The sequence below is a fragment of the Mytilus galloprovincialis genome, chromosome 9 (assembly GCF_965363235.1).
Source record: "Mytilus galloprovincialis chromosome 9, xbMytGall1.hap1.1, whole genome shotgun sequence".
Lineage (NCBI taxonomy): Eukaryota > Metazoa > Mollusca > Bivalvia > Mytilida > Mytilidae > Mytilus > Mytilus galloprovincialis.
Window position 1 is genome coordinate 32,749,399 of NC_134846.1, and position 122,506 is coordinate 32,871,904.

General features: G+C 33.7%; 5 protein-coding genes and 2 long non-coding RNA genes across 12 annotated transcripts; 5 read left to right on the top strand and 2 right to left on the bottom strand.

Moving 5' to 3' along the window:
- Positions 1-6,117: 6,117 nt before the first annotated feature.
- Positions 6,118-10,290, top strand: LOC143044836 (uncharacterized). The gene is made up of 6 exons (XM_076217026.1): positions 6,118-6,238; positions 6,540-6,695; positions 7,008-7,167; positions 8,412-8,474; positions 8,900-8,975; positions 9,414-10,290. The coding sequence occupies exons 2-6, from the start codon at positions 6,552-6,554 to the stop codon at positions 10,147-10,149; spliced, it is 1,179 nt and encodes a 392-aa protein (XP_076073141.1). The 5' UTR covers positions 6,118-6,238; positions 6,540-6,551; the 3' UTR covers positions 10,150-10,290.
- Positions 10,291-12,856: 2,566 nt separating this feature from the next.
- On the top strand, positions 12,857-19,103 carry LOC143044837 (uncharacterized). Of its 3 annotated transcripts, none has more exons than XM_076217028.1 (7): positions 12,857-13,025; positions 13,593-13,741; positions 14,378-14,534; positions 15,910-15,972; positions 16,478-16,540; positions 17,268-17,343; positions 18,290-19,103. In XM_076217028.1, exons 2-7 carry the CDS (start codon positions 13,595-13,597, stop codon positions 19,020-19,022), a joined length of 1,239 nt encoding a protein of 412 aa, XP_076073143.1. In that variant the 5' UTR covers positions 12,857-13,025; positions 13,593-13,594; the 3' UTR covers positions 19,023-19,103. The 3 variants fall into 3 exon arrangements, with proteins under 3 accessions (XP_076073143.1, XP_076073142.1, XP_076073144.1); XM_076217027.1 differs by having other exon boundaries at positions 12,928-13,025; positions 13,586-13,741; XM_076217029.1 differs by lacking the exon at positions 15,910-15,972 and having other exon boundaries at positions 12,928-13,025; positions 13,586-13,741.
- A 2,747-nt stretch (positions 19,104-21,850) lies between these two features.
- Positions 21,851-78,548, top strand: LOC143044839 (uncharacterized). 2 transcript variants are annotated; one of them, XM_076217032.1, is made up of 7 exons: positions 21,851-22,067; positions 22,628-22,849; positions 70,331-70,435; positions 70,973-71,029; positions 73,156-73,227; positions 76,900-76,975; positions 77,504-78,548. In XM_076217032.1, the coding sequence occupies exons 1-7, from the start codon at positions 22,013-22,015 to the stop codon at positions 78,288-78,290; spliced, it is 1,374 nt and encodes a 457-aa protein (XP_076073147.1). In that variant the 5' UTR covers positions 21,851-22,012; the 3' UTR covers positions 78,291-78,548. The 2 variants fall into 2 exon arrangements, with proteins under 2 accessions (XP_076073147.1, XP_076073148.1); XM_076217033.1 differs by having other exon boundaries at positions 21,852-22,002.
- LOC143044838 (uncharacterized) lies at positions 60,847-66,345 on the bottom strand. Of its 2 annotated transcripts, XM_076217030.1 has the most exons (4): positions 66,179-66,345; positions 64,408-64,549; positions 61,694-61,791; positions 60,847-61,069 (listed from the first exon to the last, which is right to left on the bottom strand). In XM_076217030.1, the coding sequence occupies exons 1-4, from the start codon at positions 66,214-66,216 to the stop codon at positions 61,036-61,038; spliced, it is 312 nt and encodes a 103-aa protein (XP_076073145.1). In that variant the 5' UTR covers positions 66,217-66,345; the 3' UTR covers positions 60,847-61,035. The 2 variants fall into 2 exon arrangements, 1 of the variants encoding a protein (XP_076073145.1); XR_012968790.1 differs by lacking the exon at positions 61,694-61,791 and having other exon boundaries at positions 66,179-66,321.
- A 2,378-nt stretch (positions 78,549-80,926) lies between the features above and the next one.
- On the top strand, positions 80,927-87,572 carry LOC143044841 (uncharacterized). Its single transcript, XR_012968791.1, has 4 exons — positions 80,927-81,046; positions 83,574-83,627; positions 85,068-85,143; positions 86,610-87,572. It is a non-coding gene; the product is annotated as an uncharacterized LOC143044841 (long non-coding RNA).
- Positions 87,573-88,166: 594 nt separating this feature from the next.
- Positions 88,167-92,966, bottom strand: LOC143044840 (uncharacterized). 2 transcript variants are annotated; one of them, XM_076217034.1, is made up of 4 exons: positions 92,813-92,966; positions 90,378-90,504; positions 89,103-89,275; positions 88,167-88,437 (listed from the first exon to the last, which is right to left on the bottom strand). In XM_076217034.1, the coding sequence occupies exons 1-4, from the start codon at positions 92,844-92,846 to the stop codon at positions 88,232-88,234; spliced, it is 540 nt and encodes a 179-aa protein (XP_076073149.1). In that variant the 5' UTR covers positions 92,847-92,966; the 3' UTR covers positions 88,167-88,231. The 2 variants fall into 2 exon arrangements, with proteins under 2 accessions (XP_076073149.1, XP_076073150.1); XM_076217035.1 differs by having other exon boundaries at positions 90,378-90,501; positions 92,813-92,948.
- Positions 92,967-93,695: 729 nt separating this feature from the next.
- Positions 93,696-100,892, top strand: LOC143044842 (uncharacterized). Its single transcript, XR_012968792.1, has 6 exons — positions 93,696-93,823; positions 95,470-95,742; positions 96,161-96,439; positions 97,514-97,573; positions 99,857-99,929; positions 100,453-100,892. It is a non-coding gene; the product is annotated as an uncharacterized LOC143044842 (long non-coding RNA).
- The last annotated feature ends 21,614 nt before the right edge of the window (positions 100,893-122,506 follow it).

The window sequence follows — 122,506 nt, forward strand, 5'->3', positions numbered from 1 at the left end:
TCAAAGTCTGTATTATTCAAATAATGCAAAATTGTGATAACACCACGTCTTGTCCATCGTCATTTGTGTGTGTGTGGTACTGTTTGCGTCCTTTTGGTTCCTTACAACAAGCAATGCCGTAAACAGACAGACACAAAAACAATAAACAGGTTACAATATCCCCCACGTTGCAAATATTTTATCAATCGAAGGGAAACCACAACAATTAGTTTGGGTTCTTAAAAATATATTACAAATATTTAAGAAAAATGAAAGGTTGATTGTGAATATAATGTATATCCCAATAATTCATAATTAATCATATACGTTATTGTAATTCATTGATTTGCATTGTTTGTTTCTTGTGTCGTTAAATGATGCTCATTTTGACTCTCAAATCATTACCGTAACGTTAATATCGTTAAGGAAATAAATAATGCTCTACTTTTTCATATATTTTCTAACCATAATATGTTTTCTACTTCAAGCTAATCAGTCATCGACGTCAAACCATACCTCAACAACTCATAAACAATATGAATCTTTTAAAGGTAAACCGCATATTTGTACCCAGTCAGGAATAAGGCAGTTGTTATCTTATAGATCGTTTCTGTATGTGTTATATTGTCGTTTGATTTTTTTTGTTGCACTTAACATGCTTTAGTGTTTCTGTTTTTTCGTTGTTTTCCTCTTTTAAGTTATATGTTTCCCTTGGTTTAAGTTTCTAACCCGGATTTGTTTTCTCTCCATCAATTGATGACTTTCGAACAGCGGTATATTACTGTTGCCTTTATTAGTTACCAATAAGCATTATAAACGTAAAACCTATAAACATATAACATATAAATGTAATACGAGAAGCAATGTAACATGTATAAGACCGGTATTGGTTTTAATTGATTTTGTTTATTTTCGATTGATTACCAGAACAACATATATATAAAAAGTAAAATCTCAAAAATACTGAACTTAGAGGAAAATCAATTCGGAAAGTCCATAATCACATGGCAAAATCAAATAACAAAACGCATCAAAAACGAATGGACAAGAACTGTCATATTCCTGACTTGGTACAGGCATTTTCAAATGTAGAAAATGGTGGATTAAACCTAATTTTATAGCTCTAACCCTTTCACTTTAATGACAGTCTCATCAAATTCCGTTATATTTACATTGATGCGTTAACTAAACAGACATAATAAATAAAACATACGGGTACATCAGTCATCATCGTATAACAATTTAAAAAGGGAACAATTTAACAGAACACAAAAACATATATCTACAAACACATTCATTGATTTGTGTGTCTGATGTCAAAAAATTTTATACGTCACATGAATTTGTCGCTCAATGTGCATGCAAACAATTTTAAAATTTACATAGGCAATGTTAGCATATAGGGTTAAAAAAATCAAAAGTATGTAAGAATAAATATCAGATATAGACCGAGATTAGAAATAGATCAAAAGTTATTGATAGAATTTATAAGAATCCACAAATAGTTAATTCCACTATCAGTCATCATTGTATAACAATTTTAAAAGGAACAATTTAACAGAAAACAAAGACATCTATCTACAAACACATTCATTGATTTTAGTGTCTGACGTAGGAAAATTTTATACGTCACATATATTTGTCGTTCAATGTGCATACAAACAATTTTAAAATTTGCATAGGCGATGTTAGCACATAGGGTTAAAAAATCAAAAGTATATGTAATAATATGTTTTAATTGTCTCCAATGACGTATTTTTTCAGACTTTTCTTTACTGAATATAATGATCCAACAAAAATGACGTAATCCAAAACAAACGTTTTATATTTAAATGTAACGGTTTCTTTGTCCAATGCAAGTATTTTTAGAGCAGTAAATATCATAGATACCAGGACTGAAATTTTACATTTGCGCCAGACGCATTTTTCATTTACAAAAGACTCATCAGTAACGCTCAAATAAAAAGCGATTTAAAAAGGACAAATAAAGTACAAAGTTAACGAGCATTGTGGACCATAAATTCCCAGCAGTTTTGCCAAATACTCCAAATGTTATCTATTCCTGAGGTAGAAACACCTTAGTATTTAAACAATTTAACGTCTTGTACATAGTTTATTTATAATTATGACCATAACAATGATAATTCATGTCAAAACAGACATTGAAAATTGTAGCATATATTCATTTGTCTCTTCTTAATGCCACGATTTTAGGAGGAAATACTAATCTGAATGTCTTTGATTTGAAACACACGATATTCTGTGTTCGGTTATTTAGCTTTAGAATACAAAATAATATGATTATGGATTCTATACGTATATAGCCATACATCGTAATATTTATATAAGTTTTTCTTAATTTATGTAAATCTTATTTTATGTAGCGGATTTTTCAATATACACAATGGTTTTCGTGCCTGTGTTGGTCTTGTTACTTTTGGCTGCTTTCGTTGTCATTCTAGTTATTTGCCTCAAACGAAAGCGAGGCAAAAATTTGCCTCCATGTGAGATTCTACAATATCAAAATATAACAGATAGGACATATTCACCAAGTTATGCCGATATAAATTACAATGAAATGGCAAATATCATTATCCCTGAGATGAATGACAGCAGACATAGATATACATGCACCACAACTCCATGTGAATCACCAAACATTTCCTCTTCTATTCAACAGGAAGGAAGCAATTACAACAATTATGAATCATTATCAAACAATAGAAATTCAGTTGAACGTATTTATCAATTGGGATCTATTCCTAACAATGAATTCTCGTTGAGTGAACATACAAACGAATCAACAGAAGAGATAATGTCATCATCAATGAATTAGAGTCTAGTGCACTTTTATTCACTAACCAACCCTCTTGAATCAGATACTCATGTGTATGCATCAACATCTGTTTATGGTAATGTGATATGATTTACAAAAACAAAAGTACTGAAATCGTTACGTTTATTACTAATCTAACATATCAATTAATCATATTTCAAAAATGCAAATGTACTAACATATACATATCATGAAGACATGATTGTCAAACAATCGGACGTCAGTTGAACATATTTATCAATTGAGATATATTCTTTACAGTCATTTATCATCGAGTGAACATACAAACGAATCAACAGAAGAGTCAATGCCATCATCGATGAATCCGAATTTAGTGCACTATCAATCAGTAACCAAACCTAGTGAATCAGATACTCATGTGTATGCATCTGCATGTAGTAATGTGATATGAAAAGAAAAACAAATCTTCATTATTAAAATTGTTTTATTATTGCTTAGTAAATTTATTCATTTAACTTATTTCTAAAAGTTCAAAAATACATGATACGTGTACATGGTGTTGTAAAAGTACTCTGTCTTCCCTTGTGTTTATGAAGCTGATAAGTTAGTGAGGTATAACTGCTCATGTCTTTATGAGACCATCAACACGGTTAAATCGATCTTAATCATTTTTTGTCATATGAAACCGTTACAACAAATAGATGGATACAGCATTTATGTTTGTCTATCAAATTCAAATAATATTACAGCTGAGGACCATCTGCGAGTGTGGGATTTTCTCGTTGCGTTGAAAACCCATAAGTACGTGGCCTACGGTTGATATTTGCTCTTTGATTGGATTGTTGTCTCGTTTACATATTCACCTTTTCCATTCTTAATTTTACAGTCTATAAATTGTTCTATAGTTTTTTTCGAATGCCATATGTGAGAGCTCTGATCTTATTTCAATTCAAGAGACTGCATGAACTCGTTTTACGTTAGAAAATAGAAAATATACCTCGAACTCCTTTCCATTTATTTATTACGAATGCGCCTATTGTTAATTTATACAATGTCAAATAAATACGTCTCGCAATACCTGCAATCAAATGACCTTACAATATTAATTCCCACTAAAATTGATATTGTTTTCTATTGGTTACAGCAATAAACATATGTGAACAGCAAATATCTTTTTAATCGTGTATATAACACGAAAATATGGGAGTAGAGACGATGATGTATTTCTCCTGCTTAACTTTGTTCAAATATGTTGCTATGATTAATGATGGGATAAATCTAGAACATCATTTCAGACGCAGGAAAAAAAGTTCTTATTTTCATTGTGTAGTGTGTGGTAGACAAAGCCACCGTCCCCCAAAGTATTGTTAGCCCAGTAGTCAGTGCTGCGCGTTTAACAAGATTTAATTATGAATAAAAAAAATTGTTCACTTATACATGTTATAGGTGAAGAATTTATGTAGAAACTAAGGTACTAACTACCCCATGCAAAATTAATCTCACATGGATGTGACTATTACGTATATGATTCCATTTGGTCATAAAGCCCTTAATGTGTATTGGTACTCATACATACACACATAGCTTTCAAATCTTTGTATTTGTATATTTGATGAAGGTTAATTCAGAAAAACGCATAATACACCCGCATATATATGTAACTATATCTGCATTGAATAGATTTAAGAATTGGCGAATTAAATAACCACGAAGTATGCTTGAAAGGACTTCACTGAAAAAAGTAAGCGCAAACATATGTTGGTAAACAATGTAGTATCTTAGAAACTAGTCCTTCTTTTTTTTCTTTCATTAATACATGATTAACGCGTCTTTTTTTTTCGCAATAAAACAAAAGGTTTTTGCAAAGCCTGTAAAAAGCACACTGTTTGTATATCTCATTGTATTAATTTCATCAGACAAAACTTGTTTTAATGCTACAATTTCCGTGCATCGTACCAATTTGTTTCAGTTAGTCCAATTACGAATTAATTTTCTAAAAAGAGAATGTCAAACGTTGTCAATCATTATAACGATTGAAAAGCAACTGTTGTATTTCTGTCTTAACACATTAATTTTGTTTTCAAATGAAAATGGTGGTTTGAAGCTGGTTTTATACCGAGCTTATAACCCTACCTGTATGAATGTTGTTTAAAATACCGTCGTATTCCTTATGTGCCTATCCGAAGTCTGGAACCTGTTGTTGTGATGTTTGTTCTTGTCTGCCATATTTGATTTTCGTAGGTTGGTTTGTTATAAATTATGGCGTTAATTTGCTCAATTGAATTATGTCATTTTCCATGACAGATAATTTTTAGCCGACTTTACAATACTTGTTTTTCTTCAATCTTGAATGTTGTATGATAACTTGTGATTGCTCACATCCATTTCATTTGAATTTGGTAGTTGTCTTATTTTGCAATCATACCACATCTCCTTGATTATTACAGATGCATTTGTGTGTCATAAGATTTTACGGCAGGGTAATGAACACAGTTAAACAATCATATCACTCAACAGGAAAAAATAATCCCCATTTGAATGTAAATTCAATGTAAATTAACTGCAGGATGATTTTATCACTTTTACTTTGCCATACTTCAAGTCTTATTTACAAGCATTTAGCATCATGTAATGTTTTATTTGTTATTTTATTTATATAATGAATAAATCGCATATATAGTGTTGCATTCAGCAGCAGCTTTCAATTATGTGAACTTGCATTATATTTTGCGCACTTGCTCATGAAAGTGACTGTAACTCATCATGCAACAATTGTTGTCATTTATGAGAAATATGACTTATAACAAATACCAGGCTCATAACTGTGTACGACAAACGCGCGTGTCGTCTAAAAGAGACTCATCAGTTACACTCGAATCAAAACGATAATAAGTCACATCGATTACAAAGTTGAAGACATGTCTTCTTAATTTCATATCATCTTTACTTATGTTGCTTGACATGCATCTGTTATTGTCAGCATTACATATGCACATATATGTTAATTATTCCGCAGTTATTTCAGCTTCCCCTCAATGTGTCACGTATACTTTTGTTCAAATGATGAATCGCAGAGGGCAATGTTTTACTTCGTCACTTAGATATCATATAGTTATTTGCAGTATGCTTGTTACAGATGAATACTAATTACTGCTATACCATTTTTAAAATCCTCGTTTTCTAAAAACAGTAATAGTGTTTTTCTTTATATAGTTTTAATAATAATTAAATTACGATAACATTACAAATAAAAACAAAATGTTTGTGTTTTTTAACGTATCGGAAGTGACCTTAGTTTAAAATTTATGATGATAATATGGTTGATGTTTACATGTTTATAAGGAAACTACAACGGATATTTTTGAAAACAAAAATCGTAATACATTAACAATATAAATAGTTCATTTACCTTAGTTTTTTAATTTATTGCATTTAAAGCATCGGAGAAACTACACAACATACGTAAGTAGACTGTCATATTATAATGTATAATGTCTACTCTATGATATTTGAGAAAAAAAAACCGCTTATTTCTTTTAATTTCATTTTAGTTTCAATGTATAGGCAAATTGATTAATACTAGTAATTAGCACACAAAATGAAATTCCTATTTAGATGTCAGTTCTTGGTAACCTTAATTGAGTTTAGGGCAAATGTACTATCTCTGCACACTTTGTTTTTATCGACAAGATATCTACACCGTTCCCTATGTTCAATATCAAATCAAAACTCATTGCAGTATTTAATATTTTTATCATTTCAGCATTTCCTTAAAATGTACACGTACATTGGATGCTTTGAAGATCGAAATAAAAGACTCTTGCATGATGGACCATATACAGGGAGAAATAATAAAATGTCCACAGAAATCTGCTTTAATCACTGCAATTCAAAACAATATGACTATTTTGCAACAGAGGTAGGATCAATTTTGCCAAAATACTTATTTTTTCTTCAATATTCATTATTGTAAAAAAATAATTTTAATTTCGAAACATAAGTTCAAAGGTTTTATTTGTTATCTAAATACTTATCCACGTGCACTTCCTTTTATTAAGGAATTCATCCAACTTAATAGCAACAATATACAACAGTGAAAGCGTCAAATGGATAATACAACTAGAACTGTGAAAGGATATAACAACTCAATGTATAGCATGCAGTATATATACATGCACCTGTACTAACCCTCTTACCTTTTATAACATTGTGTATATACATGTAATTACAGTACAGAAACCAGTGTTTTTGTGGTAATGGGAAAAGTCTCACTTCTGAGAAGTATCCTAGAAAACCTGAAAAAGGTAATTGCAATATGGCATGCACAGGGCATGTAAATGAAACATGTGGTGGCACTTGGAGAGCTTCTGTGTATAACATAATTAGAAATGGTGAGTAAACTTATTGCTCCTTTAACATTAAAAAAAAATATTATGCCGTTATTAACAAGTTACTTTCTGTTCAGAATTGTATGTATTTAACGCCATGAATTTTCTGGCGATATTTTTTATGCAAATATACGTTTTATATCATGATAATAAAATTGAGAATGGAAATGGGGAATGTGCCAAAGAGACAACAACCCGACCATAGAGCAGACAACAGCAGAAGGTCACCAACAGGTCTTCAATGCAACGAGAAATTCTCGCACCCGGAGGCGTCCTTCAGCTGGCCCCTAAACAAATATATACTGGTTCAGTGATAATGAACACCATCCTAAACCCCAAATTGTACACAAGAAACTAAAAGTTAAAAAGACTAACAATGGTCTGTATCTTTCATCGGATCAAACAAGCAATGCCGAAAAAATACACAAACCATAATGTTCTCTTTGAATAAAAAAAACTGATTTAACAAATTTAAATCTTTCGGCACATGAAATGTATTTAGGTGGTGTCATGTTCGGAGATCTTATACTGAATTTACTGTTTCCTATACCATTAGACTATTACTTTACATTCTTTGTCTTTTATTGGTTGTTATAGGCAACACATTTAACGTTGAAAACATAACATTTGCAGTTTCATTAAGTGTAATGGTGTATTAATACGAGTTGTGGTAATGCTGACAATAGTTGTTGTTCTAATTTGTATTAAATTTAAAACAATTAAAAGTTTTCACAACGAATAATCAAGCTGTCTGAAGTGTACCGTATCACATGTCTCTAGCTCTCATGTTCATTTTTATGTTTTAATTAACGCTTTCTTTTCCCATCATCATTAAGACTTCTAAGGTCAACTATGCAAATAAAAATATTATCATGGAACTGATGTTGTGATTAAAAAAGGTTCATTGTCCTATCTATTTTTTTTAAATCTTATCTTTTCCTGTAAACTAATGCAATGCTAGACTTTTCAAAGATCTAGGGTTTATAATTATTTGAGACAAAACAGGAGAAGATAATGATAAAAGCGAGTACGCGGATACTAACAACTTAACTGCTTTCTTATAGACCTATCGATGTTTGGACCGTTCACGAGTGCACAAAGCCTCACCAGAAATGTTTCTCCTTTAAATCTAGTTTACTTCGATATATATATATGTTAATTTTTATTCTGAAGGTATTTTGATATCTTTTAAGAATACTTTTTTTCTGGAATTCGGTCACAATGATAATACATTATTTTCATTCTAGGTCACAAGGTTTCGACAACAACTCATACACCAACACGTCACAAGCAGAGAACGTCTAATATAGGTACATGCACACCCTATTTTTTTATTTTCTTCAATTCTTTTCTAGGTTTAAATTACTATTTTTGATATCAACTAAATTCCTTTTTTTGACGATTTGATTTACTTTAATCAATTTGATAAGAACACAATGAATGTTCAATTTATCTTCCTCTACAGAAGTTTCATGCGTTAAAACACATTTTCATGATTTGGATTAAATCAATAATTGACTCCTTGAAAATACTCCATACGCATGCATTTTGTACAATTGCTTTAAATTGTCTAAACATATGTAGTTACAAGTAAGAAAATTTCAATATTTGATGTGTGATAATAGGTATACAATTGGTTAGAACCGTTTCAAATACATTACTTTTACTAGTAGTCTCTTAAAAATTAATTCCAATTTTGATAATTTATAATTTATATTAATGTATTCCGTTGTAGGCATTGGTGTTGGAATAACCATTGTGTTGCTCCTAATCATAGTTGCAGTTATCAGTTGTTTGTTATGGAAAAGAAGGTACAATAAATTCTAATTTACTCTGTTGATAAGTACGATTAATGATTATTATTGTGTTCTATGTAGTATTTCATTGTTCTTACGCCACACAAATAGTATATGTAAAAAGAAAAGCAAACACAACAAGAATGCCAGAATAAATTGAAAAATATTTTTACAGACATACGAACGAGGACGGAATCAAAGTTATGGCAAAAACGTTTATAAGTATATCCTCATCTTCATTTTATTGAATTAATGTTGTTTTTATGTTCTATGTATTATAATTCTTTGATTTTACGTAAAGAAAAATAAGTATTCCTATTTGAATAATGAAAATATATTCTGTTTCCATGCCTATGAAACTAGAAGCTATCAACTATGAATTGTTAATAACGTTGCAAACTTCCTTTTGTTATAATCAATCAAACTCCCTAAAATTTTACTTTTTTGTTTTAGAAAACAAAAAGCTCATATAAAAGAATCGTCAATGATTGATCACGAGTATGATAGAAACCAGAATATAACCACCGTAGACAGTTCATCCATCGAGATGCATGTCTATGAAAATGGTCATTCAAACGGCTATTCAAATTCGAATAATACAACACAAATTTCAAATGGATATATCGTACCCCAAACGTCGAATACGACTGTAAATCACGTGAACAATAAACGCGAAACAGACTCCGGGCATGCACATGATCAACCAGATAAAAGATCAATCCTTAAAAGCATATTGCCATCCCTGTTACACAACTACTTTAAGTTAGATAATGATAAAATCGACAATGAAGACGGGAACAACATAGCGGACATATCACAAACAGAGCTTGATTTGACAGCCGGTGGAAGCAACGGCGCATATGCTACTCTAGATTCAACGGAAACCGGCTTCAATAAAGGTAAACGCGTCCCTAATAGTAAAGAAAATAGTGATCATTCAAAAATCGAAAAGACAAATCATGTGATAAAAGGTAAAGGAGATTATTGCTGTGTTGAAGGAGAATATAATACACTGAACAAAATCCGGAGATTTTCGAATCATGTCAGTTTATACAGTCATGCTGTTGATGGTGTTTATGACATATCCGGAAATAATAATAAGTCAAAAACTACAGATCATACCTACGATCATTTCTTTGGAAATCAAACTGTAATAGCAGCTGATTATGATAATGTAATAAAATATTAAGAGGTGAACATAATGTGAATATATGTTTCGAAAATTGATTTAACTGTAAATTCATATAATTTCACTCTGTTTTGTCACTTTATTTGTACTATTTATATATAAAAATTTAGAAAAATAGCGGTGACCATATCATTACAATTGCAATACTCGTTTTGGCTCATCGAATTCCAAAGGATCCCATGCGAGCGTTTGCCACCACTTGACATCCGTTGACGCACGTTTCCTGCTGTCGTTGTCTGTCAACGTTGTCGCTAACTCTTTTAAGAATCTCCTCACACTTAAACTGAATTTTCCTTAGGGCAACAAATATTTGTATTTGTATATATTTCATCTGAAGTTTGATCCATCATTGATTATAATAATGAAATAAGGAGTCAAATGCAGTTGTAGTGCAAAAGTATGATCAGTAGATAAGTCTAAATGGGGAAAATATGTTTAGCTTAGTAGGATTTACAAATAGGGCAAATGATCAGAACACTCGATGGTGTAAACTTCCCAACAAAACGTTTATGGTATAATTGTATGTGACAGATGGTGCAATGGTAAAAGGTGTATGTGTATGGATCTATGATTTATGGTTAAGGGGAATGATGAAATGGTGTACATTGTATGTGAACTGGTATGATTCTGTAACGTGTAATCAAAGTGTGGTTGTCAAAGTTTACAACTATGTAAAATATTGATAAGAACTGATTTTTAACTTAATACATTAATTTTGAATATTGTGATCAAAAATCTTTCTTTTTTTAATAAAGAAATAATTTTTCAGTCGCATGCTTTGCTTGAAATAAGATTGCAACATGAGTAATTTCGGATGGTTAAGATAGCAGGTGTAAGGTGTATGGTGCAAAGTTGTGACGTGTATGGTGTAATGGCAGAGAAAGAGAGAGAGAGAGAGAGAGAAATTGAGACAGCAAAGTAAGATCTACAAATAAGTTAAATGCCTCAACCTGCCGGTGGGGGATATAAGCTCTCTTGTTACGAGTCCATATTCAAATTGAATGATTGGAGTTCTTCCAATCATGCAAACTGTTGCGTTAGTTCCTTGGATGAAATTCGATGGAACGGAGGAAGAACGTTTGATGATGTGTACAGTCTATATCCTTCATTTGTAGCTCAGATATCTGTGATTACTCTAATATCTGAACGGTGAGTCTTTATAGTCGTGACGGATCATGTATAAACTTTTTCTCTCAAATATGCACATTGTGTCTTTTTTGTTGTGAGGGATCATGTATAAATCTTTATCTTAACTCCTATACATTTCTAGGAATGTTATTGGTTAAAAGCGTCCTCGTGGAAACCGTGTATATTTGATATTAGGTTAGTATGGAGGCGGGGCTTATTTCATACACGGTTAGTAGTGGAGTTACGTCCCTTTATATTCCATATAAGGTAGTAGGGAGGCGGGGCTTATTTCATACACGGTTAGTAGTGGTGTTACGTCGCTTTAAAAAAAAACAGTACTGAGAAAAAATCTTAAAGGTTTCAACAGACAAAGAAATTGATGATTAAGATTGAAATAAATTCATAAAACACATTTAAATCTAACAAGTTGTCATTGTTGGCATCTGTTTTTGTAGGGTCAATGGAGTAGTTTCTTTATCATGTTTATGCTAACTGTATTGAAGACTTGCACATTTTGATAGGTCACTGGTCTAAATTTTACACGTTAAGATGGTCGGTAAGATAAATTCGTTACATAGTGTGCTAGTGACGTAATACGGTATATATGGGGTCAGTAAATTCCATATGGGGATTCGAACTTCGCTCTCACCCCATATATACCGTATTAAGGTCACTTTGATCTCACCCCATATTGAATTTCATGACCCCATATATACCGTATAAGGTCACTAGCACACTATGTAACTAATAGTTCTCTCAGATCTGAACGATGTGATGGATAGTGTAAAAAGTATTTCCGGCCAGGTTAGATCTGTTTGATAGATGTTTTTTTCTGCTTGGTGTCGTTCTAATGAGTTAAGCCCTTTCAAACTGATTTTGTATAGTTAGTTCGTATGTTGTACAGTTATACCACTGTCCAAGGTTAAGGAATGGTTGGCGTTTTCTAACATGTTTTACCCTGTTATATTAATTATGTTCCTGCTTTAAGTCAGGCGTATGTTATTCATTGGAAGTTGTTTGTTGCTGTATATCAAATTTCTCGTTTGAATTGTTTAACATGTGTCATATCTCAAATAAGTAAAATAAAAGCTCTTCAAAGATAACAGGATTATAACTGTATACGTCATACACGTGTCGTCAACAAAAGACTCGTCAGTGACGCTCAAATAAAAAGTAAAAAAAAAAAGACTAAAGAACATGAATAAATTATAAAAATTGAATAGCTTTCTTCAGTTATTTCATATCATATTTAGGAGACGTGTGTCAGACATTGTCGGCTGCCAACTGTTTTACTTGCACATATTTTGTACTTATTACAGTGTTCCTGTATGCCATCACTCATATCAGGGAAAATGGTATACTTCGTCATTTAAATATTTAAATAATATATAATGATTTGCAGTGTGCTAGGTTGAACTGGATAAAAACTTTCAGTTACACCATATTTTTTTTATTCATAGTTTTCCTATTCAAAATGTTTAGTCTGTGTTTTTGTTTATATACTAGGAGTAACAATCAAATTACGATAACTTCCAATAGAAAACTGTTTTTGTTTGTGTTTTAGCGTATCAGAATTGACTAAACTTTAAGATTTATGATGATAATAAGGTTGATGTTTACATGTTTATAAGGAAACTGCAACGGATATGTTTTCATAATAAACTTCGTAATACAATATTCATAGTTCATCTGACTTGGTATATTGAAATTTAGTGCATGTAACGCAGCGGAGACCTAAAACAATAGAAGTGAGTTAAAATATTTATATATTGGTTTTTGTTTTGTTAATTGAGAGAAAAAAAAAAACGCTAATTTCATAGTTTTCCGATAACAATATATGCATTTCATTGCTTTAAAAAAAACAAGAAAAGTAATCGTAGCATTTTTTTTACATGACCTTACAAGTCAAATTGAATTGTCAACTCATTACGTGAATATCAGGTAAGACTCACTTTTTTCACGGGAAAGTCGCATGAACTTTATATAATAACATTTGAAATTTAATTGAATTATGAAAAATATAAAATCTGTTATGTAAAATTCACATTCAATTCATGTGAAAATTTTCACGTGAGATTCGTATGAATCTCAATACACGTAAAATCCATATAAAAATAGTCACATCAGTTCCATATTTAAGTTCGTTTGGGGTGAATTTTGAAATAAAAGTAAGTTAAGAAGCAAATGCAATAATAAAGCACATGATATGGTTATCGACAAGATGTTTTTAGATTGTCCTATGTTCAATATCAAATCCAAAACTGTATCGATAACATTCTTCTATTTTTGCATTCTAATATTTCATCAGTTTATAGAGATGTACAACTACATTGGATGCTTTAAAGATCGTCCTGGTAGAAGATTATTGAATGCTGGACCATTTAACACAGAAAATAATGAAATGTCCATCAACATATGCTTCAACCACTGCAATCCTGGAAACTATGGATATTTTGCAACAGAGGTACACACTATGTTTGCAAACATACGTATTTAAAAATAAATTTTGAGTATTTATTGACGTTTAATACAAAACACGTTGAGCTAGGATTGTATGTACGTGTTTAACACGTGCATTTGTATAATTTCGAGAATACATCTAAGTAGCTACAATATTCAACATGAAGACGTGTTTACTCAAATTTTAAAAGCACTAAAGTACTGCATAAGATTATCGGTTAATTACAAAGAAGCTGGTGCAAAACCAGATAGTCTCCGATCACCATTGATATTATTTCGAGCAGTGTTTGCGTTATACTCGTAAGCTCGTGAAATATCATATGCATATATACATGTGTATGTAAAGTTTCGAACTGTGTAACTTCTTATTATATTACTAAAATTATAAAACAAATAAATGTTTAAACGGTGTTCAATTTTTCTGTTGCCCTTTTTAATATGACTTAATTTTATATAATTATTGTGTTCACGTAAGGATAGTCCGAAATGACAGCTCATGACCATATCGATACCGGTTTACACTAAAGCCAAATGAATATAGATATCGAGGAACCAACACTTTTCCAATGTAAAAAGGTATTAGTTATAATGCTACAGTATATTTTAACTCTTTGCTTGTTTAATAAAACGTATATTGCAGTTTCGTTACAGATGTTATTGTGGTAATAGGACAAACATCGGTTCTAACCAGTTTCCAAAAATAAAAGAAAGAGATTGTAGCATGAAGTGCAGAGGGCATCCGTCAATGAAATGTGGTGGGATATTGGCAGCATCTGTATATAAAATAAATAGAAAGTGTGAGTAAATTATTTCTGATCGTACATAACATGATCATTTTATCTTAGTATACTTGCATTATAAACTCATTCGTCTATGAAAAACCTCTTATATAACGCAATTACTTTTTAAAAGTAGTATACTTTTGTAAATATAGGCTTGCTTCAAACAAATACACAAAAACACACAAACAAGATCCATGGTCTATTAATAGGATGCAACAACACCATATAATAACATGAATGTTATTTTTTTTTCTTTGATCTTCAAGTCAGTTAACTTCTTCTGTTTTAGGGGAATTTGTTAACTGATTATTCTTTTAGTTAGTGCTGTCTCTAATTCCGGCGTGAGACGCTTGTCATAAGAAAAGCCATGGTTAGAACTAATAATGATACTTCCATTTAAGAAATTGTTATTTCACTGCCTAGTGGTGGCTTTCCCTTACATTTGCCAAATATGTTAACATCTGTTTGCATCTGGTGCAAGAAAATTGGTACCGTTAATTTTATTACTACCACTGGGTCGATGCCTCTGCTGGTGGACTATTAGTCCCCGAGGGTATCACCAGCCCAGTAGCCAGTACTTCGGTACTGGCATGAAAATACGGATTTTTTGTGTTATTAAAATTTGCTGTTACAAAATATTAGAAATTATTTTAAATTAAGGAATGTATCTCCCTCATGCAAAGCTCTGATTCCTTTCACGGATTTGGCTATACTTTTTGGACCTTTTGGATTATAGCTCTTCATCTTTTATATAAGCTTTGGATTTCAAATATTTTGGCCACGAGCATCACTGAAGAGACATGTATTGTCGAAATGCGCATCTGGTGCAAGAAAATTGGTACCGTTAATTTTATTACTACCACTGGGTCGATGCCTCTGCTGGTGGACTATTAGTCCCCGAGGGTATCACCAGCCCAGTAGCTAGTACTTCGGTACTGGCATGAAAATACGGATTTTTTTGTGTTATTAAAATTTGATGTTACAAAATATTAGAAATTATTTTAAATTAAGGAATGTATCTCCATCATGCAAAGCTCTGATTCCTTTCACGGATTTGGCTATACTTTTTGGACCTTTTGGATTATAGCTCTTCATCTTTTATATAAGCTTTGGATTTCAAATATTTTGGCCACGAGCATCACTGAAGAGACATGTATTGTCGAAATGCGCATCTGGTGCAAGAAAATTGGTACCGTTAATTTTATTAACATAATTTTAACACATTTACTAAAAAAAAATAGTTTTACAGTTCCCTAGAAAATATCTAATCTAAAAATAGTTCCCTATACTTTAAACAAAAAAATGCATAAGTAGAGCTTCAAAACGGATTAACGTGGTCTATCAACGTATTTATTTTTAAAATTATTAATTCAGTTAGCATAATTTACAGGTTCCCAGTTGTCGACGACAGAACAGACACAAAAAATTCCGAAACAAAATCAATTTGATATAGGTAAACAGGTTTCTTTTATATTTGTCAACTTAAACGATTTTAGTTGATCTTGGAATCAGTAATCATTCCTTTTTCAATAAGTTGAAACAAGGGCATTGAGGGATAAGGCCGAACGTTAGGAACAACTACTTGACTGGCCATTTGTTTAGGATGATCAATATCTCGACTGTTCAACAAAGAATGGCACCTACAAGTTCATCATAAACATGACACATACTGTTTTGTGCCATATTGCATACTTTGGATTCATTATTACTATTATTCGTTGGATACCAATTTTCGTTTGCAGAGGTTTTATATGCAGAGATTGGCAAAACCACGAAATCAAAAATCCACGAAAATGCAAGTTTTCCTTCATTCACGAAAATTGGCACCAACAAAAATAAATTAATCCACAGTATTTTTATTTTAACTCTAAAGTCATTACAATATCTCCAACGTCAATAATCGATGGAACGAAGTTGGTATTAACTTAGTTACACACATATACTGTTCCTTCTTTCAGATCCGATGTTATCGACGACAGAATATACACCAACAATTCCGGAACAAAGTCGATCTGATATAGGTAAATCCTTTGTATATTTATTACCAAGCCCTAATCAAGTTTTCAGAGGAACCAAAAGATATTGGTGTGGATATATTGAATTAGTTACTTTCGATCCGTAATTATAGATACAACTTCCCGTTCCTTTGTGGAATCTGTTTATTAACATTATTTTTATAAGCTATACTCAACTAGTGTCAATCTAAAATTATGCACACGACTGTTTTTTGTGAAGATAGTTTTGAATTATTTTAGAATATGTAATAAAAATCATGATCATTATTATCGAATTTTTATGTGATGGAACAATTTGAGAAAAAAGAAATACTATTCTAATAATACAGTCACTGGCAGATTCGTTTCACTAAGATCTTATAATTATAAATAATAATAATAAAAAAGTTTAATGTTAAATATTGTTTAAATGCTTTTATTACAAGTAGGTTAATATGAGCGTCACTGATGAGTCTTATGTAGACGAAACGCGCGTCTGGCGTACTAAATTATAATCCTGGTACCTTTGATAACTATTAACAACGAGCAAAAAAAAAACAGCATAGTTTTGTGTTTATCTTTTAATTATGTTAATCGGCTAATTTTGTCTTTTGAAAACACTCCAATCATTAAAAACATTTTGGTAAACAGCTAGCTTAAGTAGCATTTAGTTTTCATTCAGTAAAAAGATGAAAAACAAAAAGACGTCATAACACTGGTATAATTAGTATATATAAATTTAAAACCATTGTAGGTATTGGTATTGGATTGTCAATTGTAGTGTTCTTATCTATAGTAGCAGCTGTCAGTTTTCTGTTCTGGCGAAGAAGGTATATTCCCATATTAAGTGTAAAAGATACCTAATGTGTTCTCTGCATAAAGATTTTCATTTTTCTCTGTTGGCAACAAGAATACATGTAAACAGAAAGGCAAACACAAAAAAAAAAATCTAAATAAATGTAAACGTTATTTTTAAAGACGAAAATATTTGCAGATGGAGGATGAAGACAAATTCAAAGGAATGACAAAAACTGATAAGGTTGTTAATGACAGATTAGGTATAAAAAGTCACTTTACGACAAATACATAAAAAGTATATGCAAAAATTACAGTGCATACGGCATTGATAAAGTTACATGTGTAAAACCATTCAAACGGGAAAACCAATGGTCTAATCTATATGAAAAACAAGAAACGAAAAACACTTATGAACCACATCAGCACAGGACAACTACTGAACATAAGATTAATGACTTAGGGAAGGTCAAATGCAGCGAGTTTAAACGTTTAAATAGGTACCAAACTTTGTCCTTATCTGAAATAGTGTAACATCACAACATAAAGAAGACACACAATAAAACTTACTCGTTTGAAATACACAATGTACGTGTATCCTCATCTCATTTCATTCAAAACAGTATTGTATTTAATTTTTACTATTGTAAAAAGGGATAAAGATAGTCTTTTTAAAACATATACTTCGTACTTTATTTGGCCTTTGGAATTTTTTTGGTCGAGCGTCACTGATGAGTGTTTTGTAGACGAAACGTGCGTCTGGCGCATATACAAAATTTCAATGCTGGTTTCTATGATGAGTTTATATACTTTGAGCATACCTAACGCCAAATGAATTTTCGTTATTACAGAATGAAAATATTTCCTATTTCCATGCCTATAAAATCAACTGTATGTACATAAACATTTATTTAATGTATCATTGATTGACAATACGGTATGTTATTTGTATTATAATCATATTTATTGTTTTTATTTCAGAAAACAAAGAGCCCATATAAAGGAATCATCAATGAGTGAACACGAGTATGAAAGAAATCAGAATGTTCCAATCTCAGATAGTTCGTCCATCGAGTTGCATATCTATGATAAATGTCATACATACGGAAATGCAAATTCGAATAATACAACACGAATTTCAAATGAATATATTGAGCCGCAAACATGCAATACGACAGCAAACCACGTGCACAGTAAACCTGTAACAGACCCAGTGCATACGCAAGATAAATTAGATAAAAGAACAATCATCAAAAACATGTTGCCTTCCTTACAACACAACTACTTTAAGTTAGGTAATGATATAACCGGCAAAGTAAAAAGGGACCACATTGCAGACACCCCACAAATAGAACTTCCTTTGACAGCCAGTGTCAGCAATGGCGCATATGCTATTCTAGATTCAACGGCAACTGGTTTCAGCAAAGGTAAACGTATCCTCCCAAGAAATGAACAAACAAATTATCAAATAAAACTCGAAAAGCAAAATCATTTGATTAAAGGTGATGAAGACTACTGCTGTGTTGAAGGAGAATATAATACACTGAACAAAATCCGGAGATTTTCTAATGAAGGTAGTTTATATAGTCATGCAGTGGATGGTGTTTATGACATATCCGGAAATAACAACCAGTCAAAAACTACAGATCATACCTACGATCATGCCATTGGAAGTCAAACTGTAATAGCAACTGACTATGATCATGTATTTTAACATTTAGGAGTTGAACTTAATTTGCATACATGTTTGTGAACATTTGATGTAATTGGAAATAGATATTATTTCACTTTCCAATTGTAGTTTAAATTTTACAGAAAGAAATGTGATGATCATAACTTAGCAAAAACTGTTCTTTTTGTTTAAACAATATTTTATTTTCAAATTTAAAGTGCACTAAATATAATTATACAATACAAATAAAGGGATTGACAAACAAAAAGAACTTATACAAATCTGCCTATGTTACTGTTCATTTTGAATCCGTTTGGTTCAATAAACTATACTTATAGTTTCATCCACTCATGTTATTACACAAAAAAAAACGGTAAAAAGCCAGATTTGGTAGGTCATAGTCGTAAACAAAAGGGGACAAGATTGTAGCTACAATATTATGAACATACTCGCTATCATCTGTGAAACAGATAGTCCATGAAGTATAAAAAAAGAAGATGTGGTATAATTTTCAATGAGACAACTCTCCACAAGAGACCAAAATGACACAAAAATTAACAACTATAGGTCATCGTACGGCCTACAACAATGAGCAAAGCCATAGTCAGCTATTAAAGTTCCCGAAATGACAATATAAAACAAATCAAACAAGGAAACCAACGGCCTTATTTATGTAAAAAAAATGAACGAAAAACAAATATGTAACACATAAACAAACGACAACCACTGAATTACAGGCTTCTGACTTGGGACAGGCACATACATACAAAATATGGCGGGGTTACACATATTAGCGGGATCCCAACTCTCCCACTAACTTGGGACAGTGGTATAACAGTACAAGCATGTACAACAGAAGACTATAAGAAGAACGTGCTATAAAAATCATTTGAAAAAGGTTTAACTCATCAGATGGACAAAAATACAAGTGGACGTGGACGTGTACCAACTCGTGATAAATTACGCCGTTAGTTTTCTCGTTTGAATTGTTTCCCATTGATATGCTTCATACATTGTACCTAGCTTTTTTATTATATTTAAGCAAGTTAGATATTGCTACTACCACGAAAAATATCGCTAGGTAAATATTTGATAAGGAAATTTTCTTAGAAATGCTGAAATGAATATTTCAAATTATATATGAAAATAAAGATTGCTTCTTAAATTTTCACATTATGATAGAGAAAGAATAAAAGTATAATATTCATAGGCTTCGGAAGACACAGACTATCAGAAAAAAACGTTCACTTGGCGTTGTCCCATGTAACAAACTCGAAACATTAAACTCGAACAATTCGCGAAATGTTCACGCAACTCTCCGAAATTTTGCATGAATGTTCTATGACGTGATATATTTCAGTACTGGTTTACATAGCCATCTCAATGTAAAATCAGCATAGATATTTTGAAAGAATGTGTATTATAAAATGGCTGTCCCAGGGAAAATTTTGTTTGGAAACTTGAAACATTTCAGTTAAAAAAATAAAATTTTGACATATAATTTAATAAATTGTAAGCACGATCGTTTTGTACTAAGTGTAAGCTCCAAAAGTTAAAATTATAATGAATGAATTGAGCTAAATATTTAATTCAAAACAATAGGTTTGCAATATCTTGCGGTAATGTCCGAGTTAAACTTTCTTGCCTTCACAAAACTTTTACTGCCAAAAAACAGAGATTTGATTTCATGAAGATTATTTTTCGGCTTTGATTACTATATCAATACAAAGTACTTTAAAAGTTGAAATTGTTACACCAAATTGTAATATGATTACAGGGTTACCTATAAAAATTAAGGATTAATGAAAATGTCTTGCAAGGTTGTCCGTTAACATTATTTGACGTCTCCACAAGCGTAATTTGGGACGGCATGAACTGCATTCGCGGGTTTCTTCCTCTACTTAATGTAAATGTCTTACTTTCAACGAAACGAAATGATGCATATATTACAAAAATACACATCTATAAGACGATTAAAAGTTAAGAAAACTTCAGTGTCATAACTATAAGCCATTTAATTGTCGCTAGTTCCACTGCTTGAATAAAATCATATTCGGGATGTTTATATAATGCAGCAATATTTCCCCGAAAAACACATTATTACTAGAAGTAAAATGAATTATCCGATGTAAATTATAAAATCATATTGGAATGGAATATCTCGGCATTTCTACTTGTGTGCTATACTTTGCATTTTCCCGACAAGGAAAGCAGGAAAAACTTGATAGTGCGCGTTTCTAATTTAACGTTATTTTCTGTTACATTAAATGGTAGCAATATCTGACGTGGTCTTTTTTCTCGTTGTTGGAGACCACAGTGTGAACTATTATAATTGATTATATCGACTTCATTTTGCCCCTGGTGGATAAATGTAGTTGTCTTATTGTTGATACAGTTTTTACAGTACATGACTATGTATTTTCTTATTTTGATTTAGCGGTTTACAGGTCGAAAACGAAATGTATGAAAACATGCCTTGGAGTGGTTGTCATGTACATATTTTGTGCAGTACACACTTACTTAAAAAAATGTATCATGCGTGTTGTATTCCATTAATTATTAATCATAATGATAAGTTTCTTTATTTTTATTTTTCTATATTTCTTGATTACTATTATATAATATTCATTTTCTTAATCTAATATTCTTTTTCTTGCTTTCCTCATTCTTTTCTTTATCTATTATTATGTGAGTGTGTTTGTTAGATTGTTTGTTTGTTTGTTTGTTTTCTTGTGTTATTTTGAATAAAAGTCGATCAATTGTTGAATCATGATGGTGTAAAACACCCTACTGTAGATATAATAAAAGATATGTAATTCTTCGGTTGTTACATATGATACGTCATAAAAACCACTTTTTCATGTCAATCGTGTTAATAGTGACATCAAATGTAGAAAATGATGACCTCTGTTATGTATTTAACAATGAAACAATGTAACCGGAAATTGTCATTAATATTATCGGTATGTAACTTCCCGTGAAAAATCGCGACCCTACTTTACTTTTATGGTATACTCGCTAGGTAGGGATAAATGGAGATATTTCGGATTTTCGTAGGCATTTGTGTTTTAATCTATTGTGATGGCGGTAAGTTTTCCAGTTTTAAATATTCGAAAGGAAATTAATTACTAGGTACAACGTAGTTATACATTTCAAGATTAAAGTGCATATTTGTATTATTATATAATTTTATGAATAGCAATATGCCGAATGTTTGCACTTTTAAAATTATACATTTTGGTCCCTAGTGGAGAGTTGTCTCACTGGCAATCATACCACCTTTTCTTATTCTTATAATGATATATATTTTTAAACCAAATTGTATCTTTATAAATTGATGCATACACTATAACACTATAACAGTTGACATATACACAAATGACCATAATTTACAAATAAAAAAGAAGATGTGATATGATTGCCAATGAGACATAACTCTCCACAAGAAACCCAAATAACACAGAAATTAACAACTTTAGGTCACCGTATGGCCTTCAACAATGAACAAAGCCCATACCGCAAATGCAGTTTCTTAGTCAATTATGCAATTGAAAGACTGTTTAACCAGAGACCTCACACTCATCGCTTTTTATTTTGTATAATGTGTTAAATGCATTTGTGTACTGTATTGCTTGTAAACCCTTCAGCACAACAATGTAAATATGAAGAATGCAACTCAAAGAGAGATAAACGACCTGTCACGTGTGTGGTTGAAGATATACTAGAAGATGGAAAGATTGTCTCCATTGAAATAGTAGAAGAGAAAAAGAAAAATAAGTGTACAGAAAGTGAAAATTATGGATTTACTTCAAAATCAATATGGGTGTCTGACAAATGCAGTGCCGAGTTTAAAGTCTGCTTTATCAAAGGTAACTACATTCAATTTCATAAACGACTATTACTTGTATTTAATTATAAGAAATCCTAAATAATAGTGACTGTCTACGATCTTTTTTCTAATTCTTGTTACTTTCAAAATTGTTATTTCATCGGATTTTTATAATGATTCTATGAAAGTTCGTAAGCGACATATACGCTTAATTTACATGTTTAGAATGCAATAAACTTCTGTAAACACAAGACCGTGGTTTTTGTCGAATGTGCATGTTTAAATTTCTAAAGTACATTAAAATTCAATGAAAAGAACTATATCATTGAAGTATTAAAACTAACCACTTTAAAATTATATGATCCTATGAAACAACTGAGTAGTTTGATAGATTACGTATTGTTCTTGTCCATTCTTACAAATTCTAATCGGATTAACGTACTCAAGCCAAACCTCGAATAAAAGCGATAATTGAGATTGACGCGTGTGAAAGATGTCATTCGCACCTTTTTACTGCCATCGGATAAAGTTACAAACTGTTGAAATCGATGATTGTTTTCGGTATTAGAAATCAAAACACACTTTAAACTAGCAAAGTATAGAGACCTCGTAGCTATTCAATGTATTCGTTGACCTGAGAACACAGTTATTGCGTAATGTTTTTAAGAAAGAAGAAACACAAACCGAACCTACTCTATTCAAAAATGAGTTTGACTTGGCTAGAGGTATAGGGGGAGGGTTGCGATCTCACAAACATGTTTAACCCCTGCCGCATTTTTGCGCCTGTCCAAAGTCAGGAGCCTCTGGCCTTTGTTACTCTTGTATTATTTTAATTTTAGTTTCTTGTGTACAATTTTGAAATTAGTATGGCGTTCATTATCACTGAACTAGTATATATTTGTTTAGGGGCCAGTTGAAGGACGCTTCCGGGTGCGGGAATTTCTCGCTACATTGAAGACCTGTTGGTGACCTTCTGCTGTTGTTTTTTTCTATGGTCGGGTTGTTGTTGTTGTCTCTTTGGCACATTACCCATTTCCATTCTCAATTTTATTTACTGCGTAGTGAGCTGCATTAGAACTTTAGAACATTTGTACCTTGAGTAAACCACGCTTAACTCAAATTATGGACAACTTTGACGTTATAAAGGGTTATACATAATAATTCTATATGATAGTTTTTAAAAATATATTTGGTTTACCTTTTCAAACTGGATCAATTCATCTCTTTTTATTCTTACAATATATAAAAATAAATTTGGAGGGTGTATGAAGTTGCCTGAAAAAAAATCAGCTTATGCACTGTCCACACTAGGTCCTCTAAAATCAAAGGACGATAACTGTGTCCCTGGAACATCTGTTCAAAATCTTTTTAAAGAGTGACCCTATATAGTGTCATATTTTCACCGGATAACTGCAACATGTAGACCACGTGTTTATTTAAATATCATTGGAAATACTTTGTATATGTATCAGGGCTGAAATGTTCGAGATTATTATCTGAGCTGATAGTGTTTTATTCGATATGTGTATCATCACTACCAAACTAACTGCATTTGTATTGTAAATTAATGTTCAAAATACAACTTCAAATTAAAAAAAATGACATGAAAGAAACGTCTGGGGATTTCTGTATGTAATTTGACCTCGCACCGAATGATACCGAAAAATAACAGTTCGCATAACACTCCTCGGGTTTTGGTTGGGTTCGTGTTGATCAGTCTTTAGTTTTCAACCTTGTTTTGCATACTGATGTTTTTCTTGCGGTGTTATTTTTTTGCCATGGCGTTGTCAGTTTATATTTCAATTTATAAATTTGAATGTCCCTTTTGATGTCCCTTTCGCTCGGATGTCCCTTTTGTATGTCCCTTTCGCCTCTCTTTTTCGGGATCAGAGGACATGCGATCTCTCCCGGTTTGGAAGAAGTTCGTGTTGCTTGGTAATTAGTTGGGGTTTTTCTTGTAGTGTTTTGAGATATTTTTTTTGCCTTGGGAATGTTAGTTTATCTTGATTTTGAGTTTTGAATGTGATGTGCTACACTTCAATACTAGTATTCGTCTTTTTGTGTTGTATCGACTTGCTATGTTTTGTCTTTGATGCTTTCCGTCATGATAATATTCCGTTCATGCAAATCTCTATAAAATCATATCCAGAATCTATTGAACTTCAATCCACTTACACTTCAATTGAAAATATGTTTAGGAGTCAACACTAAACTATTATTGCTAGTCATTCTAGTTGGCTACTCAAGATAACTTCGACAGCACATGTCCTTTTAATGTATCGCAGTTTTTCTTACATAATTATCCGTAATAATATACGATCTTGTCTTGACGTTCACATGTTTACAAAATGAGTTAAAGCGAAGTAAAAACTATTTAAGCTTTCTGAACATCGAGTTCGCTTTATTCTGTGTTTTACATTTTGAAATGTACTATTATATATAATCATTTATATTTGTATTTCTCTGTCCTGAGTGTTCTTGCATTGATTTGTACTAGAGGTATATTCCTGTCGCGTAATGTTATTATTTTAGCGGTATTTTCAAAATTGCATTAAACATGTTAAAAGTGGGAGGTTTTGCTAACCATAAAACCATGTTAAACCCACATTTATTTTCACGGACAAAGTCCGGAATATGGCAGTTGTTATCACATAGTCCGTTTCTACGTACATGTATGTTGGCGGTTTTTTTTTTGTAGCAGTTCAGTGTTCTTTTGTCTCCGGTTTTTCCTCTCTTATATAGTTGATGTCTTTCCCTCAGTTTTTGGTTTGTGACCCGGATTTGTTTCAGTTAAATAGATTTATCAAATTCATTCCTTCATAGTGTGTTAATTTACGTTTTGTGATTGAGTTAAGCCTTCCAATTGATATGTTATCGTGCGTTTTTCTATGTTGTGATGTTATACTATTGTTTCAGAAAAAGGAAAAGAGTTTGGTACCATTAAAACGTTTAATCCGGCTGCATGTTTGCACCTGTCCTAAGTCAGGAATTTGATGTACAGTAGTTGTCGTTTGTTTAAATAATTTTTACGTGTTTCTCGTTTCTCGTTTTTTATATAAACTAGACCGTTGGTTTTCCCGTTTGAATTATTTTCCACTAGTTATTTTGGGACCCTTTATAGCTTGTTGCTCGGTGTGAGCAAAGGCTCCGTGTTGCAGGCCGTACTTTGACCTATAATGGTTTACTTTAATAAATTGTTATTTGGATGGAGAGTTGTCTCATTGCAATTGGCTCTCACATCACATCTTCATATATCCACCAATTATGACTGAATACTAATATTGCCTTTATAATATTTATACCTACATTACTGAGACTTAGTTGCTTTGAATAAAAATAGATGTAGAAATATTTGATGTTTGCTAACCTTGACATTTGTTCGATCCCCCTATATCCTCCCGCCGACCGAGTAAATCCGGATTCCCTCCGACCGGGTCCGGACCCAAAAAATAAAATCGTCATTATTTCAATAATTTATCACTTAGACTAACCATTCTTACATTTTTTGTAAACTCTGAATATGTTGCTTTCCATTGATCATTCACCGATAACTGTTTATTCTTTGGTATTTGAGGAAAAAAGGATAATATTTTATGAACCTTTTTCAGAATTGGATTCCCGCTCGCCGGATATACACCTCATTCAAAAATATGCTTTATTTTTTTTACTGAGCAAAATAAACAGGCCATTCAAAGCTAAACATTTACATATGGATATATATGAATGACCGAATTAGAACCCATTGATTTATTTCACCAACCCACTCGATTTTTAAGGTACATAAATTAGTGTCATATTTTGATATTTTGGGATTTTGATATTGCTTACCAAGTATCATATACAAATACTATATTTTTGTCTATTTAGCTGTTATAACTGTATTTCTTCAAGCGTTTATGATATATTATGTATTGTTCGTTAGGAAACGATTAATTTTTCCTCAATAAATGAATACAAATTGCAGAAATGTAATATCAAACATTTACAAAAATATACACTCCGGAAAATTCCGGACTGAATGAGAAATTAGAAAAAAAGGACACATAAAAAGCTTCTAATTTTTTTAACAACGTGATATATATCGGAATAATGATATTTTACATTAGGGGTAATCAATAAACTACCATAAAATCAAAAACCCATCAATCAGTTGTTATAACCCACTCGATTTATAAGGTAAAACAAATTAGTGTCATATTTTGATATTTTGGGATTTTGATATTGTTTACCTATGGCCATACACAAATACATTTTTTTGTCTATTTAGCTGTATCAACTGTATTTCTTCAAGTGTCTATGATAGATTATGTATTGTTTGTTAAGAAACAATCAGTTTTCCCTCAATAAATGAATACAAATTGCAAAAATGTAATATCAAAAATTTACAAAAATATACACTCCGGAAAATTCCGGACTGAATGAGCAAATTAGAAAAAAAGGACACATAAAAAGCTTCATATTTCTTTAACAATGTCATATATATCGGAATAATGATATTTTACATTAAGGGTAATCAATATACTACCATAAAATCAAAAACCCACCAATCAGTTGTTATAATCTACTCGATTTTTAAGGTAAAACAAGTTAGTGTCATATTTTGATATTTTTGGATTTTGATATTGCTTACCAACGATCATATATACATACATATTTTTTGTCTATTGATCTATTATAACTGTATTTCTTCAAGTGTTTTTGGTCGATAATGTATTGTTTGTTAAGAACCAATTTGTTTTCCCTCAATAAATGAATATAAATACCAGAAATGTAATATCAAAAAATTACAAAAATATACACTCCGGAAAATTCCGGACTGAATGATGAATTAGTAAAAAAAAGGACACATAAAATCTTCTTATTTTTATAACCATGTGATATATATCGGAATAATGATGTTTAACACTAAGGGTAATCAATATACTACCATAAAATCAAAAAAAATATTGATCAGTTGTTACAACCCACTCGATTTTAAAGCTCGGTAGTTGCCTTTATGTTGGTTTTATAGGCTTTGATGATGGCTTATCGTGTTTTCCGCTTAATGAGAAACCTATTTATGTTGAAAAACACATCTTTCAGTTAGCCAAGGCCTTTACGATGAAAATGACATCTTGTATAGACCAATGACATGCTCAGTTTGGTCCCTAGGGTGAAAAGATCCGGGGTTGGTATGGTCAATATTGTTGTCTGGCTATCCAAATTGGGGGTAGGGGTCGATTAAATATTTGTTTTGGCTTACCTGCACATATTTAAGTATAAATAAAGATTCAGTCATGTAGTAGACACACTTAGCTTTAGTTTGAGCTATAATATACCCCAATGGCATGTCTGGGCGGTGCTGGGGGAATATTTTCACTTTAATGGAAATTTGCCTTTATGTTGGTTTTCTAGGCTTTTATGATGGTTTATCGTGTTTTCCACTTAATGAGGAACTCTTTATGTTGGAAAACACATCTTTAAGTTAGCCAAGGCCTTTACGATGAAAATGACACCTTGTATAGACCAATGATCAGCTCAGTTTGGTCCCTAGGGTGAAAAGATCCGGGGATGGTATGGTCAATATTGTTGTCTGGCTATCCAAATTGGGGGTAGGGGTCGATTGAATATTTTTTTTGGCTTACCTGCACATATTTTAGTATAAATAAAGATTCAGGCATGTAGTAGACACCCTTAGCTCCAGTTTGAGCTATATTATACCCCAATGGCATGCCTGAGCGGTGCTGAGGGAAGATTTTCACTGTTATGGGTAGTTGACTTTATGTTGGTTTTCTAGGCTTTTATGGTGGTTTAACGTGTTTTTCGCTTGATAATGCACCTATTTATGTTGGAAAACACATCTTAAAGTTTGCCAAGGCCTTTACGATGAAAATGACACCTTGTATAGACCAATGATAAGCTCAGTTTGGTCCCTAGGGTGAAAAGATCCGGGGATGGTATGGTCAATATTGTTGTCTGGCTATCCAAATTGGGGGTAGGGGTCGATTAAATATTTTTTTGGCTTACCTGCACATATTTTAGCATAAATAAAGATTCAGGCATGTAGTAGACACCCTTAGCTCCAGTTTGAGCTATAGTATACCCCAATGGCATGTCTGGGCGGTGCTGGGGGAAGATTTTCACTCTTATGGGTAGTTGCCTTTATGTTGGTTTTCTAGGCTTTTATGATGGTTTATCGTGTTTTCCTTTTAGAAAGGCAAATATTTATGTTGGAAAACACATCTTAAAGTTAGCCAAGGCCTTTACGGTGAAAATGACACCTTGTATAGACCAATGATATGCTCAGTTTGGTCATTAGGGTGAAAAGATCCGGGGTTGGTATGGTCAATATTGTTGTCTGGCTATCCAAATTGGGAGTAGGGGTCGATTAAATATTTTTTTGGCTTACCTGCACATATTTTAGTATAAATAAAGATTCAGGCATGTAGTAGACACCCTTAGCTCCAGTTTGAGCTATATTATACCACAATGGCATGCCTGGGCGGCGCTGGGAGAATATTTTCACTCTTATGGATATTTGCCTTTATGTTGGTTTTCTAGGCTTTTATGATGGTTTATCGTGTTTTCCGCCTAATGAGGAACTATTTATGTTGGAAAACACATCTTTTAGTTAGCCAAGGCCTTTACGATGAAAATGACACCTTGTATAGACCAATGATAAGCTCAGTTTGGTCCCTAGGGTGAAAAGATCCGGGGTTGGTATGGTCAATATTGTTGTCTGGCTATCCAAATTGGGGGTAGGGGTCGATTAAATTTTGTTTTTGGCTTACCTGCACATATTTTAGCATAAATAAAGTTTCAGGTTTGTAGTAAACACCCTAAACATAAGTTTGAGCTATAGTATACCCCAATGGCATGCCTGGGCGGCGCTGGGAGAATATTTTCACTCTTATGGATATTTGCCTTTATGTTGGTTTTCTAGGCTTTTATGATGGTTTATCGTGTTTTCCGCTTAATGAGGAACCTATTTATGTTGGAAAACACATCTTAAAGTTTGCCAAGGCCTTTACAATGAAAATAACAACTTGTATAGACCAATGATAGGCCCAGTTTGGTCCCTAGGGTGAAAAGATCCGGGGTAGGTATGGTCAATATTGTTGTCTGGCTATCCAAATTGGGGGTAGGGGTCGATTAAATTTTGTTTTTGGCTTACCTGCACATATTTTAGCATAAATAAAGTTTCAGGTTTGTAGTAAACACCCTAAACATAAGTTTGAGCTATAGTATACCCCAATGGCATGCCTGGGCGGCGCTGGGAGAATATTTTCACTCTTATGGATATTTGCCTTTATGTTGATTTTCTATGCTTTTATGATGGTTTATCGTGATTTCCGCTTAATGAGGAAATTATTTATGTTGGAAAACACATCGTAAAGATAGCCAAGGCCTTTACGGTAAAAATGACACCTTGTATAGACCAATGATACGCTCAGTTTGGTCCCTAGGGTGAAAAGATCCGGGGTAGGTATGGTCAATATTGGCGTCTGGCTATCCAAATTGGGGGTAGGGGTCGATTAAATATTTGTTTGGCCTACGTCCACATATTTTAGTATAGATAAAGATTCAGGCATGTAGTAGACACCCTAAGAATAAGTTTGAGCTATAATATACCCCAATGGCATGTCTGGGCGGTGCTGGGGGAAGATTTTCACTTTAATGGAAAGTTGCCTTTATGTTGGTTTTCTAGGCTTTTATGATGGTTTATCGTGTTTTCCGCTTAATGAGGAACCTATTTATGCTGTAAAACACATCTTAAAGTTTGACAAGGCCTTTACGATAAAAATGGCACCTTGTATAGACCAATGATATGCTCAGTTTGGTCCCTAGGGTGAAAAGATCCGGGGTTGGTATGGTCAATATTGTTGTCTGGCTATCCAAATTGGGGGTAGAGGTCGATTAAATATTTGTTTGGCTTACCTACACATATTTTAGTATAAATAAAGATTCGGGCATGTAGTAGACACACTTAGCTTTAGTTTGAGCTATAATATACCCCAATGGCATGCCTGGGCGGTGCTGGGGGAAGATTTTCGCTCTTTTGGATATTTGCCTTTATGTTGGTTTTCTATGCTTTTATGATGGTTCATCGTGATTTCCGCTTAATGAAGCACCTATTAATGTTAGAAAACACATCTTTAAGTTAGCCAAGGCCTTTACGATGAAAATGACACCTTGTATAGACCAATGATACACTCAGTTTGTTCCCTAGGGTGAAAATATCCGGGGACGGTACGGTCAATATTGGCGTCTGGCTATCCAAATTGGGGGTAGAGGTCGATTAAATATTTTTTTGGCTTACCTCCACATATTTTAGTATAAATAAAGATTCAGGCATGTAGTAGACACACTTAGCTTTAGTTTGAGCTATAATATACCCCAATGGCATGCCTGGGCGGTGCTGAGGGAAGATTTTCACTCTTATGGATATTTGCCTTTATGTTGGTTTTCTATGCTTTTATGATGGTTCATCGTGATTTCCGCTTAATGAAGCACCTATTAATGTTATAAAACACATCTTTAAGTTAGCCAAGGCCTTTACGATGAAAATGACACCTTGTATAGACCAATGATACACTCAGTTTGTTCCCTAGGGTGAAAAGATCTGGGGACGGTACGGTCAATATTGGCGTCTGGCTATCCAAATTGGGGGTAGAGGTCGATTAAATATTTTTTTGGCTTACGTTCACGTATTTTAGTATAAATAAAGTTTCAGGTATGTAGTAGACACCCTAAACATTAGTTTGAGCTAAAGTATACCCCAATGGCATGCCTGGGCGGTGCTGGGAGAATATTTTCACTCTTATGGATATTTGCCTTTATGTTGGTTTTCTAGGCTTTTATGATGGTTTATCGTGTTTTCCGCTTAATGAGGAACCTATTTATGCTGGAAAACACATCTTAAAGTTTGACAAGGCCTTTACGATGAAAATGACACATTGTATAGACCAATGATATGCTCAGTTTGGTCCCTAGGGTGAAAAGGTCCGGGGTTGGTATGGTCAATATTGTTGTCTGGCTATCCAAATTGGGGGTAGAGGTCGATTAAATATTTTTTTGGCTTACGTTCACATATTTTAGTATAAATAAAGATTCAGGCATGTAGTAGACACACTTAGCTTTAGTTTGAGCTATAACATACCCCAATGGCATGCCTGGGCGGTGCTGGGGGAAGATTTTCACTCTTATGGATATTTGCCTTTATGTTGGTTTTCTATGCTTTATGATGGTTCATCGTGATTTCCGCTTAATGAAGCACCTACTGTGAAAGTACTTTTATTCGTGGGGTACCAATTTTCGTGGTTTTCGTGGATGACTTTATCCACGAATTTAAGTGTCCAACGAAATAAAACAATCATTGTCTAAATCACGACTTGGAAAGATCCCCCATGTATGTTTGACTACTGATACATTTATGATCAAGAGCATGTTTTGAATATCGCCAAATCTGAGAAGTCACAGAACTACACCTGCATGCAATATTATACCCATTTTATCTTTAATAACATAAACTGTACAACTTTTAATCTTTTAATTCTCATAAAAATATTTTTGATCGATGAAAGTCAGATTTCCGGTATTGATATGCTAGTATGATAAAGTGTTCATTTTATATCCCCATAGTTCTCCTACATATGGGAAATAATAATTTCATGCTGGGCTTCATTTTGATAAGAATTATTTGACAATTCAAAATACGTTTATAGCATTTGTTTATGTTACTGTTTCCTTTAGGTGACATGTGTATTGCCTAATTAACACCTTTCATGGTCTTTAATCTGTTGATCACTTCATCTTGGGTTAATTAGTGTTGTCACTCCCATTTACACCAGTCAATGTTTACTTTGCAATTTCCTTCAATCAAGACTATTTGCAAACTTCGTGTCTAAAGGCTTTAATTTTTTAATTTTTTTTTTAAGAAAACTAAAATCCACGAATTTAAAAACCCACGAACATGTAAATATAGCTCAAACCACGAAAATTGATACCCACGAATTAAAATACTTTCACAGTATTTATGTTAGAAAACACATTTTTAAGTTAGCCAAGGCCTTTACGATGAAATGACACCTTGTATAGACCAATGATATGCTCAGTTTGGTCCTAAGGGTGAAAAGATCCAGGGTAGGTATGGTCAATATTGGCGTCTGGCTATCCAAATTGGGGGTAGGGGTCGATTAAATATTTTCTTGGCTTACGTTGACATATTTTAGTATAAATAAAGATTCAGGCATGTAGTAGACACCCTAAGTATTAGTTTGAGCTATAATATACCCCAATGGCATGCCTTGGCGGTGCTGGGGGGAATTTTTCACTTTTATGGATATTTGCCTTTATGTTGGCTTTCTATGCATTTATGATGGTTTATCGTGATTTCCGCTTAATGAGGAAACTATTTATGTTGGAAAACACATCGTAAAGATAGCCAAGGCCTTTACGGTGAAAATGACACCTTGTATAGACCAATGATATGCTCAGTTTGGTCCCTAGGGTGAAAAGATCCGGGGTTGGTATGGTCAATATTGTTGTCTGGCTATCCAAATTGGGGGTAGAGGTCGATTAAATATTTGTTTGGCTTACCTCTACATATTTTAGTATAAATAAAGATTCATGCATGTAGTAGTCACCCTGAGCTTTAGTTTGAGCTATAATATACCCCAATGGCATGCCTGGGCGGTACTGGGGGAAGATTTTCACTCTTATGGGTAGTTGCCTTTATGTTGGTTTTCTAGGCTTTTATGATGGTTCATCATCTTTTCCCCTTAATGAATCTCCTATTACTGTTAGAAAACAGTGATAGGCTCAGTTGGTCCCTAGGGTGAAAAGATCCGGTGTTGGTATGGTCAATATTGGCGTCTGGCTATCCAAATTGGGGGTAGGGGTCGATTAAATATTTTCTTGGCTTACGTTTACATATTTTAGTATAAATAAAGATTCAGGCATGTAGTAGACACCCTAAGCATTAGTTTGAGCTATAATATACCCAATGGCATGCCTTGGCGGTGCTGGGGGGAATTTTTCACCTAAAAAAAATTATTGATATTTGCCTTGATGTTGGTTTTCTATGCTTTAATGATGGTTGATCGTGTTTTCCGCTTAATGAGGAAACTATTTATGTTTGAAAACACATATTAAAGATAGCCAAGGCGTTAACTGTGAAAATGACACCTTGTATAGACCAATGATAGGCTCAGTTTGGTCCCTAGGGTGGAGAGATCCGGGGTTGGTATGGTCAATATTGGCCTCTGGCTATCCAAATTGGGGGTAGGGGTCGATTAAATATTTTCTTGGCTTACGTTCACATATTTTAGTATAAATAAAGATTCAGGCATGTAGTAGACACACTTAGCTTTAGTTTGAGCTATAAAATACCCCAATGGCATGCCTGGGCGGTGCTGGGGAAGATTTTCACTCTTATGGATATTTGCCTTTATGTTGGTTTTCTATGCTTTTATGATGGTTCATCGTGATTTCCGCTTAATGAAGCTCCTATTAATAATAGAAAACACATTTTTAAGTTAGCCAAGGCCTTTACGATGAAAATGACACCTTGTATAGACCAATGATATGCTCAGTTTGGTCCCTAGGGTGAAAAGATCCGGGGTAGGTATGGTCAATATTGGCGTCTGGCTATCCAAATTGGGGGTAGGGGTCGATTAAATATTTTCCTGGCTTACGTTCACATATTTTAGTATAAATAAAGATTCAGGCATGTAGTAGACACCCTAAGCATTAGTTTGAGCTATAATATACCCCAATGGCATGCCTTGGCGGTGCTGGGGGGAATTTTTCACTTTTATGGATATTTGCCTTTATGTTGGTTTTCTATGCTTTTATGATGGTTTATCGTGATTTCCCCTTAATGAGGAAACTATTTATGTTGGAAAACACATCGTAAACATAGCCAAGGCCTTTACGGTAAAAATGACACCTTGTATAGACCAATGATAGGCTCAGTTTGGTCCCTAGGGTGAAAAGATCCGGGGTTGGTATGGTCAATATTGGCGTCTGGCTATCCAAATTGGGGGTAGGGGTCGATTAAATATTTGTTTGGCCTACGTCCACATATTTTAGTATAGATAAAGATTCAGGTATGTAGTAGACACCCTAAGAATTAGTTTGAGCTATAGAATACCCCAATGGCATGTCTGGGCGGTGCTGGGGGAAGATTTTCACTTTAATGGAAAGTTGCCTTTATGTTGGTTTTCTAGGCTTTTATGATGGTTTATCGTGTTTTCCGCTTAATGAGGAACCTATTTATTTTGGAAAACACATCTGAAATTTTGACAAGGCCTTTACGATGAAAATGACACCTTGTATAGACCAATGATAGGCTCAGTTTGGTCCCTAGGGTGAAAAGATCCGGGGTAGGTATGGTCAATATTGGCCTCTGGCTATCCAAATTGGGGGTAGGGGTCGATTAAATATTTTCATGGCTTACGTTCACATATTTTAGTATAAATAAAGATTCAAGCATGTAGTAGACACACTTAGCTTTAGTTTGAGCTATAAAATACCCCAATGGCATGCCTGGGCGGTGCTGGGGGAAGATTTTCACTCTTATGGATATTTGCCTTTATGTTGGTTTTCTATGCTTTTATGATGGTTCATCGTGATTTCCGCTTAATGAAGCACCTATTAATAATAGAAAACACATTTTTAAGTTAGCCAAGGCCTTTACGATGAAAATGACACCTTGTATAGACCAATGATATGCTCAGTTTGGTCCCTAGGGTGAAAAGATCCGGGGTAGGTATGGTCAATATTGGCGTCTGGCTATCCAAATTGGGGGTAGGGGTCGATTAAATATTTTCCTGGCTTACGTTCACATATTTTAGTATAAATAAAGATTCAGGCATGTAGTAGACACCCTAAGCATTAGTTTGAGCTATAATATACCCCAATGGCATGCCTTGGCGGTGTTGGGGGGAATTTTTCACTTTTATGGATATTTGCCTTTATATTGGTTTTCTATGCTTTTATGATGGTTTATCGTGATTTCCGCTTAATGAGGAAACTATTTATGTTGGAAAACACATCGTAAAGATAGCCAAGTCCTTTACGGTAAAAATGACACCTTGTATAGACCAATGATAGGCTCAGTTTGGTCCCTAGGGTGAAAAGATCCGGGGTTTGTATGGTCAATATTGGCGTCTGGCTATCCAAATTGGGGGTAGGGGTCGATTAAATATTTTTTTGGCCTACGTCCACATATTTTAGTATAGATAAAGATTCAGGCATGTAGTAGACATCCTAAGAATAAGTTTGAGCTATAATATACCCCAATGGCATGTCTGGGCGGTGCTGGGGGAAGATTTTCACTTGAATGGAAAGTTGCCTTTATGTTGGTTTTCTAGGCTTTTATGATGGTTTATCGTGTTTTCCGCTTAATGAGGAACCTATTTATGCTGGAAAACACATCTTAAAGTTTGACAAGGCCTTTACGATGAAAATGACACCTTGTATAGACCAATGATATGCTCAGTTTGGTCCCTAGGGTGAAAAGATCCGGGGTTGGTATGGTCAATATTGTTGTCTGGCTATCCAAATTGCGGGTAGAGGTCGATTAAATATTTGTTTGGCTTACCTCCACATATTTTAGTATAAATAAAGATTCAGGCATGTAGTAGACACACTTAGCTTTAGTTTGAACTATAATATACCCCAATGGCATGCCTGGGCGGTGCTGGGGGAAGATTTTCGCTCTTTTGGATATTTGCCTTTATGTTGGTTTTCTATGCTTTTATGATGGTTCATCGTGATTTCCGCTTAATGAAGCACCTATTAATGTTAGAAAACACATCTTTAAGTTAGCCAAGGCCTTTACGATGAAAATGACACCTTGTATAGACCAATGATACACTCAGTTTGTTCCCTAGGGTGAAAAGATCTGGGGACGGTACGGTCAATATTGGCGTCTGGCTATCCAAATTGGGGGTAGAGGTCGATTAAATATTTTTTTGGCTTACGTTCACGTATTTTAGTATAAATAAAGTTTCAGGTATGTAGTAGACACCCTAAACATTAGTTTGAGCTAAAGTATACCCCAATGGCATGCCTGGGCGGTGCTGGGAGAATATTTTCACTCTTATGGATATTTGCCTTTATGTTGGTTTTCTAGGCTTTTATGATGGTTTATCGTGTTTTCCGCTTAATGAGGAACCTATTTATGCTGGAAAACACATCTTAAAGTTTGACAAGGCCTTTACGATGAAAATGACACATTGTATAGACCAATGATATGCTCAGTTTGGTCCCTAGGGTGAAAAGATCCGGGGTTGGTATGGTCAATATTGTTGTCTGGCTATCCAAATTGCGGGGTAGAGGTCGATTAAATATTTTTTTGGCTTACCTCCACATATTTTAGTATAAGTAAAGATTCAGGCATGTAGTAGACACACTTAGCTTTAGTTTGAGCTATAACATACCCCAATGGCATGCCTGGGCGGTGCTGGGGGAATATTTTCACTCTTATGGATATTTGCCTTTATGTTGGTTTTCTATGCTTTTATGATGGTTCATCGTGATTTCCGCTTAATGAAGCACCTATTTATGTTAAAAACCAATTTTTAAGTTAGCCAAGGCCTTTACGATGAAAATGACACCTTGTATAGACCAATGATATGCTCAGTTTGGTCCCTAGGGTGAAAAGATCCGGGGTAGGTATGGTCAATATTGGCGTCTGGCTATCCAAATTGGGGTAGGGGTCGATTAAATATTTTCTTGGCTTACGTTGACATATTTTAGTATAAATAAAGATTCAGGCATGTAGTAGACACCCTAAGTATTAGTTTGAGCTATAATATACCCCAATGGCATGCCTTGGCGGTGCTGGGGGGAATTTTTCACTTTGATGGATATTTGCCTTTATGTTGGCTTTCTATGCATTTATGCTGGTTTATCGTGATTTCCGCTTAATGAGGAAACTATTTATGTTGGAAAACACATCGTAAAGATAGCCAAGGCCTTTACGGTGCAAATGACACCTTGTATAGACCAATGATAGGCTCAGTTTGGTCCCTAGGGTGAAAAGATCCGGGGTTGGTATGGTCAATATTGTTGTCTGGCTATCCAAATTGGGGGTAGGGGTCGATTAAATATTTGTTTGGCTTACCTCTACATATTTTAGTATAAATAAAGATTCAGGCATGTAGTAGACACCCTTAGCTTTAGTTTGAGCTATAATATACCCCAATGGCATGCCTGGGCGGTGCTGGGGGAATATTTCACTCTTATGGGTAGTTGCCTTTATGTTGGTTTTCTAGGCTTTTATGATGGTTTTACGTGTTTTCCGCATGATGATGCACCTATTTATGTTGAAAAACACATCTTTTAGTTAGCCAAGGCCTTTACGATGAAAATGATATGCTCAGTTTGGTCCCTAGGGTGAAAAGATCTGGGGTTTGTATGGTCAATCGACCCCTACCCCCAATTTGTTTAGCCCGACGCCAATATTGACCATTCCAACCCCGGATCTTTTCACCCTAGGGACCAAACTGAGCATATCATTGGTCTATACAAGGTGTCATTTTCATTGTAAAGGCCTTTGCTAACTAAAATATGTGTTTTTCAAAATAAATAGGTGCATCATCAAGCGGAAAACACGTTAAACCACCATAAAAGTTTAGAAAACCAACATAAAGGCAACTACCAATAAGAGTGAAAATCTTCCCCCAGCACTGCCCAGGCATGCCATTGGGGTATATTATAGCTCAAACTAAGGCTAAGGGTGTCTACTACATGCCTGAATCTTAACTTATATAACAATATGTGAACGTAAGCCAAAAAAATATTTAATCGACCCCTACCCCCAATGTGTATAGACATACGCAAATATTGACCATACCAACCCCGGATCTTTTCAACCTAGGGACCAAACTGAGCATATCATTGGTCTATACAAGGTGTCATTTTCACCGTAAAGGCCTTGACTAACTAAAAGATGTGTTTTCCCACATAAATAGGATACTCGTTAAGCGGAAAACACGACAAACCATCATAAAAGCCTAGAAAACCAACATACAGGCAACTACCCATAAAAGTGAAAATCTTTCCCCAGCACCGCCCAGGCATGCCATTGGGGTAAATTATAGCTCAAACTAATGCTTAGGATGTCTACTACATGCCTGAATCTTTATTTATACTAAAATATGTGGACGTAGGCCAACAAAATATTTAATCGACCCCTACCGCCAGTTTGATAGCCAGACGCCAATATTGACCATACCAACCTTAGATCTATTCACCCTAGGGACCAAACTGAGTAAATTATTGATCTATACAAGTTATCATTTTCATTTTAAAGGCATTGGTTTACTGTTAAATGTTTTTCCCTACATTAATAAGTGCTTCAATAAGCAGAGAGCACGATAAACCATCATAAAAGCATAGAAATCCAACATTAAGGCAAGATTTAATCGACCCCTACCCCTAATTTGGATAGCCAGACGCCAGTTTCATTGCCTGAAAATAACTTCTTGGCAATAAAGCATAATCTTGATTGGTCAATGGAAATTAACGAAATTTGTAATGTATCACTCCGAATATTTCCGGACTTGGACCACCGGTCTGAGGGAATTTTATGAGATTTTCACCAAGAATTCGGAAATATCCGGACTTTAAACCCCGGTCAAAGGTAAACCAAAGAAATTGTTATTATAACACTCTGTATAATTCCAGACTTTTTTCACCAGTCTGGGGGAACTTGAGATTACCACCCATAATGAGGTAATGTCCGGACATTCAACGGAGGTCAAAGAGAACATAGCGAAATGATTATCATATCACTCCCGATATTCAGGCGGTTTAAGTAAACGTATTGAAATTTCTTTTTTTAACTCGTACATGTCTGGGCATTTATCTCTTGCCAAATGAAAACCTACAAAACTGCTTTGATACCACTCCGGATATTTCCGGACTTCTTTATCCGGTCGGAGGGAATTATTGAGATTTCCACCTATAATCCGTATACGTTTGGACATCCGTCCTCGGTCAAAGGGGAATAAACGAAATTTTGTTAGTAGTTAACCCCGACAGATATTTCCGGACTTCTTTCATCGATCTGAGGAAATCAATTGAAATTTCCATCCGTGATCCGGTTATATCCGGATATTCATTGGAAGTCAAAGGAAACCAAGCAAAATTGTTATGATACTACTCCCGACTACTTTCGCTGTTTTGAAGGAACTTATTGAGATATCCACAGGTAATCCGTATATGTCCGGACTTTCATTCCTGGTCAAAGGGAGAACGACGAAATTGTTATTATACCACTCTGGATAATTCTGGACTTCGTTCGTCGGTCTGAATGAACGGATTGGGATTTCAATCCATAATCCGGATATGTCTGGACTTTCATCCACAAGAACCTAGCGAAATGTTGATTCCATTCATCAGGATATTTCAAAACTTCTGTCACTGGATGGCGTGATCTATTGAGATTTACTAATACCATACGTTGACATTAAATGTTAAGGTACTCAAAATTTAATTCCAATCAAACCAGAGTTTATGCCTTGTCATTTGCTAAAAACAAAGGAAATACTTTTTGATAAAACATTTTATTCATCGTGGCAAATATCACGAGAGGTCAATATAAGACTTGGACTATCCATGTACCTGAAAATAAGTTTTCCAAAGTAACGTCAATGGTGTATCTTTTCACCCTAGGGACCAAACTGAGCATATCATTGGTCTATACAAGGTGTCATTTTCATTGTAAAGGTCTAGGCTAACTTTAAGTTGTGTTTTTGAACATAAATAGGTGTATCATCAAGCGGAAAACACGTTAAACCACCATAAAAGTCTAGAAAACCAACATAAAGGCAACTACCCATAAGAGTGAAAATCTTCCCCCAGCACCGCCCAGGCATGCCATTGGGGTATAGTATAGCTTAAACTAAAGTTAATGGTGTCTATTACATCCCTGAATTTTTATTTATACTAAAATATGTGGAGGTAAGCCAAAAAAATATTTAATCGACCCCTACTCCCAATTTGGATAGCCAGACGCCAATATTGACCATACCAACCCCGGATCTTTTCACCCTAGGGACCAAACTGAGCGTATCATTGGTCTATACAAGGTGTCATTTTCACCGTAGAGGCCTCGGCTAACTCTATGATGTGTTTTCCAACATCAATAGGTGCCTCATTAAGAGGAAAACACGATAAACAATCATCAAAGCCTAGGAAACCAACATAAAGGCAACAACCCATAAGAGTGAAAATCTTCCTCCAGCACCGCCAAGGCATGCCATTGGGGTATATTATAGCTCAAACTAATGCTTAGGGTGTTTACTACATGCCTGAATCTTTATTTATACTAAAATATGTGAATGTAAGTCCAAAAATATTTAATCGACCCCTATCCCCAATTTGTTTAGCCCGACGCCAATACTGACCATACCAACCCCGGATCTTTTCACCCTAGGGACCAAACTGAGAATATCATTGGTCTATACAAGGTGTCATTTTCATCGTAAAGGCCTTGGCTAACTAAAATATGTGTTTTTCAACATAAATAGGTGCATCATCAAGCGGAAAACACGTTAAACCGCCATAAAAGCATAGAAAACCAACATAAAGGCAACTACCCATAAGAGTGTAAATCTTCCCCCAGCACCGCCCAGGCATTCCATTTAGGGTATACTATAGCTCAAACTAATGCATACGATGTTTACTACATGCCTGAACCTTTATATATACTAAAATATGTGAACGTAAGCCAAAAAAATGTTTAATCCACCCCTACCCCCACTTTGTATAGCCAGAAGCCAGTATTGACCATACCAACCCAGGATCTTTTCACCCTAGGGTTCAAACTGAGCATATCATTGGTCTTTACAAGGTGTCATTTTCATTGTAAAGGCCTTGGCTAACTCTAAGATGTATTTTCTAACATTATTAGGTGCTTCATTAAGCGGAAAACACGATGAACCATCATCAAAGCCTAGAAAACCAACATAAAGGCAACTACCCATAAGAGTGAAAATCTTCCCCAAGCACCGCCCAGGCATGCCATTGGGGTATATTATAGCTCAAACTAAGGCTTAGGGTATCTTCTACATGCCTGAATCTTTAGTCATACTAAAATATGTGGAGGTAAGCCAAAAAAATATTTAATCGACCCCTACCCCCAATTTGGGTAGCCAGACAACAATATTGACCATACCAACCCCGGATCTTTTCAACCTAGGGACCAAACTGACCATATCATTGGTCTTTACAAGGTGTCATTTTCATCGTAAAGGCTTTGGCTAACTCTAAGATGTATTTTCTAACATTATTAGGTGCTTCATTAAGCGGAAAACACGATGAACCATCATCAAAGCCTAGTAAACCAACATAAAGGCAACTACCCATAAGAGTGCAAATCTTCCCCCAGCACCGCCAAGGCATGCCATTGGGGTATACTATAGCTCAAACTAATGCTTAGGGTGTTACTACATGCCTGAATCTTTATTTATACTAAAATATGTGAATGTAAGCCCAAAACATATTTAATCGACCCCTACCCTCAATTTGTTTAGCCCGACGCCAATATTGACCATACCAACCCCTGATCTGTTCACCCTAGGGACCAAACTGAGCATATCATTGGTCTATAAAAGTTGTCATTTTCATTGTAAAGGCCTTGGCTAACTAATTGATGTGTTTTTGAACATAAATAGGTGCATCAACAAGCGGAAAACACGTTAAACCACCATAAAAGCCTAGAAAACCAACATAAAGGCAACAACCCATAAGAGTGAAAATCTTCCTCCAGCACCGCCAAGGCATGCCATTGGGGTATATTATAGCTCAAATTAAATCAAAGGGTATCTACTACATGCCTGAATCTTCATTTATTCTAAAATATGTTGAGGTAAGCCAAAAAAATATTTAATCGACCCCTACCCCCAATTTGGGTAGCCAGACGCCAATATTGACCATACCAACCCCGGATCTTTTCACCCTAGGGACCAAACTGACCATATCATTGGTCTATACAAGGTGTCATTTTCGCCGTAAAGGCCTTGGCTAACTTTAAGATGTGTTTTCCAACATAAATAGGTGCCTCATTACGCGGAAAACACGATAAACCATCATCAAAGCCTAGAAAACCAACATAAAGGCAACTACCCATAAGAGTGCAAATCTTCCCCCAGCACCGCCCAAGTATGCCATTAGGGTATACTATAGCTCAAACTAATGCTTAGGGTGTTGACTACATGCCTGAATCTTTATTTATACTAAAATATGTGAATGTAAGCCCAAAAAATATTTAATCGACCCCTACCCTCAATTTGTTTAGCCCGACGCCAATATTGACCATACCAACCCCGGATCTTTTCACCCTAGGGACCAAACTGAGCATATCATTGGTCTATACAAGGTGTCATTTTCATCGTAAAGGCCTTGGCTAACTAATAGATGTGTTTTTCAACATAAATAGGTGCATCATCAAGCGGAAAACACGTTAAACCACCATAAAAGCCTAGAAAACCAACATAAAGGCAACAACCCATAAGAGTGAAAATCTTCCTCCAGCACCGCCAAGGCATGCCATTGGGGTATACTATAGCTCAAACTAATGCTTAGGGTGTTGACTACATACCTGAATCTTTATTTATACTAAAATATGTGAATGTAAGCCCAAAAAATATTTAATCGACCCCTACCCTCAATTTGTTTAGCCCGACGCAAATATTGACCATACCAACCCCGGATCTTTTCACCCTAGGGACCAAACTGAGCATATCATTGGTCTATACAAGGTGTCATTTTCATCTTAAAGGCCTTGGCTAACTAATAGATGTGTTTTTCAACATAAATAGGTGCATCATCAAGCGGAAAACACGTTAAACCACCATAAAAGCCTAGAAAACCAACATAAAGGCAACAACCCATAAGAGTGAAAATCTTCCTCCAGCACCGCCAAGGCATGCCATTGGGGTATATTATAGCTCAAACTAATGCATATGGTGTTTACTACATGCTTGAATCTTTATATATACTAAAATATGTGAACGTAAGCCAAAAAAATGTTTAATCCACCCCTACCCCCACTTTGTATAGCCAGAAGCCAATATTGACCATACCAACCCCGGATCTTTTCACCCTAGGGTTTAAAATGAGCATATCATTGGTCTATACAAGGTGTCATTTTCATCGTAAAGGCCTTGGCTAACTTTAAGATGTATTTTCTAACATTAATAGGTGCTTCATTAAGCGGAAAACACGATGAACCATCTTCAAAGCCTAGAAAACCAACATAAAGGCAACTACCCACAAGAGTGAAAATCTTCCCCAAGCACCGCCCAGGCATGCCATTGGGGTATATTATAGCTCAAACTAAGGCTTAGGGTGTTACTACATGCCTGAATCTTTATTTATACTAAAATATGTGAATGTAAGCCCAAAACATATTTAATCGACCCCTACCCTCAATTTGTTTAGCCCGACGCCAATATTGACCATACCAACCCCTGATCTGTTCACCCTAGGGACCAAACTGAGCATATCATTGGTCTATAAAAGTTGTCATTTTCATTGTAAAGGCCTTGGCTAACTAATTGATGTGTTTTTGAACATAAATAGGTGCATCAACAAGCGGAAAACACGTTAAACCACCATAAAAGCCTAGAAAACCAACATAAAGGCAACAACCCATAAGAGTGAAAATCTTCCTCCAGCACCGCCAAGGCATGCCATTGGGGTATATTATAGCTCAAATTAAATCAAAGGGTGTCTACTACATGCCTGAATCTTCATTTATTCTAAAATATGTTGAGGTAAGCCAAAAAAATATTTAATCGACCCCTACCCCCAATTTGGGTAGCCAGACGCCAATATTGACCATACCAACCCCGGATCTTTTCACACTAGGGACCAAACTGACCATATCATTGGTCTATACAAGGTGTCATTTTCGCCGTAAAGGCCTTGGCTAACTTTAAGATGTGTTTTCCAACATAAATAGGTGCCTCATTACGCGGAAAACACGATAAACCATCATCAAAGCCTAGAAAACCAACATAAAGGCAACTACCCATAAGAGTGCAAATCTTCCCCCAGCACCGCCCAAGTATGCCATTAGGGTATACTATAGCTCAAACTAATGCTTAGGGTGTTGACTACATGCCTGAATCTTTATTTATACTAAAATATGTGAATGTAAGCCCAAAAAATATTTAATCGACCCCTACCCTCAATTTGTTTAGCCCGACGCCAATATTGACCATACCAACCCCGGATCTTTTCACCCTAGGGACCAAACTGAGCATATCATTGGTCTATACAAGGTGTCATTTTCATCGTAAAGGCCTTGGCTAACTAATAGATGTGTTTTTCAACATAAATAGGTGCATCATCAAGCGGAAAACACGTTAAACCACCATAAAAGCCTAGAAAACCAACATAAAGGCAACAACCCATAAGAGTGAAAATCTTCCTCCAGCACCGCCAAGGCATGCCATTGGGGTATACTATAGCTCAAACTAATGCTTAGGGTGTTGACTACATACCTGAATCTTTATTTATACTAAAATATGTGAATGTAAGCCCAAAAAATATTTAATCGACCCCTACCCTCAATTTGTTTAGCCCGACGCCAATATTGACCATACCAACCCCGGATCTTTTCACCCTAGGGACCAAACTGAGCATATCATTGGTCTATACAAGGTGTCATTTTCATCGTAAAGGCCTTGGCTAACTAATAGATGTGTTTTTCAACATAAATAGGTGCATCATCAAGCGGAAAACACGTTAAACCACCATAAAAGCCTAGAAAACCAACATAAAGGCAACAACCCATAAGAGTGAAAATCTTCCTCCAGCACCGCCAAGGCATGCCATTGGGGTATATTATAGCTCAAACTAATGCATATGGTGTTTACTACATGCTTGAATCTTTATATATACTAAAATATGTGAACGTAAGCCAAAAAAATGTTTAATCCACCCCTACCCCCACTTTGTATAGCCAGAAGCCAATATTGACCATACCAACCCCGGATCTTTTCACCCTAGGGTTTAAAATGAGCATATCATTGGTCTATACAAGGTGTCATTTTCATCGTAAAGGCCTTGGCTAACTTTAAGATGTATTTTCTAACATTAATAGGTGCTTCATTAAGCGGAAAACACGATGAACCATCTTCAAAGCCTAGAAAACCAACATAAAGGCAACTACCCACAAGAGTGAAAATCTTCCCCAAGCACCGCCCAGGCATGCCATTGGGGTATATTATAGCTCAAACTAAGGCTTAGGGTATCTACTACATGCCTGAATCTTTATATATACTAAAATATGTGAACGTAAGCCAAAAAAATGTTTAATCCACCCCTACTCCCACTTTGTATAGCCAGAAGCCAATATTGACCATACCAATCCCGGATCTTTTCACCCTAGACTTCAAACTGAGCATATTATTGGTCTATACAAGGTGTCATTTTCATCGTAAAGGCCTTGGCTAACTTTAAGATGTATTTTCTAACATTAATAGGTGCTTCATTAAGCGGAAAACACGATGAACCATCTTCAAAGCCTAGAAAACCAACATAAAGGCAACTACCCATAAGAGTGAAAATCTTTCCCCAGCATCGCCCAGGCATGCCATTGGGGTATATTATAGCTCAAACTAAGGCTTAGGGTATCTACTACATGCCTGAATCTTTATTTATACTAAAATATGTGGAGGTAAGCCAAAAAAATATTTAATCGACCCCTACCCCCAATTTGGATAGCCAGACGCCAATATTGACCATACCTACCCCGGATCTTTTCACCCTAGGGACCAAACTGAGCATATCATTGGTCTATACAAGGTGTTATTTTCATCGTAAAGGCCTTGGCTAACTAAAAGATGTGTTTTTCAACATAAATAGGTGCATCATCAAGCGGAAAGCACGTTAAACCACCATAAAAGCCTAGAAAACCAAAATAAAGGCAACTACCCATAAGAGTGTAAATCTTCTACAGCACCGCCCATGCATGCCATTGGGGTATACTATAGCTCAAACTAATGCATATGGTGTTTACTACATGCCTGAATCTTTATATATACTAAAATATGTGAACGTAAGTCAAAACATTATTTAATCCACCCCTGCCCCCACTTTGTATAGCCAGAAGCCAATATTGACCATACCTACCCCGGATTTTTTCACCCTAGGGTTCAAACTGAGCATATTATTGGTCTATACAAGGTGTCATTTTCATCGTAAAGGCCTTGGCTAACTTTAAGATGTATTTTCTAACATTAATAGGTGCTTCATTAAGCGGAAAACACGATGAACCACCATCAAAGCCTAGAAAACCAACATAAAGGCAACTACCCATAGGAGTGAAAATCTTCCTCCAGCACCGCCAAGGCATGCTATTGGGGTATATTATAGCTCAAACTAAGGCTTAGTGTGTCTACTACATGCCTGAATCTTTATTTATACTCAAATAGGTGGAGGTAAGCCAAAAAAATATTAAATCGACCCCTCCCCCCAATTTGTTTAGCCCGACGCCAATATTGACCATACCAACCCAGGATCTTTTCACCCTAGGGACCAAACTGAGCATATCATTGGTCTATACAAGGTGTCATTTTCACCGTAAAGGCCTTGGCTTACTAAAAGATGTGTTTTTCAACATAAATAGGTGCATCATCAAGCGGAAAACACGATAATCCATCATAAAAGCCTAGAAAACCAACATAAAGGCAACTACCCATAAGAGTATAAATCTTCCCCAAGCAACGCCCAGGCATGCCATTTTGGTTTTTTATAGCACAAACTAATGCTTAGGGTGTCTACTTCATGTTTGAATCTCTATTTATACTAAAATTTGTGGAGGTAAGCCAAAAATATATTTAATCGACCCCTACCCCCAATTTGGATAGCCAGATAGGAATATTGACCATACCAACCCCGCATCTTTTCACCCTAGGGACCAAACTGAGCATATCATTGGTCTATACAAGGTGTCATTTTCACCGTAAAGGCCTTGGCTAACTTTAAGATGTGTTTTCCAACCTAAATATGTGCCTCATTAAGCAGATAACATGATAAACCATCATAAAAGCCTAGAAACCAAAAAAAAGGCAACTATCCATAAGAGTGTAAATCTTCCCCTAGCACCGCCCAGCCATGCCATTGGGGTATATTATAGCTCAAACTAATGCTTAGGGTGTCTCCTACATGCCTGAATCTTTATTTATACTAAAATATGTAAATGTAAGCCAACAAAATATTTAATCGACCCCTACCCCCAATTTGTTTAGCCCGACGCCAATATTGACCATACCAACCCCGGATCTTTTCACCCTAGGGTTCAAACTGAGCATATCATTGGTCTATACAAGGTGTCATTTTCATCGTAAAGACTTTGGCTAACTTTTAGATGTGTTTTCTAACATTAATAGGTGCTTCATACAGCGGAAAACACGATGCACCATCATCAAAGCCTATAAAACCAACATAAAGGCAACTACCCATAAGAGTGAACATATTCCCCCAGCACCGGCCAGGCATGCCATTGGGGTATATTATAGCTCAAACTAAAGCTAAGGGTGTCTACTACATGCCTGAATCTTTATTTATACTAAAATATGTGGAGGTAAGCCAAACAAATATTTAATCGACCCCTACCCCCAATTTGTATAGCCAGAAGCCAATATTGACCATACCAACCCCGGATTTTTTCACCCTAGGGACCAAACTGAGCATATAATTTGTCTGTACAAGGTGTCATTTTCATCGTAAAGGCCTTGGCTTACTTAAAGATGTGTTTTCCAGCATAAATAGGTGCATCATCAAGCGGAAAACACGTTAAACCACCATAAAAGCCTAGAAAACCAAAATAAAGGCAACTACCCATAAGAGTGTAAATCTTCCCCCAGTACCGCCCAGGCATACCATTGGGGTATATTACAGCTCAAACTAAAGTTAAGGGTGTCTACTACATGCCTGAATCTTTATTTATACTGAAATATGTGGAGGTAAGCCAAAAAAATATTTAATCGACCCCTACCCCCAATTTTGATAGCCAGCCGCCAATATTGACCATACCGACCCCGGATCTTTTCACCCTAGGGACCAAACTGAGCATATCATTGGTCTATACAAGTTGTAAATTTCATTGCAAAGGTCTAGGCTAACTTTAAGATGTGTTTTCCAACATAAAAAGGTGCTTCTTTAAAAGGAAAACACGATAAACCATCATCAAAGCCTAGAAAACCAACATACAGGCAACTACCCATTAAAGTGAAAATCTGCCCCCAGCATCGCCCAGGCATGCCATTGGGGTATATAATAGCTCAAACTAATGCTTAGGGTGTTTACTACATGCCTGAATCTTTATTTATACTAAAATATGTGAATGTAAGCCCAAAAAATATTTAATCGACCCCTACCCTCAATTTGTTTAGCCCGACGCCAAAATTGACCATACCGACCCCGGATCTTTTCACCCTAGGGACCAAACTGAGCATATCATTGGTCTATACAAGGTGTCATTTTCATCGTAAAGGCCTTGGCTAACTAATAGATGTGTTTTTCAACATAAATAGGTGCATCATCAAGCGAAAAACACGTTAAACCACCATAAAAGCCTAGAAAACCAACATAAAGGCAACAACCCATAAAAGTGAAAATCTTCCTCCAGCACCGCCAAGGCATGCCATTGGGGTATATTATAGCTCGAATTAAAGCACAGGGTGTCTACTACATGCCTGAATCTTCATTTATTCTAAAATATGAGGAGGTAAGCCAAAAAAATATTTAATCGACCCCTACCCCCAATTTGGATAGCCAGACGGCAATATAGACCATACCAACCCCGGATCTTTTCACCCTAGGGGCCAATCTGAGCATATCATTGGTCTATACAAGGTGTCATTTTCACCGTAAAGGCCTTGGCTAACTTAAAGATGTGTTTTCCAACCTAAATAAGTGCCTCATTAATCAGAAAACACGATAAACCATCATCAAAGCCTAGAAAACCAACATAAAGGCAACTACCCATAAGAGTTTAAATCTTCCCCCAGCACCGCCCTGGCATGCCATTGGGGTATATTATAGCTCAAACTAAAGCTAAGGGTGTCTACTACATGCCTGAATCTTTATTTATACTAAAATATGTGGAGGTAAGCCAAAGAAATATTTAATCGACCCCTACCCCCACTTTGTATAGCCAGAAGCCAATATTGACCATACCAACCTCGGATCTTTTCACCCTAGGGTTCAAACTGAGCATATCATTGGTCTTTACAAGGTGTCATTGTCATCGTAAAGGCCTTGGCTAACTTTAAGATGTATTTTCTAACATGAATAGGTGCTTCATTAAGCGGAAAACACGATGAACCACCATCAAAGCCTAGAAAACCAACATAAAGGCAACTACCCATCAGAGTGTAAATCTTCTCCAGCACCGCCCAGGCATGCCATTGGGGTATACTATAGCTCAAACTAATGCATATGGTGTTTACTACATGCCTGAATCTTTATATATACTAAAATATGTGAACGTAAGCCAAAAAAATGTTTAATCCACCCCTACCCCCACTTTGTATAGCCAGAAGCCAAAATTGACCATACCAACCCCGGATCTTTTCACCCTAGGGTTTAAAATGAGCATATCATTGGTCTATACAAGGTGTCATTTTCACCGTAAAGGCCTTGGCTAACTTTAAGATGTATTTTCTAACATTAATAGGTGCTTCATTAAGCGGAAAACACGATGAACCATCTTCAAAGCCTAGAAAACCAACATAAAGGCAACTACCCACAAGAGTGAAAATCTTCCCCAAGCACCGGCCAGGCATGCCATTGGGGTATATTATAGCTCAAACTAAAGCTAAGGGTGCCTAATACATGCCTGAATCTTTATTTATACTAAAATATGTGGAGGTAAGCCAAAAAACTATTTAATCGACCCCTACCCCTAATTTGGATGGCCCGACGCCAATATTGACCATACCAACCCCGGATCTTTTCACCCTAGGGACCAAACTGAGCATATGATTGGTCTATACAAGGTGTCATTTTCATCGTAAAGGCCTTGGCTGACTTAAAGATGTGTTTTCCAACATAAGTAGGTGCATCATCAAGCGGAAAACACGTTAAAACACCATAAAAGCCTAGAAAACCAACATAAAGGCAACTACCCATCAGAGTGAAAATATTCCGCCAGCACCGCCCAGGCATGCCATTGGGGTATATTATAGCTCAAACTAAAGCTAAGTGTGTCTACTACATGCCTGAATCTTTATTTATACTAAAAAATGTGGAGGTAAGCCAACAAAATATTTAATCGACCCCTACCCCCAATTTGGATAGCCAGACGCCAATATTGACCATACCAACCCCGGATCTTTTCACCCTAGGGACCAAACTGAGCATATCATTGGTCTTTACAAGTTATCAATTTCATTGTAAAGGTCTAGGCTAACTTTAAGATGTGTTTTCCAACATAAATAGGTGCCTCTTTAAAAGGAAAACACGATAAACCATCATCAAAGCCTAGAAAACCAACATAAAGGCAACTACCCATTAAAGTGAAAATCTTCCCCCAGCACCACCCAGACATGTCATTGAGGTATATAATAGCTCAAACTAATGCTTAGGGTGTTTACTACATGCTTGAATCTTTATATATACCAAAATATGTGAACGTAAGCCAAACAAATATTTAATCGACCCCTACCCCCAATTTGTATAGCCAGAAGCCAATATTGACCATACCAACCCCGGATCTTTTCACCCTAGGGACCAAACTGAGCATATAATTTGTCTATACAAGGTGTCATTTTCATCGTAAAGGCCTTGGCTAACTAAAAGAAGTGTTTTTCAATATAAATAGGTGCTTCATTCAGCGGAAAACACAATAAACCATCATAAAAGCCTAGAAAACCAACATACAGGCAAATATCCATAAGAGTGAAAATCTTTCCCCAGCACTGCCCAGGCATGCCATTGGGGTATATTATAGCTCAAACTAAAGCTAAGGGTGTCTACTACATGCCTGAAACTTTATTTATACTAAAATATGTGGAGGTAAGCCAAAAAAATATTTAATCGACCCCTACCCCCAATTTGTATAGCCAGAAGCCAATATTGACCATACCAACCCCGGATCTTTTCACCCTAGGGACCAAACTGAGCATACAATTTGTCTATACAAGGTGTCATTTTCATCGTAAATGCCTTGACTAACTAAAAGATGTGTTTTTCAATATAAATAGGTCCTTCATTCAGCGGAAAACACGATAAACCATCATAAAAGCCTAGAAAACCAACATAAAGGCAAATATCAATAAGAGTGAAAATCTTCCCCAAGCACCGCCCAGGCATGCCATTGTGGTATATCATAGCTCAAACTGATGCTTAGGGTGTTTACTACATGCTTGGATCTTTATATATACTTAAATATGTGAACGTAAGCCAAACAAATATTTAATCCACCTCTACCCCCAATTTGTATAGCTAGAAGCCAATATTGACCATACCAACCCCGGATCTTTTCACCCTAGGGACCAAACTGAGCATATAATTTGTCTATACAAGGTGTCATTTTCATCGTAAAGGCCTTGGCTAACTTAAAGATGTGTTTTCCAGCATAAATAGGTGCATCATCAAGCGGAAAACACGTTAAACCACCATAAAAGCCTAGAAAACCAACATAAAGGCAACTACCCATAAGAGTGAAAATCTTCCCCTAGCACCGCCCAGGCATGCCATTGGGGTATATTATAGCTCAAACTAAAGTTAAGGGTGTCTACTACATGCCTGAATCTTTATTTATACTGAAATATGTGGAGGTAAGCCAAAAAAATATTTAATCGACCCCTACCCCCGATTTTGATAGCCAGCCGCCAATATTGACCATTCCGACCCCGGATCTTTTCACCCTAGGGACCAAACTGAGCATATCATTGGTCTATACAAGTTGTCAATTTCATTGTAAAGGTCTAGGCTAACTTTAAGATGTGTTTTCCAACATAAATAGGTGCTTCTTTAAAAGGAAAACACGATAAACCATCATCAAAGCCTAGAAAACCAACATACAGGCAACTACCCATTAAAGTGAAAATCTGCCCCCAGCATCGCCCAGGCATGCCATTGGGGTATATAATAGCTCAAACTAATGCTTAGGGTGTTTACTACATGCTTGAATCTTTATATATACTAAAATATGTGAACGTAAGCCAAATAAATATTTAATCGACCCCTACCCCCAATTTGTATAGCCAGAAGCCAATATTGACCATACCAACCCCGGATCTTTTCACCCTAGGGACCAAACTGAGCATACAATTTGTCTATACAAGGTGTCATTTTCATCGTAAATGCCTTGGCTAACTAAAAGATGTGTTTTTCAATATAAATAGGTCCTTCATTCAGCGGAAAACACGATAAACCATCATAAAAGCCTAGAAAACCAACATAAAGGCAAATATCAATAAGAGTGAAAATCTTCCCCAAGCACCGCCCAGGCATGCCATTGTGGTATATCATAGCTCAAACTGATGCTTAGGGTGTTTACTACATGCTTGGATCTTTATATATACTTAAATATGTGAACGTAAGCCAAACAAATATTTAATCCACCTCTACTCCCAATTTGTATAGCTAGAAGCCAATATTGACCATACCAACCCCGGATCTTTTCACCCTAGGGACCAAACTGAGCATATAATTTGTCTGTACAAGGTGTCATTTTCATCGTAAAGGCCTAGGCTAACTTAAAGATGTGTTTTCCAGCATAAATAGGTGCATCATCAAGCGGAAAACACGTTAAACCACCATAAAAGCCTAGAAAACCAACATAAAGGCAACTACCCATAAGAGTGAAAATCTTCCCCCAGCACGGCCCAGGCATACCATTGGGGTATATTACAGCTCAAACTAAAGTTAAGGGTGTTTACTACATGCCTGAATCTTTATTTATACTGAAATATGTGGAGGTAAGCCAAAAAAATATTTAATCGACCCCTACCCCCAATTTTGATAGCCAGCCGCCAATATTGACCATACCGACCCCGGATCTTTTCACCCTAGGGACCAAACTGAGCATATCATTGGTCTATACAAGTTGTCAATTTCATTGTAAAGGTCTAGGCTAACTTTAAGATGTGTTTTCCAACATAAATAGGTGCTTCTTTAAAAGGAAAACACGATAAATCATCATCAAAGCCTAGAAAACCAACATACAGGCAACTACCCATTAAAGTGAAAATCTGCCCCCAGCATCGCCCAGGCATGCCATTGGGGTATAAAATAGCTCAAACTAATGCTTAGGGTGTTTACTACATGCTTGAATCTTTATATATACTAAAATATGTGAACGTAAGCCAAAAAAATATTTAATCGACCCCTACCCCCAATTTGTATAGCCAGAAGCCAATATTGACCATACCAACCCCGGATCTTTTCACCCTAGGGACCAAACTGAGCATATAATTTGTCTATACAAGGTGTCATTTTCATCGTAAAGGCCTTGGCTAACTTAAAGATGTGTTTTCCAGCATAAATAGGTGCATCATCAAGCGGAAAACACGTTAAACCACCATAAAAGCCTAGAAAACCAACACAAAGGCAACTACCCATAAGAGTGAAAATCTTCCCCTAGCACCGCCCAGGTATGCCATTGGGGTATATTGTAGCTCAAACTAAAGTTAAGGGTGTCTACTACATGCCTGAATCTTTATTTATACTGAAATATGTGGAGGTAAGCCAAAAAAATATTTAATCGACCCCTACCCCCAATTTTGATAGCCAGCCGCCAATATTGACCATTCCGACCCCGGATCTTTTCACCCTAGGGACCAAACTGAGCATATCATTGGTCTATACAAGTTGTCAATTTCATTGTAAAGGTCTAGGCTAACTTTAAGATGTGTTTTCCAACATAAATAGGTGCTTCTTTAAAAGGAAAACACGATAAACCATCATCAAAGCCTAGAAAACCAACATACAGGCAACTACCCATTAAAGTGAAAATCTGCCCCCAGCATCGCCCAGGCATGCCATTGGGGTATATAATAGCTCAAACTAATGCTTAGGGTGTTTACTACATGCTTGAATCTTTATATATACTAAAATATGTGAACGTAAGCCAAATAAATATTTAATCGACCCCTACCCCCAATTTGTATAGCCAGAAGCCAATATTGACCATACCAACTCCGGATCTTTTCACCCTAGGGACCAAACAGAGCATATCATTTGTATATACAAGGTGTCATTTTCATCGTAAAGGCCTAGGCTAACTTTAACATGTGTTTTTCAATATAAATAGGTGCTTCATTAAGCGGAAAACACGATAAACCATCATAAAAGCATAGAAACCCAACATAAAGGCAACTACCCATAAGAGTGAAAATCTTCCCCCAGCACCGCCCATATTGAGGACAGGATATTTAGACGGTCCTAGTAAACATGTTGAGATTTTCTTCTTTTCTTCTTTAACTCGTATATGTGTGGGCATTTATCTCTTGTCAAATGAAAACCTACAAAATTGCTTTTTTACCACTCCGGATATTTCCGGACTTCTTTATCCGGTCGGAGGGAATTATTGAGATTTCCACCTATAATACGTATACGTCTGGACTTTCGTCCTCGATCAAAGGGGAACAAACGAAATTTGGTTAGTAGTTTACCACTCTGATTATTTCCGGACTTCTTTCATCGATCTGAACAAATCAATTGAAATATCCACCCATGATCCGGTCATATCCGGATATTCATTGAAAGTCAAAGGAAACCTAGCAAAATTGTTATTGTACTACTTCGGACTACTTTCGCTGGTCTGAAGGAACTTATTGAGATATACACAGGTAATCCGTATACGTCCAGACATTCGTTCCTGGTCAAAGGGAGAACGACGAAATTGTTATTATACCACTCCGGATAATTCGGGACTTCTTTCGTCGGTCTGATTGAAATTATTGGGATTTCAATCCATAATCCGGATATGTCCGGACTTTCACCCACAGGAACCTAGCGAAATGTTGATTCAATTCATCAGGGTATTTCAAAAACTTCTGTCACTGGATGGCGTGATCTATTGAGATTTACTACTACCATACGTTGTCATTAAAGGCTAATAAACAAAATTTAAATCCAATCAAACCAGGGTTTAATTATTTTATTATACGACTATAAATGTTCCGTCATGTCATTTGCTAAAAACAAAGGAAATAATTTTTGATAAAACATTTTATTCATCGCGGCAAATATTACGAAGGGTCAATATAAGACTTGGACTATCCATGAATCTGAATATAAATTTTCTAAGGTAACGTCAATGGTGTCGATTGATGACGTCAAGTTAATTTCTTTTTTTTTTCATTTTCTCCTCGTTTTCTGTGTATTTGTTCTATTTTTTTTTTTTATTTTTTTTTTTTGCACATTTTTTTTTTATAACCTTTTTGAAAATTTTGACTTATGAAAATTATCAACTGCATGCAAAAGAACTTAGTGTCAATAGAGCATAATCTGGATTGGTGCTGACTTTTATCTCCCGTCAAATGGAAATTAACGAAATTCGTATTGTATCGGTCCGGATATTTCCGGACTTGTACCACCGGTCTGAGGGAATTTAATGAGATTTTCACCAAGAATCCGGAAATATCCGGACTTTCAACCCCGGTCAAAGGTAAACCAACGCAATTGTTATTATAACACTCTGTATAATTCCAGACTTCTTTCACCAGTCTGAGGGAACTTGAGATTACCTCCCATAATGTGGTTATGTCCGGACATTCAACGGAAGTCAAAGAGAACCTAGCGAAATGATTATCATATCACTCCCGATATTCAGGACAGGATATTTAGGCGGTCTAAGTAAAGGTATTGAGATTTCCTTCTTTAACTCCTATATGTTTGGGCATTTATCTCTTATCAAATAAAAACCTACAAAATTACTTGTATACCACTCCGGATATTTCCGGACTTCTTTATCCGGTCGGAGGGAATTATTGAGATTTCCACATATAATACGTATACGCCTGGACTTTCGACCTCGGTCAAAGGGGAACAAACGAAATTTTGTTAGTAGTTTGCCACTCTGATTATTTCAAAACTTCTGTCACTATTGAGATTTACAACTACCATACGTTGTCATTAAAGGCTAAAAAACAATTTTAAATCCAAATAAAGCAGAGTTTAATTATTTTATTTTATTGACTTTAAATTTTCTGCCATGTCATTTTCTAAAAACAAAGGAAATAATTTTTGATAAAACATGTTATACATCGCGGCAAAAATAACGAGAGGTTAATATAATACTTGGACTATCGTCCATGTACCTGAATATGAATTTTCTAAGTTAACGTCAATGGCGTCGATTTAGAACGTCAAGTTAATTCCCGTTTTGATTTTTTCATTTTCTTCTCGTTTTCGGTGTATTAGTTCTCTTCTTGTTTGTTTTGGGGCATATTTGTTTTTTATAACCTTATTGAAAATTTAGACTTATGAAAATTATTAAGTGATTCAAAAGACTTGTACCACCGGTCTGAGGGAATTTAATGAGATTTTCACCAAAAATCCGGAAATATCCGGACTTTCAACCCCAGTCAAAGAGAACACTGCGAAATGATTATCATATCTCTCCCGATATTCAGGACAGAATATTTAGGCGGTCTAAGTAAACTTATTGAGATTTCTTTCTTTAACTCGTATATGTCTTGGCATTTATCTCTTGTCAAATAAAAACCTACAAAACTTTTATACCACTCCGGATATTTCCGGACTTCTTTATCCGGTCGGAGGGAATTATTGAGATGTCCATTTTATTTTATAAGGTATGGTTGTTACTAATTAATTCATCATTAAAGGTCTTATGTTATCTTTTTATATAAAAAAAAATGTTTAAGACATCTTTTATGACAATAAGTAATATGATAAACAAAACCGGGCGCAATTAATATTTTGTTTGTAGTTTTATTATTCAAACATTTTAAACTGATTGTCGTCATCCTTTTCTTTTAGGCATTTGTTTTATATAAGGCGTTCTGTGGAACATTTGGTTTGGAATGTGTTGCAGGTGGCAATACTATTATCTTATTAGATTTAAGGTGTTTTAAACAACTATTTTTGGGGGAGAATAAAATGTCCACTAAAAAAAAGGTAAATGCATAAGGTTTGAGCCAAGCTGACATGGTGACCAGCAGTCTGGTCTTTCCATTCATAAACAATCATAAAACTCAGATTGAATTGTCATCTATTCATTGCTCAACGTTTCAACTGGGTCTACACAATAAACAGGATGAATGTTAATTGTGATCTAAACACATGCGCTTATTAATTACTGTGATAAGAATATTTCAGATTTTAAAAAAATAATACTATATCTATTTTCAGTACAAATCTGCATCCATTATTAGCTACTATTTCCCGAAAACATGTTTTACAACAGAAGAAAAAATAATTTATAATTAAATCAAGCAACGAATATAGAGATAAAATCAACCCGTTTTAACTATTTCTAAGTTGTATATTTTATAATTCATATTAAACTATAAAATTAAGATGTATATACTGAAACATTGGCCACTGCACGTTAAATAACCAAAACTGTATTAATATTTCGACTCCGGTCAAAGGTGACCAACTGAGTTGTTATTTTTAATCACTACGGATATTTCCAGACTTCTTTGACCGGTCTGTGAAAGAACATATTGAGATGTCCATCCATTGTCCAGACATGTTTTTATCACCAGAAAAAGGAAACCACCGAAAAATATAGATGCCATCGAGGCAACAAGTGTTTTACGATATTTCTCCACACGAGACAGTTAAATTTAAGGATCGAACAATTATTTGAAACTTTTTACACAGTAAAATGTTTGAAAAGTACGTCCAGTGACAACTTTATGTTATGAATATCCTGAACGTTGACAAATTTTAATCGAGTAGCAATTACTAATAATGAAACATTGTCATTGAGAAATTAATAACTACAATAAATTGTTTTATTTCTCAGAATACAAATTGCTGTTTTCAACTACAAAGAGAGTTCCAAATTAATCAAATCGTAAAAAAGACGTGGTATGAGTGCCAATGAGACAACGCTTTACAACAGTCCAAATGACACATAAATTACTATATTCTAATTTATGTTAATATGTTCCGGACCATATGAGTATTTGGACCGTACGCGTACGGTCTGACTAATTTTAAGAAGTTGGTCAAGTTCACTGATTAGACTAAAATATATATTACAGATCAAGATAACAGAAATCTCGAATCAATTTTAAAAGTTAAAATGTAAACTGAATAAAAACTAAATATTTTGACTATTTAAAAACAGACAGATTATTTCAATCTGTTAATCTCCTGTATTTAGCAAATTACATGGATTGAACTTTCAATCATTGAAATTGAAGTTATTGGAAGTAATTATAATGTTTGAAGATCTTCTTTTGAGAATATTTACGAACTTTACCACAAAAACCGACAAAAACACTGGACAGAAATTAATAAAATTAATAAAAAAAATCTATGGAAATAAATTAAGTAATAAAAAAATAAGGATTCATATAGACAATTAAATAAATACTTAATTTCAATTGATTAAAATCAAATGTTCACTTATTCACTTTATTCATCTAATTGTTATAATATTTTTATAATATTTTTGATTTTTAAAAACCAATAACAGATATGTTCCAGCTCGTAATAGACTGTACGAGTATACGCATACGTGGCACATACGGTCCGGACCGTACGCGTATTGTCCAAATACTCATATGGTTAAAAGTATACATTTGTACGCATACGGTCCGGACCGTACGCGTATTGCATGTCCAAATACTCATATGGTCTGGAACAAATTTATTACTTTTTTGTTAATGATTTTTACGGAAGCGTATTAGCGCCACACATTTTTTTTCCTATCTTTGCGTTATAACGTTATAACGCAAACCTTTGCGATATAACGCAAACCTTTGCGTTACAACTCAAATCTAACCTACTTTACACAGTTCTCAAGCGAGAGCTTACTTTGGAAGTATATATTTATATTCGGTTATAGCTATATTAGCAGGGTTGATTTTTTTCTTCGGTATAACCTCAATTTACTCGATTTTCAATATGGATATCGTTTTGGGGGGCCTTTATAGTTTGTTGTTCAGTGTGAGCCAATGCTCCGTGTTGAAGACCATACTTCGGCCTATGATGGTTTACTTTTACGAATAGTGACTTAGATGGAGAGTTTTCTTATTGGCACTCATACCACATCTTTTTATATTATTCTGCTCATTATTGGTCAATGATCTAATTATTCAAGCATTTTACTTTGCAATGACTACAAAGGTGATAAATTTTAATATATACAGCCTCCTCCATTAATAGCTACTGTTTCCTTTGAATCTTAAATAAGAAATAAGATAAAACAAAGGTTTGCGTTATTTCGCAAATGTTTGCGTTAAACGCAAAGGTTTGCGTTATATCGTAAATGTTTGCGTTATAACGCAAACATAGGAAGAAAAATTTTAAAAAATGTGTGGCGCTAATACGCTTCCGTAGATTTTCATTAATAATTGATAACTTTGTAGGGACATATTGAACATCAAATTATCGCAGCATACTGTAGGTTAAAAGGAAGTAATTAAATATGATTTCATCTAGTTTTAGTGGACACAACATAATGAGCATGGTAAGGGGAGAGTTTGGCGCCCGCTAACATGTGTAACACCGTCACATTCTGTATGTATTGATATGAACTAAGTTAGGAACCTGTTGTTCAGTGTCGTTTGTTGCTAGCTTGCTAAGTCACATATTTGCTTTTTGGTTTATTGTTTTGTGTATAGCTTAGGTCGCATTGGTTAGCTTTTCTCGATTAAATTGTTTAACGTTTGTCATTTCTTGACCTTTTATAGCTGATTATGCAGTATACGCTTTGATCATTGCTGAAAGCCGTAAGGTGAACTTTTGTTCTTAATTTTGGCGTCTTGTGAAGAGTTTTCTCATTGGCAATCTTACCCCATCATTTTTATATATAAGGCCTTTTTATGACGTAACAATTGGAAATTTGAAGAAAAAAAAACCAAGAAAAGTACGTATCATTAACGTGATTTAATCAAAGGACAAACGAATGAAATTAAATTAAACATGGACCATGCTTTCCCAAGACGGTTCCGTCCTCACCACAACTTTGGATCATGTGCATGAGGGTCTGTATGTCCGTACCCAGTCCCCAATTTCAGGTCCATAGGCTGGATTCTGCCAGGATTTTTGGGTACGTCGCCTTTAGATTCCTTTTAAGGGTTTTGTCACTGCTGAACTAGAAATATATAAATGTACACTCAATAAATAAGAATGAATCAATGCATGCAATTCCTTTTTCTCAAACACCTATTTTAAACAAACAAATAAAATGTGATATGAAGGTTTAGCATTACGACATGCATTTTAATATGTGACATAAGTATTTTACCTACCATTTTTTCTGAGAAGATACGCAAGATCGTCAGAAGAATTTCAGTGACTATCGGTTTTGGAACTCCTTTTCTATTGTACCAGTATTATGTTCAGTTTTACAGATATATGAAAATCAGTCAATATTTAGTATGGATACTTTTTGTTTCAATATGAAACAAAGGTCTGTGAATTCGTTCTTGTTAACACGACAATGAATTGCAGATTGTATTGGCATCAAGATAAAAAAAATTATATTTCTGTATTCTCAAACTGTAACAAGTATCTGTCATAGGTCGCTATTATCAAATTGCTTTTGTTAAGTGCGTATTTGCTATTTTGTGTTTGTGCTGACTGCTGAGATAGTAGGACGATGGTTCGAGAAGAAATGCAACGTAACATCAGTGTTATGACATAACCATATAACGTTTTTTGTATGTAGATTTTTCTACTTCTTGATAAATAAAAATATATTTTTGTAATTTATTACCTTTCCCAAAATGCTTCTCTGCATAATGTCATAGGAAACGCGCTCCCATTCAGATGTTTAATCTTTGGTGGGTCTGTTACAATTTTATTTAGATCATGCTGTAAATTATATTTATAAACCATTTATTTGTAAATATCGCATATCTGCTCACTGTTTGAATATAGAAACTGACCGATTTTATAATATTAAGAGACATCTGAGACTTTGTAATATGTGTGATAAACAAGTACTGTAATTGAAGATGAATATCATTTTATTTTAGTATGTGAAAAGTATAATGAACTTCGAAAGAAATTTATCAAACCATATTATTGGAGAAAACCTTCGAATTTTAAACTCATACAACTGCTATCTGTTCATAATGTAAAGGAACTTAACAATTTAGGGAAGCTTTTATTTCTGGCCAAAAAGGCACGTAATTAATTTTATCATTATGAATGCTTAATATGTGTTAAGTTTTACCATACTCTGCTGTTCTGTTATATGGGTATACTTACTTATATGATTTTTTGACTAATTGTTTAAATGTAAATATATTTCACTGATGTAATTGAATATTTGTAATATTTATAATTCTATAAGCTGTATTGCTTACGAATAAAAGATTATTAATTATTAATAAATCTAGAGCGGAAATAAATCGCAGCTTGATTTGACTTCTTAACTTTATCCGTTAATTAATCCCAGCTTCAACATGCGTGATTTATGACAATTTATTGTTGAGTGTGTAAATATTGACACCTGTGTGTAAACTAATGTCTCTTTTTAAAAGATTTGATGTTTAAAACTATAAATATTCATGTACTTGTTGATTGGAAAAAGTACGATTTAAAAAAAAAATTAATTTCTATTTTTGATACACAATATCCCAGATTGAGATCGATTAACAGGTGAAATCATCTAACCATGAAAGAAATACCTAATCAAATTCTGTGTTTTCACAAAATATGTTCATATCAGTAAATGTTTAGTGCCAAGAATGTTAGTATCGATATATGGAATATATGTCTCCATAACAAAATTCTCACATTACCAATTTTTGTGACTTTTTTTCTTCAAAACTGTCTTTTTGTGATTTTATTCAACATCAAACTTTCTTTTCAAACAAGATTTTCTAATTGAATGTCGTATTTTCTTTTCATTCCTATTTTCAAAGGAAACCAACAATTTATTTTAAAAAATACTGCCCCAAACCTCTTTCCACAAAAAAAGAATTTGATTGTCATTGTTTTATATATAATCATTAATAAACCGCAATTGCATATTATAAAACATAATCTGGAACTACTTATATATAAATACATTTATCTATTAGTCCAAGCATACGGTAATATATGACAGTATATTTTTCCTGTTTCAATTACCATGTACATACATGTATGAGGCTAGGCATGGGTCATCATTTATGAGGATATGAATGATATTAGAGACATATATTATTTTTCTCTGATGTAGTTTGAAGAAAAGAGAATAATGCATGGTACCGATAAATGTAATTATCATATACTTAGACTAAATAACATATGATTTTTACCGTATGATAATAGCATTAAATTAAAGTATTTTCCATATTTTCCGAATTGGTGCTTAGCGGGCTGATATGAAAAGTTTATCACATGCTTCGATTGTTATCACATGCCTTTCCGTAACGTTATCACATGGCATTCCGGAAAATACACCTCAATGCTACGTTTTCAGTGAAAAACATTACAAAGTAGTGTACAAAACAATTATTTGAATAGTGGAAAGTATATTGTGTAAAATGATTAAATTAAATTAAAAAAAATATATATTAAATAAATGCAGTTTTTAAGTTTTTCTGAAACATAATTTAGAAAGTTACTTTAAAAAAGTTGACTTTTCCAAACAATGTTCATGATGCATATTGTTGAATTATTTTTTGTCAATTCGTCAATATTTAAATGATTTTTTCTCTGTTGAGGCATATGATAGAAAGATTTCATATTGAATGTATCAAATTTTTGGTCCGACGTCCGTGAACTTTTTACTCTTTCAACTTCTTTTCGGGAACCACGTAGAAAGATCAATATATGAATCTGTTATTTTTCTCTACTGTTGAAGCATATGATAAAAAGATCATAACATGTCATTTTTCATATCGCATGTATTATCAGCCCTCGGTCAATATCAGCCCTCGAGCCATGCGGCTCTTGGGCTGATATTGAACCTAGGGCTGATAATACATGCGATATGAAAAATGCCATGTAATAATTTGATAATAACAGATTAAAGAGGTGATTGTTGGTTACTCAACGTCAAGTGGCAAATATTACATACATGCTTAGGACAATTATAATAGAGATCAATTGACTAAAGAAAAAAGTGAAATGTTAAAAAAAAATAACGATAAAGAACTATAGAAATGATGATCTGACATCTTTAATTTAAAATATTAAGTAGACCAATTTCAAAGAAACAAGGCCATTTAAAAAGTTAATGAAATTATTGTAATATAACGTAATTAAATCATTATAATGACTAAAATATTACCATTACCACGCACACTCACATAAATGTTTATTAAATATATAATTTGGATCGCAATACCCCCCCCCCCCCTCCCCCCCACACACACACACACCGACTTCAAGGTTCTGGATACGCCCCTGTTATTTGTTGGGTATATTTTTTAAACGTGTTAATCGGTATACTTTCTCATTTTCATGTTATAAGATTACCACTAAAACACTTACCGGCTTTTTTGTATAAGTAGAATTGCTCTGTACTATAGTGTACCACTTTCCAGACACCTCGAATCGGGCGGCATAAAAGTTACTAAGTGGTGACTCTATTTTATAAAAAAGAAAGACTTCCTTTCTTGGATTGGATGTTGAACTGAAAAAGAAACATGCATATAAATACATTACGTATTTAAAACTTGCAAAAGACAAAAAAAATACGACCAAAAGCCGATTTATATATTATATGTCACAGTATGGCCTTTAACGATGTACAAAACCAATACCATATAGTAAGCTTTAAAGACCTGGCATTCTATGCGGCCCTTACTATGAGGGGCGTTTTAAAATAAATTTAGAGACAAAGAACGTATTTGAGAAGAAGAAAAAACGTGTCCGCTTTCATACTCCAAACCTCTCATAAAAAGGTAAAAAGATCGTACCATAATACAATTTCTTTCGAAAGATTACAGGTAAATGTTAAATTGGATTACACAGTGTCCATGTATTTTTTTGTTGTTACCAGACTTTACCTGACATTATACAATCTTACATAATAATACCTATGTGGTTTAGTATTAATGAGGATATTTGTCACTTGCAATATACAGTAATAAATAACAACCATATCAAAACTTATTTTGTTAAAAAGTTAATGAAATTATTGTAACATAACATAATTAATCAAATCATTAGAATGAATAAAATATTTAACGTAATCGAAAATTAAAAAAAAGTTCACTAATAATTTAAATGAGGACCCAAAAAACTAGAATGTAAGACAGAAAGTCACAGGACAAAAAGTCACAATTCATTTTTTCTGATATTTTCTTTGAATAAAAAACGCTTATTTCTACAAAAATATTTTTGTATTTTTCTTGAACTATTGTAAATAAACCAACCTTGTAAACAAAATTTATCAAAAACATATCAAAGATGATCAAATAATTATTAAAAAAACAAAATGTCAAAGTGGCTTCAGTTGGCACTTAAATGGCTTCATGGTGCAAAGAAATCTTTCTTTTGCATTATAAAATTTAAATAAATCTTAATTTTTCAAGTATAATGACACATTTCTTAAACTTTAATATGAATATATGTATTAAAAAGTAAATATTTCAAGATATTTCTCTTATATATTCAAACAATTGTCAACAGATTATTTGTGACTTTTGTCCTGTGACTGTTAGGTGACTTTATGTCCTGTGACTTTTTGTCCTGTGACTTTCGGTCCGTTTACCAAAAAATAGATAGGGCTCTCTGATCTGTTCTTGGTATTGTGATCTATTATAGATAAGAACTGTCACAAACGGCTCCATAGGGTAGAATCAATTCAAGTAGATGATAGCTAAAATAAACATAAGGCAGGAACATAGCCCCCTATGACTTTTTTCAAAGCGCTTTTAGGACTAGAGGACATGACTTTTTTACTTAGAACATGTGCGTTTATCAAACATGTATCTTCGGAAAAGTCATAGGAATCGTCTCATTAATCACATGGACTCTTAGATGTAATTTCAATTTAACAATGTTGAAAACTTAATCGTTCTATTCTATAACATAAAATAACAGTTAATAAGGGTTTCAGTCAAGGGTGAGACTCCTTCCTAAAAATGGGAACTCTATATACTTCATACAATGCTATTCCTAAATCTGTCCCGAAGTCGAACTATTATTTGTTTTAAATTTCTTAACGAAAATTATCTTAAATTAAAATATAATTATTTAATTTGATCAATTATAACTGTTAAAACCAAAAGAACTTGAAGAACCAAAATATTCGTACCGTATTCTATCTTTGTTCTCTCTTTGACGATATTCCATTACTAATCTTCTTTTTGCTGGATGAAATACTGTCGCACTCACGGTTGAAGTTCAATTGTAAAACTACACATGACAGTACTTCTTTAACCAAAGCATTTTGATTAAACCAATCAAAATACCTACATTGAAAGACTTGTTCCCTGTCTTTTAAAGGATATCTGAGATACCCGTATATCAGAGATAGAGGACCAGCCTATTGCATTTACTGCATGGTTTCGAATTCTAGATAGCATTTCTTATTATATTATTTCTCACTTAACCTACATTTACTATAAGTATTTTAAAATTATGCGCGAATTAAAACTGAAAAAAATACCGTATTCTGTCATAATAAATAAATTGAAGTGCAATCGGCAAAAGGTTCTGTTTGCAACACATTTGTATCGTTTATGTTACATAATTATTCAAATTGCACTTAGTCTAACGGTATTTTTTCTATCAATAATTGATGTTTCATAGGTTTGAAGGTTGTACAGATATAATATATATACAAGTCTAAAGAAAGTTAAACCTATGATTGCTTTGGATTTTTTTTTACACATGTGCATGCAAAACAAATTTCTTGGTAGAGGGGTCTAAATACAGCACAAACAACATTTTTTAAAAGACCGAACAGTGAACAAGTATATTTCGACAAATGCATTTGACTAACAGGTCGAACAAAGGATGTTTTTGAATTATATGCCATGATACAAAAAGCAAACAATAACCAATTACTCAACTGCCATGGACATAATATTGTTTTGTAATTCCAAAATGTTTTTAATCAAAATATAAATAAAATAGATAATTTGCTTCAGTTTAAAACCGTTTATAGCTGACTATGCGGTATGGGCTTTGCTCATTGCTGAAGGCCGTACGGTGACCTATAGTTGTTAATTTCTGTGTCATTTTGGTCTCTTGTGGACAGTTATCTCATTGGCAATCATACCTCATCGTCTTTTTTATATGTGTCTGTGTGTGGAAAAAAAATACAAGAACAAAAACAATTTGGAAAGGGGAACTTCTTATTGTCCTTTTAATAGCTGATCATCAAACGTCTTTAAATTTTGCTCATAGGAATCTTTACTCTAAAATCATTTTGCTACAAACGAAACAAACACAGAAATAGGATAAGTAGCTTCTTATAACATATCATTTCCCTTGCGTAACTATGTTTTATATTAATAATTTGTACAGATTTCTTATGTCTCATGCGTAGGCCTAAAAATATATATGTATGATACATTAACCACTGTTATACTAGTTCCAATCTATACATAATTCTTATAAATAGCAACGGCGAAAATCCAATTTCAAACAAAAAGAAATATATATAAATATGAAATGGAATGAAGTTAGGTGATATATAATCGCCATTGTGGCGGAATGAGCATGCGTTTCCGAATTTTCCTTACATAGACATATAGGTTGAAATCACAAATTTTTAGGTAAAATTGTAACCAATTAGATAATTGGTTGTTTTGATACATTTCCATGTCTTCATATAGATTGGTAAAACAGTTTACAGTAAGTAAGTAAGTAATTTTTATTATAGTGACATGTGTAATATATCAGTTCAGTAAAGTTCAAAATATATATTACATACACAACAAGTGTGGACACAGATGAGTGTGGATAGTATGTTTGGATGTTTGACAGTGTTTAATATGACAAAAGGAGTTCTGTGCTTTTCCTATATGGTGTTATAATATTAATTGTGTTAACTGAGACACTAATTGCATTAATTACCAAATGGTTACGATAGAATATGTTCCAGATCTTTGATTTTGGATACATTTTGGAGCTAGGAGAGCAACACATAAAAAAAATATTTTTTCATGTATTTTTTTTTTTTTTTTTGTATATTAATAAGGCCGTTTTCTCGTTTGAATTGTTTTACATTGTCATTTCGGGGCCTTTTATAGCTGACAATGCGATGTGAGCTTCGATCATTGTCAAAGCCATTCGGTGACCTGAAGTAATGTTTGTGTCATTTTGGTCTCTTGTGGGGAATTGTCTCATTGGCAATCATACCACGTATTTTTTACATGTACATGTTTTTGCTTATTACATGTACATGTATTTGTATGGTTCTATTATATAACATTCTGGTGGATCATCAGTATCATTAGTAAAACATTTTGCTAAAATGTCGAATTGTTTCTCAGATTAGAAGAAATTTATTGTTTTTTAGTAATGACAATGCCTGACATGATGCTTTGCTCTAGATGAGCTAGAAAGTAAACTTATGTGTTGTTTTCTTTTTTTTTATCAATTCTTTGAAAATAACTCCTCCAAAGTTGGTCAAAGCAAAAAAAAAAGTTTTGACCAATAGGAAAATGATATCACCAAAAGAACCTTAGTGAGCATGCTTCAAAGACTGATAACTGCTCCAAAGGTTATCTGATAGAATTTTACATACACAATAAAATACACCCGACCCATTGGGTCTATAAGTCACTTAACAATCATAAAACGTATTTCTTTTATCACAGATTTCAAACAAAATAATGAAAAAAAATTATTTACATTTGTTTATATAATGATAATCATTAAGTTTCTGTAATCAACATCAATGTGAAATCATAATGCAGAGACTCCAGAGACACATGTAGTGCTTATGTGAAACCTTGGTCGGTTGCTTTTGTCAAATTTGTTTTTCTAATCGGCTTTTAAAAACCATTATTTAAGAATTGACTGCTTCTTTTTGTAACTTCATTGGGATGTAAAAGCGTAGTCCGAAGTACATTTTGTGCGAAAATTGTAAATTTCTAAACAAGTCTAAAAATGTGCACACGGTCAACGCTTTTACAACCCTATGAAGTTACAAAAAGAAGCATTCAATACTTATTATTACATTTCTTTCAGTTAGGATCATGAAAACACGGTTTTCATCAAGTTTTTATTTAACTTACATGTGCACTTTCTTGTGGAACCTCGTGTCATCATGAATGATAAATGTTATTGTGTTATGAAGTTGACTAAGGAATAACGCGAGATTGCAATGTAGCCAAATAGAATAATGTATTATAATGAAACATACATCTAATGTAATTATTTCTTCATGACAATAGTTTAAACTTTGTTATATATTATGTAAGATGTTGTAAGATTGTCAATGACTAAATGTTATCCTCTGTATGTTGTCGTAAGGCCCTCAACAACGAGTCAGATTTATGTTTTGTTTAACTTTTCATAGTGGACATATACGACACCATTATTTGAAAGAGAGACATTTCAGAAGTAAAACAGATCCCAGAATTATTTTGCGATTTAAAGTTAAAAAAAATCAGATATCATTTTTTTACCAGAAACAAAAGGAACAACAACCACAAAAAGTAAATTTTAATCTTTGACCAACCTGATGTTCAAAGTTTATTTTCTATAGTCATCACGACCTCTATATTCCACAATAAATTTATATTGAATGTGAAAGAAGTGAAGAAAGTGCCATTAAAGGGCATTTGAAGTATACAAATACAAGAAAGATATATTTTATTTGAATACCAAATGTTCATATATCTCTCTTTTTTAATTGTTAAACAAATTTTAACTTGAATATTTCTTTCTTATTCTTGTCACTTTTTATATATATCATCACAGGAACAAGCTATTGGAATCCTATTTAATGTATAACTCTCATCATGAAAATACTACACACATTTGTCACTGCACGAACTCATTATTAGACTGAATTTTAATTTCAAGCACCGAAAAGGGATTTCAATCTGTTATTTTTACGAATGTTTCCTTGATTTTGATTTAAACGTTCTCCTGAAACACAAAAAGGCCATAAAAATGTGCTCCGGAATATTCCGGACTGGACGGCAATTTCAAAATTGGGCATGGTGAATGAGTCCGGAATATTCCGGAGTGGTCGGAGTCCGGAGCCGAGGTGACTCCGGAATATTCCGGACTATTCCGGAGTGAGGGAATCGGGATTCAGGCCCAAGTCCGGAATATTCCGGAGTGGTCCGGACAAATCCGGAGTGAGGGAATCGGGATTCACCTGGGTCCGGAATATTCCGGAGTGGTCCGGACCATTCCGGAGTGGGGGAACCGGGACGCAGGCGGAGGGAATCGGGATTCAGGCGGAGGGAGGATCCCCCAGTAATATTTTTATTATCTTTAGACATAGATGACGACTTCTCTACTACAACTGTCAAGATAACGAGCACAAGAAATACAAGTAAAAGATCTACACGGTTTCCAGGATATTTTTCAAAAACCACACAAGGTAAATATTCTACGGTCATATTAATAACATATGCGATACCAATTTTTCAGCACCAGATGCGCATTTCGACAATCAATTTCTCATCAGTGATGCTCGATGCCAAAATTCTTGAAAACCATGATAGCTTATAAAAAGGACGAAGAGCTATAAACCAAAGTGGAGAAAAAGGAGAAAAAAATCATTTGACATTCCATCTTTGGTTTTGTGATTTAAGACTAGTCAATAGCTTGTAATGACAATAGGGTTGTATTAAAGACGTAGCAATTAAAATGTACCGGCAAAATAAAAGAGATTTAGTAATAGTACTTTATTTTTAAAGAATATCCAACGACACCATACAGAAGTGTGTTTGCTTTAGATATCAATTGATGATAGAAAAACGAATTTGAAGATATTTTTTTCATCTACTATAATAATCATGATGGTTTTTTTTCAATTAGATTCATTTTTTTTTAATTCTATCAGTGTCAGTTAGTCGATATGAAATTGAGGTATAATACTGCACATGTTTTTATGTATTTTTAATTGATTACTTAGGTAGGATACAAACGAGTACCAGAGCAACCAGAGAAACTACAGATAAAGTCAAATATGGTATGTCGATTTCTTTATTAGTCAAGAACATAATTATTGCGACCACAACTGTTAGAGTCGATGACGTTATATCTCACCAATTTATATTTTTTTAAGTATAATGCTTTGTTTAATTGCTTAATCTATTCGTTGTTGTTTAAACTTAAGGTGGCAAATATTGCTGTTAGTCATGACGAACTCAATTTGATTTGAAAATAACACAGAATGTGTTTTTTTTTTTCTTTTTGTTTGTTAATTTTTTTGAAGGGGGTAAACATTTTGCCTTTCTCTTTAATGGTTCCATCAGAGTACCTGTAAGGACGATCATGGTGCTATGTGAGGCATCGGATATAACGGAAGATTCCGACCAAACGGGACTATGTATTTATGCATCCTGCAGAACGGACACCCTGTTTAGTATTTGATTTGAGAAGTCCGTTTAGACCATACTTTTTTTTACCCAATATATTCTTTCATTTTTATTCGAAACAGTGAAAAACAAATTCAGAACTGTGACATTCAAATATGCTTAAAAACAATGCGAAATGAGTATATTGGTTATTTTGTTTACTGTGTAGCAAGTGTTCTGTGGCGCATTCTAAATTAGAAGAAATTATAATAAACAATAAGTTGAATGATATGAACATATAAACAGGAAGTGTCCACTATATTATAATTGCATTTAAGTAATATGAACTTTTATAAGTAAGCATGTCAACAATATATCCTATAAACTTAAGAAATATTCAGAACGGTCGATTACATGTATGAGGCGATATCATACTTGACATATTTATGACCCGTGTCTATTTCCTTTTGTTTTATTTACAACCTTATTGCGTGTACTTGTGTCAAGTGGTCACTATTTATTGTTGATACATGTATGAGGGTCTGGATGTGGCTTTCGGAAATAGACTTCCTCCCCCATATAACATACTTATCGATGTCCTAGCACTCGGGGGTGGGGATTGGCCTTTTACATATTGTTGTAAATACCTAAACTTAGTGAGACGTCTTCATTAATCCCGAAAGGGAATGTACATGGATTCAACTGTACCCTCCCAGCTCTCGAAGGGTGCTCCGAATAATAGACGAATCTACAAGTAAAATACATACTAGGTTCAAAAACTACAGAAAGGGGGGGGGGGGGGGGGGGTAAAAAACAAAAGAATAGAAACTAATGACAGAGGGTCTAAAATATGTAGAGAAAATGGCAAAAACAAAAATACAGAATACAGAATTGAAGGACATCCCCTTTCCAGACCCTCTTGTGTAGTCGGTATGCACTTACAAATCTTTAAAGATCTATAACGTTAAGTGCATTCTGTTATACAACACGCATAAATTCATTTCAACATAATTGTTTTTAAAAATTATCAGTAAAGATAACCTTTTAAAAAGTCCTTGTTTATCGGAAAAAGTGCATTGTTTGTTTTATTTTTTTGGTAATTACATCACGGAGCTAAATATAGGACAGTGGTGTCAGACCAGCAATTCACCCACATGAATTTAGAAAAGATGAAAAAGTAGCCCTTTCCTGGCAAAAAATAGTTATTGTAGTGTCAATTGTTATCTAAACAAAGATAAAACTTTCGATGATATATATAATATACATGTGACTTTGTCGGTCATTTTTCATTTTTGGAAAAATTTACTTGTCTCTGGTTTCGCATTACAAATTGGGGACTTCATTGCAAGACTTTAACTTTCAAAAAAATGTTTGAAAAGTGGCATATAAAAAGGTGATACATGTTATACGTGTATTCAAAATATTCCTCGTTTCTGAAAAAAAAGGCTTAAGATTAACCGGAATCATTATTTTTGTACCAAAGTTACCCTTTTTATTTTCCATACCCAATAGGTATACTGGATAGGATTTACATAATAGACACTTAGGGTAAAGCGTGTGGAAATAAGGGATACAAATTGAAGAATGAAGAATAATAACACCAAAACATAAAAAATGGAGAACATATTTGGTTACCGTAACAATAAGTAAACTTTTTAAGAATAGCGAAAAAATGGTTTAAAGTTTAAGAATAAGGAAATGAAGGATCCATTTCCAGAATCTCATATAATTATGCAAATTGTACGTCAATCAACATGTTGAAACTACAATAAATAAAAATAAATGTTCCCATTTTCAGCAACACCTACATACCCAACCAATAGTACCCATGGAAACAGAACTTCTCAAGTGGATAAAATTCTAACAGCTGGTATGTAAATTAAATGGTTAATTTATTATGTTCTGTTACAGTACATGTACAGTCTTGAGACAACAGTCACAAGTTTTTCACCTTTGAAAAATTGTCCCATTATTTCATAAAAACCACATTTAAAAAAAAAATCTACATTAATAGTTTAACATTAAAAATATCATCAAAATCAGACCTCAACTAAGTTAGTTTTTGACATCGGTTTGATATAGAATAATAGGGGAATTTTCGATAGCTTATAATATATATAAGGTGAAACGTATTGACATGTACTGCCAATCAACCAATCGTCACTAGTAAGTTTTATATAATGATCTAGAAATAACCATCCAATTAATAGGAAGTTTATTAAAAAAACAACGGTTTCACTGAAAAGCAATCAACAACTAGTATCGAATTCATAACAGTGTGGCTATGGACATTGATTGGCGCACTTTAATATCCCATTGACTGGGACAGATTAGGTGAACGATCGTCTATAACGCCCATTGCTCACGACGTCCTTAATATAAACATTTAAACCGTGGGGTCACCAAAGGTTCTCAACGCCTATATAAAATAATTCGAAATACTAATCAGGAATTTGTGTTTTGATTTATATTGATTAAATAAACGTCCTTTACTTGTGTTTTTGTTATTTTTCGACAATCAATTTTCATAAGAAGATATCGCAAAGCCATGTTCTTTCAGAAAAAAGAATGACTTACTAAATGCATGTATTGATTGATTATCTTTTTCGGATTTAACAATTTCGATTGTCGAGTTATGTAATCTTTTAACTTTTATCTGGTCTAATTTTATTTTAGAACGAATGCATAATCCACTTTCAAAAGTTGTGCAAATACGAAACATAAAGACAAAATATACTTCTGCCCTGTCTTTTTCGTACTTGAAAGTTATTGGATAGTAAGAAAGCTATTTGGATTAAACCTTGTGAAATTTGCATGCATTTACGTTATTGTATTGGCAAAATGTATCATTTGGTGTATATAGGAAACTTAAACCGTTCTGCTATACTGCTACTATACTTGTGAAAAACACTTGGCAACAGAAACGCATTCATCTTATCTATATAAAAAAAATCGACCCAATTTACATAGAAATGGACGTCTTCGTGCATTTGTGATCGCAAATAAAATATGTTCCGGACCTTATGAGTATTTGGACCATACGTGTATGGTTGGACCATATTAGTATACCCTTATGGTCATGATATATGCGTATGGTCCAAATACTCATTTGGTCCGGAACACATACATGATATTCTGTGCGTTGTCGGTCGTCTATTAATTTTTTTCTTTTGTTGATGGATTTGACGTCTTTCTGTGAGTGTTATTTGTTCATGACTTAAAACTTACTTGCAAATAATTTAAAAACAAGACTTGATTTATAAAAATGTCCAAACAAACCATGATTTTTTTTTAAACATACATCACATCCATTGCAAAAGGCTAAAATTCGCCAGGTCTTTAATTTCAACTAAGTGAGTTGACTAAATTAATGTTGCGGACCATTTTCCAATTTCCATGCAGTATCCCTATTTTTTTTTCTCGCTCATCTTTTATGTTTGTTTTTTTCATCCCAAGACCTCTTGGAGCTTTCATTCTATAAAGTGTGTAATTTGCTAATAGTCGAAGGCCATACGGGGACCTATAGCTTGATAACGCCTGTTGGTCCCTGGAAAGAATGTTTCTGATTGTCTATCACACTTCATAATTATTCTTATTTTAACATGCAGTTATATCTATGATAAGAATGAAAATTGAATTGTCATTGAGACAAAAACCCAACCAAAGAGCAAAAAAAAAAAAAGAAAAAAAAAGCCCAAGGTAACATGTAGATCTTTCGTATCAAGGGAATTGCTATAAATATATTTATTTCAGGTTAATAGTATTAGGCCATACTCAAGTTATAAAATAGATCTTGTCGTCAACTTTTGCAACCAGCTTCTATGTTTCTATAATGCACTGTTCATCTTTTTTGGGCTTCGACTTTTCCATTGGACAGACAATTTTGTTTTCGACTGTTTTAAAAAGATGCATTTTTTTACAAAATCATACAAGTAAGGAGTCTCTGGCCTTTGGTAGTGTTGTATGTTAATTAATTAATGTTTGTTTATTTATTTGTTAAAGGAAATAAGTATGACGTACATTTTCACTGAACTAGGACACTTTTTATAATAGTTTTTCGATATCGCTCGGGCAAAAATAATCACGAATATAATGCCTACCCATGCATTGAAAAAAACGGGTATAAACTACATAGTGCAGCTTCCAACAAGAATACAAGATTTATTGATTTTCAAAATGCGACCAAAATTAAAAATTTGCTCGCACCTTAAAAAATTCAAGTTTGATTTTCATTGAAATAAAATAATTGTTATGATTTACACACCGTTACTTTTTCCAATATAAATATTCGAACTATTTTGTTTGTTGTTTCCTTTATAAATTTACATCATTTTTAAAAAGACCACGCGTCTTCTATATTTAGAAGACTATAAAAGCGATGTTCATTATCTTTCTTCTGCTGTAAGTTTAATTTAGTTATTTTGTGTCATAATTGCCATCTCGTATGTTTTAAATTTGAATAAAGAAGATTCAGGTTGTCTTATACGTCAATGATACACACAAAAAAACACGATAACAAATAAAATAAGGAGCAACATTCATTCTCCATGAAAAGAATACATCACATGGATGTAATTTTTGTAAGAAAAATACCAATTTCGTGAGAAGTTGTGTGTTGGACTTGAAGAGCCAAGGCAAACTGACAAATATCTGAATGAACGAATCGATTTATGGTATATAAAAAAAAACAAAGCCCACATGGTTAGCATTGAATAAATACAAGGCCACTCTTAAATGATCACAACGTAGAAGTTTTTGTTCTCTTAATCAATAAGATATTTTCTGAAATAACGCGGGTCCCTATTAACTTAAAAGTTTTTTTGTTTTTTTTTTTACCATGAATAAACTTTTTTTTATTATTATTATTTATTGATATCAGCTCTGGACATTAATATTCTTAAAAGTGAAACTGTTGTAAGTGATGGTATAACAATTATTTAAAATAAATTCCTTAAATGATTTGTGAAAAGAAAGTTTCATTTTATGTATCAGAATTTGTAACAAATGAATATTTAAATCCCCACTTGAAGGCCTCCGATAGACTGAGTGAGCATAAAATCATCGCCCACGACAAACAAGTTAAAGGTAAACTTTTCAGTACAATTACTAATAAACGTTTTGCTGTCGACCACACTGTTATGAATTTCGTTCTAAATAGCAGACAATATGGTAGACACTCTAGAGTGTATATTAATGGAAACTCCGAAAGTATGGTATGATTGCCAATGAGACAACTATTGTCACCAAAGTGATTTAGAATTTAGCAACGTTTCAATTTACCAATGAAAAATAAGGAGACAGGTTTAAGTTCCACAAACTCAATTAATGGATAGTGGGAGGGGATGGCTTAATTTAGTCAGGATTTCACCGTGGTTTACGGGTCAGGTATTCAGATATGCAATGTAATATGTGTCACTGCGCATGCACCAGTGCTGATAAAAAAATCTCCCAAAACATGTAAATGTATCAATATCTAAAAATGTACACTAAAGTGGAATTCATTAGTTCAAGTTCTAAATTAAACTTTGTTATCATGTTATAGGTATTCTTGGAGGCGTGGTTGGAGGGCTGATATTTCTGTTATTGGTATTGATATTATGTGTTGTCATCCTGAGAAGGTAAGCATGCGAATATTACACTAATCGAAAATTCTTACTCTGACCTTAGTTTTGAACTACTGTAGTTAAAAAAACAAAATCTGAGAGAAATTTTGTAACTTCTTGCGAATAGCTGAGTACTAAATATAATTCAAAAACTTAATTGAAATTGGTCCCACCAGTACCCTTAACTCTGACTAATAACCAAAAAAAAACAACAACAAAAAACAGCTGAGTACTGACTATATATGCTTTTTTATGATACCGACTTTAGATTCCGGAATATAATATTTTCAAAAGGTTACCTACTCTGTGTTAGGACCTTCTGATACTCTGACAAGTAAGAACAACGTAAAAAAAGTAAATCCTAGCTTACAATCATTGCAATGGGGGATTGGTTTGTTTTCTTGATGTACTGTAAATAGCACCGTAGCCGTAGTTGACAATGTAAAACATCTGCTGATACATTTTAAGTCTATGATTTTGATACGAGACTTCATAACTCGTTTTGAAAATCCATGTTTTATTTCTTATATATTTTTTTTACAGATTTTCATGTTTTAATAAACGAAAATACGATCAACATTATAATAATAATGGACATAGGAATGTAACCTCAACTGATTCTCAAGTGACAACCGTAACCAATGGCGACAATGACGAATACGACACTCTCGGAATTTATAGCGAAGGGAGAAATCATCAGTATGATGAATTCTCACAAGTTCGTTTTGATCAACCACATAGTTATATGACAGTGTATGATTCGTTGGAACCTCCGAAGTTACCTCCCTATAATAACCGTCCTACTGACCTTGGGAATAATGCACGCGTTCATGTAAAACAAACTCAGATTAGTAAGAAAGAAATGAAAATCGGAGATTATATCGATTTGTCTTCAACCGATGATGGGTCTGATCGGTCAAAAATTTTAAAAGTGTCAACTAAAAATAAATATAAAAGTGACGATTTTTGTGAAACCAAAGATTTAAACGCGACAAATTACGAACTTGCAAAACCGATTTCGAACACTACGTCATATGAACCACAACAGTATGAACTTGCAAAACCAGCCGACAGTGAAAAAGAGGCCCCTAATTGTGTATCGAACAGTGATAGTGCGTGTAATGCAGACACCTACAATATTGCTGGTGAAAGTTATAACAAATGTGCAAAAAGTGAAAACAATCTGTATAGCCATTCTGAAGATGTGTACTATGTAACACCTCAGCAATATGGCGGACCAAGAAAAGCAGATCACGCTAATTATGAATTATGTAGAGAAAAACGGACATCAGATGATTATGACTTATTTCAAAAGAAAATAAATGTATAGTTCAAATTTAATACATTTCAACTTTTCATGATTGCACCACAGATAAAAAAAAAACAGCTATCGAAGCAACTTATGCTTGCCTTTTCGTACAACTGGTTTAACTATTTTTTTTATGAGACTTCTTATTCGTATTTGCTTGTTTTTCCGCACTTATATTGTTTATAGGGAAAATGGTACTATTTATTCTGCCATAGGCGACAATACTAACATTTTCTAAATTAACCAGTTTTTATAATAAAAACCTGGATAAAACAGTTATGTGTGGTGTTAGTACTTTATTACTGTATTATAAAAATTGAAGCCAAATAGTATCATGACCAATTTCCAACGGAGCTGGTTTATGTTATCCATGCCCACCGTCATTTTGCACCAAATTTATGAAATTTTGGAAGCCTTTTCGAATAATTCTCTAGAAAATATTTCAATAGGTTCTAAAATTTATATTGTAAATTTACACCCTGCAGTTATCCATAGATAAATAAAAAAAATATATTGTACCCTTACATCCAATCACAGCGCTCCTAAGTTGACTTCCTTCACCTGTCTTGGGTGCACAAAAGGCCAACCTAATGCTGGGAAAATGTAATACTACCGTTTTCCCTATATTGGTTCCCCTTCTTATATATTTACTATGCCTTCGGCATATACATTTTTCACCGTTACCGTTAAAGACACTAGGCGATGTTTAGTTTGCCATTTTGCATAAACACAGTATATTATAATCGCTGAATATTGCATGTTGGTATTTATATGTCTTTTGTTTGTTGGATTACTGTCTAAATGTGGAGAAACAGTCAACACTATCACATCTATCTTTAGACATGAGAGTGGACAGTCTGAGTCAGTTATTATAAAACTCTATGACAGCAGAAATTATTTCAATTCTTCCATAATATTAAACTTTTCACATGTATGTACATTTTAAAATTGAGAATGGAAATGGGGAATGTGCCAAAGAGACAACAACCCGACCATAGAAAAAAAAAACAACAACAGAAGGTCACCAACAGGTCTTCAATGTAGCGAGATATTCCCGCACCCGGAGGCGTCCTTCAGCTGGCCCCTAAACAAATATATACTAGTTCAGTGATAATGAACGCCATACTAATTTCCAAATTGTACACAAGAAACTAAAATTAAAATAATACAAGACTACCAAAGGCCAGAGGCTCCGACATTTTGTTACGATTAAAATGTAATACTGTAACAGTAGTTATATAACAGGAATTGCCCAAAATACCGGACACAACAACAAACCATAACAGTTACAACTACCATAACACATGTACATCTCCTCCACAAAAAAATACACACGTACAATGTACACTAATGACAATTGTCATTAAACAACACACGGTCAAGATATCCTGACTTGGTACAGGCGCCACATTTGGTGGGTTAAACAAAATAAATGGCGCATAAACCGTAATTTAGCTGTTACAGTAACTAAAGCTCGTACGCCGTGCAACTATAACACTTGATAAAAACCATGCACAGCGGAATTTTTATCAAGATGCCTGCTTTCCTAAACATGGAAAAAAGACACATTATTTGTAAAACAGCTACATGAAGTCATAATTTCTTTTCGCGACTACAAGGAGCTAGCTACGACAGTTGATGCGATGGTATATTACTGCCGCACAAGTAAAAAAAAACCAGAGAACCAGCATTCCTTACATAGTTCATGAATTATCACCATAACACAATACTGAAACAGTGAGTATATCAAGCAAGTCTATAAAGCCTTTATTGTTGGTTGGTGTGAGACATGAATTGAGTTTAAATTCGACATTGTTTACTGTTTCAGTTTTATTCAGGTCACAAAAATGAAAAGTAGGTTTTTCTAGTCCACTGTATATATAGAGGACCAAAGGATGAACATCTGAACGATTACAGGTCCATCACACAACCTGCAAAATTGAACAAATAATCATTGAACAGTGAGCTTTACGCGATCTCTTTATGACGAAATTTTAACACCTTTACAGCTTAATTATTAGGACATGAACTGCTTCAATTTCCGGGCATATTGTACAATGCTATTGGTATTATGTAAGGCTTGCTCAGCGATAAGTATCTGACAGAGAGTAGTAGTTTGCGGTCTGTGAAATTTTTGTTTTTTCGTCCGTCTCTATTTTAATGGTTTTTTTTTTTTTTTTTTTTTTTCTAGACATTATTTTGTTGCACCTTTTCATTTTCTAACTTGCAAGCAAGTAATTATACATTGTTACACACTACATGCATTTGAAACGAGGCTAACGACATCCAGCGTTATACCATTGTCGATTGAACCGCAAATCAAATTTTAGATTTATTTGAATAAACTTTAATGTAATAAACTGTGTGTACCCTGTTTTCAATAAAATGTTTAAGCTTCATCTATTAAACTTTTGCGTTAATTCAACACTGAAAGGGAAGTTTTTAAATTATCCAAATAATTGGTCAAACGACAGAAAATTTTACGACACTGTTTATGGAAAGTTCAATAAAATTACGAGCGTTCTTTGTTTACTCAGTCATGATGTGATTAAAAGTAATGTATTTAATAATGGTAATAAAATTATGTTGTTTTATTTAATTTGATAGATATCATAAAAGGAAACTGCATGCACATGTCATTTTAGATAACACACATACATGCAGGTTTCTCATGGCATCTTATACAATAGTGTTAACATATTCGTCTGGTTTTCTGTATATGTTCTTAGGAAACTCATATATTGGTGAATGTATTACGTTAAACATTTCTTCAAACTGTAAGTATGCAAGTAAGATTCTGAATAATATGTGGTATTAGGTATAAAAAACAAATGGTCTCGTTTAAAAACACGTGCTGATGACAATCGATCATGCATATTGACCTAAATGTTATCTTTATTTTAGAGTCGTGGTACTTAAAACTCAAATGCCAATTATAACTTTTTTTCCGGATTTCATTTGAATTTTTAGAATGGATCTCTTCGCTTCGAAGAAAGTGGGAAGCTTTTTAGTGTGTTTTGGATGGGATCCCTCACTTTATAGTTTCTTTTATAAATTAGATTTGATCTCTATGGTTATTGGTGTCTTTTGGTGGGATCTCATTGGTTTTTGGTGTTTAAGGCAGGATCTCATTGGTTTGTAGCGTCTTTTGAGGGGATCTCATTGGTCTGTGGTGTCTTTTGGTGGGATCTCATGGGTTTTAAGTTTCTTTTGGTGGGATCTAATTGGTTTAAGTGTCTTTAGGTTAGATCTCATCGCTTTTTTGGTTTCTAGGTTGAATCTCATTGGTTTGTAATGTCTTTTCACCAAAAGACATTGGTTTGAGTGTCTTCTGGTGGGATATATTTGGTTTTTAGTGTCTTTTGGTGAAATCTCATTGATTTGAGTGTCTTTTGGTTGTATCTTATTGGTTTGTAGCGTCTTTAGGTTGGATCTCATTGGTTTGTAGTGTCTTTTGGTTGGATCTCATTGGTTTTTAGTGTCTTTTGGTGGAATCTCATTGGTTTTAGTGTCTTTTGGTTGTATCGTCTTTAGATTGGTTCTCATTGGTTTGTTGTGTCTTTTAGTCAAATCTCATTGTTTTTAGTGTCTTTTGGTGGGATCTCATTGGATTGTAGTGTCTTTTGGTGGAATCTCATTGGTTTAAGAGTCTTTAGGTTAGATCTCACCGCTTTTTGGTGTCTCATTGGTTTTTAGTGTATTTTGATTAAGATCCCATTGGCGTAAATGCCATACCTACCGTAAGTCATGACATTTTACCTGTTGTAACGTTTAAATTCTTTTAATATTATCAAATGTACAATGTAGTGGGCGTCTATATAGTCTGTCAGTAGTGATCGTTCATTACAGGACTATGCTACTGACAAGCCTTTTTTCTCAAGTTTTGATTGCAGTCGGACTCGGCAAAAGTGTAAGAGATATACTTTATCTTTGCAGGATATACCATTGTATGTAAAAATATAGATTATCATTATTCAATAATTATTGTATCGATATCGTTTGGGGATATCTTGAAGTTTGTGATCTTTTATTTGTACTGCCTATGGGTACATGTATTGCCTCCAATCTTACTTGTCATTGTCATATAGTTTTAGTCAGTAAACATTTAATTTTATCAAAACATAACAGTTATTTTTGTTATCTACGATAGAGACTTGTTCATTGATATAAATTGGGACATGTTGTTGACCGATACGTTTTACCTTCAAGAAACTGTAGAATGATATTTGACGTAGAAGCTTCTGTCTCTACCTATTTTGGAAGTAAATGTTTGACGTGTTGACGTCTCTATGAGATAAACTAGGGGTTAAAAAGGGAGCTGCCACCATATTGCTTTTTTTATCTACTTAAAATGTCAAATACTTATAAACAGTTACAAATGATTTGTACGCCATTTTCATAAGGTTACACACGTACCTTTAGTTCGAATTGAATTCGAATCGAATGCGAATCAAATTCGCTAATCGCGTTCGCACACACTTCTTTTTTTAATTCGAATTGATTCGAATTGGCTAATTCGAATTAACTAATTCGCATTAGAAATACGTTTTTGTTAATCCGAATTAAAACTTAACGTCGTTAGGACAGTAAAGCGAATTTGATGCATATAATTATTCCAATTCGAATTAGAATTGACGTTAGGACGTTAAACGTTTCGAATGCGAATTAAACTAATTCGAATTAGTTAATGGGAATTAAACTAATTCGAATTAGTTAATGCGAATCGAATTCGAATTACGTGTGAACTCAGCATTATATAATGTTACATTTGATTATATTTCTTTCGTTTCTCACAAATTGATTTTACATGTTATCTACAAGTTAATTGTGTGTATGCAACATGTAAGCATTGCAGTTCAATAAAGAAGTGTTCTACACTCTTTGTACATAATGTAAAAGTACAATTTGCTGTATTTAACGATATACCTATTGCGATTATTGTGAAAACATTATTCGTATTCTAACTTTTATTTGACAAATGAGTATGTTGCAACAACCCGTAAAAGAGGTAAATGTACTTGTGTAATGAACATTAATTACCAATAACTAAATGAAATTTGTTTTTCACTATCTGTAACCTTTTTTCTAACCGCCGTTTATAAATATTCTATATTAATAAGTATGATCAAAAGACGTTCACATCTTCGAAATAAGATTGTTATAACGTTTGAATTTGAGGTAAAACAGTTTAACATGAGCATACCATTTTTAATGACTTATGCATGCCATACATTTTGTAAGCATCATATACGTCTACTATAACATGAACACACATGTAATCAATGCGTTACCCATGTCTTGCAGGGAACACGACAATTTCAGCCTTGGCTGACGAAACAGCTGGCCTTGACAACAATAGTAAGTACAAGGTCATACCAACTTTTTTCTCTCTGAAACATTTAGTTTTTCATCAATTTCATAAATTCAAATCAGTCATGCATGAAGTCATAAAATATTGAACAAAACTAATGAAGACCAAACACAAATAGCTGGATTATTTGAAAAAGTAGACTAGACATTAAAAGCATGCACGTGGATCGAAAAAAAAAATACTATCAATATATGCTTCCTCTTTTGCCATATATCTCAATAATAAAAACACTTTTCAAAATGGATTAAGGTAGATAGGGTGTCTTCCTCCATTTTGGATTTTGAAATCCCAGAAAACAAGGTCTAGATTTTTGATAAAATGTGCAAATTTTGAGATTAGTAGGTAATTCATGTGTAAGATTTTTCATTATGATATAGAAAATGCCATGTTTTATCATATTTAGGGTTGTATTTTACCAAAAAACAAATACTTTTGTTTGATTCATTTTTTTCAAACTTTGCCAAATAAGGGGAGACAACTCAAATGCAAGGGCAGATAATTCAGATAGACTAAGTGTTACTTTTACAATAGAATGTGTTAGGAATTTACCCATTTTATTATGTAGCAAGAAAACGAGTCCGGTGACCCTATTTTTTCTTCTTCTTATCTGAAAGAATATTATTGGAGCTATCTTCTTATATTTTATCTCAAAATTCTATGGTGTAGTTTTCGTTTATGACCGAAAATTGGGTTTTCCATGCATAATCTATACAAAATCTGACAATTTTGCACAACCTGTAGTGTGAAAATAAGTCCGGTGACCCATTCTTTTTATTAATGTTCTTAAACAAGCAGGATATAAACTACATTTTGGCAAATTATTAAGAAATTCTATGGATTATAATTTAGACACCCCATCTACCTTAACCAGAAACTTTTAATCATTGAAAGCATAACAATTATATATGTCAATCAACTTGTCAAACAATTTGGTGCTAAAATTATCCCAACTGCATCCGTGTCTCCGATAATAGATATACAATATATTAAACTATCAACTGTCTCAATTCTTTTACATATGATCCGAAAACAAGTGTATATATTAAGAGAAATCGAATGTCTTTTGCTTTACATTCCCAGATAAACATTTCAACTTTGATCAGAACAACAAATAAGATGAAAAAATGAAAACAATGGCTGATACTTCTTCAATCACTTGAAAAAAAATTATGTTATGTTGCATAGGTACATAAATGTAAAAACCCAATGGTTACTATAGCTGAGAAGAGACAGTTGTAATATGACTGCATCTGTTTACATCCCGTGCACAACATAACGTATTCCCCTTGTTTTTATATGTTTTACTTTCTGTCTACGGATAAGAATACGTCGACACTTGAACAAATACTATAAATATATCTAGATAAAATCATAAAATGCCGATTTGCAATTGTCAATAATAGAATGATACCATTTATGTTTAACAGTTATATTACTAATCTGTGTAATTGGTGGAGCAGTAGGGATAGTTTCATTTACACTGTTTGTTTTCTTAGCAAAAAGGTAATTATGATATAATTGTTTTTGAACACAACGTAAATTTTTAGGCTTGAAAGTGTGTTATAATACAGAGGCGAATAATACCAAAGCTACATTCAAATCAATTTATCAAACATGAAATGATTACCTAGTTAAAAAATAAAACAGACAATCAGACAAACTTGTTGTAATTGTTTACACTCAGTCTAGTAATTTTGGGGTCCTTTATAGCTTGTTGTTCGGTGAGAGCCAAGGCTCTGTGTTGAAGGCTATAATTGTTAACGTTTTATACACTGTGACTTAGATGGAGAGTTCACTTGTCTCATTTGCACTCATGCCACATACATGTATTCTAATTTCTATAAACAACAGTACACAAAGCACAACATAAAAAACTAAAGAGTGAGCAACACGAATCCAGCCGAAGAAAACTTGGGGAAATTCTCACATGCTTCGGAAGGGTAAGCATATCCTGATAAGTGGTTGCACTGAATCAAAATACATCTCGTATTTCCAAATGTATGCCCCTCCCCCTCCATTATCAATTTATTGAATAATGCGTTAACAGACGTCATGACTTAGATGCTCAACATGTAGTTTTATCCTGGTCTATCTATTTGTAACAACGAAGAGATGTTCCCGTGATATAACTACCCTTAAGCTATAAAAGGGCATGGTATGTCAACATTTAATGCATTTGACGGCGAAAGCAGACTCCATTGGATGTTGGATGGGTTCTGATTGATAACTTACTAGTCTTAGATGCATGACATTTTCTATTAGTTGTTAATGGCTTTGAACTAGCTGTCAGTAAATGCGAGTACTTTCACATCTGTACTTAGTGTCTTATTGTTGTTGGGATATACAATTGCCCGGCTAAGTCCACTTTGTGTAGTATTTATTTGTTTCAATCTGATGAGTTAAGACTTTTTCAACTGATTTCTATAGTTCGTTCTTATATTGTACTGTTACAGCACAGGTTAGGACGAGGGTTTGGATCCCGCCAACATGTTTAACCCGCCACGTTCTGTATGTATGAGCTTGGCCCTTGTCAGGAACCTGTAATTTAGTGGTTGTCGTTTATTTATGTGTTACATATTTGTTTTTCGTTCATTGTTTGTATATAAATTAGGCTGTTAGTATTATCGTTTGATTTTTTAACATTGTCATTTTAAAGTCTTTCATAGCTGACTATGCGGTATTGACTTTGCTCGTTGTTGAAGGCCGTACGGTGACATCTAGTTGTTAATTTCTGTGTCATTTGGTCTCTTGTGGAAAGTTGTCTAATTGACAATCATATCACATCTTCTTTTTTACATTCAAGCTTTATTATGTACCATCGTGTGGCAGAGGCTTGACCATCGTCGAATCAACGAAAACGTGCCTTTTGGTGTTTGGCGTTGGTAGGATAAGGCTAATTTTATTGATGAATATTGAAGAATGATAAAAGCTGCTATTTGATTTTTTTTTTTTTTTTTTTTTTTTTATAGATATTGTACTTGTCACACCACAGTTGAACAAAAGAAAGATAATACAACACATGGAATGGTGAAATCTGAATCGTACACATATTGTGGCTATCAAAATATTGCATTCTCAGAAATAAAAAATGGCGGAGTAAATAAAGTACCATCGTCTAGTTATTTCACGATAGATCAGCTTGAAACCGGATCATTCCGGACAGTCAAGGAACAAATCAACAACAGCGATATACCACATGTGTCATCAGCTGTTTACTTTACCCTTGATCCGGTAGAAACTGGATACGATAGAAGCAATCAAACCACAGCTACTGCAAATAATTATGAACTAGCATCGCCAATATGTGATGAAGTCAAAGATGATGATCCGTATATTGAAACCGTGGATGACATTTATGATCATGCGCATCTCAACAGACATAAGAGTACCACCTCTGACGATGTGTACGACCATTCAGTTGATGACACGTATGACGTAGCTGATCACCTCGGTAAAATAGAAAACGATCAAACAATTCCTTATATAGAACATCATACATATGAAAACTTGTGAAAACAAATAATCAATAGTTATGTCTTTAAAAAAAAATCACATTTGAGACTATTTAATTTGATTCGTACATTGAAACTGTAAACAACATTGCCTTATGATTACTCGGACCGCAACTAACAAAAACATACCACTTCTGTTGTGTAAACAGTCATTCAGATTTTGTCATAAATTTTTTATAGATTTAAATATAACAAGATGTGGTATGGTTACATGTACCGGTGAGACATCTCTCCACCAGAGACCAATGCACATAGAATGTTAGGAAAAATAGGTCAACGTACAATCTTCAACTATGAGCTACAATCATAACACATAGCAAGCTATAAAAGGCCCTACAATGACACATGGAAAACAATTCAAACGGGAAAACTAACGACATGAGTTATGTAGAAAACAATTATCGAAACACACCTATGATAAACAGCAACAAAATACCATCACTGAATTAAAGGCTCCCGACTCGGAACTGGCACGTACATGTACAAACTGTGGCCGGATTTAAATGTTTGCAGACGTGTGAACCCTCTTATGACCTAGGATAGTAGGGTTAATATGTAGAAATAAAACAAATAAATCAAAATATAGATTTTTATACAGTGTATATTATGTTCAGGGGTAGACCATATGAGCAAACCACATTGTTTTTTTTTTGTTTGTAAAATTTCATATGCACACACAGGTGATTTACAGAAACAGATTTTTAATATCTTTTGGTTTTGAGATTTAGGGTAATTCTAATATGACGACCTATTATCGTCAACCAGTATAATCACAATATATATAGTTACCTTTAGCTCAAACCGTCTCAGGGTAAACTTATCGAATATAAATGCCCAACCCATGGTTAAATGAAAACAAATCTAAGGCTGCCATGAATTATTTCTTAAATAACTTTAAGTTATGAAATATTTCTGAAGTTGTTACGATGTACACTTGCATTGTACGTGTACTTGTATATGGATGTTTGTATGATAATTGCATATGCACTTGCAAGGTCATTGTCAATAGACATATAATGTATGTGTCTTTATTAAGTTAATAAAACTATTGATGTGTAACTGAACAGTTTAGATAAGTTTCATGACGGAACTGCACTGTCGTATGGAGGTGGTTTCGGTCCAGTATTTATTGGCTGGTTGTCTCCATAGTTCCCAGCAGGCGCAGCGTTTCCGCCATAGTATCCAGCAGGAGCAGCATTGCCAGCATTGTATCCAGTAGGAACCGGATTTTCGCCGTAGTACCCAACAGCAGGGGGATTACCTCCAGGATATGACACAGTACCAGCTTATGTAAAAACAAATATATACACGTGATGCGTAGAAATAAGATAGCTATTCCTGTTATAATGATACGCGGTAGATATTCAAACGTTTTTATAATATTCAAAGTCAATCGATGTTGAAAATAGACCAATTCACTTTAAAAAGAACATACAACCTTATGTAAAATAATGTGTATTTTATGAGAAGTTTCTGTTCTGGGAAATTTTTTCCCAACGTATTTACTTTAGTGATGCATCCTTAGAATGAGAAAGACATTTGAAGATACTTAGTCTTGTCCCTTTCGTTTCATAACTTCATTACATATATTTTAAAGTGTCTTTTTTGCAAATCTTATAAAATCCTTGTTATTTTTTCATCGTTTTTGAAAGGACACCAATGTTAAGAGGATGAAATTCAGAGAGAATTATTTTCCGCCAAGTTTTCAATGGCTTACATCTCGAAAACAAGCACACGGAACCTTTAATTTTTCTCTGCTTTTTTGTTGCTTCATCTATATTCTATCAATTTATAACAGTCTTTTAAAAAGCTTGTTATTTTGAAACAGAGAAGTGAACATCTATATATAAAAACATCTCAAATTTAGTTAGGTTTTCAATTTATTTACTCCAGCCTGATTAAAGGGTTTCTATGTATAGGGGAAAGGGAAACATGTATGAAATAACTTACCGTTTGGATTGGTTGGATAGATATACCCTGTCGTTGGCTGGGCGATATTTCCGCTTACAACCACGCCTGTTGACCGACGACCACGTCTGCAGCATACACACACCAGTATTGTAATGAATATGCCTAGTCCAACAAGGGCCCCAAGGGCTATTACTACAATAATTGGAGCTGATCTGGAAAAAATTTATAAATTCACCATTTTACAATGAATTATCGATTATTTAGTAATTGTAGGTGCTTAGGGGTATGATTATCATTACGCATATTATACTTATATGCGTTCGGAACCTGAATGGCCAATTTCAACTGGATGATTGGAATTTTATTGACACTCCAGATACAGATAACATTTTATTTGTGAAATACGAAATAATAAAGGTACATGCAGTACCATGTCTATGCTTTAAGCATTCGGCAATCCTCGGAAGAATCCGCTACTCTCCTTGAGGGTACGGAATCGGCCGAGTTGAGACGAATGTGCTTTAAGCTGTACATTCGTAGAGATTTCTCTTTTTTCTGATTTGGTTTAGGAAAAAAAGTCTATATGCTTCTACCAATTTCAGGTCTGTGTCGGATTTTCAATAATTAAAGATTCATTCTGTGTACGCAACTATCCTTCTAGTTGTGGTAAATTTTATATTCCGAACCTGAACTGAAGGATTTTTGAAGAAGGGAAACGATTTGTTTATATTTGCGGAGTGTGGATGCATGTAATAAAGTTGAACTTTTTATTTGACAATAACATCCAAATTATAAATGTAGTTTTCTTTCTTTGTACATAAATTACCTTCTTGTACTTGTAAATAATCAAGCTTTTTTCATGAATACACTTTATCAAGTGAATTTCATTTTGGAGAGCTTACACCATTTGTGTACATATTCACAAAAAAGGAAGAAACGGGAGGGGGGATAAACCATGAATTTTATTGTGCAGTCTACCTCCTTATGAACGACAAATCTTCCAGTAGTGGGAAAAAAGTTTGAAAGCCGAATTAAGTACAAAGTTGTAGAGCATTATCGATCCAAAATTCCAAAAAGTTGTACCAAATACGGCTCAGGCAATCCATGCCTGGGATAAGAACATCCTCAGTACATGCATTTCGAAAAAAATATACTTTTGCAACCAGTAAATTTATAAAAATGACCAAATATTTAATATTCATTTCAACACCGAAGTGCTGACTACTTGGCTGGGTATACCCTAATACTAAAATAGTGAATTAAAGACTTATTTTTGTATAGATAGTGTCGTTTATCCAATTATATTATACTTACACTGAGTACACACGGCGATAGTACGTGTAGTAATAACTATTGCTATAGTAAGTACAGGAACTCCCGACCTGATTATATCCGTAACTGTAGTAGTATGTACAGTCGCTATATGCATCCAAAACACCTACTAAAACATAAAAGTACAATTGATTTAATTGTTCCAGTTTATTATGTTTTACTTTTTGTCTTGTTTTTTTTCAGATAAAACTGTACAGTATGGGTTCTGCTCATTGTTGAATGCCTTACATGGACTTATTGTTGCACTTTGTAAATACAGCTGTTTCTTAAACCACGCCTCTTTTGGGGAGATATATTATAATATTTATAGATACTTTGATTTGTTCACATACTGTTCCCAGATAGGATTCATCTCATAACGACATAACTTGGGACTGTTACCAGTATAAAAAAACATATTATTGCGGTGAAAAATTAATTCTGAATTAGGCAAACAGTAAAGGTTGGGGTCGTACACAATTTTAGTAAGAGTTTAAATTCTTAGACTAACATTTGCGGGGCATATAAATGTTGAAAATATGCCGCACATCCATATGTGTTGACCTTTGAATAAAAAGCAGTGAATATCAACTTTCTATTCTAGATATAATTTTTACGAAAGTTCATAGTAAAAGTGTCACAGTTTAAGCCATAAAGGGATTTCCTATAATCGCATTGTCTATATAAATTTACAGAAATGCAACCTATAGTTGTTAACATTTGTGTTATTTGTTATCTGGTGGATAGTAGTACCAATGGGTACTTACCAGATCTTCTTATTTCAATATTTAAGTCTTTCGATATGGATCTCGGTAGCAGATCGAGAGAGGGAAAACAAAAATCTGGGGGGGGGGGGGGGGGGGGGGTAGACGACCTTTACCGTTGATCGACACAAAACCATAATATTATGTTTTTACGATTGATGTGATTTTTAGCACAACTCAGTTAAAAAAGTTTTAGCGTCGCTTCACTCGGCAGTAACATTAAAATCACTTTTCATGGAATTAAAACGTACATGTAAATCCTTTTATAGGACAGACATTATTATACAAAACAACATCCAGTCACATTTGCTGTGTTACTAATGTTAGTTGACGTTCAATGTCTGAAATAGCTGAAGTTGATAATGCATGTGATTTTTTTGCAATTTACAGTTTATGACCCTATTAAAATTTAGTCATTGCAACTATTAAAATTGAGAATGGAAATGGGGAATGTGTCAAAAAAAAACAACAACCCGACCATAGAGAAGACAACAGCAGAAGGTCACCAACAGGTCTTCAATGCAGCGAGAAATTCCCGCACCCGGAGGTGTCCTTCAGCTGGCCCTTACACAAATATATATACTAGTTCAGTGATAATAAACGCCATACTAAACTCCAAATTGTACACAAGAAACTAAAATTAAAAATAATACTAACAAAGGCCAGAGGCTCCTGACTTGGGACAGGCGCAAAAAATGCGGCGGGGTTAAACATGTTTATGAGATCTCGACCCTCCCCTATACCTCTAGCCAATGCAGAAAAGTAAACGCATAACAATACGCACAATAAAAATCAGATCTAGAGAAGTCCGAGTCTAATGTCAGAAGATGTAACCAAAGAAAATAAACAAAATGACAATAATACATAAATAACATCAGACTACTAGCAGTTAACTGACATGCCAGCCCCACACTTCAATTAAACTGATTGAAAGATTATGTCTTCATCATATGAATATCAGGCACAATCCTTCCCGTTAGGGGTTTAGTATCATACAATCATCACATATATGAGAAAAACATAACCCGTGTCATGCCAACAACTGGTTTTTAAATAAACGTGTTTAGTTCCGATGCAAAGACCCTATAAGTGAATCAATATTAACGCCAAAATATGCAATCTTTAATGACCTGACAACAGTATCGTAACTATATCCCTTCTTAATAAGTCTATCTAAAGGTTTTGTCAGCTTCTGAGGTGAATACTGACATTTTTGTGCTTTATAAAGAATATTTCCATAAAATATTGGATGTGAAATACCTGAACGTATAAGAAGTCTGCATGTTGAGCTATATTTACGAATGATGTCCTTATACCGATGATAAAATTTATTAAATGTTTTGACTAGTTTGTGATATCGAAAACCCTGGTGTAATAATTTTTCAGTAATACATAAATTTCTCTCGTTAAAATCTAAAACATTGTTACATACACGAGCGAATAGCATACATATAACTATCTTTTTACCGTCAACATGATTTGACTATTCTTTCTTTTCCGTTTATAACTAAGTACATATCATACTTACTGTACAATTTTTAGAGTGTTTATATGAATTTCATAAAATGCGAAGTAGGTCGTCATTTCTATATTAAGAAAGTATTATAACGTGAAGTAAAAAGTTTCTATAAAATGTTAAATATTTTAAATTTGAAATAAACAAAAAATACTAACCAAGAAGCTGTAATATAACTACAAATAGTAACATGTTTGTCCAACTTGATGGTGTAGTGTCCTTCAAAGTTAATAATTAATTAAAACAGATACTTGTTATCAGTGTACTTGTACGATAATAACACTTCCGATTTTAGTTTTTGAAAAATAAAGCGTATTATGTATCATCAATTTGTTTACTTTCCTGTTAAAAAAATGTCGTATTTTAACATGGAGACAGAGAGGATATCGAGTCAGTGGTATGACATATGTGATATCTTTTACGGATGCCATCACGAGTTGGTTGGCCGTTATGACGTATTCAGATGCTATTGGATATGTTCCTTATGTCGTAACCACAATCCTGCATGTTCCCTTTTCATGAATGTAACCTACATGTATTTACCGAGTATGTAATAACATGACCAACACGATGGGTGCCAAATGTGGAGCAGGATCTGTTAACCCTTCCGGATCACCTTAGATTACCCCCAGGTTTTGATTGGATTCGTCTCGCTTAGTCTTTAGTTTTTTATGTTGTGTCTTGTATACTTTAACTTGTATTAACTTTTTTTTATGTTTTAGCCATGGTATTGTCAGTTTATTTTCGATCTATGAGTTTTACTGCTCCTATGGTATCTTTCGCCCCTCTTCAATGTGTTTTTAATTTGGTAACACAAAGCGTTCTTTACATTGACTTCGAAAGCTGTAGTCTTGTTTTGTACGGAAATCAGCAAAATACTAGCAAGATATAATAAAGGTATAAGAAGCAGTTATAAAAGAGAGCTGACCTATATATTTATTTTTTCTAAAGAAGGAAAGCCTAAAATCACACCTGTTTAGAATATTACTTCACTACGCATAGTATTTTTTCTTCCCTTCAAATATGACCACATCCGACTGACATTTATCCTTCTTCCTGAAGGTTAATAATGGAGATAATTTTTGTTTTAATAATCGTTTTATGTTACAGTGATTTGCATTATATAAATACGCCAGCAAAATTTAGGAAATATTTCACAATTCAAAAAGGTCAGTTAGATTAATATAGAATATGCTATAATATCTTACATACATGTATATATAAATCCCGTTAAGAAAGGGACAAAGATGATATTAGAAAACGATTAAAATTAACATGAGGTAGAAACGAGAAATTTGATAGGAATGCATCTAGTAACAAGATGTGGACGATACAAAATGTTATCGTGCATTTTTGAAGAATTAAAGCTCGAGTTTTTAAATGAAGCTATTGAGGAAAATTAATATCACATGACAATTTTTGATCAAATTATTTTTTTCATTTTGAACCACCTCAGGTTGCTGGTTCAAAGACTTGAACATTTGTATTGGCTGCCTTTACGCTTGTATCTCGCCTCATCTATATGTATGATTGAGTTTTAAAGACTCAGTCTGGTAGGGTTCGGAGGTGGAATAATGAAAAGGATAGTGTTAGATGTCTGTCTTTCTGTAAACAGGAAATGTAAGCGTGTCCTTCTAGTACAAAACATATTCATATAACGTTAAAAAATAAAAGTCACGTTCTCGTAGTATTTTATTTTGCAAAAGAAAAGGATCTTCTCTGCTCAAAGGCCATTTGTCTGGTAGCTGTATGTAAGTATGCATATTATATGAACTTTATTCAGAAAGTGTTAAAGGGCTAACTTAATATGTAATAGACTTCTTTTGAATCTATATTAGTTGAATCGCTATTGCCAAATCAGTACACAACTTTTTCATATCTGTGTCTTTGCCCTTTGACATTTGTTTATGTTATAAGCCCTTCATCGATGGGACGTATTATGATATGCGAATGGTATTCGTTTGTAAACGAGTAGTACGATAACTCAAATTGGAACATATTCTCATCATTATATTTAAAGTATTAGGATTAACGGAAGAAATCCCTTTCCGATTTGGAAATTTTGTGGTTAGTCGTTCCAGGGTTAGGGCAATATAACTGACAGATACTATCAGGCGATTTTTCACATATCAATTAATACTAACCCACGTTTTCTTTAAGATATTTATTTAAAACTGTATGTTGTTCATGTTGTTGTCGGAATTGTTAAGCAGAAGATTCATTTTTTATTTTCAATTTTTATTTTATTTCCAGAGATATATACCAGACTTAACCGTGAGATTTAAAGCAATCATGCATACGTTTCAAACTTTGCCAACTTAAAAAAAATATACAGTATAATTGAAATGTATTGGGTCAAAACGTTATGCTGGAACTGATTAACTGAAGAAATTCCCTTGTGATTTTTAATATTTCCTGGTTTTTCGTTCTAGAGTTACAGCACTGTATCTGTTACATTTGAATATTACTTTTTCACCTTGTTCAACACTAACTTGAGTGATATAAGAAAATGCATGAAAGCTGTTATCCGTTTGAGGTTTTGATTTTGCGATTTGATTAGAAACGTTCCGTTTTGAATTTTCCTCGGAGTTCAGTATTTTTGTGATTTCACCTTTGAGTATGCATCTTTGGATAGATTTACGTTCAACCTCACATATTTGTTTGGTATTTTTAAAGAAAATTTCTTTATATATTGAAAATTTTCCTACATTTTATTCAAGAGTTATTGGACTTTGCACGTTTCAAATATTGTCTCATTCTTTGCAAAAGTAAGCAAGCTCAATCCACATATATATACATTTATACATGTTTGCAGGTTTTCAAGAAAATGTGAGCAACGGAAGGGTTATCAACTACAACTGTGCCGGGAACAAGACAATCACAATAGTCAAATTAAGTGGACAGCAAAATTTAATATTATTCACCGAATACACTTCATTGTGCAATGTGACGGAAGAACAGAAACATGCAATTAAAAGGGATTGCCGTAAAGAAAATACCACGTGCGCTATATCAATGATCTTTCCAAATACTAGTAGCTGTTTGTTTAATGATTTTGAAAATGTGTCCAATTCATATTCATGCACAGGTAAATACATTTCATTTCACTGATTTCAGCATGATGATAGATGTAACAAAAAACTATAATTAATTTATAATTGATTGATTGATTGTTGTTGCTTTACGCCGCATTAGCACAAAAAGGATATATCGCGGCGATAATGTTATAATAAAACTGCACGTAGCATGATAGTATGTATAATAATAGGACTTCCAAGAGACACGACTTGAAATTTAAATAGATCTTACTTCAATTGAAACACACATTGCATATACATGTATGATCAACAGTTATTCTTATTATTTTAAAATTTTATTCAAAATAAAGTAAAGGACTCTTTTATGCAGTCTTTTTTTTGCTAATTTATAATTTATTCATATCATGATTATGATTATATCTTGACTTTAAAGTTGAATCCATCAATAAATAGGCTTTGTATTTGTAGGTTTTGATAATTATTCACAGGTATGTCTTACAACTGACGAATCTAAACTGCTTCATGGGTGCTCAAATGTGTACCCGCAACTCAACCTAACTAGGATTATGTTTGATCGAAAGTTCGACAACTCTTCAGCTGTAAATCATGATGCACAAACCTCAAATGTAACTTCATGTATCGATATTGAAAACTTAGTCATGTGCACCTTCAATCTTTCAGAAATGATATGGAAGGATCTAAATTGTTTTCCGTCAAACAGGCTAATGATTGAGTTTAAATGTGAAGGTAATAAAAAAATATAGTATTATAACACTTCCAACTTGTTCATTCGTTGAATGGTTTTAAAAGAATTATTTTATCTTTGTAAATGCACATTAATGTCTTTATTGGTAATATATTTTTTTGTAAACAATAGACCATTTGAATATTTGCTCATCAGAAAATAATTGTTGGTCAAACTGAAGAGTACATCTCCAGAATATTTTAATTTGAAAACTTTGAAAACTGCAAAAGACCTATGTTGTAGACAGCAATACATCTCTATGCCCTCCAAAAAGAAGTGTTCGCAAAACAATTAAAAAATCATGAATAGTTTTACTTGCTGATAAACAAAGAAGTCTAAGTACAAATGTATGGGTAATGATGCAAAAGAATTGAATTGACCATAACAATTATAGTAATGAGTTTAATAAAATTAAGAATGGGGAATAGCCAAAAAGCTGGTAATAACATAAGGCCACCAATTGGTCTTCAACACAGTGAGGAAATCCCGCATCCTGAGTCGGTCTTCATCTAAGGGAGCTACCATTTGATTTTTATGCGGGGGCTAGGATGAAAAATTTTATCCTGCTTTTTTTTTTAGTTGTAATCTCTGTCCTGCCTTTTTATTTTTTACTCTATTCGGTCCTGCCTTTTTTTTTTACTAGTTATCCTGACTTTTTTTACACAAATTGTCATCCTGCCTTTTTTTTTACCAAGTTGCTCATCCTGCCTTTTTTTTTACTCAAAACTCCTGTCCTGCCTATTTTTTTCAAATTTCATCCTAGCCCCCCCCCCCCCCCCCATAAAAAACAAATGGTAGCTCCCTAACCCCTACACAGAAATGTGTACTAGTTCAGTGAAAATGGACGTCACACTAAACTCCGAAACATATAAATGAACTGAAAATAAAACAACAAGACTAACAAGTCCTGACTTGAGACAGGCACTTATCCCTCCCCATATACCTCTTTACAATATATGATATACAAACGAACAACAATACGCACAGTTAAACTCAGTTTTAAAGAAGTTCGAGTTCGATGTCAGACATCAATTAAACTGATTGACGATTAACCTAAATTTTTTCAATGATTTCAGAGAAGGTACCAAATGTTCTATCACATCTAGCACAAAAGAAAAAAGTTTCCATAGACATAGGTAAACACAAAACATGAACAAAACAGTTACCTGTATATTTATATGTGTTACAGGCATTTTCTAAATTTAGGCATTTTGTAAAATGATTGAAATTTTTAGGCATTTTCTAAAATGCCTGCATGAATTAGGAATTTTACAAATTGACTGTTTTTTAAGGCATTTTAAAAATGCCTGAAAAAAATATGATCGAGGCATTTTACAAAATGCCTAAAAGACTAAAACTGAATGAAATTTATTCAAAATTTAACGACTGAAAATATCATATAGATGATTTTATTCTATCATTAAATATAGCATGCAATTTAAACAGTTACAGTTTTATAATTGTAATTAAATCATTTACATTCACACTGAAGATGACAATTATTTGTTGCTACATGTAATATTTGGATGACAGCGACTATTACACATTTGTCCTAATTTTTTGCAAATACAACGTTTAGTGTTACATCTAGTCCTACCACTAATATAACCAGAAAGATTTGGACACTTTGGACTTAGAAAAAAATCAAATTGAGACAATATATTTTGAGTGCTAAAGGGGCAATTTGTTAATCCGTCTATCTGACCTTGTCCAGATCTTCCTCGTTTTACTAGCACTAAAGGATATTTCATTTTCATTATTTACAGATTGGTTAGAAATACAGTTACTGTCAGACAGTTCAAACTGATTTCTGATGTATAAACCACGTAGTATTCCATCTTTAATTCTTAGTTAATAACCATGCTCTTCGTTTTCAGTAATAAACAGCCATAATGTTAAGCGGGTCTCCTTTCCCTCGATCCACATGGGGAATTGCAACAAATATTTTCGCTCCAATATCCACCTCTGTCAAAACTCTTTCCGATATATTTCTCATCCGGACAGCTTGTTTTATCATTGAGTCTGATGCATGCCTTCTCTCATCTTAAATTTATATTACTCAACCCTTTTTTGTAGCTTTACAATATATTTCTATCATCTATTTTGTGAATTTCATATTTACACAATTTGCTGGAAACAAACCAGGCAATTTGCGAAATTTTCATTAAATATTTCAGGCATTTTACAAAATGACTAGGTTTTTTAGGCATTTTATAAAATGCCTGTCAATTTTAGGCATTGTAGAAAATGGTTAAAAGTTCAGTCATTTTACAAAATGCCTAAATTTAGAAAATGCCTGTAACATATGCATATCTACTATGCTTTGAGATATTATAGTATTCAATTGACGAGGTAAGGGTGCCATATTGTCTTTTTATTTGGAAATTGAATATTTGAGCGAGTGTCAGAGAAAAGATTTCAAATTGATCATGTCATAATATAATCCTTATTGTTTTATATATAATGTTACCTGTCATATTGAATCGTGGTGCGACAAATGAAAAGTAAAAATCTACCATCAACATAAAACAATTATTGTCTTTCTTACAAACGACTGTGTGCACAGTGTACATGGTAATGGATTCATAGCCGATACAAACTTCTGTATTCAAAGCCAAAATTAGAGTAATATTTCTTTATAAGCACGCATTCCAAAAATTGTAATGCCATAATGCGTAGATAAAAGATTATTATTAATGGAAAACCACCATGGCGTAGATCAAAGATTATTAAAAATAAGTATTGACAACAGAAATCATGCACATGACGTTGGGTAAACTACTCAAAACAAACAACCAAAATCAAAACATTTTTCTTGTATCATTTATAATGAACAATATAGGAAAAACAACCATAGTTCCCCAAACCTAACGTGTTTAAGCACATATAAAAAATATAAAAAAAGGGAAAAAACAACAGAATTAACATGTGTGTAACAATAATTCTATTTCATTGACCAGCATGAAGCATAATAAGTAATTCCTGGTATTTGAACATGAAGAGTTTAACATATATATATATATACATGCAAATTATTTCTTAAACAATTCTTAAAGAAGCTCAGCTCGACAGTTACACAGATACTTATGAGGGGGAGGACAGGGGTAAGGGAGACCGGGAGAAAGGGGGTAGGAGAAAGGAGAAAGGGGGTGGGAGAAAGGAGAAAGGGGGTAGGAGAAAGGAGAGGAAGGCTGGGAGAAAGGAGAAAAAGTTGGAGAAAGGAGAAAAAATAAAATATCTCTCCTTTTAAATTTTTTTCTAATATTTCAAGAAAAAATATCTGAAAAGGAGATGTTTTATTCTAATGGGAGAAAGGAGAACGGGGGTAGGAGAAAGGAGAAGAGGGGTGGGAGAAGGGAGAAAGGTACCCCCCTGTCCTCCCCCTCACTTATACTTATATGTTATGAATTGTTTTACAGGTGCAATCGTTGGTATGGTCGTCGATGTCGTGCTGTTAGCTTGTCTGATATTAATTAGTTGTTTAATCAGAAGGTAATTTCTTTTTGAATATTTTAAAATTATTAAATATCATGGATCTTAATATATCTCCATAATGCATAGTTCTGAACTATTTTTCGGGTTTGACAGCACATTTGGTCGATGACGTCATAATCAGCTATTCACAGTGTCTATTAAACTTTTAATTAGTTTTTGAATATTCCACTATATCGAAACACTAATTACGCATTTATATTCCACCTGCGCTTCTGTTGACCGGTAATTGCGATTTCCAAATTGAAATATTGTGTATTTTTACAGAAAAGATATATCACGCAGGCAAAAGTGCCATGACTGTGTTTGTGTACATATAATCTACACCATGTGTTTATATTAGGGAGATATCACTGTGAACATTTTATATAAAAATCACACGAAATCGGCGAAAAACCTTCTTAAATTTGTCTTTAAAGATCAAATCTTTTATTTCTACTACATACTAGGTTTTTCTTTAAAAATCATGCATATTGTTGATACACAAAAATTATTTAAATTCTGATGATTTGTTTCGTTGCAGGTCAGGTTCGTGCAGAAAAAGTACAGAAAACCAAGAACCCGTCCCAAACAATAGGGATAATATTGTAAAACAAGGTGCAACTTTACCCAGTGTTAGTGATGGCAAAATTAAACAAACTAGCAACTGCAATGAAACGAAAAACAATTATAAGACAAACATTTATAACAGTGCACAAGAGGAGGTTTGACAAAACCCGTTTTAGACCCCTAAAATAAAAAAAAACAACATTGAACAATATGATATGTGTATCAAATGTTCACGTATTTTTAGCTCACCTGGCCTAAAGGGCCAAGTGAGCTTTTCCCATCACTTGGCGTCCGGGGTCCGTCGTCCGTCGTCGTCGTCGTCCTGCGTCCGTCGTCGTTAACTTTTACAAAAATCTTCTCCTCTGAAACTACCAAACTTGGCCACAATCATCATTGGGTATCTAGTTTTAAAAATGTGTCCGGTGACCTGGTCAACCAACCAAGATGGCCGCCATGGCTAAAAATAAAACATAGGGGTAAAATGCAGTTTTTGACTTATTACTCAAAAACCAAAGCATTTAGAGCAAATCTGACATGGGGGTTAATCTATCTGCCCTGAAATTTTCAGATGAATCGGACAATTTGTTGTTGGGTTGCTGCCCCTGAATTGGTAATTTTATGAAAATTTTACTGTTTTGGTTTATTATCTTGAATATTATTATAGATAGAGATAAACTGTAAACAGCAATAATGTTCAGCAAAGTAAGATTTACAAATAATTCAACATGCCCGAAATGGTCAGTTGACCCCTTTAGGAGTTATTGCCCTTTATAGTCAATTTTTAACCATTTTTCGTAAATCTTAGTAATCTTTTACAAAAAATCTTCTCCTCTGAAACTACTGGGTTAAATAATCCAAAATTGGGCACAATCATTTTTGGGGTATTTAGTTTAAAAAATGTGTCTGGTGACGCGGCCATCCAACCAAGATGGCCGCCACGGCTAAAAATAGAACATAGGGGTAAAATGCAGTTTTTGGCTAATAACTCAAAAACCAAAGCATTTAGGGCAAATTTGACTGCGTAAAATTGTTTATGAGGTCAAGATCTATCTGCCCTTATATTTTCAGATGAATCGGACAACCCGTTGTTTGGTTGCTACCCCTAAATTGGTAAGTTTAAGGAAATTTTGCTGTTTTTGGTTTTTATCTTGAATACTATTATAGATAGAGATAACCTGTAAACAGCAATAATGTTCAGAAAAGTAAGATTTACAAATAAGGCAACATGACTGAAATGGTCAATTGACCCCCTAAGGAGTTATTGTCCTTTATAGTCAATTTTTAACAATTTTCATAAAATTTGTTAATTTTTACTAACATTTTCCACTGAAACTACTGGGCCAAGTTCATTATAGATAGAGATAATTGTAAGCAGCAAGAATGTTCAGTAAAGTAAGATGTACAAACACATCACCATCACCAAAACACAATTTTGTCATGAATCTATCTGCTTCTTTTGTTTAATATTCATATATACCAAGGTGAGCGACACAGGCTCTTTAGAGCCTCTAGTTTATCATGTTTCAGTGTTTTTTTTAAACACTTTTGTAATGTATCTTGCATCGCATTATTTGATCAAATATATAATATGTAAAAACTTATTTTTTTTTAATTATCAATTAATAATAACTGATAGTTATGTTTGCAAATTATCATCTTTCATAAGATCAAATCCAATTGAAAACTATGCGTAAAATAATCAATTTTGTTTAAAATGTCAACAGCAAAATGTTAATAATGTTTTAGTGTCAACAGATGTTGGTTAAGTCCTTATCATATGTTTTTATTCTTTTGGTAATTAAACAAATACTGAACGTCAATGAATAGCCAAATATAACTCAGTTCTTCACAAAGGAGAAATACATACTGATGAATATAATGAAAATAATTTTATTTATTCATGAAATGCACATTTATACCCCTGAGGCATATACAAACAATACAATACAATATACACAATGGAAAAATTAACATATTAAACATCATATATAAAGTAGTAAAACAGTAATATTTATGCAGGCGTTGTGTCCACTCCCCTCAGTTCAAATGACTTTTAATGAACGGAACAGTAAGCTGCATAATATCAAATGAAGATAGAATTAATTGTAACTTACTATCTGTTTTAGACAATTTAAAGTATTCTGGACATGTATTATTTATATCATTTTCAAGGTGATCGATTACGTAAAGATTTATTAAATTTTACATTTTAAGAAAAAGTGGGTTTCATCTTCAACCGCATTTATATTACAATGTTTACATATTCTATTTTCTCTTTGCATTCTTTTATATCTACCCCTCTCTATTTCCAAGAAATGGTCACTTACTCGCATTTTACATAATAATTTTCTATTTTCAAAACTATTTTTAGAAATGTATTTGTCTATTTCATATTTTGTTTTTATTTTACTGTACAAGAATATTTTACTGGTTTCATAAGTTAATTTCAATTTTTCAAAGCTATCTTTTTAGTTCGTTTTTAATATTTTTTCAGAATGAACTCTTCTCTTGTTTATAGTTTAATTCCTGTATTTTATTTATGTCTAATTTATTTACATTGGCTATATTTTCTACATATGAGAACCATGAAAATATACTGTTTGTGGTAAGCCATTTAGATAAACAGAAAGCATCATATAATAAAGGGTTATTTTCATCACTGGAAATTCTTGCTAAGTACTTCAATGATTTTACTTTAATAAAGACATCTGTAGGATACTGAGCTAGTTTTGCTCTTGCAGGCATAGATTACCTTAGCCGTATTTGGCACAACTTTTTGGAATTTTCGATCCTCAATGCTCTTTAATTTTGTACTTGTTTGGCTTTATAAATATTTCGATTTGAGCGTCACTGATGAGTCTTATGTAGACGAAACGCGCGTCTGGCGTACTAAATTATAATCCTGGTACTTTTGATAACTATTTAAACCACTGGGTCGATGCCACTGCTGATGGACGTTTCGTCCCCGAGGGTATCACCAGCCCAGTAGTCAACATTTCGGTGTTGACATGAATATCAATCATGTGGTCATTTTAATAAATTTCCTGTTTACAAAACTTTGAATTTTTCGAAAAAACTAAGGATTTTCTTATTCCAGGCATAGATTACCTTAGCCGTATTTGGCACAACTTTTTTGGAATTTTCGATCCTCAATGCTCTTAAACTTTGTACTTGTTTGGCTTTATAAATATTTCGATTTGAGCGTCACTGATGAGTCGTATGTAGACGAAACGCGCGTCAGGCGTACTAAATTATAATCCTGGTACTTTTGATAACTATTGCAGCTATATTGACAGATTGTTTACTAGGCCCCAGTATATATTTGCAAAATTTTAAATGTGTCTTCTCCACTTGGCTACTATCAATCATTGCTAGAATATCAAATTTACTCATGTCTTTGATTTGTGCTCGTCTTTCAGCTCTTATTTTTTTCCCCATAAAAATACATATACCAAATTTCAGAGTTATACATGAGAATAGGTTTAACTAGTGATTCAAACAATTTTTTGTATAGTTTTATAAACACATTTTCTAAAGGAGAAAGATACTTAAAAATAGAAAACAAAACTTTAGTACCTTTCTTGGCAATAATGGTGTTAGACTTAATGTTAAAATGCCATTTTACCGCAACGATATTAACATTGCAAAACAAACGACGGAGACCTTAGAAGGGTTTGGTTATTTAGTTAGATCCTTTTTGGTAATGGATTTCCGTAACTATTTCGGTTCTCGTACATGTTTGTTTTTCAAATATTCCACTTTTAAGCGTTCCCGAAGAAGGTAAGTCCAGTAAAGCGTTTTGAACGAATGAAATCTTTAATGTGTTGTTTTCATTTTGAATATTCTTCTCCACTTGCAACACCTGTCGTTTTATTCCTTGACACTATGTTACTATACAAGAAAATGGCACGGAACTAAATTTCTAACTGACACAGGCAACTCAAACATAAAGTTGAATCGATTTAGCTATTCATATAAAACTAAATTTGAAAGAAAGCGTAAACACATATACGTGTATAATGTTCATAAAAAGTGTAATGTTGAAATAGTATCTTTTGTGTTGATTTAATATGTTATATTTGAAATTCGTTCATCATCGACTATATGCATGATATAGTTTATCAGTACTATAATTTATAAGACGTGTATATGCAGTAAAAGGATAAAAAATGTATATAGATAGGTTTCGTTGACACAATTTTAATAAGAGGTTCTTCCCTCAAGTAGCAGTGTTTAAACTATTTTCTGTGTTGGTCTTCAATGTATTATGTATTCGGGTTTTGTTTTCTATAGACGTATTGAATTTTAAACCTGATGCCTTTTGTTATCTTTTATTCATGTTTTTCGTTGCCTAATACGTTCTCCTATTTATTTTTATAGAAGTCCTGTATTATTATGTTGTCCTTTTAATGTTAAATTAAACAATGTCATTAAAGTGCGAGGTTTGGCATGCCACAAAACCAGGTTCAACCCACCATTTTTTTCTTTAAAAATGTCCTGTACCAAGTCAGGAAAATGGCCATTGTTATATCATAGTTCGTTTCTGTGTGTAACATTTTTACGTTGTGTTTCCGTTGTGTCGTTTGTTTTCTCCGATATTTGAGTGTGAATACACATTACTATAAGACGTGTCACGGTACTTTTCTGTCCCAAATTCATGTATTTGGTTTTGATGTTGTATTGGTTATTCTCATCGGATTGTGTCTAATGCTTAGTCCGTTGCTATGTGTGTTACATTTGAATGTTGTGTCGTTGTTCTCCTCTTATATTTAATGCGTTCCCTCAGTTTTAGTCTGTTTCCCCGATTTTGTTTTTTTGTCCATAGATTTACGATTTTTGAACAGCATTACACCGTTAGGCTTTTATCATTGTTTAAATTAGGAGAAAATATGTTCACTTATAATAGTAATAAGAACATCATTTGTATAACCATATTAGACAGCTTTGAGTTATATGCTTTGATACAAAGGATAGTCATAAAAGAGATGCGAAGGAAACCAAAGGCACTCTGAGGTGTAAATGAACTGACAATGTCATGGATAAAAGGAAAAAGACAAACATGATATTGTTCATTCGTATGTTTTGGAATTAAGTGTGTCGTCCATGTTACGGAACTAGTAAACATTGTTGTTTAAAAACTAGTTTAAGCATGCCTATCGGTCCGCGATTTTCTCACTGTGTTGAAGACTCATTGATGGTTGTGTGCTGTAAAAAATAATATCTTTTTTTTCTCTTTTACCTTCCCCTTATGGTTCCATTCTCTTTTCATAAAAGCACATAAGTATATACCTAAGTTCATAAACCATAAAAAAATAGTTCTGTATATTAGTCTCAATTTAATGTGATGACTAATGTAGCTGCTTTGATATACTTACATTTTTTTATATCTTTCTTCCATTCCTCTGCGTCATTATTACATACTTTTGATGTCTAACGGTTTGTTATTATGAGTTTATTTATTGTTGTTAGGTTGCAAATTGGTATGAAACCCATATCGCAATGTAGTGAACAAATCAATTTCATTTCTCTCGCTCGTAAATTTAAACCTCAATCTTAAATGTGCATTGAAAAACCGTTACTTACATGTTATATAAAAGATTTTCATTTCGTAAATGGATTTTTATACGACCGAAAAAAAAAAATTGAGTCGTATAATGCTATCATGTCGTCGTCGTCCGAAGACGCATTTAGTTTCCGGAACATAACTTTAGTTTTAGTGAATGGATCTTTATAAAATTTTACCGGAAGGTTTATTACTACTAAAGAAAAATTGAGATTGATTTTGGGGGTTATGGTCCCAATTGTTTTGGAATTAGGGGCCAAAAAGAGGGCTTAAAATAAGCATTTTTGTAAATTTCAAATAATAACTTGTGTTTAAGTGCATGAATCTCTCTGAAATTATACCACAAGTGTCCATACCATGAAGGGATAGTTAGTATTGGTTTGGGGGGTTATGTTTCCAATAGTTAGGAATTAGGGGCCAAAAAAGGGGGCCTAAAATAAGCATTTTTTTAGTTTTCAAAGAATAACTTATGTTTAAGTTTATGAATCTCTCTGATATTACACCACAAGTTTCCATATCATTAAAGGATATTTAGTAGTGATTTTGGGGGTCATGGTCCCAATAGTTTAGGAATTAGAGACCAAAAAGGGGCCCAAAATAAGCAAATTTTGTAGTTTTCAATCAATAACTTGTGTTTATGTGAATGAATTTCTCTGAAATTATACCACAAGTTTCCATACAATGGAGGGATAGTTAGTACTGACTTTGGGGGCTATGGCTCAAGCATATTTGGAATTAGGGGCAAAACAAGGAGGAAACTAGTTTTTTTCTGGAGAATTAAGACAATTTAAGGGCAGTGTAAAGGAGGTAATTGAAGAAAAAAACATTTAACGTACAATATTGGGTATGTTCGTATTTACCTCCATGACACTACTTGTAAATAATATATAAAGAAATGTCAGGTTTTGGACTAATTTCCAACAAAAAGGGGGGGGGGGTAGTTTTAAAAAAAAAACATTTCCCCAAATTTTTCAAATTTCAAATTTTGAAAAGTTTAACGAAGAAATCTTTAATTCCACAATATTGTGCAATAGATTTGTAAGATCTTGACATTTGTTTTGCATAATAAACCCATATTATGTCAAAATTTTTATCACATTCAACTCAAATTTAGAGCTGTATCAAGCTTGAATGTTTTGTCCATACTTGCCCCAACTGTTCAGGGTCCGACCTCTCCGGTGGTATAAAGCTGTGCCCGGCGGAGCACCTGTTTTTTTCATAATTATTAATCAAAATAATAACGCATCTCAAACAGAGTGTAGTAAAAGTTGAAGGAAAAGACACATTTTCGTTGTTTTCCATACAGTTTTCAATTATTTGTAGTTATCTTGATATTAAGATATACCTATTTCGATTAGCTATAATAGCATATTCGTACATTTTCATTTGTACCAGCAAATTATAAAAACAAATAGTAAAATAAATCGTTATTGCCTCTGTCCTGATACATAATAGTTCATTGTGTACGTTTGTTTCAAAACGGAAATGATATTAATCGAAATACTTGTATCGGAACTACTTGTAATTGAGGCATTTCAATACACATTGTACGTTTTATACTCCCTTATTACATATTTGATATATAGATAAAATGAAGATCGTCCTCGTTTTACTTTATATTCAGTGTATGGATTTATTTTTTGAAATAACCTATGTAACAGGTAAAGAATGTTTTGCATTATATATCATATAAATGCTCTTCAACTTTTTGAAATGTATAAACTTAATGTGGTTTATACGTACATGTATACTTTGCAAAATGAAATAGTTTATAACATTTCACTAAGCTAACGTTAAAATATATCGAAAAACAGATTATCATATAGAAAACAAGGAGTAAATATTTGTTTAAAATAGTTCGCTGCTGTAATGCAAGTATATATGAATGAATGATTTATTACAGTTCAACCTGTATATATACAATAGATACACATCAATACAGTATTACATTACAGCCAGCCAGATAGGCTTACGATGCACTGAATTATATACAATTACTGCAAAGTTTCCACATCGTGTTTAAAATGTGTATACTAATTTCAATGCACTATACAAAACTTTTGTTTGATGTAAATGTGTCACAGTTATATGAATTAACATCGATATCTTTTCCTAAATAATGGTTGTTTTTAAATTGAATCTATGAAGCAGGACGTACTTTGGTAAGAGGGTTTTATAAAATCTTATATTTAAGTTTACACTGAATAACACAGTATAACATAATTCATTTTCATGTGTATATGTACATATCTACAAAGCATCTGTAATGTAATAAAAGCTACATTTTATATTTATAAGTAAATTGTTTGATGTTTTCCATCGACGTATGACCACATCCGTGACGACCATTTAAGGTTTATTCATTGATATCCGACTGATACAAAACTGTCTTCATGATTGTTTAAAATGGATACAATATTTCCTTTAATCATTTTCCTCTGTTGTTATTGTAATTTATCTAATATAAATGTCCTAACAAAAGGTTGGGAATAGTTCACAAAATATGTTCAAAGAAAACGGGTCCTTAACTTTTATTTTCCTGAAAGAGTTAAAGGATTCTACGTCTATCATTTATACTAGTTTTGGAGGTAGGGTAATGGTTATCCGTACGAAAGGTAGCAATTTAATATTCGATAGAAATGTACTTCATCAATATTAAAACATAACTTAACTTTCAATAATGATTTTTGATACACTTCCAGCCTATTAAATGATGTTGCTCAGTATTAAATGATAAATATGTTACTAATAACAACCAAGACTTCTATTGTTTTCTTACATGACAGAACTTTTAATCTCTTTCGCGTACACACATTCTGCTAACGTCTGCCTAATTTACTTTCTTCATTTTTTATGTAAAATGCTGTATGGTACTTAATGCGGTAAGTAGAAAATGATAAAGTTTTGATTATTTATTGAATCTTTTAAATATTTGTACTGAATTTTTCACTTTGAACTCTGTCACATTATAATATGTCAGGGTCTTTTATAGGTGATCAGTTGTATTTATTCTTTATAAAGACCGTTTAATAATGATCGAATATTAGTTGGTTAAATCTGTTTCTTCATATGGACTAATGCAAACTGGACAGTTATCTCATTTATTATCAAAAGAAGGTGTTATGTATACTATAATGTACCATTATGAATTCAAGTCTACATTTGGTGATTTTCACATACCACCAATAACCCAATGCTATAAGAAATAAATGTCTTGATAGATATAGTGATTAGTTTAATCAAATGGTATGCATTATTAAATTTTTATTGAATAAATGGATTTTACTTACAAATTCAATTTTAAACAAATTTATTTTTGAATGTTCATTGTCGATATTGTCTTCGACTAGGGTTTATAACTTCAACATGTTCAAAGTAATATCGAAATGAACTGTTTAACAAGAAGTCAACTATTTATATCATAGGCACAAAAGGCATAGCACCCTCGTTTTTCATTTTCATCTTTATTTTGGTGTTTTGATTTGTATTTTTAGTAAAAAAGAGTGTTTGCGTTATTTGATATTTGCATGCTCATAGTCATAAGATGGTACAATACTAGTAGTTTATATTTGAATAAATAAAAAAAGTTTGCATAAACTACAGTACAGCTATTGTAAGAATTTATGAATAAGGCCACGAAGACTTTAAATAAGTGAGAGAAAAAAGTAGAAATAAGACGAATTAAAAAAACAATCTGAACACCGAGGAAAGAAAAACAGGATAAAGGTGTATTAAATTTACTCTAGCAACAGCAGGCTTAAAATAACAGATACAACAAGATTCAGACAACATGTAAAATATAACGAAATTAAGAAATTAACTTATGCCAATTTTGGTCGGAGACCGAGCTGTGAGTTCCTGTGAATGAAATTATGATTTATTAGCAAAATACCTAGTATTATACAAATATAGCCTTTGTATGAGGTCGATACAAGGACATATTGACCTGAAAGAAGTATATTGACTGAGGATGAAGTCCGAGGTTGATATACGTCTTTGGGTCGATATATTCTGTATTGACCTCATACAAAGGCTAAATCTTTTATATTATTAATTTCCGACCATATTTGTATCAAAATCGTCATTTGATTGGTTGGAATTTTATAGATTTCATATTGTCTCCTTGGTAATAACAAAACATTAGTTGTTATTTCTATTGATTTTTTTGGTGTTTGTTCGTCATCTTATGTATTTAAAGATTTTTTTCGTCAAATAATCGATCACAGATATCATTTGTTTCAAAACGTTAAAGATTGTTTGACAATATTCTGAAATTCATTGCATGACGTCACAAAGTATATCAGTATTTAGATATTCTAAAAATAACCGTGCAATATACGTTTTGCTGTGCAATATGCTTTTTGCTATCCACCGTTTTCTCTCTACCTTCGAAAATATAGTTAACTTACTTTAAATAAAGCTAATACTAATAATGACCACTGACCTTTCCTCGATCTTGATATCTATATCTATATCAATAACGGGAAGCTTTATACAAAAATTTATGATAAAAGAGATGTTTTTCATTTCCTATCGTTAATTATCCATTTTTAGATAGTGACGTTCCCTTGTCACCATCTTATGGTGTTTATATATCTCAACTTGTACGATTCGCTAGTGTATGTAAAAAATTATTAGATTTTAGCGAGAGAAATTTATATATTACTGAAAAATTATTACACCAGGGTTTTCGATATCACAAACTAGTCAAAACATTTAATAAATTTTATCATCGGTATAAGGAAATAATTCGAAAATATATAAATCAACATGCAGACATCTTATACGTTCAGATATTTCACATCCAATATTTTATGGAAATATTCTTTATAAAGCACAAAAATGTCAGCATTCACCTCAAAAGCTTACAAAACCTTTAAACAGACTTATTAAGAAGGGATATAGCTACGATGCTGTTGTCAGGTCATTAAAGATTGCATATCTTAGTTTTAATATTGATTCACTTATAGGGTCTTTGCACCGGAACTAAACACATTTCTTTAAAAAACAGTTGTTGGCATGACACGGGTTATGTTCTTCTCATATATTTTATGATAGTATGATACTAAACCCCTAACGGGAGGGATTGTGCCTGATATTCATATGATGAAGACATAATCTTTCAATCAGTTTAATTGAGGTCTGGACCTGGCATGTCAGTTAACTGCTAGTAGTCTGTTGTTATTTATGTATTATTGTCATTTTGTTTATTTTCTTTTGTTACATCTTCTGACATCGGTCTCGGACTTCTCGAACTGAATTTTAATGTGCGTATTGTTATGCGTTTACTTTTCTACATTGGTTGGAGGTCTAGGGGGAGAATTGAGATCTCATAAACATGCTTAACCCCGCCGCAATTTTGCGCCTGTCCCAAGGCATGAGCCTCTGGCCTTTGTTAGTCTTGTATGATTTTTTAATTTTAGTTTCTTGTGTGTAATTCAGAGCTTAGTATGACGTCCATTATCACTGAACTAGTATACATATTTTTTTAAAGGGCCAGTGGAAGGACGCCTCCGGATGAGGGAGTTTCTCGCTACATTGAAGACCCATTGGTGGCCTTCGCCTGTTGTCTGCTCTATGGTCGGGTTGTTGTCGCTTTGACACATTCCCCATTTCCTTTCTCAATTTTATTTAACATGTGACTATCCCTAAACTAATCAAATTTGTTAAAATATACGAATTAATAATATAGGGCCTGTTAATAACCAAAGAGTATATACTCGTATGGTCCGACCATACTAGTATGATCGGGCAATACTAGTATACGTATATGGTCCAAATACTCCTATGTACCGGATTATATCCATAACAGTGAACACCGTATTGTATGTGACACTTGACATACGAATATGATATGTTGTACATGTATATGAAATTATATTGTTAAATAATACAACTACTCGAATATGTTCAACCGTTCTAAAACAATACGTCTTTGCAGCAATGTCAAAACTCTTCTTTCGTGCAGCGATGAATTCATTGCTAAAGAAGACAACAAAGATATGCAACAATCAACGTATACATACAATATTTACAACATAAACACTATTGTCTAGCGTTCAATAATTAATGATAGTCTTCCAAGTGGAATATACGTGCAATATACTTGTCGTTAACAAAAACAACAGAGGATGATACGCACAAATAGTGTTACAGAATATAATAAACAAATAGGAGCCAAAATGACATAAAGAGAAAAGTTTTATCATTAAAAAAATGCACCGTGAATGCGTAGAATAACATTAACGGTATCTCTTTACTCTACCAAACGCGGATCTCGACAATTATGGTTACTTCAATGATTCACTAACTCAGAGCTCAACTGAATCTGGTACCATATTTAAACATTTAGCATTTAGGTACAACTTATTTTTTTTCTGCAGGTTTTCAAGGAAATACTTTTTTTAGCAACTCAAGTATAATCAGCTGTGAAGGGAACACAACTATCACAATAATTGATCTACTAGTAAAGCAACACACAACATCATGTTCTGAAACCAAGCATTGTATTTTGACAAAGGTGCAGACGAATTCTATTAAAAGGGATTGTAATAAAGAAAGAACATGTACCATATCAAAGCTTATTCCAAAAAGCTGCTTGTTTAATGATTATGGACGTGTATCCATTTCATATTCATGCACAGGTACGTACATTTAGATTCATTCACTCATGACAGACAGAATACTAGCGTCGATAGATTGAGGGAACACAAGTTAAAACTAGAGGCTCCCCGGAACCTGTGTCGCTCACCTGTATCTAATATGGTTTCGGAAATCATCACTGGGGTAAAGCTGATGACCGTAACTGCATTCACGGTCATCCCAAGATGTCGGACGAAAAAATAGGTCAGTATCTGTATTGTCTGTTACAGTGTTTCTATATCATTTTCTTTACATAGGAGACATTGATACGATGTAAATTTATAAAAGATTCACACGGAAATCACAAATTACTTCCGAGAAATGTGCATGAAACAGGAAATTCGATTTAAAAAAATCGCTAAGATGACCGTAAATCACAATCGAGATGACCGTAACAGAATCAGCAATTCATAACAAGGGTGACCGTAATTGGTTAAAAGATGACCGTAATTTGTAAAGGATGACCGTAATTTCTAAATGATGACCGTAACTTTTAAAGGATGATCGTCAATTCTAAGAAATATCCGTATTTGTATAACTACTTTTTTTTGTATCAACTGATTAATGGTGTTGAAATAAAACGTAATTATATGAGAGTATTAACTTATAGGTAGGAGAAAATGTGACGTAATTTAAATACAAGGTTCACCATATATATCTTTTTTTACGGTATAGGGTATAATTTTTAAAATGAACATATAACAAGACATGCACATGAAAAGTGGGGAAAACATGCAACAAAAATCCGATTAAATGACACCTTACAAGTATAATAAAAATAAATGTGTTGCACAGCCTCCACCTAAAGGCCAAAAGATGTTTTTTTTATTTCTGGAATTCCTTGTAATGACATATAATAAATGCACTTTTTCAAAAATGCCAATGGATGTACACCCATTGATATTATATCGTCTTTGATTTGTCTTCTTTTTCTATTTTGTCTTGCAAGTAAAATAACAGAACCTGTTTTTAAAATACTACGACCAAACTAGTGAAGGCGAGCTCCAGCAAAATAGATCCTTAAAATAGTCTTGTGCGTATAGCGTATCACAAGGAGCAGGGGCGGATTAAGCCATTTTCAAAAAAAGGGGGTCCCAACCCAGGGTAAAGGGGGTTCAAACTATGTGTCCCCATTCAAATGCACTGATCGGTAAATAAAAAGGGACCCCAAGACCCCCCCCCCCCCCCGCTTTGAATCCACCACTGAGGGGAACCTTGTCAATTTGTATATACAGCAATGTTATTCATATATAAAGACAAAGTAAGATTTTAATCTGCTTCCTCTGGAACCATACACACAGGCACAATTACCGGATATTCATATGACTTGTTTGATTAGTGTTTTTTATGCTCCATTCATGGGCATTATGTTTTCTGGTCTGTGCGTCCGTTCGTTTGTTCGTCCGTTCGTCTCCTCATTCGTCCGTCTGTCCCACCTCAGGTTAAAGTTTTTGGTCGAGGAGGTTTTTGATGACGTTGAAGTCCAATCAACTTGAAACTTAGTACACATGTTTTCTATGATATGATCTTTCTAATCATAATGCCAAATTACAGTTTTATTCCCATTTTAACGGTCCACTGAACATTGAAAATTATAGTGTAGATGAGGCATGTACTAGAGACACCTCAAAGGGACACATTCGTGTTTCTTCAACTTTTCGTCGTATCTCTGTCAATTTGTATTAAAATTTTAAAGTCGTTATCAATAAATATTTCATTGTTTACGAGAAATTTGCAATTTACTATCATTGTCATGAACTCAAAATACGGCAAATAGTTAAAAGTAAATTGATGAAACATGTTTATATCTGCTAACCAAGCCGCTATTGAGACAAACACAACAAAAAGCTATGAATACAAATACGGATATTCTTAGAATTGAGTGTCATCATTTAAAAGTTACGACCATCCTTTATAAATTACAGTCAATCTTTACAAATTACGGTCATCTTTTACAAGTTACGGTCATTTGTTTACCAATCACGGTCATCCTTGTTTTATGTTACGGCCATCTTGAAAATATTTTGATAATGATTTACGGACGTCTTAGTGATTTTTTCAAATTGAATTTCGCGTTTCCTGAACATTGTTCGGTAGTAATTTGTGATTTCTGTGTGAATCTTTTATAAATTTACATCGTATCAATGTATACTTTGTAAAGAAAATGATATAGAAACACTGTCACAGACAATACAGATACTGACCTAATTTTTCATCCGACATCTTGGGATGATCGTGAATGCAGTTACGGTCATCAGCTTTACCCCCAGTGAATCATGTAACATACGGTTAAAATCATATTAAATAACATAATAATGATAGAGAACAAGTTTTGTTAAATTTGGCCCAGTAGTTCAACTAAAAGTAGAAAGATTTTGAAAAATTTACAAAATTACAAATAAATTACTGGACAATTACGTGTCTGCTTGATATTTTTGCTGTTTACATTATATCTCAATTTATGATGATATTCAAGATAAATAACAAAAAAATGCAAAATTGCCTTTCGTCCGCTCCAAAACAATTTCACACGTGGCCTGTATAATGCTGGAAATGCATTTAAACTGTTTTATGAAAACCCTTCAAAACAATTTTGGGCAAGGTTCTTGACCCCGACTAATCTGCCTGATCCTGGGGCAATAACACAATATAAACGTAAGTATGACAACAGTAAAGATATAATACAAATAAGAAGATGTTGTATGACTTCCAATGAGGCAACTCTCCAAAAGAGAGCAAATGACATAAACATTAGCATTTATAGGTCACGGTACGGTCTTCAACAATGAGCAAAGCCAATACCGCATATTCAGCTATAAATTGCTCTGAAATGGCAAATGTGACACATTTCAAACAAGAAAACTATTGGCCTAATTTAAGTACAAAATAAAGTTGTGACTATTTAAATTTTTTTTTAGCATTTTTCCCAATCCATAGACTTCTATAGTAAACACCTATATAGACATATGTTTTTACCCATGGCGACCATGTTGGTTTTAGAGAAGGGTCATTAGATACATTTTTCAAACCAGATGGATTTCTCAAATAATGATTGTGGTTATAAGAAAAATAAAACTGAATAATTCTGAAAATGGAATATATAAAGGAGGAATTATAGAGACCCTGCACGATAAAAATCGAACCCCCATGGACAAAAAAATCAAGTCATCTCATTGTGGTCTCAAAATAGTTACTGAAAACTCCTTATCATTATCAAAATAAGTGTTCAAGTTGTGACTTTTTAAATTGTTTATTTACATTACCCCAATGCATAGCCTTCGGTATATTCATATCTTCTTTTACCCATGGAAACAGTGTTGGTTGTAGGATAGGGTCATTAGATACCTTTTTCAAATCAGATGGATTTCATAAATAATAATTTTGGCTAAGTTTAATTCTGTTTAGGCAAGGAGATTACGTAGAGAAGATTTTTGTAAAAGATTACAAAATTATCAAAAAGTGTGAACAATTTACTTTAAAGAGCTATAACTTTTTAACGGGTCAATTGACAATTTTTGTCAATTCACGTATTTTTAGATCTTTAGATATTATTTGTTTAATTGAACATTTTTGCTGTTTACAGTTTGTATCTATCTATACATGCTATATTGATATTGAAGATAATATCCCAAAACTGCAAAATTTTCTCAAAATTAACAGTTCAAGGGTAAAAAAACAGCAACGGATTGTCTGATTTGTCTTTAAAGTTCATGGGAGATAAATGTAGATGAGGACCTAATAAACCATTTTTCGCCACTTCAGGTTCTCTCTAAATGCTTTAGTTTTAGAGATTTAAGCCAAAATCTACATTTTCCTCCCATGTTTTATGCTCACAGAGGTGGCTATCTTGGTTGGTGGGCGGGGTATTTGGATACATATTAACATGATTAACCAACTAGATACCAAAAGAATAATTTAGGTCAAGTTTGGTTAAATTTTGCTCAGAAGTTTTAAAGGAGAAGATTTTGTGAAAAAATAATGGACAACAAGGAACGATGACGGACGACGGTCGCAAAGTCAAGAGAAATTCTCACTTGACTCTTTAGGTCAGTACGTATACGTGACTGAGAAACATAAACCCTACCAACATAATGGGATGATTGAAGGTGCTCTGGAAGGGTGAGCTAAGTCTGCTCCACATGAGACACCGATCGTGTTGCACAAAGTCATGTAAGTATTAAACTGCATGGATTTTTAATTGTGATGACATTTTATTATAATTATTTTAAACAATATAGTATAATATGACACACTATACACCTTATGAATTGAATATACATACTAGACGTCCGATGGTTGAAATTAAATCTATCTCGACAGGATATTCAAAAAGTATCTGTACTTTCGGAAATGCTGGTGACGTTGATGATTGTGGTTGGCTTGTAAGTGGTGCAAACAGATACAAATGGACTCTAAAACGGGGAAAAACTCCAATAATTAAAACAGGACCAGACAGAGACCACACGACTGCGTCTGGTAAGTTAAAATTCATTTAACGGTAAAATAATGATGCAAATTCAAATGTATTAAGCATATAATGTAGTTAAGACCCAACGGGATATCAATTATTATTTATTGGTCAACTGTATGCATCTATAATAGCAGTGTCACGATGGGTTTTAACTTAATAAATTGACTGTGAAATTTTTTTAACTCCAAGGCATTAACATAATGTTATATAAAATGCCTTTTATCAGTTTTCAATACATTAGAAAACAATAAATCATTTTGTTTTCTATCAGGTTATTAACTATGATGAAACATATATAAATATAATAATATATTGCACATGGTTCTAATCATTTACGTTATACAAAATATCATGCATCTTCATTGAGGCTTTAAACAATGAGGCAACACATACTATTTTTGATAGCAAAATAATATATTGTCACCAACGTTGAATCAAACATAATGCACAATGAAAAAAAAATATTCAAAAGAAGGACTTTGATATAATGTCTAAATTTCTACAAAATCTATACTGTACATGTATTTATCTTGTTCACGTATTTCTTTCATACACAGGAGTATTACCGTGTTCATAATTTAGTTGAAATATTTTTTTATACTGTTATACAAATATTCATATATAAAAACCATACTTATTTTTAGCACATGGTTATTATGCATACACAGAATCCCTGATTGGATCAACAAATAATGACGAAAGTAATCTTCGTTCTGGTTGGATAGTACCAAGTCTGAACCAATGTTTGACATTTTGGTATCACATGTATGGGAGAGATATTAAAACATTGAAAATATTTCAAAATAGCAGCGGACACAGTATAGAGCTATGGAACAAAACGGGTAGTCAAGGGAACAAATGGTATTTTCAATCACTTGCATTGAAAAATATTGGACCATATCAAATTAATTTTAAAGCTATTCGTGGTAACGGGGACAGAAGTAATATTGCTGTTGATGATATAACTATTAAAAACACCGTCTGCAACAAAGGTAAGACCCTGACCATTATTTGCGTAGAAATCGATGCTTCTTACATGAGTTTAAGATTATTTATATTAATATCAGAGCAATATTGACAGTAAGGGTAAATCTTAACCGTTTAATAATATTATCTTCAAAAGATTAATTGTATCGAGAAAAATTATAAAACTTTTGAAGAATACATAAAGACAAACAGTAAAATTTAAAAAACAAACTGAGATCTACAAGAAAAAATACCATTGATGGTTATATTTAAAAAGATGTATATGGGAGGGTAGTTCAGTTGTATAATTAAAAAAGATGAAATTAAGATAAATAAGATAAATAAGATGTATAAATAAAATAAATAAAATAAATAAAATAAATATAATAAATAAAATAAATAAATAAAATAAAATAGATAAATAATAAATAAATAAATAAATAAATAAATAAATAAATAAATAAATAAATAAATAAATAAAAATAAAAAAAAATAAAATAAAATAAAATAAATAATAAAGTAAATAAAAAAAATAAAACTAAAATAGATAAAAAAGATAAAATGAAATAAATAAATAATAATATAAATAATATAAATTAAAGAAATTAAATAAATTAAATGAAATAAGATAAATCAAATCAAATCAAATCAAATAAATCAAATCAAATCAAATAAATCAAATCAAATCAAATAAAAAAAATCTTAATCTCAGAATGACTATGTCTAACCCAAACAGCGATTGGGGATCCTATGTTTAAGTTTAATTATGTAAGGTTAAACAAAACCAAATATAGCTATCATTTAATGCATTGCTGTAAGCTATTCCGTATTATTGATTTATTGTTGATGGTTACATTTAAATAGTTCAATTACCATATCTCAGAAAACATGTAAAGATAACTCTACCTATGAATGTTAACAAACTATATAGAAAAAATGCCTGATTTTACTCCTTAAGCATCACAGCAGAACCACCCGAACCGACCCCTCCCCCTACCCCCCCCCCACCCCCCACGTCCCCATTGATAACTGGCTTACATACTTCACATAATTTAAGATAAGAAGTTAGCGATATCCTTCAACTCTACTTTCCGCTATATAGATGATGTTCTTTCACTAAATAATTCAAAATTTGGTGACTATATGGAACGCATCTATCCAATCGAACTAGAGATAAAGGATACTACAGATACAGTAAAGTCGACCTCATATCTTGACTTTCATCTAGAAATTGACAATGAGGGTTGAAAATAAAACTTTACGACAAAAGAGATGCTTTCAGCTTTCCAATTGCGCACTTTCCATTTCTAAGTAGCAACATTCCAGCAGCACCTGCAACGGTGTATATATCTCCTAATTGATACGATATTCCGGTGCTTGCGTTTCCTATCATGATTTTCTTGATGGAGGGTTGCTGCTCACAATGAAGCTATTAAACCAAGAGTTCCAAGTGGTGAAGTTGAAATCATCCCTTTGTTCATTTTACGGACGCCATTACGAGTTGGTTGACCGTTATGGAATAATCGTTTCACAAATGATATCGAATATGTTCCTTAAGTGGTAACTACAATCCCCTTCACTTTCATGAATGTGACCTACCAAATTAGACTATTTACCGGATTTGTTGTCACATAAGCAACACGACGGGTGACACTTGTGGGGCAGGATCTGCTTACCCTTCCGGAGCACCTGAGATCACTCCTAGTTTTTGGTGGGGTTCGTGTTGCTTATTCTTAAGTCTTCTATGTTGTGTCATGTGTACTATTGTTTGTCTGTTTGTCTTTTTCATTTTTAGCCATGGCGTTGTCAGTTTGTTTTCGATTTGTGAGTTTGACTGTACCTCCGATATCTTTCATGCCTCTTTTAATGGTTACAATTACGCATTGTTTAATAACATTAGACTAAGTATCAATCTTGTATGACATGCGTGTAGCAAAAGCAAAAACTGCCTCAAAGATTTGTTATCAATATATATATATATATATATATACAACTCGTCTAAACATCAACCCAACAATGTTAGATCTGTAAATTTGCTTTCGCAAATTTTTGGTTCTTCCCTCGCCGGGATTCGAACCCATGCTACTGTGATATCGTGACACCAAATCGCCTGCACTGCAGCCGTCCCGCTAGACCACACGACCACCTGGGCTCTCAAAAAAAAGGAGCTTTCGCTGGCCATGTGTTACCTTTCCACGTCAGTTTTAATCTAGCGGCGTACTACAGTACATGATATATAAGGCATGAAGACGTTATTGTTACAGATCAGCTAAATTATCTATAGTATAGGATCCTACAAATTAATGTACTATACAGTCACAGAAAATAATTATATTTATAAGTACGTCTGAGTCAGTGACAACTCTACAACAGATGTATCCATCGGATCGCCATCAATGATGGTGATACATGGCTGTGTACATAATGTATATACAACTCGTCTAAACATCAACCCAACAATGTTAGATCTGTAAATTTGCTTTCGCAAATTTTTGGTTCTTCCCTCGCCGGGATTCGAACCCATGCTACTGTGATATCGTGACACCAAATCGCCTGCACTGCAGCCGTCCCGCTAGACCACACGACCACCTGGGCTCTCAAAAAAAAGAGCTTTCGCTGGCCATGTGTTACCTTTCCACGTCAGTTTTAATCTAGCGGCGTACTACAGTACATGATATATAAGGCATGAAGATGTTATTGTTACAGATCAGCTAAATTATCTATAGTAAAGGATCCTACAAATTAATGTAATATACAGTCACAGAAAAATTATATTTATAAGTACGTCTGAGTCAGTGACAACTCTACAACAGATGTATCCATCGGATCGCCATCAATGATGGTGATACATGACTGTGTACATAATGTATATACAACTCGTCTAAACATCAACCCAACAATGTTAGATCTGTAAATTTGCTTTCGCAAATTTTTGTTTCTTCCCTCGCCGGGATTCGAACCCATGCTACTGTGATATCGTGACACCAAATCGCCTGCACTGCATCCGTCCCGCTAGACCACACGACCACCTGGGCTCTCAAAAAAAAGAGCTTTCGCTGGCCATGTGTTACCTTTCCACGTCAGTTTTAATCTAGCGGCGTACTACAGTACATGATATATAAGGCATGAAGATGTTATTGTTACAGATCAGCTAAATTATCTATAGTAAAGGATCCTACAAATTAATGTAATATACAGTCACAGAAAATAATTATATTTATAAGTACGTCTGAGTCAGTGACAACTCTACAACAGATGTATCCATCGGATCGCCATCAATGATGGTGATACATGGCTGTGTACATAATGTATATACAACTCGTCTAAAGATCAACCCAACAATGTTAGATCTGTAAATTTGCTTTCGCAAATTTTTGGTTCTTCCCTCGCCGGGATTCGAACCCATGCTACTGTGATATCGTGACACCAAATCGCCTGCACTGCAGCCGTCCCGCTAGACCACACGACCACCTGGGCTCTAAAAAAAAAAGAGCTTTCGCTGGCCATGTGTTACCTTTCCACGTCAGTTTTAATCTAGCGGCGTACTACAGTACATGATATATAAGGCATGAAGACGTTATTGTTACAGATCAGCTAAATTATCTATAGTATAGGATCCTACAAATTAATGTACTATACAGTCACAGAAAATAATTATATTTATAAGTACGTCTGAGTCAGTGACAACTCTACAACAGATGTATCCATCGGATCGCCATCAATGATGGTGATACATGGCTGTGTACATAATGTATATACAACTCGTCTAAACATCAACCCAACAATGTTAGATCTGTAAATTTGCTTTCGCAAATTTTTGGTTCTTCCCTCGCCGGGATTCGAACCCATGCTACTGTGATATCGTGACACCAAATCGCCTGCACTGCAGCCGTCCCGCTAGACCACACGACCACCTGGGCTCTCAAAAAAAAGAGCTTTCGCTGGCCATGTGTTACCTTTCCACGTCAGTTTTAATCTAGCGGCGTACTACAGTACATGTTATATAAGGCATGAAGATGTTATTGTTACAGATCAGCTAAATTATCTATAGTAAAGGATCCTACAAATTAATGTAATATACAGTCACAGAAAATAATTATATTTATAAGTACGTCTGAGTCAGTGACAACTCTACAACAGATGTATCCATCGGATCGCCATCAATGATGGTGATACATGGCTGTGTACATAATGTATATACAACTCGTCTAAACATCAACCCAACAATGTTAGATCTGTAAATTTGCTTTCGCAAATTTTTGGTTCTTCCCTCGCCGGGATTCGAACCCATGCTACTGTGATATCGTGACACCAAATCGCCTGCACTGCAGCCGTCCCGCTAGACCACACGACCACCTGGGCTCTCAAAAAAAAGAGCTTTCGCTG

What these genes read in the sequence shown, in the direction of transcription:
- LOC143044838 (XM_076217030.1), bottom strand. Translation starts at nt 66,216, where the DNA reads ATGGAATATCGTCAAAGAGAGAACAAAGATAGAATACG. An exon ending in GAGAACAAAGATAGAATACG is followed by an intron (nt 64,550 to 66,178) that starts GTACGAATATTT and finishes TTTCTTTTTCAG; the next exon opens with TTCAACATCCAATCCAAGAA. An exon ending in CTACTTATACAAAAAAGCCG is followed by an intron (nt 61,792 to 64,407) that starts GTAAGTGTTTTA and finishes TATAATTTACAG; the next exon opens with CATGATCTAAATAAAATTGT.
- LOC143044836 (XM_076217026.1), top strand. Translation starts at nt 6,552, where the DNA reads ATGTACACGTACATTGGATGCTTTGAAGATCGAAATAAAAGACTCTTG. An exon ending in ATGACTATTTTGCAACAGAG is followed by an intron (nt 6,696 to 7,007) that starts GTAGGATCAATT and finishes ATGTAATTACAG; the next exon opens with TACAGAAACCAGTGTTTTTG. An exon ending in TGTTTGTTATGGAAAAGAAG is followed by an intron (nt 8,976 to 9,413) that starts GTACAATAAATT and finishes TTTTTGTTTTAG; the next exon opens with AAAACAAAAAGCTCATATAA.
- LOC143044837 (XM_076217028.1), top strand. Translation starts at nt 13,595, where the DNA reads ATGTACAACTACATTGGATGCTTTAAAGATCGTCCTGGTAGAAGATTA. An exon ending in ACAAAATCAATTTGATATAG is followed by an intron (nt 15,973 to 16,477) that starts GTAAACAGGTTT and finishes TCCTTCTTTCAG; the next exon opens with ATCCGATGTTATCGACGACA. An exon ending in TTTCTGTTCTGGCGAAGAAG is followed by an intron (nt 17,344 to 18,289) that starts GTATATTCCCAT and finishes TTTTTATTTCAG; the next exon opens with AAAACAAAGAGCCCATATAA.
- LOC143044839 (XM_076217032.1), top strand. Translation starts at nt 22,013, where the DNA reads ATGGAGATATTTCGGATTTTCGTAGGCATTTGTGTTTTAATCTATTGT. An exon ending in TACAGATAAAGTCAAATATG is followed by an intron (nt 71,030 to 73,155) that starts GTATGTCGATTT and finishes TCCCATTTTCAG; the next exon opens with CAACACCTACATACCCAACC. An exon ending in GGATAAAATTCTAACAGCTG is followed by an intron (nt 73,228 to 76,899) that starts GTATGTAAATTA and finishes ATCATGTTATAG; the next exon opens with GTATTCTTGGAGGCGTGGTT.
- LOC143044840 (XM_076217034.1), bottom strand. Translation starts at nt 92,846, where the DNA reads ATGTTACTATTTGTAGTTATATTACAGCTTCTTG. An exon ending in AGTTATATTACAGCTTCTTG is followed by an intron (nt 90,505 to 92,812) that starts GTTAGTATTTTT and finishes TTTATGTTTTAG; the next exon opens with TAGGTGTTTTGGATGCATAT. An exon ending in CTATCCAACCAATCCAAACG is followed by an intron (nt 88,438 to 89,102) that starts GTAAGTTATTTC and finishes TTTTTACATAAG; the next exon opens with CTGGTACTGTGTCATATCCT.